General features: G+C 33.0%; 13 protein-coding genes and 1 non-coding gene across 26 annotated transcripts in view; 7 read left to right on the forward strand and 7 right to left on the reverse strand.

The window, feature by feature from the left end:
• Window positions 1–259: 259 nt before the first annotated feature.
• On the reverse strand, window positions 260–6,245 carry LOC130822749 (synaptotagmin-2-like). The gene is made up of 12 exons (XM_057687681.1): window positions 5,576–6,245; window positions 5,017–5,115; window positions 4,398–4,448; window positions 4,174–4,297; window positions 3,889–4,007; window positions 3,661–3,762; window positions 3,103–3,177; window positions 2,745–2,821; window positions 2,410–2,656; window positions 1,186–1,536; window positions 662–793; window positions 260–576 (listed from the first exon to the last, which is right to left on the reverse strand). Exons 1-12 carry the CDS (start codon window positions 5,684–5,686, stop codon window positions 448–450), a joined length of 1,617 nt encoding a protein of 538 aa, XP_057543664.1. The 5' UTR covers window positions 5,687–6,245; the 3' UTR covers window positions 260–447.
• Window positions 6,246–7,092: 847 nt separating this feature from the next.
• On the reverse strand, window positions 7,093–11,501 carry LOC130823789 (E3 ubiquitin-protein ligase At1g63170-like). Of its 2 annotated transcripts, none has more exons than XM_057688567.1 (5): window positions 11,296–11,501; window positions 9,577–10,365; window positions 8,879–9,004; window positions 8,502–8,793; window positions 7,093–7,781 (listed from the first exon to the last, which is right to left on the reverse strand). In XM_057688567.1, exons 2-5 carry the CDS (start codon window positions 10,209–10,211, stop codon window positions 7,539–7,541), a joined length of 1,296 nt encoding a protein of 431 aa, XP_057544550.1. In that variant the 5' UTR covers window positions 10,212–10,365; window positions 11,296–11,501; the 3' UTR covers window positions 7,093–7,538. The 2 variants fall into 2 exon arrangements, with proteins under 2 accessions (XP_057544550.1, XP_057544558.1); XM_057688575.1 differs by having other exon boundaries at window positions 11,275–11,501.
• Window positions 11,502–15,082: 3,581 nt separating this feature from the next.
• LOC130810589 (N-terminal acetyltransferase A complex auxiliary subunit NAA15) lies at window positions 15,083–35,486 on the reverse strand. Of its 3 annotated transcripts, none has more exons than XM_057676706.1 (26): window positions 35,258–35,486; window positions 34,147–34,225; window positions 32,505–32,587; window positions 32,260–32,409; window positions 31,994–32,109; window positions 28,893–28,998; window positions 25,184–25,255; window positions 24,974–25,089; window positions 24,759–24,891; window positions 24,406–24,483; window positions 24,272–24,325; window positions 23,710–23,780; window positions 21,969–22,023; window positions 21,784–21,879; window positions 21,372–21,500; window positions 21,157–21,239; window positions 20,842–21,072; window positions 19,217–19,349; window positions 18,134–18,241; window positions 17,920–18,051; window positions 17,671–17,727; window positions 17,430–17,527; window positions 17,285–17,343; window positions 17,088–17,199; window positions 16,867–16,967; window positions 15,086–16,168 (listed from the first exon to the last, which is right to left on the reverse strand). In XM_057676706.1, the coding sequence occupies exons 1-26, from the start codon at window positions 35,306–35,308 to the stop codon at window positions 15,981–15,983; spliced, it is 2,691 nt and encodes an 896-aa protein (XP_057532689.1). In that variant the 5' UTR covers window positions 35,309–35,486; the 3' UTR covers window positions 15,086–15,980. The 3 variants fall into 3 exon arrangements, with proteins under 3 accessions (XP_057532702.1, XP_057532689.1, XP_057532694.1); XM_057676711.1 differs by having other exon boundaries at window positions 15,089–16,168; window positions 17,097–17,199; XM_057676719.1 differs by lacking the exon at window positions 34,147–34,225 and having other exon boundaries at window positions 15,083–16,168; window positions 35,258–35,463.
• Window positions 35,487–38,420: 2,934 nt separating this feature from the next.
• LOC130822191 (glucosamine 6-phosphate N-acetyltransferase) lies at window positions 38,421–45,470 on the forward strand. 3 transcript variants are annotated; one of them, XM_057687643.1, is made up of 3 exons: window positions 38,421–38,776; window positions 43,668–43,785; window positions 44,843–45,470. In XM_057687643.1, exon 3 carries the CDS (start codon window positions 44,851–44,853, stop codon window positions 45,319–45,321), a length of 471 nt encoding a protein of 156 aa, XP_057543626.1. In that variant the 5' UTR covers window positions 38,421–38,776; window positions 43,668–43,785; window positions 44,843–44,850; the 3' UTR covers window positions 45,322–45,470. The 3 variants fall into 3 exon arrangements, with proteins under 3 accessions (XP_057543626.1, XP_057543625.1, XP_057543624.1); XM_057687642.1 differs by lacking the exon at window positions 43,668–43,785 and having other exon boundaries at window positions 44,805–45,470; XM_057687641.1 differs by lacking the exon at window positions 43,668–43,785 and having other exon boundaries at window positions 38,423–38,776.
• A 1,136-nt stretch (window positions 45,471–46,606) lies between these two features.
• Window positions 46,607–55,027, forward strand: LOC130815412 (uncharacterized). The gene is made up of 7 exons (XM_057681878.1): window positions 46,607–47,443; window positions 48,447–48,754; window positions 48,976–49,701; window positions 51,248–51,376; window positions 52,749–52,952; window positions 53,644–53,844; window positions 54,230–55,027. Exons 1-7 carry the CDS (start codon window positions 47,191–47,193, stop codon window positions 54,404–54,406), a joined length of 1,998 nt encoding a protein of 665 aa, XP_057537861.1. The 5' UTR covers window positions 46,607–47,190; the 3' UTR covers window positions 54,407–55,027.
• A 1,080-nt stretch (window positions 55,028–56,107) lies between these two features.
• Window positions 56,108–59,029, reverse strand: LOC130815422 (probable histone H2A variant 3). Its single transcript, XM_057681889.1, has 2 exons — window positions 58,726–59,029; window positions 56,108–56,671 (listed from the first exon to the last, which is right to left on the reverse strand). The coding sequence occupies exons 1-2, from the start codon at window positions 58,828–58,830 to the stop codon at window positions 56,375–56,377; spliced, it is 402 nt and encodes a 133-aa protein (XP_057537872.1). The 5' UTR covers window positions 58,831–59,029; the 3' UTR covers window positions 56,108–56,374.
• A 1,615-nt stretch (window positions 59,030–60,644) lies between these two features.
• LOC130823034 (probable histone H2A variant 3) lies at window positions 60,645–64,990 on the reverse strand. The gene is made up of 2 exons (XM_057687702.1): window positions 64,632–64,990; window positions 60,645–61,226 (listed from the first exon to the last, which is right to left on the reverse strand). The coding sequence occupies exons 1-2, from the start codon at window positions 64,734–64,736 to the stop codon at window positions 60,930–60,932; spliced, it is 402 nt and encodes a 133-aa protein (XP_057543685.1). The 5' UTR covers window positions 64,737–64,990; the 3' UTR covers window positions 60,645–60,929.
• A 4,804-nt stretch (window positions 64,991–69,794) lies between these two features.
• On the forward strand, window positions 69,795–69,878 carry TRNAL-CAA (transfer RNA leucine (anticodon CAA)). Its single transcript has one exon. It is a non-coding gene; the product is annotated as a tRNA-Leu (tRNA).
• A 2,801-nt stretch (window positions 69,879–72,679) lies between these two features.
• On the forward strand, window positions 72,680–84,779 carry LOC130821327 (phosphatidate cytidylyltransferase 1-like). 2 transcript variants are annotated; one of them, XM_057687034.1, is made up of 13 exons: window positions 72,680–72,905; window positions 73,850–73,984; window positions 74,070–74,323; window positions 74,426–74,577; window positions 76,738–76,879; window positions 79,940–80,096; window positions 80,639–80,686; window positions 80,775–80,861; window positions 82,430–82,558; window positions 82,645–82,701; window positions 83,968–84,051; window positions 84,137–84,247; window positions 84,420–84,779. In XM_057687034.1, the coding sequence occupies exons 2-12, from the start codon at window positions 73,916–73,918 to the stop codon at window positions 84,224–84,226; spliced, it is 1,269 nt and encodes a 422-aa protein (XP_057543017.1). In that variant the 5' UTR covers window positions 72,680–72,905; window positions 73,850–73,915; the 3' UTR covers window positions 84,227–84,247; window positions 84,420–84,779. The 2 variants fall into 2 exon arrangements, with proteins under 2 accessions (XP_057543017.1, XP_057543025.1); XM_057687042.1 differs by lacking the exon at window positions 72,680–72,905 and adding an exon at window positions 72,920–73,044.
• Window positions 84,780–102,127: 17,348 nt separating this feature from the next.
• Window positions 102,128–110,300, forward strand: LOC130823425 (boron transporter 4-like). Of its 5 annotated transcripts, XM_057688049.1 has the most exons (13): window positions 102,128–102,245; window positions 103,881–104,003; window positions 104,097–104,179; window positions 104,884–105,076; window positions 105,451–105,589; window positions 105,853–106,185; window positions 106,279–106,452; window positions 106,639–106,734; window positions 106,818–106,934; window positions 107,012–107,331; window positions 107,874–108,153; window positions 108,795–109,010; window positions 110,025–110,300. In XM_057688049.1, the coding sequence occupies exons 2-13, from the start codon at window positions 103,909–103,911 to the stop codon at window positions 110,073–110,075; spliced, it is 2,097 nt and encodes a 698-aa protein (XP_057544032.1). In that variant the 5' UTR covers window positions 102,128–102,245; window positions 103,881–103,908; the 3' UTR covers window positions 110,076–110,300. The 5 variants fall into 5 exon arrangements, with proteins under 5 accessions (XP_057544032.1, XP_057544036.1, XP_057544042.1 ...); XM_057688053.1 differs by lacking the exon at window positions 102,128–102,245 and having other exon boundaries at window positions 103,895–103,984; XM_057688059.1 differs by lacking the exon at window positions 102,128–102,245 and having other exon boundaries at window positions 103,895–103,984; window positions 104,884–104,952.
• Window positions 110,301–119,612: 9,312 nt separating this feature from the next.
• LOC130814201 (boron transporter 4-like) lies at window positions 119,613–126,019 on the forward strand. Of its 2 annotated transcripts, none has more exons than XM_057680277.1 (13): window positions 119,613–119,709; window positions 120,671–120,787; window positions 120,920–121,002; window positions 121,539–121,731; window positions 121,822–121,960; window positions 122,354–122,686; window positions 122,800–122,973; window positions 123,080–123,175; window positions 123,259–123,375; window positions 123,685–124,004; window positions 124,524–124,803; window positions 125,013–125,135; window positions 125,618–126,019. In XM_057680277.1, exons 2-13 carry the CDS (start codon window positions 120,693–120,695, stop codon window positions 125,648–125,650), a joined length of 1,986 nt encoding a protein of 661 aa, XP_057536260.1. In that variant the 5' UTR covers window positions 119,613–119,709; window positions 120,671–120,692; the 3' UTR covers window positions 125,651–126,019. The 2 variants fall into 2 exon arrangements, with proteins under 2 accessions (XP_057536260.1, XP_057536266.1); XM_057680283.1 differs by lacking the exon at window positions 119,613–119,709 and adding an exon at window positions 120,065–120,263.
• Window positions 126,020–130,551: 4,532 nt separating this feature from the next.
• LOC130814213 (coatomer subunit delta) lies at window positions 130,552–137,936 on the reverse strand. 2 transcript variants are annotated; one of them, XM_057680302.1, is made up of 12 exons: window positions 137,819–137,936; window positions 137,373–137,419; window positions 136,139–136,178; window positions 134,992–135,215; window positions 134,174–134,416; window positions 133,931–134,099; window positions 133,134–133,438; window positions 132,648–132,837; window positions 132,403–132,556; window positions 131,608–131,670; window positions 131,378–131,474; window positions 130,552–130,804 (listed from the first exon to the last, which is right to left on the reverse strand). In XM_057680302.1, exons 2-12 carry the CDS (start codon window positions 137,373–137,375, stop codon window positions 130,715–130,717), a joined length of 1,578 nt encoding a protein of 525 aa, XP_057536285.1. In that variant the 5' UTR covers window positions 137,376–137,419; window positions 137,819–137,936; the 3' UTR covers window positions 130,552–130,714. The 2 variants fall into 2 exon arrangements, with proteins under 2 accessions (XP_057536285.1, XP_057536278.1); XM_057680295.1 differs by having other exon boundaries at window positions 137,746–137,911.
• A 1,420-nt stretch (window positions 137,937–139,356) lies between these two features.
• LOC130818029 (uncharacterized) lies at window positions 139,357–140,481 on the forward strand. Its single transcript, XM_057684085.1, has 3 exons — window positions 139,357–139,448; window positions 139,545–139,688; window positions 139,941–140,481. Exons 1-3 carry the CDS (start codon window positions 139,357–139,359, stop codon window positions 140,467–140,469), a joined length of 765 nt encoding a protein of 254 aa, XP_057540068.1. The 3' UTR covers window positions 140,470–140,481.
• A 1,136-nt stretch (window positions 140,482–141,617) lies between these two features.
• LOC130820268 (cysteine proteinase inhibitor 6-like) overlaps window positions 141,618–142,745 on the reverse strand; it is a 1,288-nt gene continuing 160 nt past the window's right edge. The window contains exons 1-2 of the mRNA XM_057685585.1: window positions 142,541–142,745; window positions 141,618–141,977 (exon numbers count right to left, since the gene is read on the reverse strand). The exon at window positions 142,541–142,745 is cut by the window's right edge and continues 160 nt beyond it. Of these exons, the coding sequence (XP_057541568.1) occupies window positions 141,762–141,977; window positions 142,541–142,645 (321 nt within the window). The 5' untranslated portion in view covers window positions 142,646–142,745 and the 3' untranslated portion in view covers window positions 141,618–141,761. The remainder of the gene's footprint in view (window positions 141,978–142,540) is intronic.

Genomic DNA, 142,745 nt, shown 5'->3' on the forward strand with positions numbered 1-142,745 from the left:
ATTTGGACAAAACCCACCGGAATTCCAATTAAGGTGTTTAATTTAACAAAAAGTGTCTTAAAAGGTGTTTATTTGCAAAAAAAATTTTAAAAGGTGTTTCTTTACAAAAACCGGGTTTTAAAAGGTGTTTGTTTACAATTTTCCCTAAAAATTATGATCAGAGTCTAAAAAACATTAGATGACGGCTGACCATACTCCATACCCATACCTTTAAAAAGATATCAAAACCTCGACTCAGGAATGAAATATGACCACAAACTTGATAACTTCAATTCAACTCTCATGCATAATCACAATTTACAAGGAATGACAGAAAAACAATTCTCACAACTCACAAGCATAGAATTTTCTACGCTTTATTAATCAAAACAATGGAATGTTCACAAATTTACAAGGAAAAACATGTCTGCATTATCAGTCCCCATATCTATTGAAATCTCAAGAGTCCTATGATGTTCTCCACTGCAGTTCGATCTGAATGCGACCATTTTTCGAGTCAATGAGATTGTAATTTTGGTTTATTCTCTTATTATTGACAACATCCGCAAGATTTATATCAACATATCCTAGAGTTTCCTGTTACAAACATCAACATGAGATCAAAATTGCTGTCATTGGATGGTTTTTATCATTGAAGCAGAAAACTTTGCAATGGAGATACCTTCGGATGAATTAAACTTATTCTGGATGATGCACTAATCACTTCTACGTGTAGTCTATCGTTCGTTGGTGGTTCCTCCAACATATACTCAAACTCTTCGTCCCATCTGGGATCTCGGTTTTTCTTTATCATCTGGAAAAATGAGGCGGATAACTAATGTTAAACTCACAAGGGAAATCCGAAGGCAGCAATAAAATACTCAGTTCATGAAGTGGTTACTGAACAATTAGTTAATGTCAAGAGACCAGCTCAACCAAAAACTTCAGTCATGGCTCGCACAAGGACCTTTAGACTAAAGTGTGGAAGTAGCACAACTGCTCAGGCCCTTGGTAACTCATGATCTTTCCATCATATTGGCTTCTGATACAATATCGAAAAATCAACTCAACCAAAAGCTTAAGTTGATGGTTATAGCCTTTGAATATGTTAAACACTCTATCATGCCCCTCACATGAGGGCCCTTAGGCCTAAAAGTGTGGATGTAGCACAACTAAGCTTGTGCAGAGTTAATGGGCAAGCCGTACCTTAGTCTTTCTTTCTTCGCCTTTAAACAAGAGCCGAGCAAAAGGATTTGTGTGGTGCTTTCCTTCTAGACCTTGAGCTTCATGGACAATAATGACAAGTAAACCACCACTAGCAGGTGTTCCTTCAGGAGCCTTCTCAACCACTTGAGAATCTTCAGTATCTTTGGCCATCTCATCCCCCTTAAACGGTTTGTAAGTTAGTGCTAGAACAACCTGTCCTCGAGACTTTTCATTTCGAGCATCATCTGGATCCATACTTTTCAAGAGCTCCAAAGTGACGACTTTCATTTCATCTGGCGTAAGGTCTTTCAACGGAACAACATTAATGCCCATCTTTTCGTGTGTGCCAATCTTGTGATCACAGGGCAGGAAGAAATGAAAGATGGTTCAAAGCAACATTAGCATTCAGACATTTAGTGTGTTATCTAATTTAAAGTGATCATGCATGAAATCAACAATAAAGTAGAAAATTGTAAGATGGTCGACTCCCAAATAAGAACATATTCGTGCTACAACTTAAGATAGATCCATAATCGAGAATCGAGTCTTGCCTCAATTTGAGGGCAAGTACCACTTTTCAGGAAAGGTCCTGGATTCGATTCTAACCTAGACTCATTTCCTCAATCTACCCCGGTGTAACATAATTCACTAGCTAAATTTGCTTTTTCAATTCGTAATTCACTCAAATTTGCCCAAGAATAGCCTAGAACCGACTATAATTCGCTTTTTTCGATTCCCGATTCGCGACGAGATTAGTGAATCATGACACTGGTCTACCCTATAATAAAAAAAAAAGGATAGAATGCTAGATCCATAACCTTGTTAAATCTTAAAGAACAATTAACATGGGTAACCTTTTTTCCTATTTTCCATTATTAGGTTTGTAAATGTTGAGAAACAACTTTCCCAAGGATAAAAAGCAATATCCTTTCAAAAGAAAGGCACCTCAACTTCCAGCTTTTCACCATATTTTGTTCCATTAAATTTGCTATAATTGATTCTAAAAGCTCTCGCATAAAAAAGTTAATTCCTTTACTAACTTTCTCTGCTCACTTCCTTGCCTTTACCGTCTTCTATTATCTCTAACTTTTTCAAGCAAGGTACCAAACAATGGACAATTACACAATCTACATTTCTATTTTCCCTTAGAGACTCTTACATGAATTAGCTTTCTCTTAATATGTTATAAGTCAAGCCAAAAAACAACCAAATTAGTATACATACCTTTTCCCAGTCATAAACAAAGACCTCTAGAACTTGAGTCTCCGGATCTCTAACAGACATGGTGAATTCCTCATTCCACTCGGGATTCAAATTCTTGTACTTGACGGTAGTTTTCTTTGAGGGAAGTTTGTCCTCGGTAAGTTTCAACTTGACATATGGATCAGATCCTCCGAGAAGATCTTTCTTTTTTAGATTCGTTGCTTTCACAACCTTAACATGTAAAATTCCAATGGGTCTCTTCCTAGCTCTGCAAAGTCAGAGCAAACACATTTTATGAGAAATCAAAAGTTTATATTCGTGGTTAGAGAAATTTTTTGAGTCTCCCAAATACTTACTTCCCGGGATCCAAGATAGGTATCTCCAGGGCCTTAGGCCATAAGTACATGTTTGCTACCTGATCTTTTATTATTTCCTGCACGCAGTGCATACAGAACTGAGTTAAATAAATCTGGTACCGATAACATGAATTCGATTGCATAACTAAGGCATAAACATGATCATCAGAAGACGAAAAAGCGTTTCAAATAGCATAAAGTATTGCTTTAAAAAAGATTCTGTCAATAGAAATAATTTTACAAGATAGACAGGTCTAAAATAAGTTCAGTTTATTGCTCTATTTCAATAACAATAACAGAATAAAAAAGATAAAGGCAGGTTCTTAAAACAGAGAATGATGAATGATCAACAACAAACCTGAACAAATCTATAGAGGCCTGGAATTGCCATAGCATCTGCACCTAATAGTTTTAATCCAAAGTCGACGTGAGGCTGCAAGAACCCAAATTTTCACAAGTTATTGTAAGGCAACACTACTAAACCACCGTCAAAAACACAAACACATATTTAGACGAGTGTAAATTTCCAGCCCGTTTGGTTAATGTTACTGATTGGTGGTTATGAGAATGATTTGTAGTGTAAATTTTCATGATATGTATCATGTCACTGCCATGGTAATGGAAGTTTGATCATAAAAAGTTTTTTGTTCACAATTTTCCATTACCACCTAATACCACATGTTCAAATGGTAATGTATTGCACCATTGGAATGAATTTTGTGAAGAAATTAAGATTGTTGAAGGAGAATAAGCATGGCCATTGAATTTGTCAAGAGATATTCCTACAACCAATACCGATTACTAAACAGGCCGTTCAAGGTTTAGAGGTGTGGGACTTCCTTCTATAAAGTCTCCTTCCAAGACCTCTTCATAGTAAATACTATAAGTGAGGTTGAGGTAACTAGAAATAGCCTACCTTTTCCATTAGAGAAACATATATATTGGCAAAGCAAGGGAAAGCCGGCACCAGAGGCTTCAATGTAATGCGCGGGTGAGCGAACACTTGTAAATCGACCACCTAAAGCATATCGATTATGTAAAATTTTCTTATAGCATGAACTGCATAAAAAATGTATGCGTTGATCTATCGGCCTGCAGAACAGCAGAATCTTTTTTCGTGCTGTTTTTCTCAGTTTAACATTACCTGGACACTAGCTTTTAGTCCAAATGCTTTGACTGTAACATGGATGTTAGGGTTCCCTGCCCACTTCAATGCTGGTTCCATAATCAGCTCCTTCTCTTCAGTGACGTATACTTTCATTCCTAACACGATCCCAAGAAGTAGCGATTAATCTATTTCGTCATATTTCACTCTACACATTATACACACTCGTACTAGCAGCATCTTATAACTTGATTCGGAGTATAAAGTTCTCTATTCTACACCATGAACATGATCAAGCTAGCAAGAAAGGACAAGAAATCTAACCTTGAAAAGTAGGGGGCAGGGTGCCTAAGCTAAGTGTTTCGAATTCAACCGACTGAACTTTATACTTCGGGATTTGTTCAGCGATAATGGGCTTTGATATATCCCTTGCAGTCTTGCAAATCGCCTAGACAAATTGTCGTATCAGTGTGTCAATGCTTATATCATAAACTAACAAGTTAAAATTAAGGCTGGAAATAGTTACAAAATGTCCCAACAGAAGGTACCTTATCTAAGTAAGGCCACATATATTGTATGAACTTGTTAAGCCAATCAATCTTCATAGAAAAACAAATACAAATCAGCTTCAGTAATAAGCTCAAACTTTAGGTGCTAATCAGTAAAAAGATCTAAAACAATAGTGGCTCGTTTGGTTAGTGGTACTAAATGCTGGTAATGGGAATGATCATTAAAAGTTCCATGTCATTACCATGGTGAACTTTGATCACAAAAAATTTTTTTATTTACAAATTTCCATACCACCTAATATCATCTTTCCCAATGGTAATGCATTGGAATGAATTTAATGAAGAGATTGATATGATTGAAGTTGGACAAGCATGACCATCAAGGTAACCAAGAGATTTTTCAATCAAAATCACACTAGTTTTCATTTCCATTATCACCGTTTATTACCCCTACCAAACAAACCGTAAAACATCTTTCCCAATAATAATGCATTGGAATGAATTTAATGAAGAGATTGATATGATTGAAGTTGGACAAGCATGGTCATCAAGGTAACTAAGAGATTTTTCAATCAAAATCACACTAGTTTTCATTGCCATTATCACTGTTTATTACCACCTACCAAACGAACCGTAAAAGTAAGAAGCAAAGACATACACGATCAAAGTCCGGATTTTTCACCCAAAGGGGTATCTCAGGAAGAACCCTTAGTAAGGTCTTGTTGTCTAGCTCGACCAATGGACGAACTTCAGGATCCTAGCATTAAGATAATCCAAAACCAAATCAATATGGCACATACATATTTTATCTGCAACACAATTAACATTGCCAAATTCTTGATCCCAAAAGATGGAGGTCGGCTAAATGAAACAATAGATCAAAAATTTATCTGCAACAGTTTTACAAAATTTGCCACATTGCTTGGTTGCTTTTTCTTGCACAGATACTTCTGCAAGAGCAAGTAAGAACACCGCATAAAATGAAACTTAACCCTAACAATATAATTAAGAATAATTTGCGAATTACAGAATTAAAGTTTTGGCACTTTTACGAATTACCGTCTCAATTTTTATTTTTAGCGAAACACAACCACCAAAATATCAAAGTTTACGGGTTCAGGCCAAAACACATAAAGAGATATGAACATAATAAGAAAACATATACTTAAGCAATTCAAAAATGCAGAACATGAGAAAACTGAGATTCAAAACCAAACCTTAACATCAGTAGACTGAAAGAAGATGAAGAAGTAGAAGCCAATTACAACCCCAATACAAGATCCAAATCCAAACCCAAAAATACTCAGTATTGTGTTTAAAAATCCCATTCCCAATCTTCAGCCAAACACTCTACTACCCAGTAAAAAAACAGTCTTTCACTTTCTCCTAGAAAATTGACCAAATGAAACAAACCCACTAAGAGAAAAATGGAGAAATCACCATAAATCAAACCACCAACTAAAAAAGATACAAACTTTAAGCAAAACCCACTAAAAGAAACTCTTAGTTTCCATGATTTTTGAAAAAAGGTTGAAGGAAGAGTAATGGTTTTCAGCACACAGAGAAAAAGGGTACTTAGCAATTACTAAAAGGAGATATTATACCAGAAAAAGGCCCACTAAACAGTAATGATTTTACTATATCAGTATACCATTGAAGAGGGAATGTAAAAGGGAAGTCTAATGCATAAATGATAACGTTTTTTCCTGCAATAAATGTTGATGAAGCGTTTCAAAGACGGTTGGTGGGTTTGGATTAGCACAAGTTTGTGCAAAGATTGGTTGATTTAAGAAGAAAGAGGGTGTAGATTTTGATTTGTGGACCTGAATAATCTTGTTTACTACAGTTACAGTGTTCAAAGAATTAAAGAGGCGGGTTGTGCAAAACTTTTGTAATTGCCGACTTGCCGTTGGGATTTAGTACAACATACAAATGTATGAGCGGGCTGTCCCAAGTCTTAGGCTAGTCTACAAATTACAAATTATTTTTTCCGTTTTACTTAATTTGTAACATTTTGATTAGTTGGGTTGAAAATCCGTAAGGCCGTAATTTCTTATCCTATTGGCTTTTAATATTATGTTAAGAATATGTTATATACTCTAAACAATATTAAGTAAGGTCAATAGAAATGTCTCATTGTTAAACCATTTCATTTAAGAATTAGTGAATTGTCACATCAATTGTACGTTAATAGCGAGAATATTTATTGTGTCCTTGATAAAGTTGAAGCAAATGAAAGAGAGACAAATTGATGAAACGAAGGGGGAAAACCTTTTAGAAGTAAGAGATGTTAAAATCGTATTTAAATTGTCTAGTTTCTTTGTGCTCTATAATTTTCTCATTTATTTTTCTCATTCAACTTATAATTTGTTAGTCGAGATTCATTATATAGTCTTTTTTTTATTTTAAGTGAATATATTTTGTTTCAACTTTAAAAGCAATATATTGATTGTTTTTTATCATAAATTGTCTAGTTTCAAAGATAAATCTAACTCAAAATTCAAAATAAAACAACTCAATTTGTCTGACTGAATCAAATACAATTGAAATTCACCCGATCCAAAACCCACTTGACCAACCGTTTGACAAGTCTACATTAGACATGTTCTTTTGTAATGAAGAATAATGAATTGATGTGGAAGTTGTACGTATGATTTGTCCAATATCAATAAATTAAAGATGATGTACACTTTTGAAGTCATTGAAATCTTTCCTCACATTGTCATTTGGTATTGGTCTTTTAGATCGTATTTTTTCAATTATGTGCTAACATTGACGATAAATCCAACTCAATTTTAACAGAAGTTGGATTAGAGACTTTACATTGAAGATTCCACAAGAACAATTTTTTTTTCTTCCTAATCATATGCAAGAAATTTTTCCTTTCGATTTTCACTTTGACACTTGTTTGATTCATCAAACTAACATCAACATCACATAATACATATCATGATGATCAAACTTGTAAGTAGAATCTTCCACTACACAGCAGTAATCAGATAAGATGCATTGTTATTTGTTACAAACAACACCCAATGTCATTCAACATTTTTAGAACCAGTCTCTGAGTATGATCATTTGCATTTTTTACAAAAATGAAAACTGCTCCTACTTAATTTGCTAGCTGCCTAGCAGCAGCGGGTTGTAATTACAGCAAGCGGGGCAATCTAACACTCAGAATCATGAAACGCCGGTTGAAGTTAAACCGACATCACCTTCATCATTTGCATTTTGTTGGCTACTGTTGTTTCGATCGTTTGGCACAAGCTTACTTCTGTCCTCCCTAATCTCAAGCTTGCACAAAGGGCACGATGCATTGATCTTTAACCATTTGTCCACACACTCGGTGTGAAACAGATGGGAGCACGGCAATTCCCTTAACTCTTCATTGTCGGCATAGGCTGCCAAGCAAATACAACATAGCTGCACCGAGTTCCATCAACAAATAGGAAAGTAACAAATTAGACGAGTTGTGAGTTGTGACATATCAAACAAAAAGTAAGTTTTTTGACCGTGAAAAAGGGAAAACATGGTAGCACTTATTTAAATTTTTAATGTTGAGTATACAGGAAGAATGAACAATACATGGGTCAGCTGGGTAGAATTGCTATTCCGGTTCGAAATGGTGGAACCGTAGAAGTAGATTGGTCAAAATGTCAATCCGCTTGGTAGAACTTGCTATTTAAGTTCTAATTGGTAAAAGAACATTGGTCAAAATATCAATCTACTTCTACACGGAACTCAATTGTGAGTGAGTGATCTATTGGGGGTGTTTGGCAAACAACTGATAGCCAGTAGCTGCTAGCTGATTATGACGGCTGATTTGACTAGTTGACGGGTGATTTTGAACCAGCTTGTTCAAAAACAACTTATTCATAACAATAAGTTGTTTCAACCAGCTAATTTACCATACACTAACATTGGATGGTTTGACCACTCAACACTCTATTTGTATCAAAATAAACTAAAATTGCCTAATAAGCTATTTTGCCAAACACCACCATTGAAATAAGTGAAGAAAAACTTACCACATCTTTGATAGACAAGTCTTTTTTCCTAGTCATTTTTCAAATGTCCTTATCATAAAGCTTATAATAGGTAAGTACTCACAACTTTCATAGACAAGTCACACATGGAACTTACCGCATCTTCGTTGGATATGACACGCTCATCCTGAGTTCCATTGGACAAATAGCCAGCTTTATTAGCCTTCAAGCGCATCTGTTCACTGTCTATGCCATCATTTTTTCTCAACCTGAACTTGTAGGTCGGTAAAGCATCAATAGTTTCTGTACTAGCTCCTCTGGGTTTTGAAAGATCCTCTCGTATACCCATTACTGAGATAATACAAGGAAGACAGCAAAATATGGTTGCACATAATAGGAACGGAAGTGCATACCCGATGCAACTGAAAGTAAGGAAAACTATACATAACCTGCATACATCCCAAAGATCCGTTCAAATGACCTGTTTAGATATAGATATTATAAGAAAAATCGGTTAAGGTAACGTTAAAGTACCTATACAACTTTGGAGCCACGGAAGGAGAGGAATGTGCTCCAAAAATCCACACATTACCCACGACAAACCACACCGCAAAGAAGCAGTCTAACGCCATTTTGAAGTGCTCAACAATTCCATTAAGTCTGCGGATGCAATATCTCTTAGTAATGATGAAATAAACATATTTTGGGGTGTAAATGACATTAATAATATTAGCCCATTTGTGACGCTGAATATTCTATTTTAAATGAGGGGTGGTTGAGATTCGAACCCGTGACCTCTTGTCACGCTGGTTCTGATAACATGTCAAAAAACCAACTCAACCAAAAGCTTAAGCTGATGATTGATGCCCCAGGATATGTTATAAGCTCTAACAGTAAATAAGAACTAAAATGTCCGAATGGAAATGCATTTATCTGAAAGAGGAACTTCCGGTTGGAAGCATAGCATCTAAGACTCCAAGTATAAGCCTTTTAAAAAATTATAAAAAGTTCATCAAAATATGAAGTCATCATATTTAAGATGCCAAAATCTATAGATCATTCAAGCTTTTTGAGGTTTTCCATCTTATTTTCAGGTATCTAACAGAAACAATCTATATTATTCCCTCTAGAACATTTAAACGCAGTAAGAGTAAAATGAAAGTACTCCCAATCAAACACATTACAAATTAGCACATCAAACTGGCCATTAAGATGAAAGAACAATAGCTTACCGTACACTAATTCTTTGTCTTATTTGACTGTTCCTCGCAATTGTACGAGAATCACCATAGCTATCCATCTCTTCTTGCTCGAGAGATGAATTGGAGTTAGTAGCTCCAGCACTGACAGTCCCAGAGGAGCTCTGATGTGATTGAACTGAAATTCGCTCAGGACCACGGCTGCAATTTCGAAGACGCCAATAAAGAATCGGAAGCGTTGCAAGACAGCCACACGCATAACCCACAACCCAAGCAAATAATGGGGCTTCTGAACTCTTATATCTTGACAACGACAAAATAACTACAGAAGCAACAATTTGCGCAAGCGTGACAATCAGCTCAACTGAGATCCATAGACCAGAATTCAACGGGCTGGAATAACCATATGAATCACCTCTTCCCACGTACGAAACGTTTATTCTACCGGAAGACGATGATTGTGATGGGTTAATTCGAGGTACACTATTTGATGTTCTATCTACAGTATTATGAGGTTCTTCTTGATTAGGAAAATTTAATGGCGCATCATTAGAAACCGCAATGTCAATGACATGCTGATGACCTTCAAGATTATTGGAACGCTCCATAAGTAAAGGGAACTGATCACTCAATGCTTCACTATGTGATACCAGCAGGGGATATCCCATTAAAACCCGGAAACAAAACTGCGTTGAGGGAGCGTTGCATAGAGAGGTTAGTATAGTTATACTCGCTTTACGCCCTCCAACTACTCCAATACTCCAATTACGACTGCACGAGCCTTAAATTCTTATCAGTCACCACTCACTAGTAACCAAACACCTACAAATTAAGATAATTTAACTTCAATCCACTTTAGCAGCCAGAAAAGGCTACAATTGCAACATATACAGGTTTAGAATCATAATATTTTATCTAATATCAAATTCATAGCTAAATTTTTATAGTTTTAATGGTATTAAAAGAAGTAAATCTGAAAACAACCCAACTTTATAACTCACAGGTAGATGATAGTGACACAATGATTTCAACCAAATGTTCATATAATACAAGAATTCCCCCCCCTCCCCCCCCCCCCCAAAAAAAAAAAAAAGATACCCATTTTTGTTATTATACTCAAATTAGAAAATTTCCATCTTTTAACTATTTCTGAATTTCATATATTCTGTTTCACAGTTCAAACAGTGCTAAAGAAAAAGGTAAGCTCAACTACAATTTTAATCAAAGTTTTGGTTACAACAATAAAATTAATGCTCAAATAAAACTATAAAAGATACCCTATTTCTATATTCAGCTAATTAACCTAAATTATCAAACTTTTTAGCTTTTTCTGGAAAATATCAAAAATGAGAACTACAGATCCATCAATGGAGCACAACAGCAACTAAATCTCATTTCACAAACGAACATAAAGCCCAATTTAGAGAGTAGTATTATCAGACACAAAGACACAATTTTTCCGAAGAAACAGAAGAAAAACATCATGTAACAAAATCCCAAGTCATAAAAACTCAAGCTAAGAAAAACCCTTTAATGGAAGATTGCAAAATTCCAAGAAAATACTCCAAATTTGGTACTTTTAGCAGTAAAAAAACTAAGTAGAGATAAAAATACCTTACTGAAGAGACAAATAATGAATGAATTTTTAAGGAACAAGTGAGAGAAAAAGTAGAAAGTAAAAAAGTTTAGAAAAGAATGTCTAACAAAGAAGATAAATACCCAGAATCTTACTAGAAAAGAGTAAGAGTATACCAAATTGATTGAGAGAAGTTTCAGATTTCTGAGATGATACTCATTCTGGGTGTTGCAAAACTTGAATAAGCTTTAGCAGCTTTTGTTTAGTGTTGTTTTTGTTCACCTCCTGAATCCTGACTGATTACAGTATACAGATTGAAAAGGGGGCTGGAAAATTGAGTACAAGGTTGAAGGCAATGACAGTGATACTTTATCTACTAATTCTAGGGAATATAAGCAAGTAATTGGGGGTGTTAGAAATAAATACTAACAATTTTTACTCGCATTCTCCTTTATAGATATAAATTATAATTATTATTTCCTCTCTGAAACCCTCTTTATAGTTTTTATAGGCTGAATACACTGGGAACGATGATAATGAAAAATAAACCCAAAAAATTTATATTTATTCGAATTTATAATTATGTAAAAATCAATATATACACAAGATCTAATTTCTAACGACCGGAAACTATTAACTCAAAATAGACCTAATAATGCAAATGAACGTGTCTCAACTCACTAATACTTGTGTCCTAATTCCTAAAGCCTAGCCAAAATAGTTAAAATGGACTTAAATTAAAGAGTGAGTAATGAATAAATATACGGAAAGATTACTTAGAATAATCCAACTTATTTATGATTTTCTTATAAATTTCTTATTTATTGACTAATCATAAATAATTCTAACTTTGAGGGATATTTTTCTAGTGTAAACCCGCTAACTGGATAACTTGCTATAGCAAGTTTGATTTTTTAAAAAAAAGAAAAATTAAAATAAAATGTTGAAAAAAATGTTAGAAAAATGTCTAAAAAAATTTTATGCTTTTTTTTTATTATTCAGAATTTTTTATATAAATTTTTAAAATTTTTCTTTAATTTTAAATTAATTTTCAGTTTACTATTTTGGTAACTTACCTCTATAGAAGGTTATCGAGTTACCCAAATTTACTCTAAACAATTACCCCATAAAGTTGGGATTATTCGTAGTTAATCAATAGGTGAGAATATTATAAGAAAATCATGAAAATGTTTGATGTTCTAGGTAATTTTTTCTAAATAGTATTCCCTTCTATTATTTTATTTTGCCCCAATTCTTATTTCACTCTATTTATCAATTATTCTTTGTTGATATATTATTTTCATTCTATAGCCTAAAACATAATGTAAAATCAAATTTGATTTATCTTTGTTAGGTTGATGGGCGACTTAATTAGCTTCGGTGTCATTTGATATCTTTTTCTTGTGTTTTTTAAAAACAGAAAATAAACCAAAATTTATTTGGCGAAACAGTTTTCTAAAATATCTTTTGGCCAGTTTTGCAAATCACAATAGAAAAATTAAAACCACATTCTATGGATTTATAATTTTAGTTTTAAAAATTTGTTGGTTCAACATACTCATGGGTCTACTACCGAGTTGGATTTAACCTAAACTTAACCCTCTAATCTAAATTTTATATAAAAGTATTATTTTTTAAAACTCAATGAATTAGAGTCGAGGGCTCAGGGTCTGATCTGTCAAAGATAGTTACATTTAACTTTAATATTTGTTCTTGGTCCATAAAAAGTAATCAATAGTAGTCATTGTATCAAATCTTACTCTATTTTTAGACTCTATCCTTTCATGATTCAATCCTTTATCTCAAACGTAATTACCGATCTAACACAAATAATATGACTAATTTTCAATTGACTTGTACCTTGACTCAACCAATAAGAGTCTGCCTGAAAGATTGAAAAAAATAAGATAAATAAACAATTTAATTCCGAATATAAGATTCGGGAAAACTTATGTCCCAAAATAAGCTTCCGTACATCCAAGCCTAGCCTCGGGTAAGTCGCTGTTAGTAACAGCGAATGAGGAGAAAAAAAAAAAAATTAAAAGGCCCTAAGTCGCTGTTACTAACAGCGACTTATAAAAAAAAAAATAATTTTTTTTTTTTAAAAAAATTTTAATAGTACTGAACTTAAAGTAGCTGTATTTTTTTGTTTTTGGAGCAGCTTGTTTTTTAACTTTCAAACAATTATTTAATAGCAGATGAACTAACTATATAAACTTGTTATTGTTTGATTAATCTTCCGATGTGGGATTGTTTTCTGGAACACATCAAAATAAATGAAACCAAAAATTAGCTCACGAATAGAGCACCGATGTGGGACTAAGTTATTGAAGAGGAAGACATCCACCATTGAAGAAGACCACTATTTGTTCTCCATTGAAGAAGACATCTAGGTGAAGTGTAGTATGGTTTTATGTAAGTTACTGCTATGCCATTGATCAGACAAGACTATCAATGATGGCTGACACACTTCTTGCTCAGAACTCTAATTCCATGAGATTGATGCATGGTTTGAATGGAGGGATTTTTGCTTCAGAAAGTGGCTATCCTTCTGATCCTACCATTTTCTATGATAATGACCCCAATCTAGGTGAAGTGTACGCCTCCATGGAAAGTGCATCTATTGCAACCTATACTGGTAGGAATTAATCAGTGAAAGGGAGAGTAGATTAAGCGTGAGGGAGAACAAATAGTGGTCTTCTTCAATGGTGGATGTCTTTCTCTTCAATAACTTAGTCCCACATCGGTGCTCTATTCATGAGCTAATTTTTGGTTTCATTTATTTTGATGTGTTCCAGAAAACAATCCCACATCGGAAGATTAATCAAACAATAACAAGTTTATATAATTAGTTCATCTGTTATTAAATAATTGTTTGAAGGTTAAAAAACAAGCTGCTTCAAAAACAAAAAAATACAACTACTTCAAGTTTAGTACTATTAAAATTTTAAAAAAAATATATATATATTTTTTTTTATAAGTCGCTGTTAGTAACAGCGACTTAGGGCCTTTTAATTTTTTTTTTCTCCTCATTCGCTGTTACTAACAGCGACTTACCCGAGGCTAGGCTTGGATGTACGGAAACTTATTTTGGGACATAAGTTTTCCCGAATCTTATATTCGGAATTAAATTGTTTATTTATCTTATTTTTTTTAATCTTTCAGTCTGCCTCAACCTAAGTCCATCTGGAGTATGTACCTATGACCCATAAGTCAATGATGAATAACCCATTTTACATTTTTTAAGACCCATATTTGATCCTAATTTAAACATTTTGTTCTTATTTTTTATATGTAATGGGTTTGAATCAATGGTATTAGTCTAATAAAAATTAATTCAAAATGGGTCTAATCTTTTAAATAAATTGAAGCCACAGACTTGAGACTAAATTAGACTGCACTCTAAACTTTAACCAAATCCAAAATCAACTTTAACTAGATACTATATTACTTTAGTTTTAGACTCTAAAATTAAATAGTATTGTAAAAATGGTGTGTAAATTTTATTTAACCGCAAGCGTACGGTGTACGTGTAGATACGGGTCGAACACAAGAAAATTAGGATAAGAAACTTGCTAAACTCTACTGAAAATATTGCTTGAAGAGAAAAATGGTTGATTGATTTTTGTCTAACAAACTAAAAATGCAATATGAAATGGGTTTAAACTATATAATGAAGAGATCTAGGGTGTCGGGAATCCCCTAAATTCTTGTATGATCAAACTCTTGTTAGTGTCTATAAAATTTCGGATTATTTATGTGATTAAATATGATCTTGTTAATTTCAAACTCTCGCTCTGTTGATTAACTATTAGATTTAGACCCTATTAATTCGATTCTCACATGCTACCTTTATTGAATGAATTAATAAGAATTTAACTAAAATTTACCCTAAATACTAACGAATTACAAAGACAACTACTCTGTCAACTTAAAAAATTTAAGTGATGTTAATTAACATCATTAAATACGTATAGTCTCCGCCATTGCCTCTATAAGTATTGTAAAGTTGACTGAACACATAGGAAAAAAATTTTGTATAAATTTTCATAACATGCCATTGTTATCATTTCCAAATCCAAAACATGAATTTTACTAGTATTTCACAAACTTTTAATACCATTCCTTTAAATAGTAATAAATGAGATTGCCGCCCAACATGGTCATTTTTGAGCCAAATTGCCGACCAAACGGTCATTAACGCCTACCAGATATGAAACACCCCATTCTATCCAGATTGCACATTTTTAAGTGCTAGTGCCACAATAGGAGGAAGATAACGGGACGTACTATGCAGCAACATTGCAAAAATTTTATAGAAGGCACGTGAGAAGTTTCCCATGCTAAGCCAAGACATAAATTCTAGTTAAATTGTAGTATCGACCAAAATTTTGTCGCATGGAATGACGCTTTTACAAGACAATTTCGGAATATCAGAAAAGCAATACAACAATATTGAAGCGGACGAACAAGATGAACCCTATAATTCAAAAACTTTTAACCCTCCAGTGTTCTTTGGAAAGAAGAATCGAACTCCAAATGAAGAGTATCCAATCATCATGATACCCAAAGCAAGGATATCACTGAAAGCACATCTTCATAGAAAAATAATGAAAAAATCCTAATCATTACGGACCTAATTATACATATCTTCAAGGCACAGGATAGGTGCAGGAGAGCAAAACTTGCACAAAACGAACTCGGCCCTTCGAGGGATAACTTGAGATTATATCATCCAGATTTGTCTCAACTCCACCGTAACACGGCCCCTTTACCTCCGACTTCCAAACAAGTCATGCTTAAATAGGCATGTGTCTACTATACTGTAGATCTGTCTGCTGACCAGATGTTATCATGTGAGTTAAATCTTCAGGTCCTTGAATGTTTCCAATTTCCCATTTACTGAGCCAGTAATCTCTGGAGGATTTGTGGCTCCATTTTCAGAATTTTGACATGCGGAGTTCAGATACGCATTTGAGAGAACAGAGCTCTGACTTCCTTCAAAATATACAGAATGAGGAAAATATTCGGCGCATCGGGTCTTCCATCCTGCAAGATTCAGATCGCATGTTGTAGATGAAATAAAGCTAAATAAGGAAACAAAAATGACAAGAATTAAAATCAACTCTAACCCAACAGAACGTACACAAGTTCAATAATAAGGCAAGATGCAGAATGATGACTAAAAAAATGTTTTATCCACATTCAAGATATAAGTATTGCATAAAACACTGTAAAAGAACTACAAAATGTTGATACAGACATATGTGTGTGTCCGAAGCAACTAATATACAAAAATGAGAAGCAGGACTCAACTCTTTGAATTGTGAATGGCGCCCAGGTAATACTCGAGGCAACAAATTCGAGCTATGTTAATTTTTTAACAGACCAATTTTTGGCAGAGCCTTCCAAAGAGAATACTCGCACCAAGTCATCAAGGTTGGAACATATTAGGATTACAGTCCAGCTTAATTTAAAATTAATTGTAGCAACAGAGAAGTAAAACATCCTCTCCAATCAGATTTACCAAGCTTACAGTTAAGTTATGAGTTACCCTAGCCTATAAATTATTCATGAAGACTGCATCATGCTACCAACTATTAGAGAGGGGAATTTGTCAGTCAAACCAAATTAGCTAATGAACTTTTTACACTTACAACAAAACTAAGTTGGCTGCACTAAAAGAGTAGATATGAGGCACAATCTTCATAATAGGAAAACACACTAGAAAGGCTAGACAAACTTACTAGATGAAGCATCCTTATCTACTAAAATGCTTTCCAAGAGTTTGTGAACTGAAATACAGTCCTTCAGCTTCCACTGCCCAGCAGGTCCAGGAGCCCCATTGCTGTAGAAATAGTTTTATTTCAGAGAAAACATAAAAAGATCAATAAAATCGTAATAATTATAATCATAACATTCATGATAGCAAACATCGTTGAGACCATAATATAACAGAATATATTACATCAATAACCTGTTATTAGATGACTCTTCAATCAACTTAACAGCCTCAGACTTCTTATTTGGTTCCAAAAGATAAAGCATTTCTGCAACAGCCACTCTGTGCATCAAGGAATCTGCAGTAGTAAAAACAAAAACTTTCAACACATATTGACAACAGCATAAAGCAGATGAGACAAACTAAAAATTTGCAGAAAGTACCTTCATGTTTCTTCAGGAATGACATGTTTGTATCCATCAGAGATTTCTCATTCAATTGACTGTACAGAAAGGAATGAGATAATTTAAGAAAAAATTAGATTAATTTAAATACCTATGCATGACAGCATAGACATCCAAAAAAAACCTGATAGAAGGACGTTCTGCTTCTAAGACATTCCATACAAGCCGCTCAGCATCCGAGACAGGAGCAGGCATAGAGTTCACCTTGTTGAAAAATCGTATCTGTAATTAATAGAATAAGATTCAGCATTTACCTACTCCAATAAACCGAAGTACAAAGACACCAAATGGTGTAAAAGTTAAGGACCAGTCAAAGTATATAAGAATAACCCCAGAATTAACGCAAGCTTTAAAGAGAGCAATACCAAACAGCAATGTGAATCTGGGCTTTCAGCATCCAGCCTCAATAAATTCTTTACAGCCTTCAGGCAAAACAAATTCAATCAGAGAACAGAACATGTAATATTTAATCAAAATAACACCAGCCATTTGAGAGATTTATAAAATTAGAACGAAAAGCATTATAATGAATAATAGTACAACAAGGCCAATAAACATTGTCATATCAGAGGCTCAGAACTCTAAAGTCCATTAGGCAGAACCAGAGAAAGTACCTGAAACGCAAGTAACACCTTTTGCTTTCTCATATTTACTTCAAAAGAAAGTAAATGCGTTTCCAAGGAATCTGCTGAATTTTTCTGCAGAAGCTTCAAATACTTTGTAGCTTCCATCATTGGGTCCTCAACCTACAAGGATAACTCGGTTCCATGAAAATCTGTAGTTGCCTTAGAGAGCATACAACATAAATTTATTTTCAACAAAAAAAACCTGCAATAATTTAACTCCATGTGGATCAAGATCCACAGCTTTAACATTCTTTTTTCCAGATTTAGAGACATTGCTTGCTGTTGCTTCTTCATTCTTACTTTCCGCCTCCTGAAAGTTCGCGGGAGTTAGATAGGCAATCAAAGAAGTGGAAAGATCAAAACGGATTATTAACGCCAAGGTTGTTAGGCACGTGATTCTAACTTAAATCGGAAACAACTCTCAAAATTGGATCGTAGAATGATGTGCAAAAATAATATGTAATTGTTATGTACATTGTTTAGCCATTTTTATTGTAAAAGAACACTTAAATTTCATTTAATATTTTAAGAACTTCATCATTATTCAAAAAAAACACATAAATACTTATTTGTTGCCTTTATCTCTAATGTTTATGAATTGACAAACATAATAAGGTATACACTAATCATATAATCAATATTTTAATAAAACATAAACACCAAGTAGAAACAATAACGATGATCATCGGTAAATTAAACATCACCAAGCATTGTGATCAGGTTCATCAAAGCCATAATATATTGTAACGGTTTCAAAGTCCAAAAATGAAAGAACTGAATAACTGTCACAATAAATACTGCAAAAATTATCAATCATGAACACCAGTTCAATTATTGATAAGTTAATAACACCAAATGAAATCAAGTCTCATGTGATAATCTAGATAAAAAAAAACAGCTCTACGGTAGCAAAAAATTTCATTAGAAAGCTAAGAGTCCCAACTCCTACGTGTGCGTCACATTATGGTCAAGAGTCTCAATTGAATCATTAAAAAGCAAAAAAAAAAAATAGCAATTAGGGTTCAAGGATATAGTTGATTGGGTGAGCTAAGGCGCAACTTAGCATTTATGTGGAGTATTTTTAGAATCGTGTAGAATCGGTAGAAGCATACGATTCTAGTTGCGATTCAAAGATTCTATACGATTTCAACAATTCTACTTGTGATTCTAATTGATTCCGATTTTTGTAACGATTTAAATCGTTAGTGTGTATTCGAATCATAAAATCATACGATTCTACGATCTGAAGTGCGATTTTAACATTGATTAACTCTAAAAGACATACTTTCTTAGCTCTGGCTTCTGCCTTCCTCTGCTTTTGCCTCAATTTCTTTTTCTGAGAAGGAAGCAACTTTGACATCTCCTCATCTTCTTCAGTTGCTGACTTGGAAGGGGCATCAAACAGTTTAATATAACATCTGCAGCCAGAAACATAAAAGAAACACGGAGATTAAAAAACAAAGGAAAAAAACGCCTGGAAAAAACATAAACTTAAAAAATCTTCAACAGAAACTCCAAACAAGACATCTTAATTTTTCAATAACAAGATACAGAAACACAAGGGGAGGAATATTCATGGGAATCCCAAGTTTAATTGGAAAACAATAACGTCACTGAATAGTTAGACTATAACAATATTCCAAACCTTCAGCCCCACCAAACACATGACACAGCAAGAAAAGTTATTATGAATCTTCCTTTCAAAATAAAAATCCTGCTGGAACTAATAAGCCTACCACATAGACTAAGCTTAACCATCTCAACATAGCTCAGCAAAGATTTCCAAAGAAAATAATGTATCAAATTTACTTGGTTCAAAACATTTTCTAAACCAAAATACGAGCATATGTAACAAATAGTCTTGAGTAAATTTTTAAGCAACACATACATTCCAGTGCACATAGCCACATAGGTGTTGCCCCCCTCATTTTCACCCCACCCATGATCTCTCCAAGACTTCATAGCCTCTCTCAAAGAGCTGGTAAACTATCTTTAATGTTGTAGCCTTGTAGGATCAATCAAATAGGCAAACCACTTGATGTCTCCGCCGTCTGGGTTCATTTAGATAATGAAGATGTGATTCTAGGTTATGTTTCGGGAAGGATACAACGTAGTTCTATACGAATCTTACCGGGAAATATAGTTAAGATTGAAGTAAGCCGTGAGGTCATATAATTTATAGACTCCACAACAAAGATTCAAACGATTAAGTCGTTTTTTAACATTCTTTATTCATTTCTATAAAAATAGAATTCATGGTTCAAAATATCAAGAAACTTATTTTCTTCCAAAAAATAGATTTGTTAAATCTAAAGAATAAAACCACGAAAACCCTTCTGTAAGTTGTCACCTTTTCATTCATCTGCAGATATGGCATAATGTAACCTTATAAATAACCTTTCTCCTAACATGGTTTCTTCATTTCAAATATAACTTGACTCAAGTTTCATAGAACTTTTATAAAATTTTGTCCCACTAAAGCATTTGGCAAGCAATTAAGTTATCTTTCAGTGAAGGAGCACCTTTGTGCCCACCTTCACCTTCTGCCTCAAGTGACAGGTATGGAGACAAATCGCACCTCAGTAGGCCTCAATCTCTTCGAACATAAAGGTTCCCAAGACAAGATAAGCTAGGTCCCGATAAAAATCTTGTAGCTATTGCTCTATTTTAATTTAGTTATGACGGAAACTTGATATCAAATAATTTAGGCAGATAACAATTGCACAAAAGTAAAAATTTTTAGACTGACAGAAAGTAGAGGTTACTAAAAATTTAAGGTGACAGAAAGTGAAGAAAAGGAAGTCGATGTGAAGATTTAAACGTAGTAATAGCCATTTGAATGGTTGAAATACAAGACAGATCAAAGAAATTCACCATGACATCTACAAAAAAGTGGGAAGGGAGGATCACCTGATTGCCCCAGATGCAGCTTTGTGAAAATATGAGTGTGAATGTAAGCGGTCCTGAAACTTCAACATTTCCACGTATGTTCTCAAAGTCATTTTTCTAAAGCAATATGAATGGAAGTCAAATTGATCCTCAGTGATATCAGTATAATGCTTCTCCACGGCTAAGAACTTTTTTAGTGAACGTCCAAGATCCCCTTGTCTTAAGTAGCTCTCACCAGATGCAAGCTCATACCTAAATAACCACCAGAAGCACAATCAATAACATCCTTGCATTTAGCTTCCACTATAAATTACCAAAGGGTGACAAAAGACATACCACATGCACTGCATGTCATACAAATTATTGTGCTGATCACCATCTTTTGTGAACAAGACAGCCGTTTTTTCAGCTAGAGTGACCTGTAGAAACGCACATCAAGCGAAGACACAAAGAATGAAAGAAATGGACAGGAAAAATATGACACCTCAACATCCAAACAAGTTAATATTTCCAGGAAACCAGGGAAAAAAAGGAAGAAGCAAGCTACAAACCTGATCAGCTTGCAGCATACGCTTGACACATTCACTATTTATGTAGCGATCAGCAAGGTCCATGCATCGGGCTTCATCTGCCAAAGCAGCCGCAGCCTTTAAGTCACCGGCATGCTTCAAGATTCGGCTCTGAAATAACATATATATAAATTGGTGACAAAGCATTAGAGCACAAAGAGGTGGTCTCATGAATAATATACAACTATGCCAAAGCCTTAATCCCAATAGCTTGGGGTTCAAAAAGAAACAAACTCTAAAATATTTACATGGTAAAAATACGAGGCAGCATATTGTTGGGTTCCCAAAAAACGAGAAGTTGACTACTCAGTCTCCAGTAAGGATGTAATAGACTGAAGTACAACCTTTAACAACAAGCTCATAAAATTCGGCACTGTGTGAAGGAGACACAAACCTTAGCAGAGTACAGGTCAATTACTGTAGGAGTGTGATTTATAGCTTCATCAATTTTATCAAGCGCAATGCTGTATTGACTGCGTCGATCATAATGCTGCCAAAAAAATGGGTAAAAAAAATTCAGAAGCAAGCAAAATGGATCACTCTAGTAAATACAAAAAAATTATCATCTGAAAAGCAGACCTGTGCCACCAAAAACAATGTCCACAGATAAGTAGAAGGAGGTTCTTTTTCTGTTCTGTAAAAAGTGAATAAAGTACAAATGTTGAGCAGCCAATAAAAGCGGAAAATAATTGAAGGAAGAGAACAATTAAGTTCTTTTAAAACAAGTTGGGAAATCAATAATTGCTTCTTTACTGACGCAAATGATAACACGTGATTCTTTAACAAGTGTTGTGCGTAAACAATTACATGATACTATCTTTCTAAGAGTCAAAACATATGTATACAAAAAACTCTATTTTCCTCAAAAAAGCATTCTTTTCCTCAGTTTTGTTAGTTGTAAATTAGTATTAAATAGGTCAGATAATCTTTGTTCAGCCTTAGTTGTTTTGGTTCATGTACCTAACCCCATTTTGCTGGCAGGCTTTGACATTATTATCATTGTTGTTTCCCCAATTTTTATTTCAAGTAAACTGTACAGTGTACCGCATTCAAGATATTAATTAAAGCTGAAAAGTAATCATGCTTCTTTAACAACTTCGGAAACAACCCAATACAATATTGCTTTTTTATACCTCGAATGAACTTCCACAACACATACATTGTGTTGCTCATATTTTTTATTTTACCTAGTAGCCATGTCACATCCTCAACACTAGAAAAAAGGTATAGCCCGATGACTTCAACATGTAACTGTATGAGCTCAATTTACAAAGTACCCATGTCAAATCCTCAACGGCTCATATGACATGAGAAGGGGTAGAGAATACAAAAAAGACTAATTCAAAAGGCTTCCATTTAAAAAAGTATAGATTATTTTCGATTTTCGACCAAATGCACAACAGTTTATAATGGGGTTCAAAATGTATAATGTTTTATAAACAATTTTTGCCATTTAATCGACTGAAAGTCCTAAAACCGTTGGGGCTAGGACTCTGGGGTCCTCATAAGTCATAAACCATAAACACGGTTGGCATAAGTATATCTTGGTACACCCAAGCACATCATTCACTTCATCAATTGTAATTTGCCAAATAAAAATGCAACTTCCATTGAGTAGAATGGTCTAGGCATTTTCTAATTTTCAGATCCAATGGACCAAAATTAAAGACAATAGAAATTCAAAGAAGTTTTCTTGTTAGAGGATATGGACCTTTTCATGCAATGGGTCATGAGGGGAGGAAAAATTTTCAAATCCTAAAGGGATGTTGTTTGGTGCCAACATATCCATCAGTTACAGCTGGTGTGGCATAGCTATTCGCCTATTTTTCTCATGAATTTCCAATAGGAACTCTATAACAGGACTAAGAGAACTAAGCTTCAAGAAAGTTGATAGAGATAAATGTAAGATCAGACACATTTTAAACATTTTTCGCATTGATTTTAATTTATTTTTAAAGAAGGTCAACATAAGTGTGAGAATTAAATAAGACTAGTAGGAAAAAGAGAGAGAGGTGCCAGCAAACAGAATGCAACTGACAGTCTGACAGTGAGCTTCCACATATACTCCATGAGATACTGCCTAATAAGTAAACCCACAATAGAAGCACACGACGAAATCCCACAACAATAGAAGCAGACAACCAAAGTCCACAAATACATAATGAGCAAAAATAACACTAAGCAAAACTGGTAAGTGCAATGCATGATACATCAAAAACCATGGGTATGGCACACTAGTCACCACCCCAAGTAACCTTCCATTTTGAAAATTACACATGTGAGAACTATCTAATAATAAGATGAATGCAAGTGAGCATACCTCCCAGGATAACCTCCTGTTTTCCTAAGTGATTCTTCCAAATCCAATATCAACTTTTCAATAATGTCTGCCTGTTAAAGACGAGGAAAAACACGATAAGGACAGCAGCCAAACACACCCAGAGACCCTGCTCTTTTAATGGAAGAAAAAAGAGAACCTGGAAAAAACTAATTAATGGGGCAGAAGTGAAAAAACATCAACAATCAACAATGCCGAAGCATTAACCTCACAATACGGGGCCAGCTATAAATTACAACGATACCAAAGCCTTTATCCATCTTAACATACACATCTTAACTACCCCCACCTTCCTACAATGATCTCTCCAGAATGCCCAACATTGTGACCCACAGTAAAATACTCAATAGAATTTTTCTATTGTCAATCAATAGAATTTTCTATTGTCAATCAATAGAATTTTCTTTTTAACCTCAGTAAAATACTCAAGTTGCATAGTATTCTAGTGGCACATAAAGTACTATAAAACTAATAAAAAGATTAACAATGCAAGCCAAAAGTAGATTATTATTATTTCACTAGATTTACAAGTAAGCAAACTAACCTTTCCAGGTTGAGCATATAGTGGAGACAGATCTGAGAATAGAGAGGGAACTCCCTGTAAATACAAGATAGCAAGCACGGATTAATTTGACAAAAATAAAAACATAATAGATGTACTTATCAGTTTTTTTGTACCTTGGTTAACAAAGGTCGAATATAGTTGACAGCAGCTTCTTCAAATTTTTCCCCTTGTAGAAAATCAAGTGGAATTCGCTAGTAGATGGAAAAATAAAGCAGTCATAACAGGAAAAAGGAGGTTACAAAGACCTAAAACGAGATAAAATTAAATTGGGCAAAAGAAAGAAATAAAGTAAGATCAAGCTCAAGGAGGGAAAAAGGCCTAACAAATAGGGAGCCGTCGAATAAATCATTCCATTGAATGGGTCAACAAAAACTTTATGTAACTGAGGACCTTACTATTATAGGAATCTATAAATATATTGGGTCTTAAACATCTGGAGAAAAAATATTAATGATCATATACTAACCTTAGCAGCAGATGACCATTTATATTCTTGCTGTAATGATTGGTATAAGGTATTGAGTTGATCTATCTCATCAGAAGAATATTGCCCTTTCTCTGAATACAAACCAAGACATCTTTGCAAACCTTCATAGTATCTATTATTTAGAAAGCATAATAGATTAAACATAAGGTATAAACTATAATCATACTTCACCAGCAAGCAAGAGGTGTATGCACCTATAATTGTCGGGATTCATGGAAAGAAGCATTCTGTATAGTTTTGCACCTTCTTCTAGTCGATTAAGTTTCACAAATAGAGAAACCTCCAGCTCTTTATAAGCTAATTTATCGACCTATTTATTCAAACCAATAAAAACAAATCGAGATTGTTAAATACAAGAATAGAGACTATAATAGGTTGTCGGTCATAAAAGTTATCTATCTCACAATTTTGGCTTCCTTCCGCTGTAGTTCCTCGAGAGCCCTCTCCAGAGATCCACATTCTTCCAACAGAGATACCTAGAAATGAACACCGATTTGATCAATACCATGGCTTGACAAAGTCCAAAGAACCAAAAGACAGATACGAGAAGGGCGACCCTAAAAATATGCATAGGGCATATTCTGCGACCCAGTTAAAAGTACTCCCTCCGTTTCAATGTTTCATTTAATGTTCTCACAAGAAACATTCTATTTAAGGAGAGAGAAACTTTTACATGATTTTCGAATATCTACAAGTTTAAGTATATTCATGTGAGATTCATCTCAACGCATAGAATTTTATTATATACTATTTATAATTTTTTTATGAGATGCATTGTCAAATATTGAACCTCGTACACATGCCTTGAAAATTATGCAAAAAGCAAATGGGAACATCAAATAGGAATGGAGGGAGTAGCATTTAGAGGTTTGCAAAAGCCAAAACACTATTTAACAAAAACAAAACTCGATCTTTGGCAGGATTGGTGCAGGTAATTGCTTCCAAATTTAAGAACCAGTAGCATTTCAAAATACGTATTCAAGATAAAACTCACATAAAAGTTATTTCTATCGAACACTTTATACTTTACAAAGGTACTTGGACAGCTTAAAGGTAATAGCTACCCACACAAGTACTTAAAGACCTAGCCTTGTAGACTAGTCCTTTGGGTGAGTTCTTTTATTTGTTCAATAACGCACAAACCCACTTCTTCAACTAAACTCCAATAAGTCTCATTTAAAGCTTTATTTGCCAAGGGGCCCAAAAGAGCTACATTTAATGTCTGCCCAGTGTCACATGATTCGCGTTCGCTTTGGTTCGTAGTACATATTCGGGTTTGCGTTGTCATATTTGATGTTTGCTAGGTTGAGTTGTTGATTCATGTATGTAGTTTATTTGGTTCTCTAGATTTTGTTCTCCAGTAGTGGATGATTTTATATACCAAAAATAATTTTTTGATGGGAATAAAGACCCAAAATAAAAATTATTTATTGTATTTAAATGAGCACCTAAATTCATATAAATATGAACTATGATCTAAAAAATTGTTAAGTAAATGGCTACAAAGTGTTTAAGTCCCAAAACTCCAAGCCAATTTAAGTCTTAACTTTTAGTGGCTACTGCCTACCATAATAATTGAAAAAGTCTAAAAAGTGTTTCAACTCCCATGGCTGAAGGAGATAAGGCTTCTACAACTTATTACTACTCCGATTTTACTCCTAATAAGTTAGGAAAAAGAAAAAGTGAAATAGGACATAAGCCCTTCATCTTTATCACTACGCCACATTTCTTCTTTATTTCAACAAAATAGCTTTCATTGTCTTGGAGTAATGGAAGAGCTTCAATGCCATGCAGAGCTTCAAGGAAATCCCTCATGCTTTTAGATTGATGATTTATCTGATTCAAATCGTGAACGAACCCCAATTCCAACCGATCAAACACAATTGTGACTCTTGGGTGAAGAGGGTGAACCATGTGACACTAAATCTGCCCATTGACTGAGGTCTAGAATGACACTTTCTAAGATGGTCAACAAATTCATGACAATTTATTATGCACTAGTAAGAAAACTGATATGATGACATCAAACCTTGGTGGACCAATACTTACCTAGGAATTATGACAATGAAATTCAAAGCCAAAATTTTCTTTGTGATCCTAATACCGTTAAAATTAATATAAAAGCCACCGACCTTGACCACGTCTTTTAATTTTTTTAAAAAAAAATCAATTGAAATCAAGACCCAGCACATTATCATTATCCAACGCAAAGATTGCTTCAAACCCTATTACTCAAACAATATCTCCAACATCCCCATATAAATGGGCCACAAACTATAAGTCTCTGAAACCAATCCTCAAAGGATTCTGTCTCACGGAAAAGAGAAATTTCTCTACCAACAGCATCACCAATCACCATCTTGGAAAACCTCCTAATCATCACTTCCATTACACAAAAAGACTCCTCTTCTACCTATTAACAATAAAAGATCTTGCAAAAAATATTCCCTTGATAGGCACTTAAATTCCATATAGTAAATTGACTTTGGTTATCCCATAACACAAGTTATTTGAAGCTTTAAACTTGTATTAAGCTGCCAAACTTTTCTGAAAATTCATCTTAACCGTTGAAAAGAAATGATCATGTGCAACAAAGTCCTTATAAAGGATTCCTCTCTTTGCCTCACATCCATGTTGCAAAAACAAGGTTGCATTGTGTCTTATTGGTGAGTTACAACGGTATTCAAATCTACGGTGTCCTTTCAAAAAATTCCTCTCTTTGTCTCACATCCATAGTGAAAAAACAAGGTTGCATAGTGTTTTATTGGCCAGTTACAAAGATTTTCAAATCATTTGTACTAATAATAAAAGCTTAGTTAAGGTGTAAAAATAGCTCATTAAATCATAATAAACTATTATAAAATGGCTCGTTAAATCATTTGTATTTTGCATATATTTGAAGTTGCACATGATGTTACCAACCAAAGTTCTATCGAAAATATCTTTGTTAGCGTTATCAGTAATACGGGTAAGATTGTGTATATCTGACCTCCAAACCTCACCCAAGGTGGGAGCCACTTAATGGCATAATGGCATTGGGGTAATGAAATATTGTAAGGTGTAAAAAACTGTTTTTAGCCATACTAAGGGATATCACATAATCTCGGCTGAAATTTGACTATGTCTATTGTATCATCCCCTTTACCACATCACCATGACGTCATGACCATAACCGCAATCGTGACTGAATGTGCAATTTTTTACTATGCTCACATCCTTGAATCTCGTACCTTCAATTTCTCGTTAAAAAACTTGTACATCCTTATAATTCAAGAAAAAAAAACAATAAAGATAATAAGGAACTCAGAAAGATAAAAAAGTCCATTATTAGCAAACTATAATACTTGAACTCACAAAAAGGAGACGAACTTGGATACAACAAATTAATCACTAAAAAGGTGGTTTCTCTTAGTTTTTCTATCTTATGAAATGACCACAATGGAACACCAAGAAAAAAGACTGGCGTAAACATCAATAGGTCATACACCCTTATTCAAGAAACTGACATTCAATCTAAACTCTCCTCCACGAAAACATAAAGGGTGCATTGTAACTAAAAGATGTCATCAAGAAAAATGTACAAAAATGACATCATCATTTGACAGCTCCACTAAGGTTTTACCTACAAAACAATGCCAAGCTTACATCCCAACGATAAGCTACATGAAACAAAAAAAATTACATGGAAAATTGTGACCAACAAAAATTATATTTTATTTGGCATCATCCAATACCAATCTGAAACTAAATAATTAATTTTTCTGATCATCTTCATTTATTCTCCTCCTCCATTCATTTCCATTTATTGTCCTCCTACAAATCTCAAGTTCTTAGCCCCAAATGAATTTTAGAAAAAATACAAGGTGGCATGGATAACAAAAATGTTCAGATACTTTAATCAAAAAAGGACCATCCACATATTAGTATCCACCTATCCACCCACCACTTCAACCCCCGCCCCTCCCCAAAAAGAATTGAAGGTGCATCTTCAACTTTGAGAAGCCAAACATGTTTTTTTGCATGCACTAGTCAAGTTCCACAAAACCATTTATTCAAAGTAGCAAGAATTCTACTTTAGCACAAAACATATAGCAACAACAATATATAAAATACCTTGTACAGAAGCATTTCACTGTGTTCACATCGCTCGTTATCTGGTGGATAATCTTCCTCCAATGTTCCTTCATATGCCTCAAGAATTTCAACTCCTTTTGATGCACTAAAATAAAAGAAATGGAAGTATAAAATTTGAATAAATGCAAATACTAAAGTTTTCATACTTCCAATGAATCGAAAAGCATATAACATTCAAGACATATAAGAGAGTATAATACAATTAAATTTTAGATCTTGCAAATTGCAAATTCATTAAGCAGTCCGCTAAGATAGATGAGATATAAATTGCACAAACAATAATAATGTAATTTCTCAAATTCAAGAAACTTTCTTGCAAATTAGGAATAAAGTAAAATAAATAAATTAAAATTGATGATGTAGATATCTGACTTCCTTAACATATAAAAAGATATGTTCACAAAAAATGTGTAAATATCCTTCAGACCACAAAACCTTTTAAGTCATCATAATTTTTTTTCCTAATAAAAATTTTCATTAGAAATTTACAAGCCTCATCCATAAAGTAACAAATCTTTTTGAAATGTTTATATGTAATCAGATATAATACCTATTTGGTCAAAAGATGAAAACAAACTTAGAACATAGTAGCTTAAAGAATACATAGGTATAGACTATAGAAGTGCACAACAGCAGATTGCTGTTCCAATAACACATAAACATACAAGGAATACGAAAGGTGGAATGAATGAAGTAGGTGTAAGTTCAGTTTTTTGTTCAGTTTCAAGACAAACACAAATCAAACTAAATTTGATTTTCAGATTTCGTATCCTACTAAAGTTTTCTAAAACCTATTTTATTTTAACAAAATTAAAAGGCCAAACCCTGTAAAAATTCACTCTGAAAGCTAAATAAATTCAGCTGAAGTAAACGCTTTATTACTAATTGTGAGATCTAATCATACAATTTTATAGATTAGGAACAACATCAAACGCAAGTATTAATTTGATGGAAACTTGCAGCAATTCTCATTGAAATGTTGCCATAGAATTCTTGAAAGATTGGTCTTGCATGAAGAAGAAACCAAGCATGCCTCTCGGTCTTGCGTGAAGAATACAGCAGGTGAAGAATAAAAGAAAGAGAACATAGAAAAAAGTAGGCTTGCGTTTAAGCCCGCTTTCATATTTTGGGGTTTTGGGTTATTTAAAATGAACCCAAACCGAAAACCAAAATAAATTACACCCCTAAGATGAAGTGTCAAAAACCCTGAACCAGAAATCATCAAATCGACAATAGCAAACAGAAAAATCCCCTAATGTGGAGCCCACCAATCAAAAGTGATCCCAAGACCAAGCTCCCATGAAGTAAATTATACTCTCTCCGTTCCTTAAAGAAGTTGCCACAAAGAATATTGAGGGGGATTAAGAAAAACAGTATCTTTTAGATGGTGGATATAGTATTAATTGAATATTAAATTTGATGGAGGAAAAGTGGATACCGTAAACATTAAAAAAATTAAAAGAAAGTCAATGGAAAAAAAATGTGGACCACAACTATTAAAAAAATGTTTTTATTAAATTACTAGAAAAAATGTGGAGACCATAAGCAATATAAAATTGTTAAAAAGAAGTTAGTAAAAGATATATGCAGACCATAAACATTATTAGAATATTAAAATGAGGATGGAAAAGGTTAACTTTGTCTAAAATTTGTGATTTAAATAGAATTATTTTTAAGGTAATAACAAATGGAAAAAAATTCAAAGAACAGAGGGAATATGACAGAAATATAACCTAATATCCAAAAATCTTATATCTTATTAGTAATTTGTCCTTAATACAGACTCAGAGCGCAATCAGGGATCATATACACAGCTTCAGTTTATGTTTATGTCGTAAGCAGCTTCTAAACTTATCCGCCCAATTCTTGCAAAAGGATTTGCCAACAAATTTATCTTTTCAAACAATATGATAAACAGAAAAAAAAAAAAAAAAAAAAAAAAGTAAAAACGAGATTTGCTTCAGTTGAGCATAACACTCATTTACACAGTAAATCACGACTATATAGTATAAAGGGGCGGACTCAAAAACAACAATGCTACAAGACATTCAAAAGGTCTGTGTCTCCTTTCTTTCTAGATTAAAGAAAAGAAAACAATGGTATATATATGAGAGCCATCACGCAAGATTGCTAGAAAAGAAATCAGCAAACTATGCAAAGCTAATCCCAACTCATTCTTCTAGCATGACACAACCTTCCCCCGCAATAGGTGAGCAATGACAGACGCCGTGATTTAACACAATAGAGAACAAAATCAAACACAAAAGTTATGAAATTGAAAACTGAACCAGATGCTTTAAAAAAAATACCAAGCAAGATACACTTTTGATCCCGGAAATTAAGGCTTCCTATCTGATTATACAAATTATTCATGACTAAAGATAAGACAAATATAACATACTTATTCTATAGCTCCTGTACTGTGTCATTACGTAATTTGCACCGTGACAATGTGATGTGTCATTAACTCATTTGCACAAGTACAAATCAACTTCTTCCCTACAATTACCCAAAATCTGAAGCTTTATTAAGCCTAGTTTCCCAATCCTAGAGCCCAATATGGAAAAAGTAAAAACCCTTATAATTCAATTTATCTCGATCATAACATATAGGAGTATGAGAAATCTATGAGTAGATAAGACAATGCAAATGATACAAGGAAATAATTCTAGGTCTAGTCTACAAATTTTTACCAAATTACAACTCTCTTTAACATAGTGACTTAAAGCAAACTAAACATCAGCAAATATATACCAAAACTTTCACCAGATGCCACCCCAAAGATTTTCAAACAGCAGAGTACAGGTAAAACATGTTAAATTTAAAGCTATCAACAACACAATGACGAGAAAAATAAGAAAATACAACAATTTGAAATTTCTCTTCATAATCCCCTTAACTTGCAAAGAGAAAAGAACAGTAGCAACATTCTCTACGCGTAGATGTAGAAGAATGATATGGTTTGAAAAGTCACGTTGTCCCTCAATTACAATCAATATCATAACTAAACAATATGGCACAAGTAATTCACATATATTAACCTCAAGAAAAATTAACTTCAAAGGAGAAAGCATGTATACTTTGAATCTAGATGGTGTGCGACAGCAAAACCGATCCAATTCATGCGATGATTTGGCTTCAAGCTCAAAAGTCGTTGCCTTGTTTCCACAAAGCCTGTCAAGTCGCGCATTTGAGCCTGCAGGGTAAAAACAAGACATGGAATGACTTAATTTTCTGACTAGATGGGGGTAGGAAAAAATATATTACATTGCCAATGAAAAAGGCGAAGTTGCAATAATTTTAAAATCTGCATAAGAATCATGAGTCCAGAAAAATAGCAGATCACCTGCAAGAGAGATAGATCACGCAAGATTTCAATGTTGTCCGGATCAATCCTCAAGGCATTTCTGTAGCATTTAATAGCCTCCCTGTAGTCCCTGTCTGAGCGATATAGGAGACCATAAACATGCCAGCAAACATGACTTTTGAGATCATTCTGCACCATAAAAGCATTTAAAATATATACTACCATATCAAAAAAATGAACACAAAGCATGTCAATTACAAATAACCAAATGCACACATACAAACCTTTAATCCCAGCCTAACAAGGTCATATGCTTCTGCTTTACGGTCCATGCAATTCAGAGTCAACCCTTTCATTGACAGAGTCTCTGCAAACCATGAAGAGGAAGACAATAAGATAAATATTTCTTATTAGAAAGTCAAAAGCAGTACTAAATGCTTAATAGAAATTTCAAAACGGCCTCCATAAAATCCATAAGATTATAAATAAAGCATCGAACAGAACTATTAGACGGGATATCTCATCCTACACAAGACACAGGACTGAGCTTCAATTTCTTCACATTAGAAATTACAAATGTATGCAAAGCCACTAGGTGCACAAAGCTTAGTGTAAACCACAAATCATAGACCACACCATAACATGATGGTTTCCTCCTGGTGCCAGGATTTCAGTTTGTCTTTGCAAGTTGGCCTAGTGTACCAAATGATATTATTTAGAGGTTTGGTTGAGAAATGAAAAAATAACAATAAAAGTTAAAACCGTATTTTTTCAAATATTTATTGACTATAATTTATAATTAATATAAATAATTATACAAAAAAATTAAAAATTGAATCATTAATTTAACGTGATGGTTTTGTTGAATTAGGAATTAATTTTCAGTTCAAAGATAATTGTTTTGAAACCTAAAAATCGCAAACCAAAAAGACCAAATCGTTTAAAATGTTTAGGTTTGATCAGATTTGAGGGTAAAAAGGTTTTGGCCCCGCTTCTTTCCCATATCGTATTTACATATTGGCCTGGTTAGGATGTCAAGCCAAATAGTAAGCACCCTAATAGCCACATAGCCAATGCTTAGTAGAATAAAATTCTAGTTGGTGAGACGGCGGCAATTCCATAGCATTGTTAAAGCCTTGATGCAACATATAGGGCCGAATATATGGACCAAAACATACAACATGAGCGATTGTCGATTACAAAAATTATATATATTCCAATGACCATCCACATATATTCTACTATATCATCCAATCATACTCATTGTTATATACTTGTTCATGCCATTCATCATTCCTATTATCAGGGTCATCTTTGCATATATAAATTTCCCTTCTAAACTCCTCAAAATTTTAACATTTCGCTTTTCTAGCTTGTGCGCAATATCAAACCAACATAACGATTTTCTCTCAATCTAATTTCAATATATTCGACTCTAAGGCCTTTTCTTATATTTGCATTTAAATTTTATCCTTTGATTCTATCCTTTAGTATATGTCCACTTACCCATCTTTTACATAGACATCTAAGCTATTTCTATCAATGTACAATGATCTCTTCTAAAAGAACAACATTATGACCCATATAAAAACAGTGTTGATGTAACGGCAATGCGGTATATTATTTCCTTTTAACTTTAGTAGCACACCTCAATAGCATGACATTCGTATAAAAGTCAAAGTGAACTGAAAATAAATCCAAGCATATGTGAAGTTTTCTCAATTGTCTGAAAGAATGTAAATAACACTAAAATTTTAAAAGATCATTGATAGATTTAATTGACCTCTCATATTGTACAACAATGAATTCATTTCACAATAAAATCAAATAAGTGCGCACAGTAAGACGAGATAGCTAAATCCAAATATGATAAATGTGCAAGTAAAACCATATAACCACATTTAAGATGACACAACTAAGACATACCGCCATGTTCGGGAAACTTTTTCAGTATGGCATCTGCTGCCTTCAAACCCTTCTTGTATTGCTTAGTTTCGTATGATTTCTAAACATAAATAGGAAATAATATTAACATACAATTGCATGCAATCATAGCACAATGTTTAGCACATCCCAAATTTCCATCCAAAAAAGAAATTGAACTAAATCCCAATAATCATGACAAAATGATACTAAGGAAAGAAAATTTGTAAAGGAAGTGAGAAGGATCATTAACAAAAATTGTATCACAAGATAAGAAAGATAGGAACCAATAAAGATTAACCCAACAGAAAATTGCGGACATCATTAAGGAGGGGCTATATAAGGAATTTAAAAACTATCACTAAAATCGCACTGAAATTCTAATTTTGATAGTCAGAGGTAAAAGTTCATAAAAGTCAAGAATAAACTAGCAGCATAAGGATGGTTTCCAAGTGGTCATGCTGCTATTGCCAGAACCATCCCTCTTGTCCTCTTATCAGACATTGTGACAAAACAAGTAAACAACACTCAGAGAGGCCCTCTTTTTCCAATATTAAATACCAACAGCCAACAGTACCTATAGCATCAGAAACTCTAAGTTCAAAACAGTGATGAATAGTTTAGATTCTCTAAACCCCGGATAAACCCTGCATAGCCTTTTATGGTCCGAAAAGGGGCAAATACCTCACCAAATATATCATAATCTTCATCACTACAGAAAAACTCCAGAGTTTCATGAACTAATCGGGTTCTTGGGTAAAATTGTGAAAGAAAACCAGCATTTCCATTACTAACATTGACAAGTAGCGATAACAAGCTAAACGTAATGTCTTTTTAAAATGTCAAAATAAGATACTAAATCAACGGTCAGTATGGAACAAAATCAGACAACATCCAATAAATAATGTGAACAAAACAACTGAAAAATGGTATTAAATCGAGAAATAGATAATAAGTTCAAAACAAATAATTCTAAACAATTAAAGAAAATCAATCTAGGGTTCAGCGGGGGAACAAATTCAATAACGCAAAAACATCAACAATTAAAGAATTAAAAATCGATCAATGGCGAGTAAAATTGAATAAGTAAAAGAGAGGAGAGAGAGAGCCATACGACGATGAGCTTGAAGAGATTGGCTTCCTTGGGAGGAAGTGAGGCCCCCATTGTTATGCGGTGAGATTTTCGAAGAAGAGTTTGAAGAGTCTGCGAGAGAGGAGAGAGAGAGAGAGAGGTGGCGTTTATCTGCTGCAACCCTTTACCCTTTACCCTACTAAGGCTACAACTTACAAGAGGAGAAAGGGAGAGAACTAATGAGTTTATTATATCGGGTGTATCGGTTTATTTCGGTTAAAACCTACTCCTCTCCGTTCCCTTCCAAAATTTGTAATATAAATAGAGATTTTTTATGAGAATAATAAATGAAACATCTCAAAATGGTAAATGGAAATTTCTTTAAAGAATTGAGAAAATATTCAAATATATATAGAGAAATTGTCAAATATCAACAATAAATCATTATTTATTTAATCTGCTTAAAATAAATTTATTTATTATTTATTCAATCGGTCTCCTAAGCTCTCAGGCCCAGTTCATTAAAAGTTAGTGTTTACTTATAGTAGTCTTAATGTTTATTTTACATCATCTTCAATGCTTACTTTCATCATCATTTGATATTTATTTACCGTATACTTAATGCCTACTCTAGTAACCTTAAATGGCTACTTACATCATCCTTGATGCCTACCTACCGTATTCTTGATGCCTGCTTGAGATATCCTAATACCTCACCGAATAAGTATGCAGTACTTATTTTACATTTTTCTTTTAAGAGAATATATAATGGGCCGACCCAATTAACGATGGCCTCTTAAAGTGATCGTCTCTCACAAGAATTTGTGTTATTTATTTTTAAATAAACTAATCTATTAAGTATATATGCTAACATAAGCTCACTCGATTGTTTAGAGGATCAAAGTTTTTTTATAAATGAAGCAATTAGTAATAAAAAAATAGTTGAGTTTATTTGCAACAATTATATTGAATGAATGAGTTTATTTTAAGATAAATAATGGGAGTAGTTACGTTTGTTTTTAACGGATTGATCAAATGTTGATTTAAATTTTATAATTTTCGCTATAAATAGATATATTAATCAAAATATCATTTTAAGTATCATTTACACTATATTTTGATAGTAAATTAGGAAATAAAGAAATGAAAGAAAGGGAACATAAGGAAGGGGTATAGAGGAAAAGTTATCTTGGTTGTTCATAATGGAAAGGAAAAAAAGAAGGAAAACAAGAGTTTTTCCATCTAAAAAATTCCCCAGCAAGTCTTGTATGAGACTATTATTTCACCGTGAGACAGACCCATATAAGCAGTTTAAAGTTAAACTTACATAGTAGTTGCCTAAATCAAAACAGTTTTTTCATTAAATTTTAAGCAATTAAAAATCGGGCCAACTCATATTAAGCCGTCTCACGGTGAGACGGTCTTAATAAAGTAATTGTCAAAATTCCACCTTAGAAGATATTGTATTCTTAACAAAATTTGTCAATAATTTTCCTTAAAACCGCTCATCTCCAAATCTTTCATCTTTTATTTTGTTATCCAAATAAGGAATTTATAATCCCTTGAAATCTCTCTAATTCATTTCCCTCTATTTCTTTTAATCCAAACACGCTCTTAAGGTTTGGAAGCTAATTACCAAATATTGATAATTATAGGATTAAAAGTAGTGGAAAACAAAGTAGCCATGAGAAAATCAATATCCGAGTTAAAAAAACGCAAAATAACTCATAATTTTTTCAACAATTAACAAAATTGAATTTTTTAGTGAAAATCCTTCAGTTTGTGGGTACTTTTTATTTTGACTTGAATACATTACTTTGATTCTTAATTTAGAGGCTATCTTTTATTTCTTTTACTAGGTAGGTATGTTAAAAAAATTCCTCAACATGATACATTTACCCCTCATCATCATTGGTATTTTGCAAATAATTGTTGTTTTGATTTGAAATTTAATTATTGTGACTTCTATGTTATTTGTTTATGACTAATATTTTATTGCTTGCCATATTACCATTGAAATTTCATTAATACATTAGATCAAATAATTTTAAATTTAATAAATTAAAAAATTAAGTATTTAAAATGGTGTAAAATCAGTAAGACAAATTAAAAAAAAAATAATATAAAATAAGAGGCACAGAGGGAAAAAAAAAATTCTTTGTATTTAGAGTATCATGTAATCAAATAAGCTATTGAACCAATAAATAACTTACAGCAAACAATCAACAACTTATAGTAAACAATGAATTGCCAAACACTGTGTTACTTTTCTATTCCATTGATTTTACTATATTGCCATAAAAAAATAAACTTTATATTTCTATTGTAAGAGGATGGGATGTTTGGTGGATGAGTCTTTTGTCAGCTTTTGACTTGAAGTCAAAAAAATGTTTGAAAAATAATTGATTGAAATATTTATTTTCAAGTCAAAGTAAAAAACTTTGTTTTAGGTTTTTTCATTGATTTTTGAGTTGTTGACCCCTTTTTAATAAACAATTAATATATACATAATTTTTCCAAATAGCTACCTAAATAGTTGAATTATACAATTAATTTAAAAGGCAACAAAATCCAAGAAAAAAATTAACAGCCAACAATCAATGACAAATAATTTTTTGCCAAATGGCCGATATAGCATTTTTTTAAAATGAAGAATATACGTAGTTTTATGCAGAAAACTCGGTTGCCCTTGCATGAGACCTGTTGGTTGCAAGGTAGTTTTGAGGTGGTTATAGTGTGTGTAGTATATATAGTTAGTTGTGAGAAGTTGTCTAGCTTACTATCTAAAGTATTATTGTTAAACAAGATAGTTGTCATGATATAATTTGTTATGTTAATTAATTTTAAATACTTAATTTTTTAAATTATTAAATTTAAAATTATTTGATCTAATGTATTAATCAAATTTCAATGGTAATATGGAAAGCAATAAAATATTTATAACACTTTAAGATTTTCTGACGTCATTAATTAAAATTTGAATAACTTTTGGGGATTTTATAATTATATTGAATTAATTTAAAAGTAGTTTTAATAAATTCCTTTCATATACGATCTTAAATATTAACATATATCTATATTAAAAATACAATTACGATCACTAAAATAAAAGGTTCAAATCAAAATTATTATTTTATTTAAATATGTGAGCACGTGAGTTTCTTAGTTAGGCCTCTCAAGAAAACACAGGTAAATAAGTAAATAAACAAAATAAAAAGGATGGGCTAGGGTAACCCTTCCCTCACCTCGCAAAACCCGGCTGCCATCCCTTTCTTCCTCACGTTCCCTCACCCTCACAAACAGCCGGCAGCACACAAGCCCAGCTGCGGTCCTCCTCCGGCAGCAACAGGCTGCAGTGCTCCTCCCCACAACCAGCAGCAGCAGGCTGCACTTCCTCCTCCACGAGCAGCAGCAACCAGCTGCGTTTCCTGCCCAACAACCAGCAGCAGCGGCTGCCACGTGCCGCCTACACCGTGTACTCGGTCATACCCATCACCGTGTGTCACCACCATCCCAAAAATCACTTGTCTCTTCACCCCTTTTTCTGTGGTTTCATCCATTGTAAGCTATCCCTCATTTTCCTAATTGATTAATTTGTTGTTTCTAATTAGAATCTACCATAGTACCATGTTTATGAGTTTTGTTTGATTGTGTATTAGTTTCATTGAATTTGAGTATGAGAAATAGTTAAAGGTATTATCTTTGAATATGGAATAATTAGGGTTTGATTTAGAGTTGAAATTAGTAATAGTGTGGGCTTTTATGTACATCATAGTGGTGAATTAGTTTATTGATTCTTGCTATGGATAATGGTTAAAAGTATTATCTTTGAACATGAAATGATTGGGGTTTGGATTTAGAAAGGAAATTACTAATGATGTGTGTTTTATGCTATATTTTGGTGATAATTGATTAAATAACCTTAAAAGTTATTTTAAGACTTAGTCGATTTGTTATTGTTGTGATAATTATTAATGATGATGATTTTAGTTGACTATGGAAGTGATTGTTGGTTGTTAAATTGGGAATAGTAGTTACTAATTGTTGAGGATTGATCCGGACAACATTGAAATCCCGACAAGTCTTCAACCAAGACCCATCACATACTCGTTTCTAAGTATAACCACTCATAATGCTCAACTAGCATTACAAGTCACTCATAATGCTTCACCTGCATCACGAGTCCACGAGGTAAGCTCCACCTTGAGGTTGTGCACACTTCCACCTTGAGGTTGTGCACACCTCCACCTGTGAGCTCCCTCACACCGCCCCTAAGGGTTTATGCTAATGAATCCAACATAGTAAAGAATTTACCTTTACCTCTGTCTTCATGTACGTGCGTTCCGAATGAAATCTAACCATACTGTGCTTCTCCCGAACATCAAGTACTTGATCGCTAAGCAAACAATCATAGTACACAAAAGCTAACCAAGGTTGATCACAAAGAATCACCACCGAGATCATAACACAATCGAACTCAACGAACACAACCCGAGCTTCAACCGTGTAACAAAGCACCTAACATCATTCCTGTACATAAGAAACACAATAGCTGATCCAAGCAAACCATAGAGAGAACCAATCTCTACCTGCCAGTACCCCCACTCAGGTTGAGTCACAAACCTGCAAATGACACTTCTAGCTTGCGCAAAACAAGTATACATCACAGTATACTTCAAACACCAAACCGTAACTCTAGACATGTAGACCGACTTAGCCTCAAAATGAGGTGATATAAATGAGCTAAGTAACACTACCAGTCTGTACAATAGTTCCCATACTCTGTTCATACATAAAGTCATAGCAAGCCACTGCACCTGCTCACTGTATTCTACAACGTGCTCATAAGTTGGAGGTTCAAGTGACTCAACAAAAGCGGCTACCAACTTTGCCAATCCCACAAGGTTCAATGCATAACCTATCACACTTATAGCAACCAAAACAACACTCCCTACAACCAACCTATCAGACTTGTCGATAACACATATAGGCTTTTCTTGAAACCCTTTATATAAGCGGAATTTTCCTTGTACTGGCTCCTTTAAACTATCCACAGAGATAAAGATAGCATCAGAAATACAGTCAGAGAGAAACCTGGGGCAGCGTCAACACCATCAATCTGGGGTCGAACAGAAATGGATGAGGGGTTAACCTCATACTCCACCTCAAACTCGGTACCACTATCACCATAACCAACAGCTGCAAAATACAGCACAGTACACGAAAGCCCTAACAAGACTCCAAACATGAGATAGCATGAAACCCTACTGAGCCAAACTACACACATACTGGTCACCTCTAATCCCGTGTGTAAACCCCGATCGAACAAACTAATCCAGTATCTACTCAATAACCAAGTACTAGAGAGTATGCATATGACTCCCCCTAACAAGGTTCGATTCGTTAGTCTTGTAACACTGCTCTGCAATGGTGTTATCCCATAGGTATGATGCCACAATATACCTAAAACACAAAACTTAACAAATCCACAAAATGAACTATCCAAAAGTAGCCAATTAACCATTTTACCATACAAGTGATCATGAGCTTCAATGCTAAGCTCACACCCGTGTTTAAACCCAAACACCCAATGCTTGTCATCCTCAATGTAAGCATCCTTGACATATGTAAGACGATTCCTAATGGACAATTCCAGCCCTCTACTCTCACCCATATGACAATGCCTATCCCAAACCGTCATCTCCTGGTGACAAGTAGAAGCCCTAATAACAAAACTAAGCAGCGTAACACCCTGAAGGACATATAGGGATTTCACCTTGATACCCCTAAGTATCAAATCTGAACCCTTAAAGACACTCATTTCCCCATTGCTAAACTCACCCTTAAACCCAAAATTATCTAAGGTCCCAAGCGATATCAAGTTCTTCTCCAATGCAGGAACATGTCTCACCTAAGTCAAAGTAACCCTTCTCCTATCACTAGTCCGAAGTCTCATGGAACCAATATCTACTATTTCACATGGAATACCGTTAGCAACCGTAACTGAAGCCCCAAAACAAGACTCATAAGTATCAAATCAATCCCGACGAGGACTTATATGGAACGAACTACCAGAATCAAGAATCCAGCTATCAACCAAATCACTAGACTCAACACAACTAATCAATGCTAAATATTTTTCCGAATCATAGCTCTTGTTCTGTTTATTTTCGACTACTGTGGCCTGAGATTTATTCTTTATTTCTGGACATTTAGACCTAAAATGTCCTGGTTCCCTACAGTGATAACAAATTATGTTCCTAGTGACCCATTTGTACTAGCACCGTTACTATTGTTAGATCCATTTTTCTTTCTAGAATTTTTACTCGACCTAACAACTAACCCACTGCCATAATCACCATTATCACCCGTCGCCTTTTGACGCAACTCCCTAGTATAAAGTGCTACCTTCACTTCGTCTAGGGTCAACGAGTCTTTGCCAACCACAAAAGACTCCACAAAGTTCTCATAACTATTCGGTAGAGAAACAAGAAATATTAACGCTGCATCCTCATCATCTATCTTAACTTCTAAAATTACGCAAATCTAGTAAAATAGAATTAAGATTTTCTAGATGATCCCTTAATGGCGTACCTGATTGCATCTTAAGGCTAAACAACCGCAGTATCAGTATCAATTTGTTGGTTAAAGATTTTGTCATGTACAATGACTTCAATTTTAACCATAAATCTGCGGTGTTCTCCTGATAAGCAACCTTCGTGATGATATGATCATCAAGACTTAGTAAGATGGTAGAATAAGCCTTCTCTTCTCATCAGTCCATCCGTCTCCAGATCTCGACGTAGACGCCGCACTCTTTGGGATCAACGGACGCCAAATCTGCATCTGCTTTAATAACGCCTTCATCTTAATCGGCCATAGCCCAAAGCTATTCTTCCCATTAAATTTCTCAATCCTTATTGTAGAATCTTCTACCATTGTTTCCCTAAAAAAACTCTTCCTAGGATTAAACCTGAGCTTTTGATGCCAATTCTTGTGCGACAACGGAAGCAAAGATCGAAAACAATAGTGGAAAGCAATAAAGATTCAAACAAACAATAAAAAAATCACACCGAGAAATTAACATGGTTCACTATCAATGTCATAGCTACATCCACCTGCACTGAGAATAAACTTTTCACTTTAAACCGGGAAATTACAAGATGAACGAGAAGCCACAACAATGGTTCTCCAAGCTTTTTCTCTCTTAGTTTTCCTCACTTTGTTTCATGCATCCTCTCCTAATTCTAATTACAAGAGGGGTTTATATAGTATGCTACTTGATAAAAAGAAATTAGGTTAACAATTATAAAGAAACCGGCCCAAAAAACTAAGTAACCGTCAAAACCCACTAGCAAATAAGACGAAACGCATAATCGTCAAAAGCGACGAGTCGTCTTCAGTGAGCAACGACTCGCTGCAAAAAGCGACGAGTCGTCCCCAAAAATCCATAACTCGTGACAAAGATCTGACCCAAAAATGCGACTTCAAAGAGGAAGCCATGACTCGTCGCTTAGCTTCTGACCTCCATCTTCACACGTTCGACTTCAATTCATCTACAACCACGATCAAGACTCGATTCGAGTCACCAATCATCAACAACATTGATTTTGAAGATGTAATATTGAGTTGGATTGTAAAAGTTTGACAAGTTGATTGTGAATCGGAGATATGAAAATAGATGGAATGTGAAATCGTATTTGATATGTTGATTATGAATTAGGGTAATGAAGAGGATTGGAATATAGATTAGTATCTGATGAATTGATTATTAATTAGGATTATCATTGAGTTGGAATGTGAATTGGTTTATGACGAGTTATCGAATAGAGTTATGAAGATGAATTGATGTGTTTGTAATATGAACTAGCTAAATACAAGCCTAAATTTAGAATACTGTGACCAAAACTTTAGAGAAGTATAGGAGGGGCTATGTTTTTTTGCACGGCCATCGCTAATGCTTACATTTGGTTGCACATACCTGGACATGCACTCCTTAGTATTTTTTACTGTAGTTAATTGTTCTATCAATTTCAATGGCCGAAGAAATCTTTCGAATTTTTCTGTGCTCTTTGCTTCCCAACTCCTTATTATTAAGCTCTTGCTTTTGCTAATACCATAGTTCATCAGAAAATAAAAAAGTTGCAGTTAAAATCTTTCTTATTATTCAAGCATTATTTCTATATTAGTTGTTGCATGACATCAACTTACCAAAAAGTTATTTGTTGCTGTAAACCTAGCGTCTTCAAGTTATTTTTTCAAATAGTTCATTTCTTTGATTCATTCCCAAACACTGCAATGACGGCATATTTTGAATGCCTGCTTTTAGCTGTATGGCATTGCCACGTGACACCTTGAAGGAAAAAAGTTCGAAATTGGTATTTGGTGGTTTAGCCCTTTAGACACGTGGAGAGGTTTCACCCTGATAGTTGTAAGGGTGTCATGTTTTCAGGTTGATTCAACAACAAAAGCTGATGAATCAGGGACCATGGCTATTTGAGGAAAATACTTGTATTGATGATCAAAAGATTGTTGTAATAATACAACTAGGCAATAGTCACTTTCACGAGGTGACTTATCTCTCTTGGAACTAATAGCTATGAAATAAAATTAACAAAAGAACAAATACTCTTTCTATGTTCCCCTCCCTATTTTCGTCTACTTAACAACAATGCCAGAGCCTTATTTCTTTCGCCTGCTTGTTACCAATATACTTGATTACTTTTCTTATCTTCCCTCTAACTAGTTGACTGCCTTCTTTTACAACCTTCTCTTAAGTCAATTGACCAGTGCTTTATTTCCAATAACTGATTGTTGCTACTTTATTCCTACAAGCTACTGCTAACCAATTGTTTATGTAGCTTCCATTGTGCCCCGCTTCTAACCAGTTGGCCATTCATGCTCAAAAGTTGTCTCTTAGTAGGATTTTACACCATACGATTGGTTTAAAGGAATCCAGATGCTGAGTTCCTGACTTTCTGTCTTTTATTTTCGTTCTTTGACTCCTTGATTCTATCTGTTATTTCCTTTCTAATTATATTTTTTCTCTCTTATCTAATCACTCAGATATTTTCTTGTTTTTCTTTCCCATTGACATTGCACCATGGTTTTTAGATTATTTAGCTACAGCAGATGAGAAGATCAACAACTGAAGTGCCAGTGGTAACGTAGGTGTATATGTTTCATGGTTTTATTCCGGCTTATGCGTCTAGAAACTAGAAGCTTAGTTTCAGAGTACTTAGACAGGGTATCTTATTCGATGAAAAGTGAAGATAGAACTGATGGCTGGAGTTTCAATATAGACGTTTATTTTGTATACTAGTTTACTATACCTTTTTATTGGTCATACAGAATTTTGTATGTTTAATTAATTCGTCTTAAAATGGACAGGTTGTTTTTACAATTATGGTTGTTAATGTCAATTGCATGCTCGTATGAGACACTTTTTTCGGTTACTCATGTTAGGTGAAGTTTCTATTGTACTGGTTCCATCATGTTCTCTTATGACACAGCATCCACTTAAATATGTCCGTAGTTTTCTTATAGACCTCATTGTTTTAGCTCTCAATTTTTTTTAAATAACATGCAGCTGATAATATCATTCCATTTCCTTGATACACTTTCCAGACAAGGATATGCTAGCCGACAATTTTAACAATGACGAGAAATACATACTTAGAAGGCTCGAGATCACCGACAAAAAGAAGGGTTTCATAGAGCTGTTACAACAACTGACAGTTTGTGACTCAGTCTCAGACAAGGATTTTGAGGACAGATTTGAAGAGCTTGTATCGGAGGGAGATAATCATGTTATATGTGTAATAGAAGATGGTAACACAGGAAAGATCGTAGCTACGGGAAGTGTATTTATCGAGAAGAAATTTATCAGAAATTGTGGCAAGGTTGGCCACATCGAAGATGTAGTCGTGGATGCTAGCACACGTGGGATGAACTTTGGCAAGAAAGTTGTTGAGTTCCTTACTCAACATGCAAACTCAATGGGATGCTACAAGGTTATTCTTGATTGTTCTGCTGAGAACAGAGTGTTCTATGAGAAATGTGGATACAAGCAAAATCAAATTCAAATGGTCAAGTATTTCTCTTAGTTTAAAGTTTTTTTTCGTTTTAATTCTGGCTTAAAAGTCCTATGGTTTTGTTTAATGTATAAGTACTACGTATGTTAACTAAGATTAGAGTCTGTTTGACAAAGGATTATTTGCTGTCACCTCTCAAGAAATCGACATTTCTTCTGTTCTTTGATTTTACTATTTATGGTTTATATTGTCCCAACAAATACATATTAATATATACATTTTCATTATTATAGAAAAATAATGAGAATGCATATGAGATGAAAAGAGTGCAAAAGAAAAGCTATCATCTTTTAAGAAGACTTAATGTTTGTGGTTGAGAGGAGAAGAGAGAAAGTAACGAAGTAAATACTAAAACAATAACCAAATCTCAAAAACTATTAATTTTCTTTGTGATTGAAAGTAAACCATCTTGTAGGTGATTTAAATGTCTTGCAGCCTTCACGAAAATGAGTGGAAAGCTACAAGTATTTTTTAGACTATCTAGTTATTTTTTTAATTTACTGAGAATTTTTTTTTTAGTTGAACTCAAGAATTTTATTTAGTTTTGAATAAGAGGTTGAGGTTGTTTTACCTCTATTAGTAATTTAACTATTTAAGTTTTTCTTTGGTATTACTATGTTTTTATGTTTTTTATTTTCATAGTCATGTAATACATGTCTTATATGAATATAAATTGGTTAAATTTATATAATGATTTTTAAAACTGATAATTAAAAAGTGAAAACTGATAATTAAAATTGATAACTAAAAACTAAAAACAAAAAGCGGTAACATATAGATCCTAAGAACATTTTTGGTAGGAGGGATTAAATGATGGAAATGAAATTAAAAATCCTCAATTTTGGATATGCTTGGTTCATGAGACTGAGATCAAAATTAAGTATGATAATAAGATAGAATATTAATCTATTTCCATTTAACTATTATTAAAGGGCTGATAATAGAGATAAAGATGTCAACGGGCTTTAGACCTAGCCCAGATCCTAGACCTGACCCGAATCCGTGGACCGAGTTGGTTTTGACGGATGTAAGCCCTATTTTTTGACCCATCGGAATCTAAATAATAATTAAAAGATTCGGATACGAGTCTAAAAAATAGCCGAATCTGATTATGTAGATTAAGAATTCTGTTTGACCTCAAAATCACATGACAATACTACTATTTGCATTTCATTGGGTATTATGTAGTGCTAATTTGCAAAGATTAATAACCACAAAATTGAAACGCAGATCTCAATGCAATCCTACCAAAATCTTTTAAAACTCTCACAAAGAATAATAGTGTAAACACCAAATTGGTTAGCCTAGCAGACATGCTCTAATAAAGCGGATACAAACACAATAACCAATGCTGTTAATGTGGGGCCCACACCGGTTGAAGAATGAAGACAGACAATAAACTTTATTTTTTAAATTTTGAATAAATCAAATTTTAAAAACCATCGCCGAAAATCCTCTCACTTTCATCGCCGTATATTTACCCTATCACCGGTTTCTCTCCCTTTCCACTTTCTCCTTCCTTCATTGTTCTTCCAAAGAGAGAGAAACCAAACCTTCGAAACCCTAGCTATGGTGGAGCTTTAATCTTCTCATATTCATTTCGCAATTTTCATTCATCAATCTACATTTTGATTACGACCGTCAATGGGAAATTCCACGTCTTATTTTTCAATTTCGATTTTGACGGTTTTCTTCACTGCTAGGGTTTCGATTACTTCACGATCGCAGATCGCTCGCGATCCTCCATAATAAACCAGGCGGTCGTTTAATTCTTTCGTTAATTAATTAATTGATTAATCCAGTCTTTATTGTTGATTAATATTGTTTTTTGGTAGTTTAAGTAATTATTGTTGTTGCTGTGGAGAAGATATTATAAATTTTATGGCGGGGATGGAGAGTTTGCGGAGGTGTTTGAAAACGGTGTTTTTCATGTTAGCAATGGTGGCGTCATTATTGGTACAGTGCTTGCCGTTGTTGGTAGCCGTTGGAGATGTGTTGGTACCTTGTATTTTGGTTTCCAGCTTCACCTGTTTTAGATGCTATGGTTTTAAACAACATCTTCATCGATACGCTTTCAAAAGCTCGCTTATTGATATCCCTCTCGTTTCTGTACTCAGATCTCTCCTGATTACTTGTATGTCTAATGTCATTATTTTCTCTCTAATTTATTGCTACTTAGATTTAATGTTTCCCGTATGGTTGTGTGTATCCCACTCTCTTTATCCTGCCTAGGCGAGAGCCAGCTATTGGCATTGGGGCTTGGGGGTAATGTAATATCGTTGTAAGAGTATGTTTTTAGTCGGTTGCTTAGAATTTAATACTTTTTTCCAATTATTGACTTGGTTTACAGCATTTAATTGCTGGGATAAAGGTGAAATGGAGAATAGCTGCCCTGTGAAATTTATTGTGCATTTTGGTGTTTGAAACTTTGAATGCATGTTACCTGTGTAGTCTAGTCGCCTTTTTCCTGGGCTTTTTTTTAATAAGAAAAAGAAATAAGAAAGACCAGAGGGATGAGAAATAAAATAGTTTTTTGAGGATTAGGTTGGATATAGCATGATTGCAATTCTTTTTTAAACATATATTCAATGTTCTCTAATTGTATTTTTAGTTGCCATATTTTTTTTTTCATGTACTTTAAATGTGAACTTTTTCCCTGTTATTACTAACCTAATATTCTTGTTTCTTTTGTTTTGTTGGTTAGTTGCCTTTAATGGGGTATGGTGGGGATTGTTTTGGCTCTTTGTTGTGTTAGAAGAGTTGAATTCTGCTATTTGTCCATATTCTGTATGTGTTCATTGGCTAATTTGGATAATGCAGCATTCATGTTTTGATTGAAAGGTTCCATTTCGACATTTAGATTTGGACTGGATCTATGGTTAAATATGTGTAGTGGTGACTGTGGCATTCCTAGCCTATTTCTGTCTTTGTTCATCTCTTATTCAAAACCACATATGGTATATTGGCTTTTTACTAAATCACGGGAGAGGAAAATTGACAATTTCATGTATTAGCACAAGTATTTTCTCCGGTGATGGAAAAACAAATATTTGGAAGATGGGTGGAACTATATGCAATATACATATATGTGAACAAACTCATTTTCTATCAATAAGAGACTTAATTCATCATGGCAGGTGTATATTCTCTCTCTGATGCTCCTGCTCTTTCTCATGGACCATATCTTGGAATAGTGACACTATGCTCCCTTTCTTCTGTTCTCCTCCTATCAGTGAAGGCCTGTGTTTTTTCTGCAAATTTCTCAATGGAAGGTGAAGCTTCACATTCTATATCAAGGCATATACTCCATTTAAAAAAGTCTTGGGGAATGCCTGTTATGTTTTTGTCATCTGTAGTTCTTGCTCTTGGCCATATGGTGATTGCCTACCGTATTTGCTGCAAGGCAAGGAGGAAGCTTCTATTTCATCGTGTTGACCCGGAGATGGTAGGTCTTACAGTAGTTTCATCCTTCTGCTGTTTATTTTTGACCATCTTGGACTTTGTTTATTGAGTCTGATATTGTTGTTCCCGACCACAATAACAGCTTATTGGGTCATTTTCTTCCTGTAGTAGCTGTTATCAAAGCATTATTCTGGTGCAGTACTGACACGTTTGAAAATTTGATAGTTTCCGCTGTATACTGAAGTGTGATAATCTTGCTGGCAGGTTCTGTCCTGCAAAAGTTTGCTTTCTTCCTATCAGAAGCTTCCACGGTCTCCTGTCCCGTCCACAGCAAAGACTCTCTCTAAAAGTGACAATGAGACGAGGAGGAAACTTTATGGTCTTGCTCGTTATGAAGGTGTCTTGCCGGTCAGATTACTTGCTGAGATTGACAGTCTATTCACAACTTGTGGAGGGTTTACACTGCATTATAAGATTAGTATGCCTTGCTCTCCTCCTCGCTCCTTATCATCCACAACCTTCGTCGAACCCAGTAGAAGCTGCAGTCCCGAGCTGTGCGTTGATTGGGTGAAAGTAGATCGGCCTATGAGTGCTCTAACAAAACCCCAACATAACCTGTCAAGAAGCTACAGTAATCAATTCTATTCATCTTCTTTATTTGACCCATTGCTAGAAAATTTGGGATGTTCTTCTGTTTCGTCGGATGGAATTCCTCTATTCAGCCTTGATGCTCTGGATGACAAGGATGATGTATGTGATTTGAGCCCTTTAAAACTGGATATAGAGGCTAATGGTGAGTGTGGTATCGTCCTGGTGCATGGATTTGGTGGTGGAGTTTTCTCATGGAGGCATGTGATGAGTACACTGGCAAGCCAAGTAGGTTGCCCTGTAGCAGCATTTGATCGTCCTGGGTGGGGTTTGACTCCCAGGATAGAAAGGAAGCATTGGGAAAATAAACAATTGCCGAATCCCTACAGGCTTGATACTCAGGTACAAGTTTTACTGAGGCTGTCTTCTTGTTCTAACTTCTATTAACTGATACAGATTTCTGTAAATGAATGACTTGCAAATAGAGTATTGAATGTGTTATCCCAGCCTTTTGTCTTTCCTATCTCATGCTAATTTTCATGGTGATTTTTTTTTTTGTCTTAAACTTGCTAATATATCTGTGATGGCTTGATATGGATGTTCACATGGAAATGAGAGCCGTCTTTTGCATCTTTAGTACCCAGTCTTATACTCTGTTATGTGGTTATTTTTGTCACTTGCCGCAACATTTCTATTTTAATTTTCTGTATTTGTCATTTGCTATTCTTTTTTTAAGAAATAATTTTACAAAACCTGGTTGTTAAATGTACAACCTTTCTAGCTTTTTTCAAAAGCATGCCAACATATTTTTTATAGCACATTTTGTTTACCTGTTTATATCCAGCCATGGTTCTTTCCATATCTGATTTTATAGGTACAGAGTTTGCTTTGCTAGTTTTGTAGTGTGACTCTCAATTTATGATTTTTGAGCACTTCATATATCTGCTTGGTTGGTGGCATATCATTGTGATAGGAAGTTCTCAAATTATGAACACTAGATAGTCCTTCCGTCCCTATGAGAATGCACCCAACTTATATTAGGTGAAATTTAGTGGAAAGTAAAATTTGGTTGAAGGATAAGACGAAAAAACAAGTGGATGATAGAAATGAGTGGTTAAGGTGGAGAGAGAAAATAAGTTTGTGGATAAGATTTAAAGAAAAAAAGTGGGGTGATTGCCAAAAAAAGAAAAGGTGCAAAATGAGTGGGACAAACAAAAATGAAAAGAGGTGCAAATTAAAAGGGACAGAGGAGTATGTATTAATGGAATTCATCTATCTGCAAGAGCATGGTATTATCAAGTCTTTCTCAACAATGGCAAAGCCTTAATCCTAAAGCCCTTTTATTTTATCATGTAAAAAGTATTGGATCTTTTTTTTTTTTTTCTAATTTAATCCTCATTCCTCCTTTATCTGAACTAGAAAATTTTTCATACAGCATATGTACCACTTGTACAATGATGACATGGTACATCCTTCCAATTAAAACATGACAATTCAGAAAACCGAAAAGTTAGTAGGGATGGGAGAGAAAGTGAAAGAGAAGAGTCTTAAAATGGGTTCTTCATCTTCTTTCAATTGAAGAAGGGAAAAGTAATGCTGAATATGATGTGACTGTTTTGATGTGGCAATTTGACTTGTTTATTAAGTGGTTGACTCCTTGTACCAACTGTCAAATATGACGTGGCACAATTGTTGCATAGTAAATTTTGTGTATCTGAACCAGGATGTCTGGATGCCATCTCTTCTGTAATAGGTTCACCCTTGCAAATTTAACTTTTTCTTCCTGATATATTGCTTGCTGAAATAAAATTTTCTTTCTATGTTTTTTTGTATCATGTAAAGTCACCTGTCTCTTTTTTGATGTTATCTCAACTTTTTTAATCCGCAGCATCTTTCAGCTTGAAAAATATAATGTCTTTTGTTGACACTATGTTCGTTTCTATTTCAGGTGGACCTACTTATTTCATTTTGTTCTGAAATGGGGTTTTCTTCGGTGATACTTGTTGGGCATGATGATGGTGGCTTGCTTGCATTAAGGGCAGCAGAAAGAGTAAACATATCTGGGAGTTCTGCAAATGTATGTAATACTTGCTAGTTCTTTGGATAGTTTGAGTTGATTCTTATCTGACGCTTAGTTCTATGTTCTTTAATGTTTTTGTCCCATAGTTACTTCTAATTTTGACCTTTTATTCAAAAAAGTTTTCTAGAGTTAGCTGTTGTCATCGTTCATAGCATATTATACCTTTCTTGTCACACAGTTGAACAAAAACCAAAATTGTAGTTGTTTTTTAACTGCTGCCTGTGTTCTATATTAAAATGATATTTAAATGTTAGTTGTATTCTGGATCTGCTGTGAGCAACAGCAATATCAGCCACTTGTGTAATTGGGTTCTCCAGAACAAGTACAATTATGTCAGGAGTGACAAAGTCCCAATTTCCTGGTGCAATAGGTAAAAATTAAGATCACAGAAAGAAGGAATTGCGCATAATTGAAGGTTTTTTTAATCCATGACGGATCGAATTAGAATCTATAAAGGCTTCTGTTTAGCCAAATATCATTTGTTGCTGTTCTTCTGAAATAAATGTTGGATGATTCTTAAAATGTACTAATTGCAAAATTGGAAGGTTGGAAAATTTGGAAGTGGCATACAATAGCTTGAAAAATTGAATTGGCAGAGTAGAAGGTTTTAAGCCAGTAAGAGGAGTATAGTGATTATAATCTGACCAAGTTGTGTTTGAACTTTATTTTGACTTCACGGTGCTCAGTAAAGCTGTTTGTTTTATAGTTATTGAATAGTTATGTATGAATCTAGACTCCTATAATATTATTAGATATGATTGGTGAATTTCAAATGCTTTGGTCCACTTAATCTAAGAACATGTGAAATGTTCTTTTGGGGGTAAAGGAATACCAAGTGCAAACATTTTTTTGTGTTCATTTTTAGCATGGCTTGTTGGAAGATTCTTGCAAAATTGGAAGGTTGAAAAATTTGGAAGTGGTATACAATACCAAGTGGATTTGTTAAACTCAATTTTCAAACTGAAGTTATGAGTTCCATTTCGCTGGGTTTTAGAACTTCTACAAAATGGCAGTATTTCTCACTCCTAAAAGCTCGGGTTTAGGAAAATGCACTTTAGCTGCTGTTATAGGACTGTCATCATTTCATCCATTTTTCTTATGGGGGAAGTGTTGGGGGAGCTTGATATTTATTTTGTTTGATTTTATAGGAGTAATTAAAAATACTGCCTATATATTGAATCTTCTATCATTTCTGAAGGAGCCCTTTCTTTGTGCCACACTAGAATGATGCTTAATAAGTTCAATTGCTATGTTAAGATTGTAGCAATTACATTTAGATCAAATAGCGTTTTTAACTCTGCTTTATGCTGTGCTTTCCGGTAAGAGCTTTTTTAGAATGCTCCTAAACAGAAATTGTCTGATCCGTCAGGTTGCTGTCAATGCTGTGGTTTTGCTGAATGCAGAGTTCTCCAGAGATGTAGTTCCTTCCTTTGCAAGAATACTTTTGCGTACTTCATTGGGGAAGAAACAGTTAGTTCAGCCACTACTCAGAACAGAAATTACACAAGTGGTTAATCGGCGTGCATGGTATGATGCTACCAAGCTGACAACAGAAGTCTTGAACCTGTACAAGGTATGATTTAGCTTGTATAGTTCTACTAAATAGTAACCTTTATATGTATGTTTTAATTGAAAGAAATCAAGAAGTTTTTATAAATGATAAAAAAATTATTAGAAAGATATTTATAGTTTATTTTCTAATGTATTAAATGTTATATTTGAGAAGTTAAAATAATAATCATTATAGATAATAATAATAATAATAGTGTAGTTATGGATGATAGTAAAGTCAAAATTAGTAAATATGATAATAATGACGACCATCATTAGATTTTGGAGGGAAATTTTTTCATTAGAATATGACAAATATGCACTTTTGGGTGAATTTTTTTTGTTTTAGAATAGTTAAGTTATATTGATAGACAAATGTCAGGCCCATAATTCCATAATGCCATGTATGGTAACAATAATTTCATTTGGAAATTTAGAATTGGCTCAAATTTATTGTTTGGCAAATCAAAAATTCTCAAATTTGGATTTGGATCAAATTCCACCATTGTTTTTAAAGTAATTAAAGTTGAGAATTTGAGAATGACTACCCAAACCTTGTCATTCTCAAATTCTTCATTTATGATTTCATAATTGATATTCATAATTTGAAATGAAATACTCGTAACCAAACACTACATAAAAGAGTTGCATTTTGTGAAAAATCTAACATTTTCACATGAAATTAATTATTAACGTGTGATGTCTTCTATCAGGCACCTCTGTGTGTGGAAGGTTGGGATGAGGCACTACATGAAATTGGTAAGCTTTCTGGTGAAACAGTTCTACCATCGGAAAGAGCATCATCACTGGTGAAAGCAGTCCAAGATTTGCCCATATTGGTTGTCACTGGAGCTGAAGATGCACTTGTGCCTTTAAGATCTGCTCAAACTATGGCTTCTAAATTTGTAGATTCTGTAAGTATTTTGTTTGCCTTGCTGTTTAGAAAGCTATGTAGATACTTTTATTTGTTCCGTGTTCTTAACTGCTTCGACATTCCCTGTCCAAAGTGGTGGGGTTGTAACTTGGGAGTTGGTAGTCTATAGATTGAGCACTCCCCCCCCCCCCCCCCCCCCTCCCCCCCTCCCCCCTTTAGGTGATTTGTGAAGGCTTTTAGTCAAAATTTGTGAGAATAAGCCGAACAAGTGCTTGAAAATTCGACAAAACAGCTGGAAGATTTCGTTTAATTGATACTTTAAGTAGTTCTAAGTCTCCTTTTAGAAACTTTAGCTTTTGTTTCAATTACAAAATGTGTTAAGGACATGCTTGAATAGATGCTTAATTTGCCTTTTACTTCTACAGAGATTAGTTGCGATATCAGGATGTGGCCATCTCCCACACGAGGAATGCCCCAAGGCTTTGCTTGCAGCTGTGTCTCCTTTCATTTGCCAAGTTCTATGTGGGACTCAAAGGGTAGGTCCATGGGCAAATTTTTCACTTGCTAGTAGCAATTGCGAAGAAGGAACTTTGAGAAGTTGAGGTGAGGAAAAAGTGATCTTATGTTTTCACTCCTATTTTTTCCAAATTCAGAAGAACTTGGTGTATCCTAAAGGAAAAGAAATTGGATTATCTGGTTTTCCTCCTCCATTTCGCACATCCATAATCTCATGAAGGAAAATGGAAGAACATTCACTGTCCTACAATCCTTTTCTAAAAATCCTTGTATCCAAACACAGTGTCAGCATTGATTTGGAGGATAATCCTCTTCCTTTGGGCAGCCTGCCTTCAGCATTGACAGTGAAGTACTGAAGTGTGTTCCTCTTTCCTCGATTGTAGTATAACAAGGTTTGAACTTCACTTTAAACTCGAAGGAGTCGTAGTTATTGGTGGAGCTCTATGTAAATTCTTGATGTTTTTTTGAAATATTTTTAATTAGAAGGTTGTTAAGGTGTAAGATTGTTGTTGGTTGTTGGTTGTTAGTTGTTGGCTACCAAAGGGTTAGACAATGACGGAAGTTGTACACATCATTTTACAGTCCTAGAGTTTAAAGAAAATTTTGTTCATCTTTTCCTGAATTTATTGCAGTGTATTGTTCTTTGACGTTCAGTTTGTAATTATTGACCTTTTTGTTGAATTTTTTTGTTTTTACGTCCTAAAGTTGAGATGTGCTTCCCAGTTCCTACTTTGAGGTGTTAAGAAAAGGCTCAAACTAATGATCTTTTAGTCAGTTGTTAATGGAGATATTAATTAAAGTTTGTTGAATTTATAGTTGTACAAATGATGGTCTAATTTTCTAAATCGTAATCTAACTAAAATCTAGGTTGTGTTATTCTACGTAACCTGAATTCTAATTCCATATCATACAGACCAGTTTTTTTGTGATTGATACACGAAGCTGATCAGAAAAACTAGTTTTGTATGATGTCGAATTGTTAATGTAATATCACTTTATTTAGTTTTGTATTAGCTTTTAATACTAAGATATTGTATCGAACTAGACCAAATTATTTCAATACAATTTCATTTGGTTCTCGTGGAAGGCTATTATTTCTATCGAACTAAACCACATGACGTATTAATTCCCCCCCGAAAGCATCTTTATGGACCATGGAACCCTTCCATTTGATTGACCTCAACTCTAGAGTTTAGCCTTATACTTTCTTCATTCCGAAATACTTGCACCCAATTAACATATTGTATAAAAAATGTCATTATCAATGATAAATATAATGGAACAAAAATAGTATTATTTAAAATCAGAAAAATTGATTACAATTGTTGAAGACTTAAACTATATAAGAATGACGTGAAACATAACAATTCAACAAAAAAACAGTCATGTTTAAACCATTTTCCGGCCGTCTTTTTCGTCAAGCTATTTTCAATTTGCCAAAATTTTAAGAAATAACTTTTTGATCAATTTTGAATTTTGATTTCAATTAAAAAATTGAGAAGTATAGTGAAACTTAATGCAACAATCTCTTCAAACGTGCTTCGGCTCTTCAACATGAAGAAGCTCCATCTACTTCTTGACTCGGACAACACACTAGTCAATGCAAGATTGTTTAAGAAACCCACTCACTTGATTGATATCGAACCTAAATACCTAATCAAATCCCGCCTGCAGCGAGCCAGTGACTGATAGTATGATACTGTACTACTGAGAACCAAATAGGGCATTAAGTCGCTGTTGTCATGTAAAACTGCAGTAACCAGCACACAAAATGACGGGGAAACTGATACATGGCAACGACAACTCAACCGACCATATTCTCAACATTATACTTCATAACAGTATACTGAACCAACCGAATGACAATATGATATCTGAGACTAAATAGATAGAGAAATATGACATCTTAAACTAAAGTCTAAAAATACTATTAAACACATACAAAAGGGCATCTACTCACAAACGGGTTTCTGTCAGCATCAAGTTTTTTTCTCTGCAACACGTTTTTTCTGGAGGGTTATGCATGAAAATGCAGAAATCGAACACCAGAAGATCTAATCTTTGGAGGACTTGTTGATAAGAGATTTGTGAATGTGAGGAATAACTCCACCACCAGCAATGGTTCCTTTGATCAGTGTATCGAGTTCCTCGTCACCACGGATAGCCAGCTGCAGATGCCTAGGAGTGATACGCTTCACCTTCAGATCCTTACTAGCGTTTCCTGCAAGCTCCAATACTTCTGCCGTCAGGTACTCGAGTATCGCTGCAGTATAGACAGCAGCTGTTGCACCAACCCTTCCATTTGCAGTAACCCTAGTCTTGAGCAGACGGTGAACACGACCCACAGGAAACTACATATAAACCAATAAGAACATATAACCTAAGTCTTTTTCATCAAAAATTTGATTATATTATGGAAAAAGTAGCAAATTTAAATGAAAAGTAGAATTAAATGGGTAGAACTGCGAGGAGGGGATTTTACAACAAAATTAACTGATCTTTACCTACTAATTCAGCTCAAATACGACAACAAATCTTATAAATGAAACACATTAACATCTTAAAATCTGATCTTATAACCACCATTCTCTTGACTTCAAGATAGTTATTTTGACAATGTTCCCGACAGCTCCACTAAACAAAGGCGTGATTTTGATAACAAAAAGGAAACACGCCAGTAGAAAATTAAGACAGGAATGTCTACTCTACAAAGAGAAAACCAACCATTAAACAGACCTAGAGTTGCAAAATACTTTCAGACTTGGCTTCTATTTAGGGCCGCTTATCATTTTCATCATCAATTATTAAGGATCTACAAGCAGGGTGATTTTATGCATCTGATTTGATGATAGAGTTGTCAAAATGCAAATTTCAAGATTGGAGCTGATACTGAACCACATCAGTGTATGGTTAAGCAGCAGGAGGCAAGGATTGAAAAAATTATGATATCCAGTTTCAACTATGGCTTGAAAAAACCTGCACATATTTTCCCTTTTGCTTTCTTTTATCTAGAGGTTTGCTATCCGTGTTCATCTCCCTCCTATCCCCTCCCCATACTTACTAATTTGGTAGCAAAACCTGTAAAACTATAATTTATACACCTTTTTCATTTACGGAGAGACTAACATCCACTGATAGCACCACCTAAATCATGAAAGATGTTCTAAACACTATGCTGAAAATTGTAGCTCACACGATTGGTGCTGACAAGTCAGCAGCATGACAGCATCAACATAAATGCTAAAAACTGAAAATGACAGCATCAAAGTAAAGGGATTATGTGAGTGATCAAGATTTTCACCAACTTCCTAAATTACTAAACCCAAATCCAGAAAATCAACACACAATTTACCTTTTTCTTTTTTTTTTTTTTTTTCCTGTTTCTACTTGTAGTTTTGGCAATGAATCAATTTAAAAGAACGGTCCCATATCTTTGTCTTTGGGAAAAAATGTTACAGCCCAACTTATTTTCTATCTCGTCATCCTCACTTGATTGTAAAACTAAGTTTATAGAGATCAAATTCCACAAAGGCATGAAAAAAATAGTCACTGCAAGAAGTTCAAGCACACTTTCATCTCTACTCCCTTTGTTCCACTCGAATTGCAACATTTCCTTAATCCATTTGTCCAATGTGTTTGCTACATATCTATTTTGGGAAATGATCACGCACTACCCCACTAGTTATCATCCACATATTTCATCCTTTTTCATTTTTTGTCAAATTATCCTCAAAACCAAACCAAATATCAATAGAGTAAAAAAGTAAGTTAAGAAATATCAGAGCAACAGAATAGTATGTAGAAAGAAAAGACTTTTTCAGACCTAAACCACTTTATTAACCTTTTATCATCTCACAAAGGAGAATTCATAAGTGCTATGTCTAAGCTCAAGCGGAAACTAGCAAGATCAATGACTAATGCTCAATTGCCCCCCCAATATAATTTCAAATACAAACTAACCCCGTCATATAATCTTGATTTCCCTAAGAGCCTTGTCATATAGAATTCTAATCCTAGCTTCCAACGGATTCATTCCTTGATTTTCCATTGTACATTTGATGTTTCCCTACTGGGCTATTCACTTAATACTATGCCCCATACCCACTTCACTCAACAGTGAACAACACAGACTACCCATATAACAAGTAAACAAATGACAGTATATACATCTACAAGTATAACACACAATGCTGACACTTCTCGATCAAATAAACAAAACCCAAGAGATTTTTAATGAAAAAACAAAAACCCAAGCGAGTTTCAAGGATAAAACAAAAACCAACAAGATTAAATCAATGTAACACAACTAAACAAACGTAGATCTACAAATGGACTTCAAAAAACGTATCAAAAAGAATAACAAAAGAAGAAGAAACCCCATAAAATTTACAAGAAAGAAAAAGACCTGAAGACCAGCACGAGAAGAACGGGAAGTCGGAGCTTTCTTGTCTTTGTCCTTGTTTGCCGACGATTTTCCGGTGATCAAACCCTTTGCACCTTTGCCTGACATTTTCCCCTTCTTTTTCTTTGTTTTTCTGATTATAAAATTTGGAAAATTTTAGTTTTCCCTCCTTAAAAATAAAATCCTGCCTTTGAATTTGAGTTCGGAATGCGAGAAGTATTATTAATGACGAGAGGGTACTGGGAAGTGGGAAGGGAGTTGAGATAAAGAGATTTATGATATTGCCTACTTATTTGGGGCATTTTCAGATGTCATTAGAATGACAAAACTACCCTTTGTGTTTGAGACATTAAACTTTGCAAAATTTGAGAGCCCAATTTTACATGCACAATTTGTAGCGAAATACGTTGTGTTTGAGAGACCATCTCTAATTGAATCGGCTTATTATATATTTTTTAAAATATTATAAGTAGGCTTTAAGAATGATGTAAGTAGACATTTAAAATATTAAAAGTAGATATTAAGGATACGGTAAGTAAGCAGCAAGGATAATGTAAGTAGGCATTAAGAATATGGTAAGTAAGTATCAATTTTTAATGGGCTGGGCTTGAGATGCGTCTCTCAAAGAGACGGTCTCTCAAGAGACTAATTGCGGTAAGTATCATATTCTTCATACCAAATTTAGGTTTTCTGATCGACTTTTTCTTAGCCTATTCTATAAAAAAAATGGTGGTTTTAAAGATGAATGTAATTATTTAACGACAAATTCTTCATTAAGATCATCTCACCGTAAGACGACTTAATATGGACTGACCTAATATTTTATTTAAAAAAATTATAAGAAATAGCTATAAAGTATGTCATGTTCAGCTACATTTCAATTTACTAAATTTTTTTAAAAAAATCTTTAAAGAGGTTATTTGTATAGACTCATCTCATGATGAGACGGTCTTATACAAGACTTGATGTTTAAGTTGATTGAAAATTCAAATAACCATCATGAACAAAATTCGATTCGTATTGAATGAATCGTACCTTTTGAAGTACAGCTCCTAATACTAGTTTTTGTTCAATTGAAATTGTTTTTGTCTAACTTAGAAATATTTATGATCACAATTTTTTATGAGATGGTCTAATCATAAAACGCGTTTTATATATGGGTAAGTCATCTAATAAATAGTAATACAAATTATTAGAATATATAAACTTCTTATTGAGATGATCTCTCACCCTCGCTCATTTATAATACATATCAAAGTTGAAGATTTTTTCCTTTTCGTTGCAAAAACTGCTTTTTTCAGAGATTTTTGTAAGGATCTTTTTCAAGCTGAGAGATTCTTTAGCCGCATCCTCTTTTAAAGTATAACCTATAAGTTGCCGCCTCTCTTCCCTCCCTAGACACTAATCATAGTTACTTTTAAGCGAAATACACAGGTATTGATCATTATTGGCTAAAGTTGAAATTTTGTTCATCAATCATTATTGGCATTGATCATTAACCATTATATCATTGTGCCTCACATCCTCTCTTCAAGCATTTTGTTTGTCCATGCCCCACTTTTATCCTTCTTGCCCTTTACTACCTATCGTTTGATTCACTACTTCTACACACATTTGAGACGAGTCAATTATTTATTTTTGGGAAAGGGAAGAAAAATAGCACAAAACAAAACAGGAGCTTTTGCTATCGTGATCTGGTCGTGGAAACAGACCAAAGCTCAGGCTAATAAGGTCGTCGTAAGTCGTAACTTCGCCTTCTTATCATGTTTCTGATGGATCTCAAGCAACCATCGTTGCTGCTGGCACTGCCCCAGATATGGCGTCAGCCAATGAACCAGTACCCGATACTCCTGCTGCTATTCATAGGTCACTAAAACTTCTGCAAATAACCCATCCCCTTCAAGGAGACAAACACAAATACGACAGGGAAACTGATTCATGGCAAACATAACTCAACCAACCATACGAACATAGTCTCAATATCATAATTTCATAAAAGTAAACTGAACTAAGCGAATAATGCACAATATGTAATCACCGACTACGAGGCACATTAGTAACATAATGACTAAATCAAACAAAGGGGCATCTACACGATATTGTTTTCTGTCAGCATTTAGTTATTTCTCTGCAACACGTTTTTTTCTTGAGAGTTCTACACGAAAATGCAAAAATCTAACACCAGATCGATGATCACAATAGAAGCTCTATTCCTTGGAGGACTTGTTGATAAGAGATTTGTGAATGTGAGGAATAACTCCACCACCAGCAATGGTTCCTTTGATCAGTGTATCGAGTTCCTCGTCTCCACGGATGGCCAGCTGCAGATGCCTAGGAGTGATACGCTTCACCTTCAGATCCTTACTAGCATTTCCTGCAAGCTCCAATACTTCTGCGGTCAGGTACTCGAGTATGGCTGCAGTATAGACAGCAGCTGTTGCACCAACTCTCCCATTGGCGGTAACCCTAGTCTTGAGCAGACGGTGAACACGACCCACAGGAAACTGCACATGTATCAGTAAGATGCTAAGTTCTTATCTCAGCAAACAGATTTCTATTAGCTCACTGAAGCTGTAACATCAGAAATTTGATCATCTTATGCAATATTTATTAAGTTTAAAATAAACAGGAATTCAGTTGTTAGTGTCCGGAATATCAGTCTAAGCAAATACCTCTAAAAAGTTAATGGTATGAACTGAGGCAGGGGATTCCACAACAAACTGATCTTTATCAATTATTTCAGCTCAAAATGCAATAACAAATCTCATCAATGAAAGACATAAACAACATCTGATCTCACGAACACCCACCCCCATGACTTAATATTTTGACAATTTTTTTCTGCTTCACCAGAAAAAGGGCATGATTTAGTACCAACAACTGACCAATAAGAAAATTAAGGCGGGACGTCAAGAACATCTACTCTACAAAGAGAGCAACCGACCATAGAACAAAACCAGAATTGTAAATCCACTCAAACTTGGCTCCTTCTATTCAGAATATCTATCATGTTTAACAGCTATAATAACGCTCCACAAGATAGGTGAACTAGCCAAATGGCAAAGAGGAGCATAAGGGTACAATGTACATTAATTTAGATAATAAAATAGAGGTCACGAAAATGAGGGAAATTGTTTTGAGTTTTGAAAAATAAAACCCTCAAGATATAGGAAAAAGTTAAAAGGAAACTGAAATCAAAGAAGATTATGTGTGTTTATTTTGATAGTGTGGTTGTCAAAATGCAACTTTCAAGTTCCAGTTCCAACTATGGCTTGAAAAAAAAACTGCACATATCCTCCCTTTCCTTTTAATCGACAAGAGGTTTGCCATTCACCTCCCTCCCTACCCTTCTTAATGTGGTGTCCAAACCTGTAAAACCATAATTATACATCATTTTGATTTATAAAATGATCAACATCGGCAGATAACCCCACCTAAATTACAAAAACCCTTCTTCAGTGATCAACATCGGCAGATAACCCCCACCTAAATTACAAAAACCCTTCTTCGGTGCTTCAATCACTAGACTGAAAAAGTAGCTCATGTACTTGCGGCAGAATGCTGATTGCTGAATAGTAACTAGCATGACAGCATCATTGTTAAGGCTAAAAACTGCCATATGACTACTGGATAGTAAATCCTATCTAAATTTGTATGTAAATAACCAAAAATGTAGCCAAGTTATTAAATTACTAACTCAAATCCAGAATAATGCACCCACCTTATTTCTTGTTTCTACTTGTATTGTATCCAACCTATCTTCTATCTCATCACCCTCACTTGAAAGGAAACTAACTTTATAAAAACAAATTTTCCCAAAGGGTATGAAAAACATAGCGAGTGCAAGAGGTTCAAGCACATACTTTTTCAAATTTACATCCTTTGTTCCGCTAAAATTGTTACATTTTCTAATTGTGTCCCTCCAACTGAGTATGCTACATTTCCATTTTCGAAAATTATCCGACAAGGTCACTAGTTCTCATCCACACATTTCACTTCGTATCATCCCCAAACTTTTTGTCTAATTATTCTCAAAACCAAACTAAAATTTAACAGAGTAAAAAAAATGGATATGGCATGTCCCAAGCTCAAGATGAACTAGCTCGACCAATAATATAGCTCAATTGCCCTCCCAAGATAATTGCAATACAAATTGATCCCATCATATTTTGGTTTTAAAAAGGGTGTGTCTTATAAGCATGGAAGAAGTTACAAGGTGAACGTAAACTACATTAAGAATGTAAGGAAGTTTTTCTACCCAAATAATTAAAGAATCAAGGAAGTTACAAAAGATACACAATAAAAAAAAAAAGTTAAGGAAACCAAAAGAGGTATTAGAGTGTGTTTTAGACATGTAACTCATTCAAAGAAAAAATAATTAATTCCCACCTAAGTAATATGAAAACGCCACGGGAAGTTTCCCTCCAAAAGATTCAAATTCAAGATTGCTTCATGAATGGCGTGCAAACTTCAAGAATTCAAATTTGTTTTTTTCCCTCCTAACATTTGAAATTAGAGGAAGTAGCATAGCATCTTTAAGAGAAGTTACACTCAATGAGAGAACCTCCAAGATGTATGTGCACAGGAATAGTTCATCGTTGATGTTTTCATTTTCTTCTAAGTTCCTTTTATAAATATGCAATGTGTGAATGAATGCGAAATAAGTTGAAAATTTATGAAAATCATGCTTTGCTTATATACTTGTATTTATCGTTGGTTCTTGGATTAAAATTGACGTTAGGATAGTTCTTTTGCTCATTCATAGTGGTGTATGAATTCTGATCTTCAGAGCCTTTGATTTTTGATGTGATGTGTCTTTGTCACTATGGATTAAAGGTTGCCAAATTATCTTTCTTTCACTATCATTCCACGCGTATATTTGCATTAGTTGTGGACTTGTGTTTTTATCAACTAATTCATCTACATCCCTAAAAGATTCCAACAATAGCGCAAAAATGTGATAACGATCGCGGTTGACGTAGCAGACACAGTGATGCGTCAACAAACGTAATGCGATAACGGCCTAATATCGGCCTAAACCATAAAATATCACTTGAAACGGTCTAAAATACGATTTTTTACATCCTTTACACTATGCGAGTTATACTTGTAAATGTTTAATAAAGACTTGGTCCATAAAATTTTATTGTGCACCCTTCCTTAATCTTCCATTCACAAGTTCATATTCCCTATTCTCTACTTCACTTAATCACATTCCGTTACTCAGAATCCTTATATTATAAATCATGTACATTGTTTTTATGTGGATATGAGATCTACTCGTATAGGAATATTGGTTCGGTAAATTTGGAAACCTTTGATACAATACACTGCTGCCTTATTTTTGCACTATGTTTCCAACCCTTATTCCACTTGATTTCTCACAACACTCCCCTCTTGCTCCTTTATCCTCACTTTGAAATCTCATCACTAACCACAAATCATTCCTAAACCGTAGCCTAAACAAAGCCCATATTTCCCAATTATTGAACTTGTATGCTCCAATTATTCCACCTCAGTATACATCATATAATATCCAGATTTGCCAAAAACCAGTAAAACAGTAAACAAAAGAACCTATCCGTATAGCAAGTAAACAAACGAAAGTCAACATATATCTAAAAAGAGGGAAATCAACAAACAATTCAAATATAACACAAATTCTGACACTTTTCAATCAACCAACAAAAACCCAAGCGAATTCAAACAAGAAAACAAAAACCCAAGTGAGGTTCAATGAGAAAACAAGAACCCAAGTGAATTTTAATGGGAAAACAAAACCCAGCATGATTATATCATATTAACACATCTAAAAAAATGTAGATCTACCAATTTGATTTCAAAAACAACAAAGCAAACAGAATAAAAGAGTGAACAAAAAACCCATCAAAATTAACAAGGAAAATAACCTGAAGACCAGCACGAGAAGAGCGGGAAGTAGGAGCTTTCTTATCTTTGTCCTTATTTGCCGACGATTTTCCGGTAATCAAACCCTTTGCACCTTTGCCTGACATTTTCCCCTTCTTTTCTTTGTTTTTCTGATTATAAAATTTGGAAATTTTTAGTTTTCCCTCCTTGAAACGAAATTCCCCTTCTTTGAATTCGAGTTCGGACTGCGAAATATACTACGATTACGAGAACTAGTTGGGGAGAAATGGGCAGATGGAGTGATTTATGAGTCTTTTTAAGGGGCTGGGCTGATTGAGGAAAAACCAAAAACTTGGAGTATTTTCGGATATGACAAAACTACCCTCTTCTTTGTTTAGCGCCGTATGGATACAAAAAGTCTTCCTATAAAACCCGCTATGACTTATTTGTGTTAAAGTAATTATTTTAAGATTTGATAACTATAATGGGCATTTGGTATGGGAATATAAAATATAATACAATTTTTTGTGAGAAACGATATCTTTAAAAAGTTATTTTTAATTGGGCCGGCTCATTATATATTTTTTAAAATATTGTAACTAGGCATTTAAAATGATGTAAGTAGACATTTAAGATATTGATAGTAGGCATTAAGGATACGACAAGTAAGCATTAAGGATAATGCAAGTAGGCATTAAGAATACGGTAAGTAGACATTAATTTTGTAATGGGTTAGGCTTGAGATATGTTTCTCAAATAGACAGCCTCTCAAGAGACTAATTGAAAACGTAATGAAAAGGAAAATGATAAAGAGGAGTAAGGGTAAAGGTATGGGTTGTAGTTATATGTTGTTTGATATATAAATATAAGGAAAATACTTACTTGATATTATAGAAAAAGAATTTGTTACTAGACATAAATGGGTGGTAACAAAATAAGGATATCTATTACCTTTGAGAAAAGCTTTGGGTTAACCTAATATTATACCAAACAAAAAATATGGAGTAATAATAATTGAATCCCTTACTTGATATTAAAAAGTTTATACCAAACACCCCTTAAGATTATAAGTGTCACTTTAAAATTATAAGTGATTAGTTTAAGACTATATGTGTATATTAGGTTAATTTAATAAAAATGGTCTCACCGTAAGACTGTCCATTTGAAAATTTGTGATATGAAAATGGGTAGCGGACTTTTTTTAGATAGGTTAGACAATCCCTACGAGTAATAACGGTTCATTTGATTATTGATGCTAACTGGTGATAATAAAATGATTTGTAGTGCAAATTTCCACGATACATACATGTCATTCCCATGATAATGAAACCTTGATCATTAAAAGTTTTTTTTTTGCTAACAATTTTTCATTAATACCATATTTTAAAATGGTAATGCATTGAAATGAAGTCTGTGAGATTGTTGAAGGAGAATAAGCATGACCATTAAGTTAGTTAAGAGATATTCCACTAAAATTACATTAGCTTTCCAAAACAATTAATACCATCAAATTTGTGAAGAAAATAAGATAATTCTACATGGTAAAAATTAAATTCTTATCAGCTATTCCAATAGTGAAAGTAAAACTCTTACTCGCTAGTCTAGCCCATAATCCACATTAATGAGATTAAACTATAGCTTTGCAAAATTTAGCTTCAATATATGTACTATCATATATGATTTACTTAAAAAGATCCTGTTGATCTATAATTTAATCGAGTTTAAAAGCAAATTTTGATTAAAAAAAATTAAAGTAATTTTAATGAGAAATACAAGTCGTTTGAATTAATGCGAAATCAAATTGAATAGGTCGTTCAAATATGATCTAAACTATTATAGATTATGATCAACCATTTTTAAAGTATATTATTAATTATTTTATCACTCCTTTTTATGTATTGCTATAAGTTTTTATTTTATTATTTAAGTTGTTTTAAGATTGAAACATTTTAGTATGAAACATAGAAGTAACAAATTTATTTGTTGCAACGATTCAATATTCATTGATGGCATGAGGTGAATTTTTGTCCAACTTTGTTAATTGTTTTCCTCTCTTGACTCTTCCCTTTTCTCATTAATCAACACTATCATTGCACCTAATTGTGTCCTTTCTCTTAAACCCTATATTATGCCAAACCTTTTGCCTTTCCAACCCCATTTGTATCCTTCTTACCCTTTGTTAAATCCATCGAATTACAATGAATTGATCTTTATAAATTTAAAAAAAAAAAAAATCAATTTTTATCAAAAATTAATAAATTAGTAAAATAATATTAATATAAACTTAAACATAATATCAGAATTCAACAATATACTTACATGATAATAGGTCGCATCCCTCCCTCATTTATAATCATATTTATTCTACTATAATTATTTTTTCTTTCATTGTATCTATTACAACTTAAAATACTATTAGACATTAATGAAGTATTGTAAAGAAGAAGTTATATAGTGTTGAAATATAGTGACTCGAACAAGTATCATATGGGACGAAGAAGACCTCTGCGAGTCGCGTAGAACTCCGCGGGGCGCAGAGCTGTCTCTGCTTCATGTCCGCGGGGCGCGTAAAACTCACTAATGGGGAAGTGAGTGTCTTTAAGGGTTCGGATTTGATACTTACGGGTATCAAGGTGAAATCCCTGTATGTCTTTCAGGGTGTTACGCTGCCTAGTTCTGCAGTTAGTGCTTCTACTTGTCACCAAGAGATGACAATTTATGATAGTCATGGTCATATGGGTGAAAGTAGAGGGCTGGAATTGTCCATTGAGAATTGTCTTACAAGTGTCAAGGACGCCTACCTTAGGAAGACAAGCATTGTGTGTTTGGGTTTAAACACGGGTGTGAGCTTAGCATTGAAGCTCATGATCACTTGTATGGTAAGATGGTTAGTTGGCTACATTTGGATAGTTCATTTTGTGGATTTGTTATGTTCTGTGTTTTAGGTATTTTGTGGCATCATACCTATAGGATAACACCATTGCAGGACGGTGTTACAGGAATAGCAAATTGGACCTTGTTAGGGAGAGTCTTATGCATGCTCTCTGGTACTTGGTTGTTGAATAGATACTGGATTAGTTTGTTCGATTGAGGTTTACACATGGGATTAGAGGTGCCCAGTATGTGTGTGGTGTGGCTCAGAAGGGTACCGTGCTATCTCATATTTGGAGTCTTGTTAGGGCTTTGGTGTGTTGTTGTGTATTTTGCAGCAGCTGGTTATGGTGATAGTGGTACCAAGTTTGAGGTGGAGTATGAGATTAACTCCTCATCCATTTCTGTTCGACTCCAGATTGATGATGTTGATGCTACCCCAGGTATCTCTCTGACTGTGATTTCTGGTGTTATCTTTATCTTTGTGGATAGTTTAAAGGAGTCAGTACAGGGAACATTCCGCCGATCTAAAGGGTTTCAAGAAAAGCCTATATGTGTTCTCGAGAAGTCTAATAGGTTGGCTGTAGGGAGTGTTTGTTTGGTTGCTATAAGTGTGGAAGGTTATGCATTGAACCTTGTGGGATTGGCAAGGTTGGTAGCCAATTTTGTGGAGTCACTTGGAGCACCAACTTATGAGCACGTAGTAAAGTATAGTGAGCGGGCGCAGTGGCTTGCTATGACTTTACGTATGAGCAGAGTGTGGGAACTGTTGTATGGACTGATAGTGTTACTTAGCTTAATTACATCACCTCATTTTGAGACTAAGTCGGTCTACATGTCTAGAGTAATGGTTCGGTGTTTGAAGTATGCTGTGATGTGTACTTGTTTTGCGCATGCTAGAAGTGTCATTTGTAGGTTTGTGACTCAACCTGGGTGGGGGCATTGGCAGGTAGAGATTTGTTCTCTCTACGTTTTTCTTGGATCAGCTGTTGTGTTTCTTATGTATGGGAATGATACTAATTGCTTTGTTACATCGGTTGAAGCTTGGGTTGTGTTCGCTAAGTTTGATTATGTCTTGATATCGGTGATGGTTCTTTGTGATCAACCTTGGTTGGCTTTTGTGTACTACGATTGTGTGTTTAGTGATCAGGTACTTGATGTTCAGGAGTAGCACAGTGTGGTCAGATTTAATTTGGAATGCACGTACATGAAGATAGAGGTAAAGAAGGTAGGATGGTCTGACAGTCCTAGTAAATTCTTTACTATGCTGGATTCATTAGCATAGGCCCCTAGGGGCGGTGTGAGGGAGCTCACAGGTGGAGGTGTGCACAACCTCAAGGTGGAGCTAGCCTCGTGTACTCGTGATGCAGATGGAGCATTATGAGTGAACTTGTGATGCTAGTTGAGCGCTATGAGTTGTTATACTTGGAAACGAGTATGTGATGGGTCTTAGTTGAAGACTTATCGGGATGGGTCTTGGTTGGAGACTTGTCGGGATGTATGGCTTATGCTTGAGCTTTGCATCGGGTTTGGCTTGAGAATGGTTTTGCTTCACTATGGTTTGATGAGGTAGTGGTTGATTACGTGTTCTCGTTAAGGTGGAGATTGTTGAAATATAGTGACTTGAACAAGTCATCATATGGGACGAAGAAGACCTCCGCGGGGCGCGGAGCTGCTTCTGTTTCCACTTCGTGGCTCGCGTAGTTTTACACGACTCGTGTAATGGCGGTTTCTTGGCACATTTTTTGCCCGGTTACTCTTAGTATTTAACGGTTTTTGTATTTTCTTAACCCTAATTTCTTTTTATCATGAGGTATACTATATAAAGGCCCCATGTAATTAGAATTAGAAGAAGATGCAATGCAAAACACAAAGTGAGGAAAAGCTTGGAAAGCCATTGTTGTGGTTTCTCGTGTTCATCTTGTAATCTCCTGGTTTATAGTGAAAAGTTTATTCTCGGTGCCGGTGGATGTGGCTATCACGTTGATAGTGAACCACGTTAATTTTTCGGTGTGATTTTCTTTATTGTTTGTTTGAATCTTTATTGTTTTCGATCTTTGCTTCCGCTGTCGCACAACATATAGAGCATGTTCAATTTAATGGTACGCTTTTGATAAATATTAACAATAAAATTTATTTTTGTATATTAATTCATAGCGGTGAGAGAATTACTATACTAAAAATCTAAAATTAATACTCTCAATTTTGAGTTCTAAATTAAAACAAATAAATTGCAACTACATATTGTAACAAATAATCAGTATTCGTACAAGCATTTGATATCTCACTTATGTTTTAGAAATAAAAACTTGTTGGATTTAATCAGCAAGTTCGTCAGGATGGCCGAGTGGTCTAAGGCGCCAGACTCAAGTTCTGGTCTTCGAGAGAGGGCGTGGGTTCAAATCCCACTTCTGACATTTTTTTGAAATTATTTTTGTAATTTTTTGCAAAACTTGTCTAAAATCACCACTTATGACAATAACTTTGCTGTTAAACTCTTATTGCAACTTTTATATGCTGGACATACAAGGTAAGACTCATTTTTTTTCCCTGTGAAATTGGTTACATTTTCTCATCCCAACAACTACAAAACTATAGCTTCTTCATCAATATAAAGGTGTAACTAGTAGTTGCAACCTTATAGAGGTGTTTAGACTACTTCAATACATAATTATCAGAATCCTGATTCTAATATACGATTCTACGATCTTACAATCCAAAAAATAAGCAATCGGTGGTAAAATCGTGCAATTCTATTTAGCTCAAGAATTTAGGTGGTAGAATCATAACACGGTTCTTAGGGGTGAAAGGTTGGTTTTTGGTTTGAATTCAATACAAATCCAAATCAAACCGAATAAAATTCAATTTTGATATTTTCAGTCCAAATCCAAATCAAAATTATAATATTTATAATCCAAATTGAACCGAACCGAATTTTAAAATACCACTCCAAATTCAACCGAATAGACCAAATTGTATATTTTGCACCGAAAATCAAATTTGCATGTATTGTTTCAAAATTATTCTTTCTAAAGCTCCTAAATAGATATTAATAATTTTAGGATTCTTAATTTGAACAAGTAAAAAACTTTTAACAAAAACCTAAAATTAAGGGAAAAAATTCAAACAAATCAAATGGAAGATTTAACATGCCTTTAACATTTCGGTTTTTTCAGTTTTTCGGTTTTGTTGGACCCCAGACCGAGTCCAAATCGAACACCGAATTATAATAAAAATTCAATCCAAACCAAACCAATTTAAAATATAGTCAAATCAAATTACTTATTCGAATTGGTTTGGTTCGGTGTTCATTTTTCACTAAATTACTTACACCCCTCAAGATTCTACTTCCTACGATCCAAAGATTCGATCTTATATGGGTAGTTTCAATAGTAAAATATTCATATAATACATATTTCACTTAGGTATAAATATTAAATATATATTTAAAATAATTATATCAATACCTTAATAAAATTCAAGTTTTTTTTGATTTGATGTTTAAAAATGATTATTAAAGATATATTTTTTAAAAAACATAATATATAAAGTCAAATTAATTTCTACTTACACCTTAAAACTTAAAAAAAAACAAATATAATTGATGATCAATAATACAAAGCAAATTAATGCATATTTATAGAATCCTACGATCTAATTCTATTAATTTTAATTCTACCCCTTAACGATCCTAGGTAAAATCCCAAACCTAATAACATTGCCCATGACCATTCCCCAACATGAAGTATCCCTTCACCAAGTTCCCCATTCTATGTCCCATGCCTTCTTGCGGAACACCCCCCTAAGAGACACAAAATAAGGAAATTGAACCACATTTTTTTTTCAAGAAAACCTAAAACTTATAATATATTCTTCTATTAAATTAAACTCCTACATTCTTAATAAAGTAAAAATTACACACTATTTATTATTCCATATGAAAAGATGCTAATTGTACTACCCTTATTTAAACTAATTAATACTTTGCACCCTCTATCTTATTTAATAAATAAAAATTCATCCTCCTTAGCCTATAACTTAAAAAAGAGTATCTTACAAAAGTGCAAAAGAGAGTGATAAAGTAAATGATTTTTCTTTTAAAGAGAGAAAAGCATCCATAAACCACAAGAAAAATGCTCTAATAGAAAAAAAAAAAAAAAAAAAAAAACTTACTTTCAATTTGAAAAACAAGTAACAATTCACAGCATTCTTGAAGTTAATTTTAAAGTGTAACTTCCTACTCGGCTCATAAAGAGACCCAAATTAACTTATATCCTCATAATTAAAAATTAGTATTTGCATAAGTAACTTATAGTATGGATCGAACTTACAACATTAAATTTCTTAATAAGCGCATGACGACTACTGAACAACATAATTAGAGAAAAAATAACCAAACCTTTAATTATATAAGGGCTCTTTTTATTTTTTGTTTAGAGCCCAAAAATTATCAAGAATGATACTGAGTATATTCAATTTACAATAGAGTTGGTCTATATTTTTCAAAGTCCAATTATTTCTTGAATTAAGGGGTTAAAATTTTTAAAGCATAATTTACTAGACTTATATTTTCATCTTTGTCATAGATATTGACTACAAAAAGTATTAATTTTCTTACCTTTTAAATTTTTCTAACCTATTCTTAAATAAAAAATCATTGAATTTTTAGTATAACATTTAGACCGATCAAAATACGGGTATATCCACATCTAGGATTGGATTCGTATTCGGATGATATTTAAGTGGGTCAGAAACCCCTTAATCTGAACCTAATCTGTTTAGTTAATTGAGATGAAAATCACACCTAACTTGATGTGTAACAAATTGAGTTAATCTGGTTTCGACCGGCTTAATCCGTTTAGAATATTTTTATTTTCATCCTATAATTTTAATGTTGATTATATCTTATTCTTTAAGCCTAAATTTCAAACTCATAATTTATGAATTATTTATTTCGTATTTGTTATTAAAAAGTGGATAATATTATATAAAAGTAATTATTGTACTAATTATACTAATTGACACTTGAAAATAACGCAAATAATTAAATAAATTATACAAATTTTTGTTAAATTTAAAATTTTAATCTTAATTATACTCATTTAATTAACAAAATTACTTCAATCGGCCCATTTAATTAATTAAATTAAAAATTTCAATTAAAAACATTTATTTTAAATTAACAGATCAGATCATATTTTACTAGGCCTACCGCATCACAACACAAGACGACACCAGAGAGCCCCCCCCACATTCCTTCAAAATTCCAAAGTGTTAACACAACTCACAAACTCTCAACCTATTATTTGTCACTCGAATTTCAATTTCGCTTTCAAAAATATTTCCTATACACAACAAACTTTCGATTGATTTTTCTGGTTGTTTTTCTTTCTGGAAAATCTCTCAAATCTTTACATTGATATATATATATATATATATATCTGGTAAGTTATTATATACCCACTTATTTTCAAATCAAAAATTTTGAAATTTTCTATTCTACATAGCTTAGTTTACTCACTTTTTCAATTTTGTGGTTTGATATTATTATTGTACGCAATAACAGAGAAAACCCATTCCAAAGTTCGTTTTCTTTGCTACTTTTATATGGGTTTTTATTAAATCTGAAATTTTTGAGTTTTAATTAATGCTGTCGGTTAATTAGTTGTGTAATTTGAATAAATGATTGTATTTGTTTGCAAATTTGGTAATATGATGTTTTGTAGAAGTTGTTGGTTTATCTCTTTGATTATTCGATTATTCTAGTTTTTGAGTAATGAAAAGGATGTTTAGCATGACAGTTGTCAATATGATTGAAACATTTTTGAGATTTCAATGTCAACCATACTTGACTTATTTGGGTTTATGGGAATATTTAATGACACCCTGGGCTTGAAGCTTGGAAATTCTATGTTTGGGAGCATATTTTAATTTTTGTGCTGATGGGATTTGAATGTTCTAGGTATATTTTGGTGGATAATGCATTTATGAACACCTGGTTATATGCAAGCTTTTAATGGTGGATAAGCCTGCACTTTCTTTAAAGAGTTTGAATGAAATTGTGCCCATGTTTATCACTAGCTTAAGAATCTACATATGTGTCTTATTTCTTCATTTGGGATGGATGTATGAATAAACCATATTTTTGTCTGCTTACATGATTTGTCAACATTTTACCCCCTTAGAGACCAAATTTATGGGTAATCTGGTTAAGTTTATGCCAACACAACATTAGTTTGTTTTCTTCCATACTTTTATGTCTTTGTATTGTTCTCTTTATCTTGTCATATTTAGTTATCTTAAATGAATTCTATAATTTCTGGCTTGTCTTTTAAAAACTGTCTAGCCTTGCATCGGACATGAACTGTCTACCTGATTTCTGTTTCAGGTAGCTATCCGGATTCCTTTGCTTGTGTTTACGTAGTGTTGGTAAGAAGAGTCTAAACTTGGTGCCATGACTAAGGATGTTGGCGGTGGTGGTTCAGGAACTCCTAAGCTCAGACGGCGAAAACACTCCAATGAGGTATATGGGGGTTGTCTATTGTTTGGGCATTTAGATGACAATTCAATTAATATAAAAATTAAACTGATGAAATATATGTTATTAGATACCTGCTGAAGTTACTAAACCAAATGGGGGCGCTTTACTTGTGAATGATCGTAACAAGTACAAATCGATGTGGATCCGCACATATTCTACCTTGTGGATGATTGGGGGCTTTGCCTTTATTATCTATATGGGGCATCTTTATATATGTGCTATGGTGGTTGTGCTCCAAATCCTGATGGCGAAAGAGCTGTTTAATCTATTAAGGAAGGTGCGAGAGGATCGAGATCTTCCGGGTTTTCGGCTATTGAATTGGTGAGAGATATAAATTCAGAAACATTTTAAATAAACTGCTTTCAGCAGCATTACTAGCCATTGTAAGCGTAGTATACTGAGCGTAGTGTTGCTTTTCTTCAGGCACTTTTTCTTCACTGCTATGCTGTTTGTCTATGGTCGATTTCTTAGTCAGCGGCTTGTCAATACTGTCACTTTAGACAAAGTATGGTACAAGTTTGTTGGCATTCTTATCAAGTACCATATGGTTATTTGTTACTTCTTGTACATTGCAGGTTAGTTATTTTCTCCTGTTATCTCTCTTGCAAATGGAAATAGAGTTTATTTTTATTCGCACTATAATTATACCAGCATTCAACAAATGTAAAAGGAATTTTTGGCCCCACGTTTGCTGGTATCTTTGAATGCTCTAATAATTTCTAAGCGTATGTCCCCCAAAAGTGGAGCATTCTTGCTTAATATGACGATTTTGTAAGAGGCATCATATTCCCTTAGTGTAGATATTCTAATTAAACAAGTTTTGTTCTCTCATCTTACTTTCCACTATTCTTCTTGCTATATTTTCTTGTTGAAGTTGATTTCTTAGGCATACCGCGTACTTATATTCATGCTTCATTTCACTATTCTGTATTTAAATACCAGGCAAATTTAGAATTGAGCGGTTCCGGGCTCAGAATTGAGCAAAAACAGGAATGTGAGTAACTAACCTGTAATTGGCAGTAACTCGCTATTTAAATAATAATTCTATTATATATACCCTCTTGTCTTTGCCATAAACTTTGAGTGAAGGATTAAGAAAACCTGCATTTTCTTGTTTTTTTGGTTTTTTGTAAGTTCCGCTTTTGTCATTGTTTTTGGAGTGGGAGTTAGGAAGGTGGGGCTGATTGGGAGAAAGTTGGGTTGTTATACACTTTCAGTCAGTATGAAACTAGGAAAGAAAACTTCAGGGTCCTGTTTTGTTTATGTTAAGAGACTTCCTTTGCTGATGACACACTTGAAAACTTTTATTTATTCACAAAGATTTCTAACATGGATTCATATTTTTCTTTCGTGCGTGGCTATGTCATGAAAACTTTGCGTGTTTCTGGTTGAAAATAAGGTTTCAACTTTCCCTAGCCATGTTAGAGTGTTTGGTATGGTACTTGAGATGAAATGAAGAGTCGAAGCAATATAGTGTTGGACTTGGTCTTGACCTTCTCAAGATTGATCTCTATAAGTTTCACTTTTAATTTATTCTCATTTGTTCCCTTATTAAAGTTAAAGTTAAACCCTTGTGAGATTTATTTAAATTAATAATACAATTCTCTCACTCTCTTTGCCTTCCTTGTTTTTTATCGCCTACCAACTTTTCCTCACCTTTTTTCTCGATTTTCCCTTTGCGTTTGAGCTTGCCACAAAGCCCTTTGCTTGTTATAAAGCACTTTACAATCAATGCCTTTTCTGTTGCACTTTGAGGGCTTCTTGTTTTTTTTTTTTTTTTTTTTTTTTTTTTTTTTTTTTTGAGTTTGGCAAGTTTGAAGGTGCGAAGGTTTTAGGAAATGTGTAATATTTTTGTTCATTGGGTTACTTGATTTGGAATTGTTGAGGTCTGATACTACTGAATCAACATAAATATCGGATGGTTTCATTGAAGTCAAGATTTTGACTTTTTTGATTATGCTAAAAAAAGGTGTCGTTTTTTAGGCAAACTATTGAATTAGTCACTGGTGATACCTCACTTTTGTTTCGGTTGTTGTCTAATCCACCATCATCTATCTAATACATAATAATGTCAAATACAACAATATATAGAACCTGTAAATATTCTTCAAAGAAGACATTTTTGAAAAAAATAATGATAGGATATTGAAAATATAGCTCACCTGTGCATGCGTGGAGTTTTATGTTTTTAGGCCTTAACCATGCTTTCATAGGCCTTTCCTTGATGCCTTGGCTTGACCCCTTTTTCACCCTCAATGTTTTTCTTTGCTCTTCTCCTCACTCGTGTAGCTAGATGTAGCTTTTCGATTTTGAAAAATTAAGGTGACATGCAATATTACTCTCCCTTTATTTTGCGTGTTGAAGTGAAATGGTGCAATAGAAACTAGAAAGAGAATGGAGGAATTATATTTTTTGGGTTCAAAAGGAACACATTAAGAAATTCTTGTGTTTATTCATCAATCTTAAATGTTTCCCGATAAAGGATGCCATGATCTTTTTCTAGTTGCGATGATGATTGATGAATGTAAATCTGGTATCAGATTATTTTGCCACAGCTAGCAAAATTTTGGTCAATTCATGAATGTTTTGGGCACTGAAATAAATAAATTTAATATAATATCATGTGATGTCGTGTGAAAACTTCGATTAGTTATCTACTATTTTGCCTCTGTATTTTTTATGCATTATTGTCCATGGTAACATGGCTGCTGAAGTTATGATGCAACTGACTTCAGGTTTTGTGTGGTTTATCCTCACTCTAAAGAAGAAAATGTACAAGTATCAGTTTGGCCAGTATGCATGGACGCACATGATCCTTATAGTTGTGTTCACACAGTCATCATTCACTGTGGCCAACATCTTCGAAGGAATGTTTTGGTAAGGAGACTTAAAATATACTGCTATCTTTACAAGTTATTTTTTTTTCTCCTTGTTGGGATTTAAGTTGTGCTTGTCTTTGGGGTAAATATTTTTGGAGTAAATATTTTTGGGGAAACAAAAGTCAAATTAAGAAAACAAGATCGTTGAAGTCGAAAATTAAGAGAATATTGTTGTTTTCAAAGGTAAAAAATAGTTGTAAAGTAATGAAGAAGAAGAAATAGAAGAATTTACTGATGCAAAATCAGTTAGGGTTGAGGCTTCAGTTTTGGTTTTTCAGCTTTTGGTTTCTGGTAAATAATAAAATTTTTTATTTGCCATAAAAAAGAAATAGAAGAATTAGCGATTCATTTTTGGGTAAATATTTACCCTACTGGTTTGGAGGGCAAATATTTCCCTTTTCCTCTAAAATAAGGCCGATGTCCTTCATCTTCTTTGTACCATTATATTCTTTATCCTTCCTCTCTCCTTTTTTAAATTGACCTCTATCTACCTATGCTTGTATAGCTTGAATTTTACTCTCTCTTAAATATTTATCTCAAAATACAAGCATGCCCTTAGTATGCCTATAGCTGGGACTTGTGAGGCCTTGCTAAAAACATCATAGCAACTTCTGCATCATTTTTCTGCAGAAAAGAAGCATAATGATGTAATGGTTTCGTCCATCAGTGTTATATGTGAATATACCTCCTCAAGTATTTTCTATTTTTTTACATGTCTGTCCTTTGTTTTCTTAATCAATCTGTTGCCACTGGTTCTTTTGTATATTTTTTCCCGTTATCATGATAATTTGTCGGAGGGGGGGGGGGGGGAATGAGTATGAAACCGAACAATTTCTTGACCAGTATTTTCAGCTTAAAACATAAGAAATTATTGACTTGCCTTTCCGCTCCCTATTAACATGTGTTCCTGTCTGTCTTTGTGATGTGTGATACAAGTGTTATCCTCTTCCAAGTTCTTACCAAGGACAAAATACTTTTACCTTTTGTATCAATCATAAAATCCTGAATCGGAGTTCGAGGAAGACAGAAAATCTAGTCATCCTGAAAGGCAAGTCTGTTATTTGAAAGGTTGAGTTATGAGTTTATGATCTTTCAAGAATTTGCCTTTTATTGTTTCTGCCAGCCGACACATGTACTATCATTGTTTTACTTCATATCTTATCTGCCCTTACAGTTCTGCTCCATTATATTTTGTAGCTGCGTATCTTTCGACCTGGGTCCTAACTCATGAATTCTGATGCTATATCCTTATAGTCTAGCCTTCTGAGATACAAGTTCTTCAGGGCATAAATCCAATGTAAAAACCAAGCTTTAGCCAACCTCTCAGAGCTTATTTTGATTTTAACAAAACAGCTGAATGGTTTTTTGCATGTAATTTGGTGATTGATTTATTAGAGGTTAGACATGAGAGATACGACGCAACCCTTGGCAAAGCTAGTTTTCTTAAATCAAAGCTTAGTCTTTTAGGATGACAATTTATCTCAATAAGTTATCAAGTGACCGAAGTTGTCATTAGCTGGATATAATCATATGCTATTAGAATTTATCGAAGGTCCAAGGTTCATGATTTATATTCGTGTAACACTTAAAAGGATGTACTTCATGTAGGCTTCTAGAGGGGGTCCTATATGCTGGAGCTCCTCTTTTTCCCTGAGGCTATCTTGAGTTAGAATGGTTCTCCACTTGAACATACCTACACTTTTCTTTTTTTTTTGTATGGTTTTGACTTTTTTATTTTTTATTTTTTTTATTATAGGTTAGAGAAGTTTTTTTTTACATGTTACTTACTTGATTCCGTCTTGGTTGATGTGTGTGTAACTGTGTATTGAAAATATCTTTGTCCTCCAGCACTATCTTTACATCTTTACAGAAACCCAGTTTCTTTTATTTCTTACTGTTTAATTCCACCTCCTCCAAGGTGGCTGGCCCTCTTTTTTAATGTTTAGATGGACATTGAAGCTGTAGACAGTTTAAGAAATTACACTATGTAACAAATTATACATATAGTAAACATGCAGCATTGATATGAAATCTTCTCATTTTTCGTCGGTATGGTTTTCAAGCTGTCAAGAAAAAATGCATATTTGTTATTTGATACATTTTCTGCGGAGGTGGTTGGTATATGTAATGTTCTTGATCATCTTTGATGTACAAAATACAAACCCTCACCTTGCAAGATCATCTTTGATCATATATTGATGATGAGGTGCTACATTCCAATGAATTTTTGATGTCATTGGAAATGTACAGAATTGGTGATTAATCTCAGTCTTCAGAGCTTTGTTTGTGAAAGATGCTTGAACAAAAAATTTCTAATGAACTCATTAGATTTGTGTACTTTATATTTATTTGTGATTTCAATATTGTCAATTCTGTTTGGTGATTAATCTCAGTCTTCAGAGCTTTACTTCAATAAACTGCTTGTTATTGTACATCATGAAGGTTCTTGGGGCAAAAAGCAGTATTTACCGATGTAGTTTTTTTTTTTATCATTACTAACGTTGGAGTTCTTTTTGCTTCACCTTGAATTGGAGAATTCAATTTTCAAAGTAATAAAACTTTCTCATTCGAAACAATCAATGTTGTTGGGATTGTAACCGTGTGGTTTGTTTTGTTTTTTTCGTTATTCGATGTTGTCAGATTTTCTAGACACAACAATCATGGTATCACTCTGAGTATGTTTTTCACCTTCTATGTTAGGATTTTGTTGTATTGGTTGTTGGGATTGTAACCGTGTGGTTTGTTTTGTTTTACGTTTTATAATCTTTGCATATTTTTCGAAAATTATTTTAGTGAGATATGCTGTGATATTCTATGATAACGTTAAAAGTTTTGTATTTTTTTATTCTTCTTATGACCTAGATGTGAATGTAAGATGCTCTGTACCTTTTGTAAATACTGCTAACTCTGGAGTTTTTTTTGGTTATAGCCTTGTTTTTCCCCCATTAACTTATGTATACATGATGGAATTGTTTCCTTATGCTCGTATTTGCTGCAACCTAATTTTCTTTTCCTTTTATATTTTTGAGGAAGATGACTTAGTCTGATCTGATTGCAGGTTTCTTCTTCCTGCATCACTTATTGTCATAAATGATATTGCGGCTTATTTATTTGGCTTTTTCTTTGGGAAAACACCTTTGATCAAGCTTTCTCCGAAGAAAACTTGGGAAGGCTTTATTGGGGCTTCCATTGCAACCATCATTTCAGCGTTTCTGGTGCGTACTGTTATTTTTTAATCTTCCACAAACATTTCAACTTTTTGACCCTTTGGGATGAGTCAAAGTTCTAAACACTTTAACTTAAAACACTTGAAACTTTCTATAAGGTGCTTTTCTTCGAGTGACACAATGGTCTTCTCCCTTTATGTACATCCTTAGTTCCTCTACTTTTTTAACTTGCAACATTTCATCACCATTGCTATCTTATGCACCATTTTTATCAGTAGTATCTTTACTTAGGCATAAGTAAAAATTATAAAAAGTTGATATCATCAAAGTACGCATGAAGTTGAATTAAATAAGATGTCACTTGACTATTTTTTCTAATAATTTGGGAGAGTGAATAGGAGCTGCAATGAAATGTTGCAAGTAAAAGAATTGGTAAAAATATTTTTAAGTTGCGCTATATGGCACATTTTTAAAGCATGTGTCAAGTCTATTAATCCCGGCATTAAGGCGAATCTTTCTCGAAAAGTGACAACTGTAATTTTTACTTTTGGCTTATTTTATCTTTTGTTAACATTTTCATGCTGTTGCAGCTTGCAAATTTCATGGGTCAGTTTGAGTGGCTAACCTGTCCAAGAACGGTATTTCTTGCTCCTTTTCAAATCCAAAGACTTTCTTCAAGAATATAAATTTTAATCCTGACTCCTATTTTCTGTGGTATTCTATCAGGACTTAACCACTGGATGGCTCCAATGTGATCCTGGATGGCTTTATAAGCCGGAGTATTATCAGCTTCCAGGATGGATTTCTAATTTGGTGAGATATGTATTCTATTTTCCTGTGTTAAGCAGCAATATTTCATGTATTTTTATATATCTGTGTTCTCTTTTGTTCCTCTTTACCAATTTGAATTTTCAATAGCCGTAATCTTATATTCCTAGTTACTAAAGATGTTCAGTTCCCAGCTTTCCGTTCATGCTGAACAGATTCATTAGTGAAAAAAAGTTTTGGGATGTTTCTCGTATGGTTCAATCCATTTCTATGCATTATATGATGCATGACCAGTAGTATACTAATCTAATCTCGAGTCACATGTCTCATCAATAATTAGATTGTGTTATCCAGACACATTTTTGCTAGCGTGTCAGTGTGCGGTAGGTGGCGGGTATGACATGAATGTTGTTTCAGGACACGTGTCCAATATGGTGGATTCAAATTGATATTTGATTAGAAAGAAAGATAAACCATCAGCACTTCTCATCTGATTGTATTTACGACTTTACGCTTCATCTACCAGACTTTGGTGTAGTGGTTAGTATGCAAAGGTAGCTAGGTTGTTGTCGGGACGCTACATCTTCCGTTGTGGTGTGGCGTCAAATGAGCAAAACTTGATAGGCTTTATGGATAAGAGACCAAAGAAATAATTGGATCAACTCAGATTGACATCTTGACTTCTTAAAACTCTTTCAAGATAAGTACTTAGAGTTGGTATGTTATGGAAACTCATAATGACATAATATTGCATTCTTTATATGCAAGAGACAAAAGTGGGTTAATGAAACAAAAGAGAAGAAAATATGCAAATTATGGTACTTAAAATAAGTTATGACTGAGTTGCGTATGATGGATAAGTGGTTAGCCAATGATATGGTAGAAGCATGTAGAATTAATTACAAAATTATGGGTGAAACTTGTGCATGGAAGATATTGAATGTTATCAGTGTATATGCGCCTCAAGTGGACGCAAAGGAAGCCCTTAATAAAAATTAAGAATTAGATGGTGTGATGTAAAATACCTAGAGTCTAGACATTAGAATTGCTATATTGTTGGTATGCTGAATGGTCATGTTGGACAAACACAAAATGACTTTGATAGTGTCTATTGGAGGTTTTGGATATGTAACGAGAATGAGAAGGGAACATATTTTGGATTTTTCTAAGCATATGATTTGTTAGTGTTAGTACTTCATACATGGTATATAAAGCATGAAAACGTGTTTAGTGACTTATGAAAGTGGAATGAATGTTGATCAAATCAATGATTTATTTAGTAGGAAAAATAATAGGAGAAGCTCTAAGATCATACTATGTGAATGTGCAGTAGTCACCCAACACAAACTTCTAGTTCTTGATATTCGTATGCCATCAACCCCTTTCAAGAATAAAATTCAAGTACAAGGAATAATTAAATGGTGGAACTTGTAAAAAGAAAATTCTAAAATTGTTGAATATGATTGGACAAGCAAGGAGGATGCAAATTTTACTTTGACAGAGATGAAAAATTCTATCATTTTTTGGTTATTTTGATTAAACATTTCAATGTTGCAGGATTTTTTTTATGCTTGTGTTATTTCGAATATTTATTTTCGTTGTATCTTTAACAGTTGCCTTGGAAGACGATTCCCATTATGCCAGTTCAATGGCATGCTTTATGTTTCGGCCTATTTGCTTCAATTATAGCACCTTTTGGAGGATTTTTCGCTAGCGGCTTTAAAAGAGCTTTCAAGATCAAGGTCACTAACAATTCTTCGACCCTGTGCACGCAAAATAAAGATTTTACGGTATTTCTAACGTGCTTTAACCTCTCCGCTTATTACAGGACTTCGGTGATAGTATCCCTGGACATGGCGGAATTACCGACAGAATGGATTGTCAGGTATGCTACAAAACATATTAGTAGTGTTTGAATGTGTTTAAACTTATATCTTAACATTGAATATGCATGATTGCGTAATGTGATTGAGAGATAAGATCCTTGTGGTTTCCCCCAGCTTTTGAACGACTTCATACCTAATTTCAATGTCGGGTACTTGTCGTTGTTGTATAAGAAATGCATCTAATTCAGTTATTGGTTTTATTTCCGACTTCTGTCACGTCTTCTCTCCAAAATTAATATTTATGTCATACTTGGTATTTACTGTACCCTCCCTCTATCCAGGAAACTATCAACATTTTTCTCTTTCATCCTCTTTGATTAATTGTGGTACTTCTACTTTTGGCATGGTTGTACCAATTGTCTGATATTCATTGCTTCTCTCTCTATAGACTTAACTAACAATGCCCATCTTTCTCTCTCTCTCACACAGCCTTTCCTCCACATCTTTTTTTCCCAAAAAAAAAAAAAAGATTAACATACCAATTGGTAAACGCCATAGTGCAAAACTGTGGTAACGGGATTGAAGCGGTTATCGTAACGCCTAATATCGGCGGAAAGCATGAGATATTCCTTTTAATGACCAAAAACATCTTTTTATTCGTACATTTACAAAGCGAGACATTTCGGTTTGGTTTTTTTTGGAAAACCTTTACAACGTGAGCGATGCGCGATTTTGTCTTGTTTATACACTATGGTAACCACTTTACATACAGAACTCATGAGAAACATTGGACTTATTCTTGGACAGAGTGAGTATAAAAGTTTTCCATGTCTTACGTTGTGGCTAGTTTCATGGTTGGTGTCTTTAAGCTAAAATTTAATGATGTATTTTTAAAAATATCTTTAACTGCGAGAAAGATAATCGAGGACTCAATAAAATAGATTTAAAACAAATACACGGAAATTACTCACTTGGAATCTGCACCCCATGTAAACGTGTGACGGTGCAAGTATAGGATGCTAGTAAGAGCAACCACATGTAAACGGGTTACATGTAGAGGTTCAAACCAAATCCGATGACCCGATATTTACCCGATCTTATAATCGAACCCGACTTGACCCGGCTTCAAAATGAACTTAAAATAATGTAAAAATTAATGCCCCGATTTTGAACCGATCCGAAACACTTGCCCCGAAATCGACCCAATGACCCGAATGAACACCTCTAGTTGCATGTGGGAGTATATGTTGTCAAGTGTTGCATCCGTTTTGTTTAGTTTTGTGTTCACTTTGAAATTTCTCGACACTTTCTACTGAAAATTTCAGATGGTGATGGCTGTCTTTGCCTATATTTATCATCAGTCTTTTGTCAAGCCACAAAGCTTATCTGTTGATACTATCTTAGACCAGGTATATTTAAACTTTCCTCCGTCTGTCAAAACCGAACAAATGAAGCTATATAAAGACTAACATCGTTAATTCATTATATTGATAGATATTGGTAAACCTTACATTCGAAGAGCAACTAGATCTTTACCGTAAGCTCGGGGAAATCTTGCATCAGAAAACATTCGGACTTCTTTAAATCTATGGGCGTGCTTTTCAGGTATAAACGCTTTCAGTTTCCTAAAATAACCAGCGTAACTTTTCGGTGAAATTTACCGCTCAAGAGAGCATTACATGATCATTTTCATAAGAACTTTTAATGTTTAAACTTCATTCGAAGAATAGCCGTAGAAGCTCTTGGTGATGAGTGAAACTGCTATATCTGTCTGCAGATAATGGCTAACTTAAGCTTGGTTTGCTTTGTTTCTGGAAAACTAAACCGTGACAATGTCGACAATTTGTCTTGTACATGTGGGATGGACATAGGAGCTTGGAGGTCTTTTATCTTTGTATTTTTTCTAGTTGCCAGTTGGGTGTATAATCTTTAATTTAAATTCTTGTTTCTGGTATTTATTTAGTTCAGTGATTTTAGGATAGTTTGGAAATTTATTTTATTTTGCTAAGAAAAATAAATCTCTTAAACCTTGTATATCAGGGATGAACGTAACAAAAGTGTGGATTCGAGCACTTATATTCATGCAGGGATTTTTTGTAGTGTTCTTTTAGTGCGTTGTTTAAGAGAAGAATTCATATAGACGGACGACTATTGGGACTGATTTATTGATTTATAGTTAACCAAATCGTTTAGGATTAAGACTATGAATATCATTGTTTACTCTAGATTTCTTTAACTGGGTTGTGATTTCATTGGGTTTGCATTTACCTAAAAGGTTTCTCTTTTCAAAATCATATAAATAAAATAATTTGAAAAATTTGTAGATTTAATTTCATGGAACTTTCCATATTTAAGAAATTTGGTTATGGGTGTATTTGGCATAGGAGTTTGAATTGCTTTTGACACTAATTAAAACAAATATATTTGGTTAAAAAAGTAGTTTAAGTAGCGTTTAGTAGTGCGTGTAAATGTTTACACATTAATACTTTACACAGTTAATTAGACAGTTTAATATTTAACAAATTACATTTTGAAAAGTACAATAATAATTAATTGTACCAGACATTAATAATTCACTCATTTAATTAGACAGCGTGATTATCTAACAACTATAATTGTGCAATTAAAGATGTTGAACATATGCAAAGTAACCTAGGGCTAGGGGTGTTCAAAAGCGAATATCAGATCGATTTGGATGTTGAAAACTTAGATATTTGAATCATCATTTTGTTTCAATTCGAAAAAACTAGATATATGGTTAAATTTGGATTGAATATTAGATATTTAATTTATATTATTTTATTTGCTTTTTGTATAAAGTTTATACTTTTGTACACATAAATAATAAAGTTTATTTCTCTCTCTTTCTTTAATCTTAAATCAATTTTCAAAGTTTGAAAAAAAATATCATTTTTTTCGAAAATCGAATGTAATTAATAATTGAGTAGTTATGCAACGTTATTGTAGTTGAATATATATATATATATATATATATATATATATATATATATATATATATATATATATATATATATATATATGAGAAAAATTGGATATTTGATTTTGCAATTATTTCGATCTGAATTTAGAATCCAATTTAAAAATTAAATATCTGATTTAAATTATTTGATTTTCAAAAATCAAAAAAAATTATCTAATTGTTAAAATTGAATATTCTAGATCGAATAATTTAAATCGAATATTTTTTGATAAACCTATCTAGGGTAATAGAGATGGGTAATTATGGATGGTTAGATGTTCACTATCGGACATCCTTAGTTATTATAGCTGGGTTGGAAAGTGAAAGTTATTCTACAAGTTGACATTCCAGATCTTGATCAATCCTGCAGCACAAAATGTCCAACGGAGGGGAGAATACTCCCAAATAAAAGGGGAACAATTTGTTTAATAAAATACTTTATAAATTATGAAACATAGGCTACGACAAAGTGATAAAATGTGACCCTCATGGTTTAAACTACTATTCAAATATCAATTTTTAATTTAAGGTTTTAATTAGATGAAAGTGAAACAAAGCTAAAATATAAGAATTTACTTCATAACATAGGCGGCCCGTGTACCAAATAAATTTCAAACTGACCTGAAATCCATTTCGAACCCGAGCAAAAATTAGTAAGTCATAAATAAAATTTTCAACGTGTGATCCGAATATGACTACTCTAAAATAGCTAAAAAAAACAAGGTCGAATTTGACCGAAAAATGAACCACTTTTAAACAGTTTTTAGTTCCAAATCAACATTTTCAAAAGGAGTCCACTATATTCTTTTTTTACAGTTCTTAATTATACAAAAAAAAGATGTTAAATACTTTTTTGGAATAAAAAATATTTTTTTAAAGCCGCGTGACCCGTTGGGTGGACCTAAACTCGAACCAAACCCAACCCGTTGGGGTGAAAATGATTACACCTGAAATCCGATATCTTCTATATCACGAGGAAGAAAGCATAAATATAACATATTTTTCTTCGTATTAATGATATTGTCATATTTTTATTGAAAAGCTTATATAAAATAAAATAATATGACAAATTTATAGAAAATATTAAAATACGCATTTTTTGTGTTACATAATTCCAAAATAAAATAAAACATGTCAACGTATTTAAAATAGATTCGACGATTTGATCTTTATCCGAATCCTGTAATTTAAACTTCACTTTAAAATGAATTTAAAATTACGTTAAAACGAATATGGATACAAAACTCACATTTAAATTGACCCGAAACACTGAACCTAAAATTAACCGATGAGTCGAATGAATGCTTCAATTTGGTTTAACCGTTTGAGGCAATTCCCAATTGATTCAGCCTCAAAGATTTTATTTTGGATTCTTCACAAGGAAAGACCCGAAGAGACATTTTGTACCAAGTGTACATGGGTGGCTGAAATTTTCACATTTATACATACGTGTTAATTTTTCTTAAAAAAAAAAACATACGTGTTAATTTCAAGTATCACATAATAGGAAAACTATTTGTAACAAAATAGAAATATTATGTCTAAATCTAGTAGAAAGTGACTAATAATCACAAGAAAGTGAGAAAAACCTTTTTAATAAATCTGTGCAATTGAGAAAAAACAAACCACACAAAACAAACTTATATTTTTTATTTAATTAATTTGAAAAAAAATGCAATCTTTCTACTTGACTACGTTACATTTAATTGTGATAAATTGACACTTTTTTTACTAATTAATTGATAAAAGTCATACGACATCTATATCATAATTAACTACATTAAAATACATAAAATTAAAGATAATAACAATCTAAATCGATGAAACCACAAGTACACGACTCTTGTACATAATATCTAACACTTTTGCTTATTCACTTTCACATTGTTGTTTGATACCACTTTCAACGATGGAGTCATACGATGTGATGCAGTTTTCATATAGAATTGATATAGAATTGAGTATAATATAATTTTTAATAGATGCAAGATTGATATCACTTTTAAGTTAATTTATAAATTTTATTTTTTACGGTCTCCATTCTTTTTTGTGTTATGTACAGTTTTTAAAGTAAATTTTGAGCTTTAATATCTCTAAATACGTATAATAAAAAAATTATAAAAATACATAATAAAAAAGTATACATTAAGGCGAATCTAACAAGATCTCACATGGATATATTATATCTTCAAGATATGTCTCAAAAACATTAGTTAAATTTCTTTCTCCTTAACGTAGAATATACTAAATGGAAAAAACATTAAACAACGATGAAAGTATTATTAATATTTTAATAATAAAGCTAAATAGTTTAGCTGATAAGCTAGTCTTACTTCAATGCACGTGAATAATAATTGCAATGCAAGCTAATATTTCCAAATAAAAAATTTCTAATCATTGACTTGTAAATCACCACAAAATAACAAAAAAAATAATAATAAAATAAAAAAAGATAAATTAAAATAAAACTCTCATCCTATTAAATTTTATCACATAAAAGTGATTTGTTAACCTCACAAATAACCGTTATTTACTCATACCTCCTCTTTGAAAATAGAGTAACAAATTTGTTAACCCCTATTCTACGTCTGTGACGAACATGGATATGTTGACTTTATTTATTTCTTACATGAGATTTCTCTATTTTTTCTTCAATACCTTAACCAAAGCAAGAAATTAATACAACAACAAAAACAATTAATACCAGAGTTTTAATTCCATAAGATTGAGATTGACTACAGAAACAAATAACATTTCTAGACGTCTTCCACATAGATTCTTCTTGTTTAATCATTTTGATTTTCTACCATTTCAATTTGTTAGTCTAAGTCCTTCATTTTTTTTTTCACTCCTATCCTTCAAGTCATCTTCTATCTTCTGCACCCTCTTTTTGAGTCTCTCGAGCGCCAACTCTCTATCTTCTTTACTAGTTAGCTAATACCCCGTCTTTTCACATGCCCAAACCATCTTTAGCGAATCTCTTTCAACTTTTCCTCAATATTTACAATCCTAAACACTTTCTTATAGCTTTGTTTTGAATTCTATCCCCTCAAGATATGCCCCTTATCCATCAAAGCATTGCATTTTTGCTGCTCCTATATTTCTATTATGATCATTCTAAAAGTCCAACATTCTGATCCATATAGTAGCGCTAGTCTAATGGTGGTTTGATAGAACTTGCCCTTCAAGCTTAAAGGCACACTTGGATCACATAATATTCTAGTAGTCTCTTTCTATTTTTTCACCCATGTTTAATTAATTCTATAAGTTACATCTTGTTGGATGTCCATGCTACTTTAAAATATGGAACCAAGATATTTAAAGTATCTATTCATTATCTCGTTTGTACTTAAGTTATACATCATATATTCTATCTTGCTCTGACTTAATTTGAATCCTCGTGACTTCAACTTTTTTCTCAATCGTTCTAACTTAGCATTTACCCCTCCCTTATCTCATCTACCAAAACAATGTCAATCATCAAATAACATGCATCAAGACACGTATCCTAGTATTGATTGAATTATCTCAACTTGAAACACTGCAAAAAAGGGGGCTTAGGGTTGAGCCTTGATGAAGATTGATCCTCGGTTGCCTCTCCACATGTCCTAACATTCGTCTTTACTTCTCGTTACATATGTAGGACTATATTAATATATGTCTTAAGCATACACTTCTTTGTTACTGCTGTCTACCAAAATATTTCTCTTAGTACCTTGTCGTATGCTATTTCCAAGCCAACAAAAACTATGGGACAAATCTCTTTTTCTATCCCTACTGTACTAGTCAATTAATTAATAAAAAAGAATTAATACATTGGGTATTAATTTTCAATTATTAAATTGAGTAGTTTTTAATAATTCTAGAGGAGGATTATGAGTTTATCTTATTAGTTGAAAGAGTTTTTTCATTCTTATTATAGATAATCAATTTATCACCTATAAAAAAGATTAATTTTTCTTTCTCCTCTCACATATTGTAAATTTTCCAACCTTATCCTATATCAAAGAAATAAATTAATAATTAATTAATAAATAAATAAATTCTCTTAGCATTGATAGGCGTTGAGCAAAGCCAGTAGAAGTAGGTGGATTAAGTTTTTGTATTAAATATGTTTGCGAGTACTTGTTCGGCTTCCCTATCGTAAGTGTTGATCTCAGCAAATATGGCAAAACATGTATGATCTACCAGTCACATATTTCAACATATTCTTTCATTATCTAATACATTCAAATCCTTTTTGAGATTTTGATGTACTAAAGACAAATTAACCTCATCATCTACTTATTATAACTCGCTCATAGGATCTATAATCGGAGTCTGAAGAGAGATGAAAGACGATAATACATATCCGTATAAGAAGACACGACCAAAGAGTCTTCCCGACTCGAAAAAAACGTACCTCCAGATAGAGAAGTTTTTACAAGAGAAAGACTAGGTGATTTTGAATTTGCAAGCCTCCATCTCACAACATAAGATGAACCTAATTATTAGACTCCCACCAACAAATAAAGAAAATAAAAAGGAAAATTTATCTAAAATAATTCAACTTTTTATTGATTTTCCTATAATAATCCCAACTTTTGATTAATTATGAATAATTAGAAGTTTAGGTCACTTACCCAAGAACATTGTTACCCAAATGGTGACCTATATTTGCAGGTTAATTGCTACAAAAAAATAAATAAATAAATAAAAAATCAAAAATATTAAAAATTAAATGTTAAAATCAAAAAATAAACTTTGTTAATTTTTTAAAATTTTTGGATTTTTTTATAATTTAATTTTGTATTTTCTTTTTTTATTTTTTTATACAAAATAACTTGTTGTACAGGTAAGAGGTTACTGTGGCCCATTCTTAACAAGCACGCCTTATAGTTGAGATTATTTATGGTTAATCAAAAATTGGAATTATTATAGGGAAATCAGTAAAAAAAATTGGATTATTTTAGGTAATTTTTTCAATAAAAAAATATTTAAGTTAATTTAAGACAAAAGGTAACATGTTTTGAACAGTGGAAAAACTTACATAAAAAATAAGGAAATTTAGAATATAAATTTAAAATAAATATTAGTGGGAGATGTATGAATCTATGATTTGTTCCTTGTAATACCCTTATTATTATTATTATTATTATTATTATTATTATTATTATTATTATTATTATTATTATTATTATTATTATTCGTCTTCTACTTAAAATCATCGTCAAAAGAAATTGGTCATCGGTGAGAAACAAAATTGGGAGCCAAACAAATTGCAAAAACATTAATTTATAATCCCTTAAAGTAATTAATATTATGCTAGATTTGTCGTAGACTCTCAAAAGACTACTGGCCACCCGTTGTCTCATTTTAATAGTCCTTTTTAAATACAAGCAAGACTATTTTAAAATTGTAATTTTAGACGTGTGTAAGGTATCTTGATCATATATTTACAAATTGCAATATGATATTAGTTTAGATGACTAGACCTCACAAATAAATATAAGTCTTTTCTCCGTATTTTTATGTTCACTCATTCACACTTCGTAAATTTCCCAAAACGCTAATCATCTAGCTAATACTACACTAGTACACCAGGGCCTAAGTACACCTTATAACAAAATGAGTTATTCTTGTGAGAGATCATCTTTTGGTGTAACGACATCAAAACAACGAGCTCATATGCTAATAATTATATTAGTTAGGCTATTCAACCCATATATGAGGAATGTCTCACGGAAAAACCGTCAAACACAAGTGAACAAAATAAATGTACTTAGGGAAAAATACTTTTCTAATTTAAGATTTGCCATTTATTAAACAATAACTTACAACCCTTTAAAAACATAAAAATGTATGTACAATAACTTACAACCCTTTAAAAACATAAAAATGTATGTGAGCGGCAGAAAAAATTAAAGATAGCAAGAAACGGATTATGTTTATTACATTTTTGTTATGAAATGTATTAGAAAATGACATATGGTTAATGTTTTAAAAATAATGGGGGATTGTTTTATAATTAATTTGGTTTCTTAATATAATATCACATGTCACATGACGGAACTATCATTGGTTCAAATTCCTTATTATTTCAAGTGAAATGTGTAGCAGCATATACATATATTTAAGGCGTAAAAAAATATAAAATATATAATAGGATTTCAATTATATATAAGTTCATTTGAAAATTTAAATTGAGTTATTTCCTATATAATACATATAGGCATTAGGCTATATAATGATAGAGAGAATGATAGTTTATAGATAGAGACGTTATATCAATTAGCCGTAAATAATTAAATATTTACTTTTTAAATTGTGTAGACAATAATGAATTGAATGTTCTAGAAATTAGGAAACATTTCTAATACGTCTCCTTCGATTAATAATAATAATCCTAAAAAATTATGTTGCACAATTCATGTGAATCAAGTCCATTGATGAATGATGATGCGTTAGTACTCTACACTCTACATACTCCTACATATTTTCTTGTAAAACTCTATCCTAGCGCCGTTCAATCCATATATAATAACATATCAGGAGATCCATATATATATATATAGATTAAATAAGAAAGATTTTTATTTAATTTTGTTTTGTTACTATATATAAAAAAGGATACTATGTTATAAAGTAAAAATATTCTAAAAATTTATGTCATATTTATTTTTCTGTGTAATATAGTTACTTTTACAATTATATATTTTTGGCCCAATCGAGACCATAAATTTTTTTATTTTAGTGAAATCAAGGGTGTAGAGTCCTTTACTCCTTCTTACCTTTCTCATTTTCAACGCCCTTTTCATTGGATCCCTCATATATATATATATATATATATATATATATATATATATATATATATATATATATATATATATATATATATATATATATATATATAAGTTAAATACCCAATATATAATATTTTCACATCTTTTAAAAATGGCAATTTAATTCCTTTAAGTTCCATTTAACTTGGAGCATATAATTAAATGTGATGGGTCTACATATAAACTTGACAACTTGTACTCTTAGATTGCTAGCACTTTTTTGTTTGCATTCTCATAGTCATGCTAAACTCCTGCCACCAATTGCGTGTAATCTTTAAAGTTGGCATAGTATGGATTGTGGACTATGGAATTATTCGTATTTTGTATTGTTGTACTTCATTTCAATTATTTTAAGTTGCCAATTCTTCTTGACGGTGGAGCATTTTTAACAATAATTTTTTAATATATGCAACTATATTAATTACAAAATATAATTTCACCTATTTGGAAAAAAAAAAAACTATTTTTTCTTGATAATTTTAGTGGTTATAGTATCGACTAGTCTTAGTTTATAAGTTGTGGTCTTTTTTTTTCCAACCAATCTTGAAATTTATTAAAAATTACAACATTATTTGTTTATTTTAGCAAAATAGCGATGAGACGAGAGGAATATAAAAATAATTCTTTAATATCAATATAGAAATAATTCGCAAATTCTAAATGATAACTTTTAGTTGATCATTGAAAATAGAAATAGTAGCAAATTCGTATTTAAGATAAAACCTTACCGATGATAATTATTGAAAGAAAAAACAATTAAATCATAGATTTTACTAGGACTTTGTTAATTAGTTATTACTGAATGTTAGATTTTTTTGATAAATTTCAAAATGTATTAAACTTTATATATTGAAAATTTTAATTTACACAATATTAATTTTAAAGTTAATTATAACTTTAATTTTTTTAACCCCACTTAATTAAATCTTAAATCCACCATTGCTTTTATCGTAGAGTACTCGACAATTAGACTATCCAGAATGAAGGACAAACTGAGGTTATACTTCCTTCGTTTCAATTTACTTGCAACATTTGCATTTTCATACAGTTTAATGCACTAATTCAATTTTTAATATCTCTAATTATGAATAATAAAAAATTATAAAAAATTGTTATTAATAATCTTTGCAATGAGAAGAATTAAACAAGATTTCACTTGACTATATTTTAACCTATAGTTTAAAAACTAATTACAAATTAAGAGTGATGAATAAATAGTATCATTTTTGCCAATATTGCAACTAACTTGGAACAGAAAAAGTAGTACAGAGGAATAATTTTATTATGATATCTTACCAAATCCTTTTTCTAAACAAAAAAATCCGAATGACTGAATCTAGCATATGAAAACTCACCCAAGTTTGACCAAATTGTAAAAAATAATTGAAACTATTATAATTTATATATAATTATATTACTTCTATAAAATTTTGATTTGTGAGCAAAAAATGGCTTGAGCAAGACAAATAGAAGAAGCGAGTCACTCAATTAAGATCAACTCGACTATTTTACTAATTTTTTGAAATTTATTTATATATTTTTTTATTGTTACGTCATCATTTTAATTGATATTCACTACATTTTCAATTATTTATTTTTTATATTTTGGTTCATTTATTATATTATTATTTAAATTATTAACTTGTTGGATTGACCTGAATCTAGTCAACCAGAAAATGGCCTTTTTCTTATACTAACCTAAACATATGCGATAGGACTTAAAAACTTAAGTGATTAACATATGTCTACTTAAAAAGTATGCCTTCTCTATATGCATCATGTTACATTTATTTTTATTTATAAAAAAGAGTTAATACTCAAAATTAATTTTTTAATCTTTGAAATGTATTATCAAACATATATTTGATAAATGTGTTTTTTGTTTGAATGTTAAGTTTGTTTTTGATTTTGACTCTTTAGCTGGTTAAACAATTAAAAAGTGATTGATAAATAATTTTAAGCACGCTGAAAGTGACTATATATAAAACTAGAACCCCAAAACTACTACTTGTTTCACATTGTTTGTTACGCTGGAAAAAAAAAACTCTTATTGTTTTGATCAAAGTGTAACAAACAATATAGAACAGAGGAAGTATGATTAATTATTCATTTGTTTTTCCCTTTTTGACCCATAATCAATCAATAGGCAACATGTAATTTTAAAAACATTTTTATAATACTCAAGTTAAACAACTAGCCTAAATAATTGAATTTTCGATCAATACTTCTAGCTGGTGAAACCAATCAACATTATTCGCCAAACAACCTTAAGAGGGTGTTTGGCAAAAAAATCTAATAGCAAGTAACTGATAATTGATTGAAGTGACTGATTTTATCAGTTAGTTTGACCATTTGATTTTAAACCTAATACTATAAGCAAGTTGTTCAAAAACAACTTATTCTGCTATTCATAATAATAAATTATGTTAACCAGCTAATTTACGAAATATAAACATTAAGTAATTTAATCACCTAACTCTTTATTTATGTCATAATACGATACAATAACAGAATAACCATTTTACCAAACCCCCAAATTTAACAAAAAAAAATCCCGATTCTTATTTGTCGCCACCCTTTTCATTTTATCGCCACCCCTCCTCGAATGAAATTACGAATTTGCCCATAGATTTTAAAAAATTACGAAAATGCCACTAAGCTTAAAAACCTCTATAAAACACTTCAAAATCACTCAATAACACTCTCATATCTTCCATAAACTCAAATTCTTCACATAAAAGTAATCGGAGTTAAAGCTTTGGAATCGAAATCGTCCACAAAAAGTCGAGGTAAATATTTTTTTTTTGATTTTTTTTAAAAAAAAAAAAATTAAACAAAGTCGCACAACCAAATCGCACAAAAAAGTGCGACTGTGAATCGCACGCGACTGGGAATTTTTTTTTTTTTTTTTTAAATTTTCGAATAATAATGTAATTTTTTAATTTATGTTGTTAGTTAATGTTATTTAGTAAATGTTATAATAGATTTTATTATGAATTTGTTGTGTTTAATTTAGATTAAAAAAAAAAGGAAAAAAAAAATTTAAAGAAAGTCGCACAACCAAATCGCACAAAAAAGTGCGACTGTGAATCGCACGCGACTGGGTCTTTAATTTTATTTTTTTTTTTAAAAAAATTTTCGAATAATAATGTAATTTTTTAATTTATGTTGTTAGTTAATGTTATTTAGTAAATGTTATAATAGATTTTATTATGAATTTGTTGTGTTTAATTTAGATTAAAAAAAAAAGGAAAAAAAAAAATTAAAGAAAGTCGCACAACCAAATCGCACAAAAAAGTGCGACTGTCAATCGCACGCGACTGGGATTTAAATTTTTTTTTTTTTTTAAATTTCGAATTATAATGAAATTTGTATTTTTAATAATTTTTTTATTGTTTTTTTTTAAAATTTCGAATTATAATGAAAATTTTTTTTGGTAATTATATTTTTTTAATTTTTTTTTTAAAATTTCGAATTATAATGAAATAATTTATTTTTTAAAATAATTTTTTTTTTGAATGAATTAATTTTGTGTAATTAATTTATTAAATTTTAGTTGTTTAAATATTTATGAATATAATAATTGTGAATTATTTTTGTTGTTATTTGTTTGTAATTTATATGATTGTAAGTGTTTATTAAATAAATTTGGAATGTCGTCTTAATTTAATTTTTTATGCTTTTGAATATTTATTAATAATTATTAAAATATGAAAATTGTAGTAAATGGCTGGAAATCACGGTAAAGGAAAAGGGTTTTTTAGAGGGTTATTGAGCGGCAATAGACCAAGGCCAACTTTACTGAGAGGGGATCCCCATGAGAGGGGGGTTACGGGATCGGCAAGGCGAGCAAGGCAAGAACAGGCGGCCTTACATAGTCAGGCCCAACCTTCAAGTGCCCTACATCAAGTGCGTAGTGGCTATGAGCGCGAGAGTAGGCTACATAGTGATACGGTCGGCTCAGATGACGATGATACTGAGTACGACGAGTCTCTTAGTCTGGAAGAGTCTCTCGGTCAGGATGAGCCTGCATGTCATCCTGTTGATTGGACGACCGTAAGAGGGAGTGCTGGTCAGTTCAGGAGTAGAGGGCGTGGCTCGGCTGGCACTTCTAATCAAGCAGGAGTAAGCCAGGTTGAGGATGCGGCTCCACAGGCGAGGAGGCACTCGCAGTACGCGGACACGGACTGGTTGATCACTTCACCCCAGCCCGGGGGCCCTGTTGATACGACTTTAATACCCAACTACGGTGGGCACGTAGCAAAGGTTATATTTGAGGGATTGGAGCGCACCCCTCCGATTTCGGAATGTCGTCCTCGGAAGAAGACGTTGGATTCCATCATCAGACTCCAGGACATGTCTGATGAATTGTACAGGGTGTTACCCGGCAGTCCCCTTGGTCGTCTGCCGTATATAATGCACAAGCACATCGACAGTGCTCTCATTTCGGCATTTGTGGAAAGGTGGCAGCCTGACACCAACACCTTCCACATGCCGTGGGGGGAGATGACTATAATGTTGCACGACGTGCAACGCATCTTAGGGATTGGCATTGAAGGTTCACTTCCCACTGAACCGTCTGATCATGACTGGCAGCTAGGCATGGCTGGCCTTTTTGGGGAGCCATTGTCGGAGCTGCGTGCGAAGGGGTACTTCACCAGCGGTAGCATTAACGTTGGTTCACTGTTGCAGCTATGCCACCGCTCTCAGTCTAGAGATACTCAAGCTACTGCCTACTTCATGGCTATAGTGGGTTCTACGCTGCTCGTGGATAAGACTAGAGTCGGGATGCGTCCTCACCCTGTTCTTGCTGTCGCCGCTGATCAGGCTGACATTGCTTGGGGTGCATTGACGCTTGCACACTTGTATCGCCAACTGGGTTTGGCGTCAAGGATTGGGTGCAAGACTATTTCTGGTTGTCTGACCCTGTTGCAGACCTGGATTTACGAGTACTTCCCAGCCTTCCGCCCCCATCCGCGTCCAGCTGACATGGCCAAAAAGACTAGGGCAGAGATATGGTCCCCGAAGAAGCCAATCCGTGAGCTTAGCAGATTGAGAGACTGTAGGAGCAAATTGGACGCCATGACAGAGAGACAGGTTTTGTACATGACCTCAAACATCATTATGCTTATTATTTTAATTTTATCTTATGTTGATTACGTGCCGTACTTCTTTGTGAACAGGTGGAGTGGAATCCGTACATGACTTCTGGTAGCGCTTTATTGAACGAGCACCCACGCACCAGCCATATTGGTGGTATCACCTGTTTCGGTATCGTGGAGGTCTATTTACCTGAGAGGACAGTGAGGCAGCTCGGTTTTGCTCAGGACATTCCCCCAGCTCCGCTGAGACCTACCCAAGCTGTGCGACCGGCACAGGGCTCCTACTCAGTGACATTCGCTTCGTCTCAAATGTTTGCGGAGATGTGGAGTAGGTTCCCCCACTGTTCCCGCTTATTTGAGCAGGCACTGCGTCGGGCATCGGTTCCATCAGAAGCTGGCCCTGATTACGTTGACTGGTTTAGAGTGTGTTCCCACTGTTTTGTCATCCCAGGTGAAGGACCTGCTGTAGCGGATAACAGAGTCGAATACGTTAGTGTTTCTAATTATCTATTTCATTTTTATGTTTCTTAACCCGAATTTACTTTTTCACTTGTTTTGACTATGCAATTGTCTGGTTTTACAGTTTGCTACTGAATATAGTGCTCAACTTGCGCCATTGATGAGGATGCCACCTATTGGCCAAATGACGCCTCTGGAAAGAGATGCTGCTGATATGTATTTAAATGATGTCAGAGAGTTGTTTGCCGAATGGCAACTGTGTAGAGGGGGCAGCCCTTAATAGACATTTGCAGATTTTGTAATGAATGAACGTTTTTTTTTTTAATGTTTATAGATGAACAACTTTTTATGTTACACATTTGCATTTGAATCACTTACACATTTATTGAATAAATTAATCATAGAATGAATACTATAAATATAATTATTATAATGAATAGAATTATTAAAATGAAAACAACATTTATAAACAGTTCATACTAACACTATGGAGTATCTAAATTGACCGCGTCTTCAGCGGTGTTATTATGCTGTTGTCGTTGTACCCCGCACATTCTATTCCAAAGTGATATCCTGTTACGATACTGTCTTTGTAAATCTGCACATGAATTGTCTGCTGCTGCTCTCCAATTTTGTTGGACTGGCGGCAGTGGAGATGAATCATCGTTCATTAATAGCTGAACAAAATGATTCCCGTTCACCCAAAGAATATGTATAAGTTTATTTACGCTATGCGTTCCCTCTGTTCTCCTTAAAGGAAGCACTAAACAATTGTACATTGGATGACCATCCGGAGAGCCATAATACGCAATTGCTATGTTTAGGAACGTTGCTGCAGAATATAGTGTTAACACTTCCAACCAGTGAGCGAACGGAGCAGGTCCTCTATTCCACGCACCAACTCTGAATATAGCGTCCTCCACCGCATCTGCTGATAGATATATGCGTGCATATTGTTGTCTATGCGTTTCCATTTCCAAACTCATTGCACGTCGTAACAGGGTACCATCTAAGTTGAAACTGAAGTTAATTCCAACTGAAGATTCATGCGTCCGGCTGCTAGATCTACCACTGGATCTCCCGCGTGATGAAGATCTGGATCCGCGACCCCTTGAGGACGATCTGCTATACTCAAACGCACTTTTGTTTCTCCTCAGGGTTCTGCTTGTCATTGGTCTTCCCTTCCTCGGTGGACTTGCTTGTGGCTCAGGTATATCTGCTCCATCAGGATGTAGTTCATGTTCAAATACCTGAGTTACGCGTCGCACAACTGAGGGGTCGGATTTGAAAACTTCATCCACCAACGATTGTAAGTACTCTTTATCATCGGCATTTGCGTGCCGTACTTCTTTGTTGGCGTCATCTTCTGCATCTAAGTACTTTAACGTTTTCCAAAATGGATGTATATCGTCCAAGTACAAAGCACCATTAGACCTGATAGACAAGTAACAGTAACACGCGCATGGTAATCCGTGGGTTTTCTGAATGACACAACCGCATTGATGTAAAATAGAACTGCCCAGGTTACACATCCTTCTGTGCTCCAACATCAATTGTTCCAAGGCAAATATAGAAACATGACGATACAACGGTCTAAGAAAATTAAGTCGCGACGTCCGTGAAATGGAATTCTTAGATTCCTCAAGAGCTTGTCTTATACTTGATTGTTGATTTGTTACTTGTGCGTGTGCCCTTTTAAAGAGCGTATCGAATGAGCTGTTACCGCTACCCAAGTAGTACTTGAAGGAAGAGTGTTGGCTTTCAACTCTACTGGTAGTCTGGTTACCTAAATGGAAACAATCATTCGTCCACGCACGCACAAATTTCTCTTTGTGAGGAATCCATGTTCCAGCCAAATATCGCACGACGCTCCGGTTCCTAGTCGACCACAAGGACACAATTCCTTCCCATTTGTTTTCGAATTCGGCGATGGTCAGACTGTTAACCAAGGGGTTCCATTTTGATTGCCTGAATATCTGCCCCTGTTAATTTTTCTTACCGCCACACAATTTATCAACAATGTTCTCCATGTCATTGCCAATATGCCATATGCATAATAGATGTCGCACATCTGCATTAAACATAAATTTAAAATTAATTGAGATATATATATAGATCGACGATAATTAATAATTAAAACCTGTTTACCTGGAAAGACAGCATGAATAGCTGCAGACAAACCCTCATCCCAATCCGTTACGATTACATCGGGCTTCTGGACTCTGCCGTAAATATCCCTCAACCTCTCTAACACCCAAGAATAAGACACCGCCGCCTCATCTCGCATCAAACAGAAAGCAGCCAAGAAATTATGATTCGTCGGCGTCATTCCAATGATTTCGCAGAGGGGCCACTTTTGCTTATTCGTTTTGTACGTTGTGTCTATCAAGACAACATGAGGCCAGAACGTAGCATTTGGATAGATGTTGGATTCGCAATCAATAATCTAGTCAACTGACCCTCACTATCCAAGTCCGTCCAAACTACATAATTATGCTCCGTGGCCATATACAAACAGTGTTGAAGAGGAGTCCTACCATCCATCTCTTCTTTCCTGATTGACTGTCTCACATTGTAAATTTGATTCATACTAGCATAATACTGAGGATAATTTCTTCTAATTGAAGACATTATAAACGCTGGTTGCATGCCAGTTGCACTTAGATCTCGTATGTGCTGCTTGATATCGACAGGCATCTTATTTACTCTTATTTGACCATCTCTGTACATGAAAAACGAGTGGTTGTGTCTTCCTTTTTCACCAGGAAACACTCTAACCGTCCAAGGTTTTTTTTCCTTTGGGTTACGACTAGTTCCTATAATCATAAATTTACACCCACAACTTCTACTTTTGGAACCAGGTCGAGCAGCATTGTCTAAGTTATGCAAATCACCCGTTCTATTATCGTAGCGGTGACATCTTAAGTACAGACTCACTCTAGAACGTCCTTCTTTTTTTTTTATATGAAGCACGTGTAAATTGAAAACCAATTGTTACTGCTATCTCATTAGCCCAAGCATGTAAATCATCTACAGAATCAAATTCTCTATCGGTAACAAATCTATCAGAATAATCTACATTATCCCCTAAATTTTCAAAGTCCTGCAAATAATAATTATAATAACATTACATTAATATAATAAATTAAATTACATTGATTATAACTTTTAATTTAAATTTGAGAAAAAAAAAAAAAAATTAAAATCCCAGTCGCACAAACCAGTCGCACAAAAAAGTGCGACTGACAGTCGCACTTTTTTGTGCGACTGGTTTGTGCGACTGCTCTTTTAAAAATTTTTTTTTTTTTAAATTTTCGAATTCTTAAAATTCAATACTACTACACTAATTATTATAATAAAATATATTAATTAACAACAACTTTAACAATAAATTAATTACATGCAACATATTTTAAATTTCGAAATTCAAAAAAAACAAAAAAAAAAATAAAAATTTAAAGCAGTCGCACAAACCAGTCGCACTTTTTTGTGCGACTGGTTTGTGCGACTGGGATAATTTTTTTTTTTTTCAACTAATAAATCGAACCGTTTTAATTACTTACCGAATCGTTACCACTCTCGTCTTGGTACGCCATTGATGTTCGATGTAGAGTACTACCTTGTTTAAGTTAACGTAGTGTTTTTAATGAGTTTTTAGAGAGAAAGTACCGTGTTTGAACTCGAATATACTACAATAACCCATCTGAAATTTCTATATATATGAAGTTCCGATAATGATATTATTAAGCGATAATAGTGTAATTAATCGATAATAATAGTGTTGGTTTAGTTAAGTGGCATTTTTGTAATTTTTAAATGAGCAGGGGTAATATTGTAATTTCATTATAAAGGGGGGTGACGAAAAAATAAAAAGGGTGGCGACAAATAATAATAACCAAAAAAAATAGTTAAAAAATGGTTTGGTGACAACTGACAGCTAATGCTTCAGAAATCAGGGTTCAGGAGCAGAGAATGAGTAGTCCACGCATAAACAATACCGAAACGTTTTTGTAGTGTAGTCAGAGAAATGAAACACAGACACTCCTCCAAGTCCCAAGTCATGAGATGTAGGCCCCACTTACAGGTCAACAAATATTCGGGTCACCTGCCCACTGCCCAACGCGCGGCCCTTTTAAACAACCTTCCTACGCTGTGCTTCTCTTCTCTCTACTTCAACTCCCACTGTGCATTTTTTAGAGAGAGAAACTTCCCACTTCGCCAACATTTTCCGACGAACCGATGTATGTTATTCTCACTCTATATTTTTATTTGCTTCATATAATTTATTTTTTTTTGGAGTATCAATTTCTTGTCATTAGTCATAGCTACCATAACTATTTCCATGCATATTCATATATTGTTCATCTTTCATAAAATTATTATTATTTTTTTTTTTTACTTTCAATTATGTTATTAATATTTTTAAAATCTAGTGTAAAGATAATCACTAACGAAAATTTCACATCACTAAAATAGCAAAAAATATAACTTATTAAGTATATATGTAAATCAACGTTTATTAGAGTTTATGAGCCCAAATTCATAATACCCTGTAAATGTGTGACAGGTGTCCACACGAATGAATTTATAGGATAATAATGTCACAAATCGTCATGGACTAATATAAGAGGCGAGGGAAATTAATCTTCTTAATGGAGGGTTAGAGAGGAGCCTTGTTTTTAATAGTTACTTATTCTTTAGTTTTATTCATTTAGTTTTATTATTCTATTTAATATAAATAAATAAAGTATTAATTATCACATACGCTATGTCATTTCTTCTGCAAGCTAATAATTTTTCTTTTGGATTTTTGCATCTTAATAATGAATACTCTTATGTTCCAGTTTCACTATTTCATGATCAGGGCCGGCTATTTGGTGGAGCTCCATGAGCTCCTGCTCAGAGCTCCGATTTATAAGGGATCTTATACTTTTGCTATATCGTATATGGTCAAATTTAAAATGAGGTTTTTTTGCATTGTGTAGTAAAATTAAATAAATGGGAAAATATTAAAATTTAATTTGAACTCAAATTCAATCTATATTTTAAAAGATAATTAGATAAATTGGTTAACAAATTTGTATTATCAGCTTGTATTGAATAATTAGGATATACTTGTATAAATTATTTTAGGTTAGCAATATATTAGTATTATTATTTTATGCTAATTGTATAATCTCTCTTTGACAAGTTTTCATTTACTACTTTTATTATTAGTTTAATTAAGAGAGTGATGATAGTGGTTTAAATTTTGAACTTAAAAAGAAATGGTTATTTGAGATTTATGATTAATAGTTGTTAGTTTCATGTAATTATAAAATTTTGCAATATTTTAATATTAATAAAAAATAATCGTACTAATTAGAGTATTAATAACCAAATTTACAAATACCAAAATGTATTAGAACGTAATTTTAGATTTTAGGAGCCCATAATTTATATTTTAGTCAGGGCCCTTAAAATGTCGAAGACGAATCTGTTCATGATATTCTTATTTGAATTGATGCAAAATAATTGTGATATAAGAGTAAACACGTAAGGGATTAAGAAAGGTGGATAAGCCATTTTTAAAATTATAAGGGGTGTTAGGCAAAATATTGGGCAATCGTAATTTATTTTGATATAAATATAGGGTTGGAGTTAAACCAGTCAATGTTAATATTTGGTAAATTAGATGGTTGGAATCATTTATTGTTTTGAATAAGCTAATTTTAAAATAAACTACTCATAGCAGAAGGTTCAAAATCAACTAGTCAAATCAGTTAATAAAATCAGATAAAAAATCAATCACTGTAATAAGCTTTGAGCCGTTTATCAAACTCCTCCTTAATCTTTATTAAGTACTAGTACTAAATTATTTATCATCAATAAAATAGGGAAAATTAAAATCTGAGAGTTGGGAAAATGAGGCCCCCATTACAAGGGATTGCAAATGATGTACATGGAAGATTAGTATTTTACAAGCAAGATTGGATTGGAGGTATTAAATCTGGAATTGGGTAACTTTTTCTTTTTTCAACTTTAAATTCAACTTCAATATTTTGAAATAAAATTGAAAATTATTTACTTAATTATCTTATTTTGGAAAATAGGATATTAGCTCCAACAACCTTCATTTTCTTTGCTTCTGCACTTCCTGTCATAGCTTTTGGAGAACAACTCAGCAGAGACACAGGTATAAATTCCTACTCAGTTACTACAAATTTATACTTGTTGGAAAAATTATTTTTTTGGGTCTAAGACGAAAATAAAAACGCAAATACTCTAATAAGTCATTTTACTATAGGAAAATACCCTTTAAAGTTGTGATTATTCATAGTTTTTTCCTTTACTATTTTCTCTAGTTGAAATAAGTTGCTACATATTGTTTTTACGCTATTTAATGCATTATTTTGACTTTTAATTTTTTTACATAATTAAAAATTTTAAAAATTAATATTATGAATATATATAGTGGACATAAATCAAATATAATCCCCACTTAACTATATTTTTTGTTGGCATAAAAAATATAGAGTAAAACTATATCAATTAATGAATTTTTGTTACTATTTAACCGTAGCACCTATAATAATTATTAGTATATAGTATAATTCAAAACAAAAGAACGAATGAAGTATATAATCTCTTGGGATGATTTATTCCATATCGAAGAATTAAAGATGCTGTGTATACTTTATAAGTAATTTTTCCTCCATTATATATGATTTTGGGATGATATCTCTATGGATAATGGAGTGTGTGCACCTCATATTTTCCCGATAGTATATTGATATTCATAATAAGTCCAACCTAATTTAATGATTCTATTGAAAATGGACATATTTATGAAAAACCCACATTTAAAATTTTTGAGATGCTGTTTTTGATTTCATGTAGATGGAAGCTTGAGCACAGTTGAGACTTTAGCTTCAACAGCAATATGTGGAATCATACAATCATTAATTGGTGGGCAACCTCTCTTAATAGTAGGAGTTGCTGAACCTACTGTGATTATGTACTCTTATCTTTACAAATTTGCCCAAGGAAGGCCTGATTTGGGAAAACAACTTTACTTAGCTTGGACCGGATGGTACATTCTTTATTTCGTAAACATAATCCTTAACACAAATTCTTAAATTAGACAGTCTAATGGTGAAACTATCTTTATTCAACTAGCCCATGTATATTTAGTCTATTAGAGAAATTGACTAAAGGACAGTCCCAGTATCCCGCACAAGGCAGGATTCGGGTGGGAGATTTTCTTTTTCCTGAAAGAGGTGGACAAACCATACCCAGTACCCTCAAGGAGAGAGTAAAGAGGGATGCGCGCAGTCAAGAAACCCCCAGCTGATACCTGCGCCTAGTTGTGAGATCGTCTCATACAAGACAAGTTGATCTTAATAATATGATAATCTTGATATATGGTTGCTTAAGTTTGTATCTTTTGTAATGGCAATTGTTCAGGGTTTGTGTGTGGACCTCCCTCATGTTAATTCTGCTTTCGGTATTCAATGCTGCAACGATCATTAATCGCTTCACTAGGTTTGCCGGAGAGCTCTTTGGCATGTTGATCACTGTTCTTTTCATCCAAGAGACTATCAAGGTACCAATCTTGTTTAATTTCACTTATTTGGGAAACAATAAGTACTCCTTTTGACCCATCGGAATCTAAGCCTGGGCCTGCCTACACCATGGCCTCAGTCATTTGACTAGAAATCTATTAACACTGAATTGTATAACATGTAACATAAAGAAGTGAAGCCAAGTTGCTTCCATATACATGCAAATGTGAATTTTCGGCATTTTAGATTCGCCCCTTCTCCGTCCGTTTGTTCTTATGAATTTGCTACACATGTGTTTGTGCAGGGAGCTGTGAGTGAATTTGGAATTCCTAAGGGCGAGAATCCTAGCGAAATGAAATTCCAGTTCCAATGGCGTTATGTAAATGGGCTTCTCGGTATCATATTTACCTTTGGTCTTCTCTCAACGGCCTTAAAAAGTCGTAGGGCAAGAGCATGGCGCTATAGTACAAGTCGTGTTAGAAGCTTCATTGCCGATTATGGGGTTCCTTTAATGGTTGTGGTCTGGACCGCTGTATCATTTAGTGTTCCTAATGGCGTTCCTGAGGGAGTACCTAGACGACTTTACAGCCCTCTGCCTTGGCAATCTGAATCTTTGTATCATTGGACTGTTGTCAAGGTAATTTTTCATTGTGCCAAAAGAAGTGAATTTAGTTATGCTATTACAAGGTTTAGTAGCTAAAAAAATGTGAATTTCGTGTCGAAAATGTAGGATATGGCTAAGGTACCGGTAGTATACATCTTTGCTGCGATAATCCCTGCTGTGATGGTGGCCGGACTCTACTTCTTTGATCATAGTGTTGCTTCTCAACTCGCGCAGCAAAAGGAGTTCAATTTACGAAAGCCTTCCACTTACCACTATGATATCTTAGTTCTTGGACTTATGGTATGTTGAACTCAATTATAAACCTTCTTTTTGCACCTTAAATCGCGTAACTGCTAGCACTGAGAAATAACAGACGAGTTAGTTTAATACACATGCAGAAAGGAATGTGTGCCCACTTTATATTAGTATCTTGTATTCGCTCCTGAATCTGATGGACTTATATGTAATTTGGTTGTACAATTGTAGACTTTGCTTTGTGGACTAATTGGACTTCCTCCATCAAATGGTGTCCTTCCGCAATCACCAATGCATACTAAGAGCCTCGCTACCCTTAAACGTCAGGTAGGTGAACAAACATTCAGCAAAGTCGTTTTTGTTATTTTGAGTCCGTTGTGCATCTTCTTATATTACGTATCGAATAACAGCTAATGGGGAAGAAGATGGCGAAGTGTGCGAAACAAAACATAAAGAACAATGCAAGTAGCACCGAAATCTATGATAAGATCGAAGATATATTTATCGAAATGGATCAAAGCTCGGATGTAAGCTCTTAATTCACATTAAGCTTCATTTTTAGTTGACCTATATGTGAACTTATTACACCTTAAACTTATTTCAGCCCTTTGAAGTTGCCAAGGAGCTTAAAGAACTAAAACAGGCAGTGATGAAGAAAGACGGAAAGGAAGGAAAAGAAAACAATGGTTTTACGCTTGATCATATCAATCCTTTTTTGCCCGTTAGAGTGAACGAGCAAAGAGTGAGCAACCTCTTACAATCGGTTTTAGTATTAATGGCTATGTTTGCTATGCCCGTGATCAAGTTGATACCCACCTCCGTTCTTTGGGGATACTTTGCATATATGGCTATTGATAGTCTCCCGGGAAGCCAATTTTGGGAAAGGATCCTCCTCCTTTTCATCACTCCATCAAGAAGATACAAGTAAGCTTTAGTCATCTGAATTCCAAATTTCAAGTATAGGGTCAAGCAACTAACTCAACCAAAAAGCTTACACATTGTTGAGGCCCAAAATATGTTATATACTCTAACACGCTTTTCACACGAGAGCTCTTTGGGCTAGAAGTGTGGAAGTAGCACAGTCCCTTCTCATACCTAGCGCTTAATATTCCACTTTGAATGATGGGTGGTTGAGATTCAAACCAGTGGCCTCTTGTGACGCTGGTTTCCGATATCATGTCAAGGAAACAACTCAACTAAAAGCTTAAACTGATTGTTGAGGCCTCAGGTTATATTATATACTCTAACATATATTCAACTTTAAACGATTTAATAAACTTGTCAAGAAAGCAACATAACCAAAAGCTTAAGCTCATAGTTGTAAGATGTTATATACTCTATCACGCCCTTGATACAAGTGCCCTTTGGGCTAGAATTTAGTGTGAATGCAGCTACTTAAGGATAAATTTTCCATTTTCTAATCGCTTATAAATGCAAATTTTGATGTTATTTGTCTTCTGATGCAGAGTATTGGAAGGTCTTCATGCATCATACATAGAATCAGTACCCTTTAAGTGCATTGCAGCATTCACAATATTCCAGTTTGTGTACTTACTGATCTGTTTCGGGATCACTTGGATTCCGATTGCTGGAATACTTTTCCCCTTACCATTCTTCCTTCTGATAAGCATAAGACAACATATTCTCCCAAAGTTTTTTGAACAGATTTATCTACAAGAACTGGATGCTGCTGAGTATGAGGAGATTATCGGTGCACCCAGACGCGCTGTTAGTCTATCTTTCAAGGTATTATATGAAGCTCTAAACCACCATTTCTTGCATTACTAATTGTTAAGAGTATATATCCTGGGGCCTGCCTTAACCATTAGCTTATCAAGGAATCAATTCAACCAAAAGTTTAAATATATGGTTGAGATCTAGAATATGTTATATACTCTAACACGCCCCCTCACACGAGAGCCCATTGGGCTAGAAGTGTAGATGCAGCACAGGCGCTCCTCATACCTGGTGCTAAATATTCCACTTGAATGAGGAGTAGTTGAGATTCGACCCCGTGACCTCTTGTCACGTACTCACGTTGGCTTCTGATACCATGTTAAGGAATCAACTCAACCAAGAGCTTAAGCTGATGGTTGAGGCCCCAGGATATGTTATATACTCTAACACGCCACCTCACATGAGAGTCCTTTGGACTACAAGTATGGATGCAGCACAGACTCTCTTCATACCTGGTGCTAAATACTCCATTTAAATGAGGGGTGGTTGAGATTCGAAACCGTGACCTCTTGTTATGTTGGCTTTTGATACCATGTCAAGGAACCAACTCAACCAAAGGAGGTCATTGAAATCCTACGATATGTAATATACTCTAACACTAATCATTACATAAAAAGAGGTATAATGTGATGCGTACATATGTTTGACAGAGTGAAAATCATGAAGATGAACCAATGGGAGATCGCGGTGAGAAACTAGATGAACTTACAACCAGCAGAGGGGAGTTCAGGATCAGAACTTTGAGCTTTAGTAACATACAAAGGGAAACTTCTAAAGATGAACCTATGGGAAATGAGATATTAGATGAACTCACTACTAGTAGAGGAGAGTTCAGGATCAGAACCTTTAGCTTTAATAATCCACAGGTCTGAACTTTCTCTGCTTCTTTTTATTGATTTCATTATTGGGTTAAAAATCTGGTTCAGACCTAGCCCTTAGGATATGTATACTCTGTCACGTCATTTCCCTCCTTATATCTAGTGATACTTATTCCACTTAGAATGAGGGATAAATAAAACAAAATTCGTAAACTTTTTATGACTTTGGCATACATCGAATAATTATATAAAAGAACCTATTAGGCCGTGATAATTCGTCACATAATCTCACCGTGGCCCACTCGTGTGGACACGAGACACCTAAGGGCTCGGGTCCATGAACCCACGGGTCACAAGCTTTGACTTGCACATACACTTGGTGAGGTTCATTGTTTCCTAAAACTATATGGTAGTAGGAGGATTAGCTCACCCAATATATATGCAAGTTAACAACACACTATTTTATCGATGCGGGATCTTATCTAACATGTGAAGTATTTCTAAAAGAATCAACAAAACATGACAAAAATAAGGTCGCATCGCATTCCATCGGTCGTGTTGTAAAGGTTTTCAAAATAAACAAACAGATTTTTCCCGCATTGTAAAGGTGTAAAAAAACCACATTTCAGGCCGCATCAAGAGATATCTTATGGTTTCAACCGATATTTAGGCAAATATGATAACCGCATCACTCTCGTTACCGCATTAGTGTTCCGTTACCACGATCACGACTGTTTTACACTATGTTAAACATCATGAAAACTTAGTCATAACTAAATTCTAAAGAATCATGTGTTGACACAGTGGCAGGCTGAAAGTTTTAATTTTCACCCTTGTGACAAGAGTTCGATTCTCACTACTTTCCATTTGCCTATAGGAGATTTTCGGGTCTTGGCTCAATAAAAAAGTATTGCAATATAATGTTATTTTCAGGCCTATTTTAAGAAATTTTTTAGTAAAAAAGCAAAGGTACAAGTAATAAAGAATTGTCAAATAAGGAAAATAGGCCTAAAAAAAGAACAATTGTAATTCTCATAAATTACGTTGATTTTTTTCTTTCAGATTCAACGTCAAGATATTGTTCATCCAGCACGGAGTAATAGTTTTGAATGATCAAGCAGAGAAGTTTGACATTAATGAAGATGAGACATTACTACAAAACTAAACAACAATGGTTGGTCATAGCCCATGACATCTTAGCCAAGTAGTTAAGATTGAGGTCATTATTATCTTAGGTACTTTATTACAATTTAAGTCTGTTACATTTTTTATTATTATATGTCATGTTTAATATGTAATATTTTCTTTTTGAAAATGATTCATACTTTTTTTATTTCATTGATTTTGTTTCATTTTTTATTCGTCTATTTCACTCACTTTATCCCATTTTTATATTTGTTGGTTTTTTTCTTTTATAATATTACCCTTACCTATCCTTATTTCATAGTAGTCTCCTTCACTTTTTTGTCCTCTAATAAAAATTTAGCAAAATACTTATCAATTTATAATGGTCTCTTCAACTTTTTTAAACTTTGTGCCCAAGTAAAATGAAACAAAGTCATTGAAATGGAAGGATTACTATTTTCTTTAATTTTCATACGGTTTATGTAAATTGTTTTTTTTAATACTCTCTCTTATTCATCTTAAGTGTCTCAATTCCTTATTTAATCAAGTCACCCTAAATATCTCATTTTTATTTTAAGTATATTAACTTTACCAATTTATCCTTACTAAACTTAACTTTTTTACACTTTTATAACTATTAACCCTACTTTACCCCTATTAAAATTTAAAAATACTTTATTTTTTTCTTTTAAATGTAGTCTCTTTTTACCACCTAAAAAATGATAAAAAGTTAAATGAAACACATTAGGTGAATAAGAGTGAGTATGTCATATTGTGAGTGCCTTCCAAGTTAGCGCTGTAAAGATTCTTTGAATATATTGTGAAGAGGAAGAATTTCTGTAGCTGCATGTACGACTTATGAGGAAATGGATGTGACTAATTTACCATTCTAGTCCACCTCTATTATCAGGCTTTAGTAAGCTTAGTAATTGACAGCAAGGTTTCATGTATGCCTAAGAAAACCATCCAAATAAGAATAATTTCCTTTCTTTGTTACGATCAGATTGCTACAAATGTCGTTTAAGAAAATATAAGATAAAAAATAAAAAATGAGTGATTGAAAATAAAATGCAGATAAAAAAATAAAGCTAATCAAATAAACAAATAAAAATTTAAAAGTTTATATTTAGAAGAATAAAAAAAAAATCGATTAGTATACAAGTACTGTTTCAAACGAATAAATTCTAGGCTTTGTTTATAAAGTATGCTGGCACGATTACGAAGATAGGGGTAGAGGGAGGCGGTGACAAGGGTATGCCATGCCCTCTCATCTAAAATATACTCTTTCAATTTCAGTAACTTTCTTTTATTTGGTGTTGTACACTATTTACAATTCACTTTTAATTTGTATTTTATTCTTAATGTACAAGTTTAAACATAATTAAATGAGATCTTATTTAATTCATCTTAATACAAGGATTATCAATATCAACTTTAATATAATTTTTACTTATGCGCCATTAGAAATATTAAGACTTTAATATATGCCTTGTCATACGTACCCAAATAAAATGGGACAATATCATTAAATGCAATATAATATGACTTTTGGGCTCCTCTTCAATATTGAGATCGTGTTAGAAAAATTTTGGACGCCTTACATAATAACAACTTATAGGAGATATACTTACGAATTGTGGGCATCCCTTGTTGCAAAGCAATGCTCATGTTGGCTAACAGAACTAAAAATAGTGCATCTTTTGCTTCACTTTACTTGTGCACTTGAACATATTTCCCAAAAAATTCTTCCATCTCCTAATTATTTGGTTTGAGAATAGTTAAACAAATTCAATCTTTATCTCTTTATACAAGTATTACTAGTTTTGTATACTCTTACTAATTCAGCAAATTGATATTAAATAAAAATAAAAATACACCCCCTATTCTAATCAAGTGTTTCTTTTGAGTCTGCACCCTTTTCAATGCTCTATTTTATTTCCTAATATATCTAATTATACATAATTAAAAATTATTAAAAGATGATTTTAATGAAATTTACATTGGCACGAATTAAACAAGATTATAGTTGATTTTCATTTGATTAGAACAAGAGGAGTAATATAAAGCATACAAGCTCGGCCCATACCAGGAGCACCATGAGCAATGGCTCAGTGCCCGATTTTTTTAGACCTAATTTATAAAAAATTATATTAAAAAAATTAATATCATTTTTGTCTGAGGCTGCACATGAGTCCATGACATTAAATTTTTTTTCCTACTGTTGAAATGAATTTCTGAACTATTCACCTTCTCACCTTTTTTAAAATTCAATTTCCTCCAAAATTAATAGCCATTAAATAATTAGTAAAGGTACTTTTATCTTGTTTGTAATTTTCTAAATTTCTAGATGTGAAATTGATGGAGATTGGGCTTTTAATTGTTTGTTTTTGCTTATCAATACACTATGCGTATTAGTAGAATCTCTTAACTTTTTTTTTTTTTTTATTGGATTGTTTCTTAGTTAATTTGTGATCCATAATTAGATGGAAAACTGACTTATAGTCAATTGAGAGGGGTAAATGTGATACTGGTGTTTACCGTATATATTCGATCCTTTTTTTTTTATCTCGTTTAATTTTTGTATAGTTATCAAAGTAAATTTTAAACTTCAATATCTCTAAATACACATAATGAAAAATTATAAAAAAATATACATTAAAACGATTAGACAAATTTAATGAGGTCTCTCATAAATATATTTTATATTCTAAATATGAGTCAAAAATATTAATTAAATTTCTCTCTTCTTAAAATAGAATATTTTAAGTAAAAAGAACATTAGAAAACGAAAAAAGTATTATTTATTACCTAGAATGATGTAAAAAAATATACGTATTAAATGTCCTTCCCAACTTCACAAATCACTAACGCCATTAAAAATTACCGTAAAAATGAGTGCATTGATACTTTTTTCTTTTAGCTAATTTCGTTAAATATGTGTTATTTTGAGAGGCACAACAAATTCTATTTCATGAAGAATATGGTCATCTTTGACGTCAAAAAACAAAATTAAAACCTAAAAGCTAGCTTTTGTGAGACTGTTTTATCGTCAGAGGAGTTTATAGAAGCAGCTCAAAGTTAAACTTATATAGAAGTTAACTAGATAAAAATAGTTTTTTTTATTAAATTTTAAGAAATTTAAATTTTGACCAGTTCATATTAAGTTGTTACGGTGAGACGGTCTTAATAAAGAATTTGTTTTAACTAGTTTTTGAAGTCTAGTAATGAATTAAAAAAACACAAATTCTTGTATAAGATAAGTCTTACACTTAGGTTAAATAATCTAATAATTAAAATTTTTAACTTATAGGCTTCTTGTTTTGAGGTCATAGATCACTTTGATATGTAGTACATTTTGCAAGTTATACCAAACCAAAGATAACTGAATATGCATAAAGGATGATTCAATTTGACATTATTAAAAAGATGAACCAATATTGAAAAAGTATATATGAAAATCAAAAGAAAAAGTGTTTCCTAAAAGCAAGGCAAGAACTTAAAAATAAAAGTTTGATAGGTAGAGAAATGAAAATGGTTATTGCATAATATAATGGTGTAAAGAAAGATAGACTAGACATTCCCTTATTTTGAAGCTTTGCTTGAATGAAAAAGTAGGGTATGATTTGAGATATTTCAAAAAGATGTTGAGAGATTCTTGATTCTTTCTTATTCATAAAGGTTCAAAATGAGCTGATTGGAAGACTTTTTTGTTACCCAAAGACAAAAAAATTAACATTTATGATTTGTTTAGCCGTAGACTCATATATGTGAAACTAATGCAATTTTGGTCAGAAATTTTGTTAATAAATTTAATGATCATGTTTATTTTATTTTAATTGTTTTATTCTTTTCACAAAATTTATTATTTCAATGCATTACTATATTGGATAGGTGTATTAGGTAGTAAAAAAATTTAAAAAAAAAAAAATTATTTTCAAAATTTCATTATCATTGGAATGACATGATAACTTTCAAAAAATTTTACTTGATAATTTTTGTATTACCATCATATAATACCAACATTCAAACAAATCGTTACTATCTTATTTTAAAGAAATATAGAGAAATCAAGAAAAAATCCTAAATTAAGATGTGTTGAGAAAACTAATTAGTGGAGAAGAAACAAATACTTTCACCCTTCTCTAATATTTTTCCCCCCTTTTTTTATGTTTTAACAAGTGAGAAATTCAATATTATTTATCTAAATTTAATTCCTTAATTAGTAATTCTCCTTACCAATAGCATGTTTTATTGGGAGGGGATAGGCACCAAATAATATCTCACTAATGACATTGATTTTATGACTTTGTCAATTGATGACTATCTCTAACTATAGAAATGCTATATATTCATAATTACGTTAAATAATACAATTTCAATAAAACACATGGAATATATCTTATGCTCCTTCCAGCACTTAGTCTCCCATCATAGTAAATTATTATTTCAACTCTTTAAAAATCTTATTAATTGTTAATCAAGTTTTTAAAAAGTATTACGTTGTGATTAAAAATACTTATTATTAGTATTCTACTACTTAAGGATTTTAATGTCCTATTTTCCTTTTTTTCCATAATATTTTTTATTTTGACATTTTAAATGATTTTGTGCATTTTTTAAAATCCTAATCACTTCTATAATACACTTGCAAAAAAACAAAAAAAAGAAATAATTAGCAATAATTTCTTTTACTTGTAATAATATCAAGCATCCTCTATTGAAAACAAAAAAAAAGAAGCAATATTTGAAAAAACATACTCCTCTTTATTTTCATTTGTTCTTTCCATTTACTTTTTCACGTATTTTAATGCAAACTTAAAGTTAAACAATTTTAATCATGAATTTTTGAAAATTTATAAAAGTTGATATTTAGAATATATATATTAAGACGAATCTATTAAGATCTCACATGAATATGTTTTTCCATATTGATCGATGAGAAATTATAGTCAAAGTTTGACAGTGAAATTCGTAATAGATCTCTTATTAGAAAAATAACTAGACCGTCCCGTTTTGTATGATACGTCTCACATCGAGATGACCTTAAAAAAAGTAGCTCATAAACTTAAAATTTCTATTATTAAGCTATTTAATCTAAGTATTAAATATGTTTCACGATCACACCGTTTCATAAAAAATATGTGAAAAACAAAATAAAAATTACAACGAATTCTTGGTGGGCCGTGGATTATGCATGCATTTAGTTTTGGTTCTTCAACTACTTTCAATTCCAAATCCTTTCCACCGAATACATGAATTTAGAAATTACCATTCAGGAATTATCGTCGTGAACTTGAAAATGACAATTACATTTTTGTTTAGATTTATGTGGGATTGAATGTTTGCTAATGTACTAAGTCGCATTCTAATATTTCTAAACGTTAAAGTATATAACATATTTTGGGGCTTCAACCATCAGCTTAATCTTTGCTTAAGCTTATAGTTGAAGCCCCAAGATATGTTATATACTCTAACACTAAATGTATATAATTTATAATTATCAAAAGCAATTTTTTAACAAAATTATATTGAGACAAATGAACGAGATATTACTTTATTATGTTTTAAGTTTTAATTTATAAACTAAGGATAAAATACAAAAATGAATAATATTAATTTTTTAATGGGACAATTAGTAAGGATAAGAGAGGATGATATTTCACATCTTCTTTTCCTAACATTGATTATAACGAAAAATCAAAAATGTATGGCGTAGCGTTTTGTTTGTAAATTTAGGAGATATTTACTCTATTAAAAATATATATTTTAATTATTAACATATAATTAAAATATTATTAACATATAATTAAAATATTTCACCTTTAAGTTTGCATTATATTTATAAAACAAGTGAGTGAAAGACGGAGAGAATATTAAACCATAGAACTAGTATAAAATTATATTATCCCATATTTACTTAAAAAAAATTAATAGACTACTTATATCAACAAGGTACATTTTCTTTTTATGGAAGCTCATTTGCTAAGAATTTCATAATTCAGCGTGTTTGGTGGGGAGCAAACTTAAGATGTGTGACCTCCTGGGAAGTTTTCCTAGGTGCGCACGAGTAAGATCAAAATGCACTGGAAAGACTTGTGTTGGTTTGTGAAAACAATCTACGATTTCCATAAGTAGTCACCGTCATCCGAGGGGCCAGAGTGTCACAAAAATATTCCAATCGATCTAAGGTCAAACTTGCAACGCTATAAACAGAAAATTCCAATTTCCAAATGAGAAAAAAACTAATGTGGATGTAAGATTAGTCATATTAGGAGTATATAATATATATTCGTAGTATTGTATGTTATGAATAAAAAGATAAATTATACTAATAGAAGTAACTCACGTATGCTCTATTTAGTGAATTTTCTATTTTCTATATTTAATTTTTGTTAATATATAAATGTTGTAAAAAGTAAATATAAGAAAAAACAAATAAAATTATTACCTAAAATAATATTTTAGTTAATACTTATGGATATGAAAAAAAACAAATAAAAATAAAAATAATAATGATGAGAGATAGTGTGTGGGTGGGATGAAGAGAGAAAATACGATAAAGAGTTAGTAAGATGAATCAGTCGGAACTAAGTAGTTTCTATATGTTATTCCACCATTTCATGATTTCAGGGAGCTTAATGCATTATTTTGATTAACATATTTTGAGTTATGAATACTTGAATTATAAATAGTAAAAAAATATGAAAAATTTGATTTTAAAGGTACGAACTTTAGTTCTTTTGCTTTTAAAGGTTTGAACTTTCGTTTATTTTTTAAAGGCTCGAACTTTGAGGTGCCTCCGCTTTTAAAGGTTTGATTTACCTTTTACCGATTAAAATGTATTTTTCATCCTTTTTTCCCTTCTTTCTTCTTCCATCTTGTACTGGTGATCCCCTCCTTCTTTCTTCACCATTTTTCAATCCCTAAACTTGTAACACTCCGGCCCCTCGGACCGCTGGTGACTACTCATAGAGATTGTAGACTGGCCCCACAAACTAACACAAGTCTTTCCAGCGCACTTTGGCCTCACTCGTGCGCACCCGGGAACACTTTCCAGGAGGTCACCAATCCTAAGATTGCCCCACACTAAGCACGCTTAACTGTGGAGTTCTTAGTAAATGAGCTTCCTAGAAAAGAAGATGCACCTTGTTGATATGAATAGTCTATCAATCCTTTTTCAAGCTAAATCTGGGGTATTACACTCACCCCCACTATCAGCCACGCTAGGTGCACTGAACACTATCAGCCACTTTGATATGAATACAACGTCCTCGTTGGATTGTAGCTTCATGATCTTTTCCCCCGCTAGGTGCGCTGAATACTATCAGCCACGGTCGCAGGGTTGCACTGAACACTATCAGCCACGGTCGCAGGGTTGTAACACCCCGGCCCCTTGGACCGCTGGTGACTACTCATGGAGACTGTAGACTAGCCCCACAAACCAACACAAGTCTTTCCAGCGCTCTTTGGTCTCATTCGTGCGCACCCGGGAACACTTCCCAGGAGGTCACCCATCCTAAGATTGCTCCACACTAAGCACGCTTAACTATGGAGTTCCTAGCAAATGAGCTTCCTAGAATAGAAAATGCACCTTGTTTATATGAGTAGTCTATCAATCTTTTTTCAAGCTAAATCTGGGGTATTACAAAACTCTCTATTTCTTCACCATTTTTAATTTCTGAAATATTAATAGTTTGCCATCTTTCTTCAATTGGATATTTTTTTGTCATCTTTCTACTATTGGGTATTAGTTAATTTTAAATATTTTGAAGATTGCTCTTTTATGGAGCTTTTTTTTACCTTTTTCAGTTCATCATCTTTCTTTCCTTTCCTTTTCTCTCTTTTATAACTTCAATTGGGTATTTGTTTGTCATCTTTTTTTCCTTTCTATTCCTCTCTTTTATAACTTCAAGATTTTGAAGATTGCTGTTTTAGAATTGGGTTTTCACTGATTTTATTGTCCATTTAAGGTTCTTTACTTTCTGGGTTATTCTTAAGTTCTTCCATTTTTTTCCCCAGGTTTGCTCAATTTCCGTTCCTATTCTATGATTTTGAATAATCTTGAGCTTCAAAAGGTCTATTTCTCATAATTGTTGTTGCTTGCTACTGTTATTGATTGTTTATTCATCCTGTTTTGTGGGTGTTGTTGCAATTTCATATTTTTGAAGATTTCGTTTTAAAAATTTATAATTTGTTATTTATTGGGTTTTTTTAAGATCATCAAACAAGAAAATATCATCCTTATGGTGAAGATGCCATTGTTAAGGGATGAAGAAGACTTGGATGAGTAGAAAAATCAGATGAAGAAAACAAAGGGAAGAAGAAGGTAACATGAAAGTTACCAAAACTGGAGGCACCCCAAAGTTCGAGCCTTTAAAAAATAAACGAAAGTTCAAACTATTAAAAGCAACTGAGCTAAAGTTCATACCTTTAAATCAAATTTTCCAAAAAATATATAAAAAACATACTCCATGTATTGTATGATTTGATGATAAATTTTAAAATTCATAGCTATGTTATATAGTATAAATAATGTTTACATGATTCAAAATTCAAAATATTTTCTGAATTTTATTTTAAATTATTTAATTTGAGTCTTTATATCTAAATATGTTTTATAAAATAATAAAAAATCTATATTAGATTTTTATACCTTGAGATGAATCTGACAATAATCCACATGAGCATACTTTAGCGCATATATATATATATATATATATATATATATATATATAAAAGTGGGAATATTTATACTTTTACTTTTTTTGTTCTCATAACTTTTGCTATAAGTATAATTTATGAGCAATATATATTTAATAGAAACATGAGAAAAACATATGAACAAAATAAAAAATAAACTAAATATGTAATCAAAAGTTAAAAAAAATGTAGATCATGACTAAAAATATAACAAAGGTATTGGAATGGACTCACAAGTAGATTGCAGCAAAAGCTAGACATAGCCAATGTAAAAACACTAATTTTTAAATGAGACTATCTTATTTTGAGCTAAAATAATCATTTATAATTTTAAAGTTGTCAATTAAAAAAAAATAACGAATTATTTAAACACAAATTCTTATGAGAGACGTATTTTTTGAGAGACTATCTCTAATTAGGCTAACCCATTATATATTTTTAAAAATATTATAAGTAGTCATTAAGAATGATGTAAGTAGACATTTAAGATATTGAAAGTAGATATTAAGAATACACTAAGTAACCATTAAGGATAATGTAAGTAAACATTAAAAATACGATAAATAGACATTAATATTTAATAAGCAGGACTTATGATACGTCTTTAAAAAAAATAATCTTTTAAGAGACTAACTATTATTTAAAACCGTCCTACACTCCTACTATATAAACGAGAGAGTCTTATAGTGAGACGGACTCATCCCCTAAAACAATAGAAAGTAGAAGAGTCCCATAAACTAGGATTTTGGAAATATGGGCCCACATTAATGCAAAAGTAAGTCTTCACTCCTCCATTACCAGCGCGGGTCTTTTTAAACCCTCGTATTCTCGCACTATTCTTTCTCTCTGCACCATTTTTTTTCTACACCATTTTTTCCATGTTCAATTTCTCCGGCGATTTTTTCTTCTGACGATTTTTACGGTGATTTGTTGATATTGTCAAATTTTCTTATTTTCATTATTTGTAATTTGTAATTTACCCTGTTTTATTCATTTATTTTTTTCGTCAGTTTTTATTTGTAGAAGTAAATATTTACAGCTAGCATGAAGCGAAAAGATTCACGAATTTAATGTGATTTTATTTGTTTTTTATACTTTCATTTCAATATTATTGTGGGTTTATGTATATATAATTTTTATTTTTCAAGCCAAAAATACATGCTTTTCCTTCGGAGAACTAATGGGTATCCTGTTTTTTCTTTGTTTCTGTTTTTATGTATTTTTACTTTTTATTTTTATCTTACTTTTCATAATTACTGATCAGAAGTATAGGAATATGGTTTTTATGTACTAGTGTATATTGGGTTAAAAAAAATACTAGTTTTTGAATTTGGTCGTTTATTGAAAATTTTTTTATATTAGTTTTTGATCATTTATTGACATTTTTTCTTGGAAAAGCTCTGTTTGGGAATGCAAAGTTTACCCATTTTGGGTTCAATTGTTCAACCCTTGATTTCAATATCTCAATGTTCATAGGTTAGAGTTTTATTTCTGGGGTTTTTCACTGTATTATTATTATTATTATTATTATTATTATTATTATTATTATTATTATTATTATTATTATTATTATTATTATTATTATTATCATTATTATTATTATTATTATTATTATTATTATTATTATTATTATTATTATTATAGTTTTTCACTGTATTATCAGTAGTTTACTTAATTAGAATACGTTAATTAGTATTTAGATCTTTAAATGATCAATATTCATACTGGAATTATTATTTTCAAGAAGTCTTAGTCACATTGCTTGATTTCTGGGTTTTTTTGTCACTTGATTCGATTGGGTTTAGCCGACCCGAATCTTCTGGGATTAAGGCTCTGGAAATTTGATTGTTTTCAATAAAATAAATTCTTTGTCTATATGTTAGGATTGATCCTTGAACTGAGAAAATGAAGAAACTTTTTAATGGGATTTTGTGTGATCTCAAAGGAAGATTGACATGTTACAAGCAAGACTGGTATAATGGTTTCAAATCTGGAATTGGGTAATTTTTCTGGTCTTTTTTGTATTATAATTCACTATATATTCATGAAATAGCTCTTTATTTAAGTAATTCTTTTTGTTCATTTTCCAAATTTAAGTATTATATGAATTTTTTAATTGCTTTGGAGTATAGGATACTAGCTCCAACTACCTACATCTTCTTTGCTTCTGCACTTCCTGTCATAGCTTTTGGTGCACAACTATATAGAGATACAGGTGAGTTTTTCCTTAGTTATCATAAACAACTTTTTTTATTACCAACAGGGTTAATCAATTAAAAACTTAAGTTTATGGCTTAGACCCAATATACTTCATCACGCCCTCTCATATAAGAGCTTTTTGCGGTAGACAAATTCTTTTGTGAGTCTTTTGCACTTGAAATATGTTATATACTCTATAACAGAGGAGTATTTGAGGGTATGCGAGGTGATCGACAGCATAAGCCTCCTCTTTTTCTTGTATACAAAAAAGTTAATAAAAAAATATGTTATGTTTATTAAAAACAAATATATTTACTATAAATAAGACGCAAAATAAAATTTTTGCATAAGCCTTTTGCGCTAGAAATATGTTATATACTCTATCACGCCCTTTGATATAAGAGTCTTTTGCGCTAGAAATATGGATGTAACACAAATTCTCTTATGACGTTAAATATTCTACTTGAAGAGGGGTGCTGGATGAAATTTTATATGGTATATGAGATTTTTTTCTGTTTTCACTCAAGGTTTTAAGGTTTGGAAATTATGTAGATGGAAGCTTGAGTACAGTTGAAACATTAGCTTCAACAGCAATATGTGGGATCATTCACTCAATACTTGGTGGACAACCTCTATTGATAGTCGGAGTTGCAGAACCAACTGTGATTATGTACTCTTATCTTTATAACTTTGCTATTTCTCAGCCTAGTTTGGGAAAGGAACTTTACTTGGCTTGGGCTGGATGGTATATTTGTCAAAATACTCCTCAATTTTTATAGGAAAAGTGATGAAAATTAGATATAATTTTGCTTGACTTTAATTTTTTCATTTACAGGGTTTGTGTGTGGACAGCCCTTATGTTAATATTTCTTTCTACAATCAATGCTTCTACAATCATTAAAAGGTTTACAAGAGTTGCAGATGAACTCTTTGGCATGTTGATTACTGTTCTTTTTATACAACAAGCTATCAAGGTACTTCTTTCAACAATTTTACTAATCTTAGTAGGAATTTTACTTACCCACTGACCACTGTTACATGATTCACTAATCTGCTTGCAAATCACGAATCAGTGTAAGCGAATTATAATCAGTTTTAGTCTATTTTAGAGTCATTTTGAGCGAATCAGGTAAAAGGGAAAATGAAAATTCAGAAAGCAAATTAATTGATGAATTATGTTACACTGTACTTACCTATACTTGTACCATTTGAATTTTTGCATTTTCCAACGCTTAACTTTGATCATAAATATCTTCATTCATCTAAGAGTAAAACCTAAAGATATGGTATAAAATGTCAAAATGGTTCATGCTTTAACATGGGTATTTTTTGTTCACAAGAGTCTTTGTGTACTTATTTCAATGTAGGGAGTTGTAAGTGAATTCCAAATTCCCAAAGCAGAAGATCAACACGAGGAGAAGTTTCATTTTCAGTGGAGATATGTGAATGGAATACTTGGGATTGTATTTACTTTTGGGGTTTTCTTAACGGCCTTAAAGAGCCGTAGGGCAAGGTCATGGACTTATGGTACAGGTCGTATGAGGGGCCTCATTGCCGATTATGGGGTTCCTTTGATGGTTGTGATTTGGACTGCCATATCCTTCAGTGTGCCTTCTGGAGTACCAAAGGGCGTGCCTCGAAGGCTCTATAGTCCTCTGGCTTGGCAATCTGCTTCAGTGTACCATTGGACTGTTGTTAAGGTAATTATGCTTCATGCTATCATTTTGCCCCTTTTCAGATAGGCTATATATAAGTTTCTCTTGGATTCGATTTCGTTCTTATGTATGATGTTAATCTATGTCGAAAAACGCAGGACATGTTTAGGGTACCAGTTGGGTACATCTTTGCTGCCATCCTTCCAGCTCTAATGGTCACAGGACTGTATTTTTTCGACCACAGTGTGGCTTCACAACTAGCACAGCAAAAGGAGTTCAATCTTAAAACTCCTTCGGCTTACCATTATGACATTTTGGTGCTCGGATTTATGGTACGTTAATCAAGTTAAACTCTATAACCTTTTCTTTTTACTGAAATCAACTGAAATGATCAATATCATTGATTCATGGTCTACCTTTTTTCCGATGTAATGATAGACTTTACTCTGTGGACTGATCGGACTCCCTCCATCAAATGGCGTTCTTCCACAATCTCCGATGCATACAAAGAGCCTTGCCGTTCTCAAGAGGCAGGTGGGTGGGTGGAATTTCAAATTAAGCAACTAATTCTATTACATAATCTCAATTACTTATACATTATGATCTAATTTTGACAGTTAATGGGTAAAAAAATGGTGCAATCTGCCAAGGAGAGCATCAGGAGAAATGTTAGCAGCACAGAACTTTATGGTCAGATGCAAGATGTCTTCATTCAAATGGATCAGTGTCCTAATGTAAGCTCTCAACTATAGTGTCGTTTCTGATAATTAATGGGCCCTAGGCAAACTAAAGGGTTGATTTTGAATTTTAACGGGTGTTGGAAAAATAATAGAGACGGACCCTATATATTATAATTATCATTATAAATGTGGACGTGTCATAAACTTCTTAATTGATAATTTTTAAGTGTTCCCTTTCTAGCTCGGGGCCCAGGCAAATGCCTACTTTGCCTATGGTCAGGAATAGCCCTGCAGTCTCAAGATGATTACTTGTTATGAATGTTGATGTTATGATGTATGATCAACAATTTCTTGATTTTCCAGCCTCAGGAAGTTGCAAAGGAGTTGGAAGATCTGAAAGAGGCAGTGATTAGTGGGGAGAAAAAAGAAGGAAAAGATAAATACGCTTTCAAACTCGAAAACATTAACAATTATCTGCCTGTTAGAGTGAACGAGCAAAGAGTGAGCAATCTTTTACAGTCGATCCTTGTCGTAGGCGCTATGTTTGCTATGCCAGTGATTAAGCTGATACCCACTTCAGTTCTTTGGGGATACTTTGCATATATGGCCATTGATAGTCTCCCTGGAAGCCAGTTCTGGGAGAGAATTCTTCTCCTTTTCGTTACACCAGCAAGACGATACAAGTAATGCTCAACTTTACTATATGGGTTCTTTCGTACTACTTTGATCTTCCCCTTAAGTATATGCTAATGACATTTGTGTTGGCTTTTGGCTGTTGGTTGGTTAAATCGGCAAAAAGTATTTGGTAATTATTTTTTTTAATTACCAACAACCAACAATTTCTGTAACTAGTAAGTTTTTCATCAATAGTTGACCAACAACCAACAACCAACAACCAATAACCAACAACCAACAACCTAATTTTTACCTAATTTTCTGTAATAGTCGGCCAACAACCAATAAGCAACAACTAATTTTTAATAACATCTTCATAACAGGTGACTTAAACAATTGGTTTAATAGCTAGCGAATTAGCCAATACTTTGTGCTCATCAAACCAACCAACAAATTTAGCCAACGACCATTTGCCAAATGGACCCTTTGTTTGAGTTTTTGACACTTGAAAAGCTGAACATCTGAAGTTATGCTATGCTAAAAGGGTTTTGATCACACTTTTATTATGATGATATGATTGGGTGCAGGGTTTTAGAAAAAGATCATGCATCATTTGTAGAAATAGTGCCCTTCAAATGCATTGCTTCGTTCACTCTATTCCAAATAGTGTACTTATTGATCTGTTTCGGAGTTACTTGGATACCGATTGCTGGGATTCTCTTCCCTTTACCATTCTTCTTTCTGTTAACCATCCGACAACATCTTCTACCGAAGTACTTTCATCCGTTTCATCTGCAAGAATTGGATGCAGCCGAGTATGAAGAGATTGCTGGTGCACCTAGACGTTCTCTTAGCATGTCTTACAGGGTATGTGTATGTGAATGCTCATTTTTTTTTATCAAACGTTGTTATAGATATCGAAACTAGAATATGAGCTTTAAAAATGTTGCAAAAAAATAAATGAGACGAAGTTTCTGAAATGGAAGAAGTATATATATACTTTCCAGTTGTTCAAGGGGAAAAGAAGACTAAAATAGGACATGATTTTGATTTTGTACATTATTCTGTTTGAACAGGATAAAGAATCTATACCCGATGATGATGATAATGAAGACGATGATGATTTTGAGATACTCGATGAAATGACAACAAACAGAGGGGAGTTCAAGATCAGAACCATGAGCTTTGATAATCCTCAGGCAATAATCTTAGCACTAAACTTTGCTTATTTGTGTACATTTGTTCAGTTGATTTTCAATTAGGAATATGATATGTTGTTTGATGTTCTGGCTATTGTTTGGTGCTTGAGGCATAACTTTTGCTGCCTATGCTGTTTATGGGGTGGATTTAGCATTAAGAATGGTAAGGTTAGGTACATCAAATATACCAATTTCCGTCTAGGTGGGATCCACTTAGTGAAATAGGACAATTGAGTGTTATTATTGGTCGAACTTACAGTTAGAAGTGTTCAAAACAGACTCGACGACTTGATATTTACCAATTTTGTAACCGAACCCGATTTAACCCAACTTTAAAATGAATGTAAAAATATATAAAATCCAATGTGAACACAAAATCGAATTTTAAATCGACCCAAAACACATAACTCGAAATCTACTCAATAACTTTATGCCCAAATGGAGAAGTGTATATGATATCCTTTATTTCATGACTTTTTCAGATTCACCCGCAAGATTTAGTTCATCCAGAATGAAAGAACAAGAGTAGTATGAGGCAATTGGAAATTTTATCGACGATGTTGAACTCGAAAATGGCTTCATTACAAAGAAATGGAGTTTAATTTTCCATAACAAAGCTTATACCTTCCAAAGGAAGATCAAAGAAATATGTGATATGTTAATTATGACATTAAAGACAAGAGAAGGGAGGTATTTTGTCATGATCAAGTAAGGACAGGAATGCAAGTATATACACAAAATTAAACCAACTTTACATTAAACTGAGAAAATTGGGTGTATAATTTTGTGAACTTTTCTGCTGCAGAATACAACTAAGAAGTTTGAAGACTATGTTTTGCTACCAATTATATCTTAGTTTGTAATTAATTGAGATTACTAATATATGAATCCTTTTTTCATCTTATGTGATTTCGATTACGAGCAGTATCGCAAAGGGAAATTTAGGTCTAGATTTATCTATAACTCGAGTCATCTGATTAAAACCTGCTTTCACTTTACCAGTATCTTTAGTATATTACATAAGAGTAGCATCATTTATACAACAAAATTATGTTTTCTAACCCAATCATAAGATAGTTTGCACTAGGGGTATGCAATGGGCTGGATAAGGTTGGATCGGGCTCAAATAGAGACGGAATGGGGCGGGCCATGCCTTACAAAATAAGAAATGGGCTTTAAACGGGTTGGGCACATCAAGCCCGATCCGACTCAGCCCTTTTATCTTATTTCTTCAAAATTTTAAATGGGTTGTGCGCAGTCATGTTATTATCAGTATTTAACTGTATTTGGCATCATTTGATTTGCTATTCGGGTTTTGTAGAATTTATGGGCTAGTTTGATAGAATAAATTTCTACTGTCTGAATAGCAATGGGAGCAAACTAAGCAATTTATTTTCTTCTCAGATACTTTCTGAACATTATATTACTCCATACAAACTAGAAAGACAGTCTTGATACAAATATACGAAAGTTTTGTGGAATTTATAAGAACAATTGAATTCAAAGGCTTTTCTTCTCAGATACTTTATGTTTAGCCTATAACACAAAGCTCCCCTACAAATACATTTGATTCAGTTTCATGGCTGCAAAATGAATTATGCACAGTAGTATCATATTAATAAAAAATAGGAAGGTCCGTTTAGGGTCCGTCAAAAGCCCGTTTTTAACCCGCTCTGTGTATAGTAAAAGTTGACCCTTCAAAAATCCAGCCCATATAAGACCAAACCCGTTAAAAGCCCGTCTGATAAAAGCTTGGATTCGCAGGCCCAATGGATCCCCCGGCCCATTGCACACCCCTAGTTGGCACCATTGATAATAGTATAGTATCTTTAGTAAATAACAAACCCATGACAAAGATATTACTGCCATAGTCAATTTTTGTCGTATAACAAAAGGTTTAAAAATAATTAGCTGAAAGTTCGAAGAATTTTTTTGTCATATATATATATATATATATATATATATATATATATATATATATATATATACTTTTATATTTTCTCTGTTTCACTGTATTTGCTGTATTTGGCTTTTTATATTATTCAATGTGTTAGTTTGATCATTTATATGTTAAACTATGTATATATAAAAATTATAAAAAATTAATATTTAAAAGTATGTAATTAGACGATTCAAACAAGATTCCATTTGTCTATATTTTTTTTGCACATTAACCACAATATATAAAATAAGCTTAAATAATAAATAATATAAATAATCGTAAGTAGTAAGTATTCCAGAACAGAAGAAGGGAGCTACAAGCTAATAAAATGTTCTACCCGATTCCCGCCTGCCATTTTTAGTTTATTCAATTATTCCCCTGATTTAGACATAATAATGACTTGAGATTACTACCAAGTACCAAATTATTAGGTGAAATATACCTGTCTACTCGTCTATTATTTCCTCTGTTTCAAATTAGTTATAATATTGATAAAAATAACACTATTTATTCATCACTTTTAATTTGTGATTAGTTTTTAATACATAGGTTAAAATATAGTTAAGTGAGATCTTATTTGATTTGTCTCATTGCAAAGACTATTAATATTTAATTATTTCATAATTTTTTATTATACATAATAATTAAAGATATTAAGGATTGAATTAGTGTATTGGACTGCGTGAAAAAGTAAATATTACAAGTAAATTGGAACGGAAAAAGTATGTCTTTACTCATAAATGTGATGAATTTGTGAGGTCTGTTCCCCTCAATTAACACCACTTTTATTTTAATTTATTTTATTAATTTTGTATTTTTTTTATAATAGTTTTACACTCCTTAAATTCTATTCATAGAATTATATTTTCATTTTTAACCATTTATTTTTATCATTTACTTATTTTTTTTAATTTTATTTTTCAATTCAATATCTCTTTTTTCCATCCAAAAAATAGATAATGTTAATTAAGAAGAACAGATGAGGAGTTGTAAGTTGTAACTTTTTAGGTTATTTGTCATTTTTATGTGGTCATTATCTGATATCAACTACAAGTCATATTTGCATGTTAGTGATACGTGGTGATTTTGATAAGCTACTACTTACTAGTTAGTAGTTACTAGTACTAGTTTTTTTCCATCTCAAAATGAGTACCGAAAAAGCAAGTGTATAGGTATTTTATTTCAATTGCCCTATTTTGGTTGTCTATTTTACTAAAAATACCATGTTGAATTAATTTATTTTTATTTATTATTTGAGAATACTCTTAATTATGGTTTAAATGTTGAAGTTGGCTATTATGGAGAGTTAAAACAAGCCAATATCATCTCCATTGTCCAAAAAAAATAGAGTTCATTACTTAATCTAATGATTGAAACTGCTTAATAAAGAAAAATAACAGATCAATAAGTTAATGAGTATATATATACTCCCTCCATTCTTTAGAGTTTGCTTCATTTAACCAAAAAAATTCTAACATTAAGTGGTCGAACGGACCAATTCAAAGAAAGTAGCTTAGCTACAACAACACATTGGATAGTTTACACGCATAAAATGACAATTGATGATTATTTAGTAAATATGGTTTTGATAAGTAATTGTGAATAATAAATACATAGTATGATTTTTATTTTTTCAATTGTAATTAGTAATGAATAGAGTTTTGCATTGCCCAAAAGAATCGAGTAATACTCATTTTCGAGACATGCACTCTTTAAAGCGATTTTTAGAATTTGTGAATTTTATAATGTTGATTGCGCTTGCCACATACCTACTAAATTAACGTATATTAAGAAGTTTATTAGAATTAGTATCAACACGTTCACTTAATTCTATATATTCAATATTTTTCAAGAAAATAGATCATGCCAAGGTACCTTTAATATAATCCTAAGAAATGTTATACGTTCTCAAGCTCTTAATCTCTTATGCTCAGGTCTTTTGTGTTAAAAAGTAAAAACAACACATACATTCTTCAAATACTCTTTACTCCTATTGTTATTATCAATAAAATATATTTATGAAGAAACGACTTGAGTTATGTGTTATATTGACATTATAAATTTTTCCATTGTTTTTAGAAAATTTTTGATATTTGATGTGATATTTAAGGAAACAATTAACGCATTAAAACATGTAATATTTGTCGATTGACTATAATAATATGTAATGATCAATTGAAATACTATATTTCCTATATAAATCAAAATAAAATATACATATAAATCTTTATTTGAACTTAGACAAATTATCATCACATAATGATTAAGCTAACTAATTTGGCTATTTTTTCAACTAAATCCTCCCTCATATCTATCATAGTTGAAGATTTTTAAATTTTATGTCTCAATTATCAATAATTACTATGAGTTTATGTGTTCATGTTGTTGTATAATAAATTATTTATTCACTTTGATAATGATAATATCATAACAAATACAAAGATTTAATAATTAAGTTTATGTTGTAAATGAATTAATTTTATAAAATAATACTCTATCATTATTATTTATAGTATCCATGTTGCATCTAGTTGCATAATAATTATCTTAACAAAGATGCAGTATCTAACCAAATAAAGTAAGGTATAAACTAGAGGGAAGTACCGCCAAATTTACATTGTAAATTTTTAATCAATAGGGCAGAATTAGACTTTTAAATGCCTATTTCATTGAAGAGCTGTTAATGGGCTGGTTTAGATGGGTAGCGAATCGGATAATATCTTAAAAATTTATCCACAGGCTCAAACATTTAAAAGCCCCCGCATTTGTGGGTATATTTTTTTGTCGCTACCCGCCTATTTTTAAAGCGAGCGGAACCCGCTCATAGGCAGGTATTTATTATATAACAATTTAAAATGTAATACAAATTATAAAGTTAAGCTTTAAAAACAATTAAAATACAATTCATTATCCAAAATACTCCAATTACATAAAAAGTCTTAAAATACTCAAATTACATGATTAAAAAATAAGTTGGATGATCCAACAAAAGCATTGCATCATCAATTTATCTTACTACAGAGTACGAGTTCAGACATATACCTCCTCCAATCATAATAAGTTTAAAAAAATTATTAAAATGGGTATGGATACTAATTACTAAAGTTGGATATGTAGTAGTTCTAAACAGTAAACTAGTGACTACTAGTTTCATAATCAATAAAATTAATTATTTAATAATTAATATATTAAACTAAGCGGGCGGGCAAGTATACCCGCGGGTATTTTTTTAATGTCTACCCACCCATTTATTTAGGTGGGCGGGTATTATCCGTCCAAATTTAAATGTTTTTTTGAAAAATGTTGTCTAAACTCGCCCGTTTTTCGAGCCTGACGGATAGCCCACCCATGGACAACTATATGACATTCATTCACATTTATTTTAAAAAAAGTTTATAAATGTAGAAAACTTGATTCACATCTATAAATGACGCTAGTATTTCAACCAGAAATAATTTGTTTATCCCAGAGAAGTATAGACGAATCCTCAACAAGTGTTGACTAAAACAATCAAACTGATTTTTAACAATATACTACACATGCCAAAAACGAATGTCATAAGAAGCAAAAATCCGTCAAGATACTAAAAAAGTGCGAGTACAAACGTTGGATAAAGGATGCCAATGTAGGGATTTCATCAGACCACTTGGTAGTTTTCTGTGTAGAGCTGGACTTTCTGAGTAAATTTGGGAGGAGGTCCACCTTTTAATGGCAAGATGTTGGTAACCTGCATAGATCACAAGAAAAAGAACGCTACCATGAGTAATCTAAGAGAAAAAGGTAAACCGGATAATAATTTAGTAAATCTATGATTATTAAGGCTGAGCAAAACTATATAATGATCCAAATATCCGATTTGAAAATCCGGATATTGGATACAGATTCAGATATCAAAATGTTGGAATTCGGATTTCAGATATCTGACTTTTGAAATAGTCGAAAATTGGATATCTGTCATTGTTTCGGATATACACATATTTTACGTTGTTCGGATATCCGATAATCATAAGAATAAAATTATATTTTTCTAAAGAAATCAATTTGACTAATTTCAGATATCCAATTGGAATTTTTCAATCAATCCTAATTGACATTGGATATCGGATATTGATCACCTAATGATTATAGTTATATCACAATCTCTCATATTGATTTGTTTGGTTCATGTCGCCAATTACATGGGTTGGACATAAGCTTTTGGCCTTATTGTATTATATAATACATGTAATAAGACAACTACAACAATGCTAAAGCCTTAATACGAGGTCATCTATATAAATCGGGTCCAGTATTTGTTTACCTTTAATTCACCAAATGTATTTGTAGCAGTGAACCTCACAGAAATGGGGAAGAAGGAAGATGGGTCAGCAGCAGGTACAACAAACTCCAAAGCCCCACTGCAACATCAAGAAAAAACAATTACCAATCATGAATCCCACCTCATGATCTTTTCACAACAAAATTCTTATTTAACGACTATCTTGTCATTGGGATAGAAAAGACAACTATAGAAGCTAGTAAGATGTTCACCTGCGATTACTGTCATCGATCAGAACAATGGACCATTCGAAAACAGAATTTCTAGCATCATATCTGCGAAACAAATTATACACGAGCGTAAGATTTTCCAGCTCAGCAGACATAAACTTTACCCTAACAATATGAAAGCAGAACATTACTTTTATCATGCAAACAAAGTCAAAATGTACATCTAAGTAGTTCAGAATCTTCAGCAAATTGTGTTTCAAAATTAAATTAGTATATCTAGGGACTGTCAGAGGTCCATGAACTTATTGGACCCGCCTCAGAGCTGATCCTAGTTTTAGGATTTTTGGTTCAGTTTTTTGAGACCCAATAGGCTGGATCCAAAAGAAGTAAATGGGTCTTGGTTTGCTTCCAATAATTTAGACCCATATCCAACCACAACATGCTCTAAATTCATCCTATGATCAATTAAACACCTATTTTAGACCTCTGATCAATTTTAGACCTATACAATAACCCATTATGATCCAAGTTAGTCCTGAAAAATGAGAAAATGATGATATAAGAACAATTCCAGGAAGACCAATTTAAGACCCATTTAACCTAGACCCATTAAAACCAGCGTGTCTGAGTCCAAAACATTTTGATATTTATGAGTCAAGGTTTCATCAAGGTCCGCACAAAAAAAATGAGTGGGTCTTAATTATAACAAACCTTAACTATTTTTTGCAATAAGAACTTATCTATCGTACACAATAACATAACCGATTCAACCAACCTGAGCCCGCTTTTTTTTACTGTTGTGCAAAAAACTATAAAAACAAATGTCGAGTCATTTACCTCCAGTCCCCCTCAATTTGTGTTACATTTGGTGCATCTCTAAGAGCAGGGAGAGGCACCGAAATAACAACATTTTGTAGATCAAACCTTGATGAAGCTTCATACTCGATGTTGACATATGTTTCACTTCCAGAAACAGAAGGCCAACAATTTACTGTGAAATAACAGAAAAGATAATATGTGAAAAGAAACAAAAAGACCCAATAGTCGCAAGGAACACAGATAAAGTATACGCAAAAACTCACTTGTCAATGGAACAATTGATTCATCTGTACTCTGCATTCTCCATCTTACAAGCGCAACACCATCACCTTGGCCACTGGGAAAAGGCCTATTAGGATCTTTTAGACCCAAAATACCTTCATTTGAATATAGCTCTTTGTTGATATTGGGGTGCGTTTTGAACATGACATTAGGATTTCCACCGGATTCAACCTATACATTAAAAAGTTGACAACATTTATGGACAAAAAGCAGGGGCCAAGAATACAAAATGTACAAATAACAAACAGGCCCTTGCATATATCACATATTCCTGATAATTAAATCAGAAGAATTATTGTGGTTATATTTAACAGTTTAGTGAGCTTAAAAAAGGTCAAGTTTCATCACAATGAAGCTTTTTTTTGACATTTGACGACATAAAAATATCAAGTTGGTGAGAAAGCATTACATAAAGAGGCAGTTCAGGACGCCAGAAGGTAGCAAACTAGGGCAGCAACTAGAAGTACCTGAACTTGGATGTACGCATCTTTCTCCTCCAAAATCTGAAGTGATAAATTCCCTTGAACATCAAAGCTACTGAGCCCTCCGTCTCGTTTGAGTGCCACGTTGAGTTTCTCCTCCACAGTCAATGTTAGGGGATCAGTAAGTGGGGGAGCAGCAGCCTTAGTCTTGCTTGCAATTGGTGGCACATCCTCAACAATCATTTCACCTTCTGCTTTCAAAGACTCCAAGAATTTGTTTGTACCTTGCGATTTACCAAGCTTCATGCCAAAGCCCTTAGCCGGGGCACTAACAGGTGCAGGTGCACGAGCTGATCCAGGCACACATAGAATCAGAAACGAACAACCACACACTATTTTGATAAGAATAATACAACTGAAAGTACAGCTAGTACTCTCGTATTTTTAAAATTTTATAACTTTAGAATAGCAGAAGCTGTGAATTTAAGGCAGGATCAATATTATAAATCTGTATCGAATTAGATCCGCCATTTGATTTGATTTGATTCGGTACACTGAGAACTCTGGAAAAAAATACAAAATGGAAAGCCAAACTTCTTTTGATGTGTATCAGTAACCAAATGCCTACAATTACGAAGTTAACTACAACAATATGGGAGTTGGAGAGTTATGCTTGCTTCCATCCACATAATATTGATGAACATAGTATTTAAGACCTAACACTTATCCTGGTTACCCAAAAGCTTCTGAAGAAGCTCTCAACCTCATAAGATACTCCTTGCCATTACCAAGAAAAGATAGATTATGTAGACTATTAAGTATCACAATTGGAAAGAAGATACCTTTTGACTTTGCAGGGAATGAATCCATGTCCGTTGGCATTCCAAACCCAGCATTACTGCTAAAACCACTGTTACTGCTAGATATGCTCATGTCATTGAAGCTACTTTCAAGTCTTCCAGAACCCATGGATGACATATATCCTCCTTTATCACCCCTGTTCTTTTCAGCCTGTCAAATTTATAAAGAAAATTAACAAAGAAAGACATATAGTGGCATGAAAAGCAGAAAAACAAAATGAATACCTTTGTTTTCTCAATTTCCAAGGCTTTACGCTTCATTATATCCTTGGTTTCATTGATCTTGCTTGCCTGCACCAGCTTGTACAACTTCTCTTCATGACTTTCCATCTCACAGTACTGCTTCACCTGTGCAACAGTGACACTTTCCTTGTGCCCGAGAGAAATGACTTCATCAAAGGAAAAAAAGAGCTCGAATGCTGCTTTACATACTCCCTCTTCATCCAAAGAATAAGCATACTCAGGTAACTTTGTATGCTTAAGGAATACCAAAAATGGAGCAATAAATTCTACTCAAACTGCATTCAGCAACATGAAAGACAATACACTTCCCTAATGTCATTCAATGACTTCCACCTAGGCAGGATTTAGGAGTTGGATGTACACAACCTTACTCTTGTTAGTGATAACAAAGATGTTGTTTCTTATTGATCTATCACAGAAATCACCTTCAACTTCACATAAATAAGTGCGCATGATTTAGTGATTCATTTTTATAAAGTCCATTATAATCTGAAGAACAAATAATCTAAATATTTTCGCATGCAAGCAACTAATAAGGCATATTTCTAATCCCTCAAAATACCATTTATTTAGATAATGGATAACTGAAAAAGGAACTTAAAACTCCATAATGTATGCAACTAGGAAGGCATTAAAGAACAATGCATAAAACACATGAAGGAGCACGAGAATATCAATTGGTCGACTTTAATTTTCTCATTTAACAAACTTGATATAGTAAACAAACATTTAACCAACAGTGTCAACCAAAAGACATCAAGATTCTCCTGTAACCATGAACTAAAACAAATAAAGGATACTAGCTTAGAAAGCATCCTCAGAGTCTCCAAGTCTTCCAAAATATTACTCTGCTTGTTTGTAACAACAAGCAAATAGAGAGCTTCTATCGGCTGGTAGACATATCGGACATTCTCAGTCTCAACATATGTATGTTGCTTTCCTGTTCCAACCAACTTGGGGAAGGCAGCAAGAAGGCCTTCAATTCGTATGCGGGACATGTCCACAAATTGCCTCGAGACAAGAGCTGTCAAAAATTAACATCAGAGTGCCAGATATAACTCAATCGTAAACACAAAAACAAGTGTTCATCCAATCCTTAAAAATCTCACTGCAACTAATCGTGGAAGAAACATCTCATCACTAATAATCTAAATACCGATACCATTAATGACCAAAAGGCAGACACCAAAGAACCTCAAGTATAACTTTACCATAAGCAAACATAAACTTAATTCTTGAAAAAGTATCACAACAATGCCATACCCTTAATCTCAACAATATGGGGGATAGTCAATTGTAATTTAACTAGAATGCCATGCATGAAAAGTAATGTAACACCTACTGTAAATAATTAAAAATTAATGGGACTGTCATGCATCAGAAGTAAAGATATTTCCTACTTTAGATATTTATAATTTCACTAGGCTGTCATGCACTAGACAAAAGCCAACTAAATTCAACATACCAGAGTCGCAAAAGGACCAAATGAAAGTAGCACATAATTATGCTTTCGATGACATCGGCCAGGGTGGAGCGGGTCTCAGAGCAACAACAGTAATATAGATATAATAAATTTTTTAAAAGAGATGCATGTTTTTGGTGTAATTTCGATTTAATGCATATTCTTGAAATTCTGCAGCTGTGAGCAATAATTGCACAGCAATCCATCTGATTTCTACCTTATTTTTTCTTTTTCCTTCTTTGTTCTTAATATTTTTTAGACAAGTTGACACAATATAATAAGATCTCAGTTCATTTAAGATACGGCATGAAATATGGTGGTGATGTATATAAACCAGCAGATAGTGAAGATCATAGGATGCAATGAAACTTCAAAAGAAAAATATCTGAAATCGGTGTAGAATATAACAAACATTCAAACTAACAATGGCACATAAAATTCAACAATCACATCCAAGATAACTAAAAAGAGAAAAATCATCTAACCTTTTCCAGACTTACTGATGATAGAAGCTGCAAGAACAACCTATATCATCAATATCCAAGCAATTAGAATCATAGCATATTGGAAAGTGTTAATAAAAATAAGAATTCAAAAATACAAGAAAAAGTTCCTTAAATGAATATATCATTGTCAATTAAATAGCTAGCATAATCCTATTTGTTGGCATCATACCAATACGCAGCCTGCCACTCTAAAGTTCAATAAGGTGTAATATTGATTGTATACTTGAAAGAATGCATCAACATCAATTAAATAGCTAGCTTAAACTCATTTGTAGGGATCATACCAATACCCTGTTTATAGGGACCGGATCATACCAATTTATGTTGATTGTTCGGCAACTAAAATCCATTTCATTTACTCCCTCCAAAAACCAAATGATCAATGTTATAAAAGGTTCAATCACGATTAAGTTGACAATTAGTTCAGCAAATTAAAAAGATCGAGCAAGAAATAATGAAATCAGCATGAAAAAAGTTTACTTTTATTGTCAATTTATTCCAACCTTAATGCAAAAGTGATTTATCAGCGGCAAAGGTAAACGGTATAGTTAACGCCAAGAGCTAGGACAACCACACAATATTACAATTGTTCAATTGTACAAATCACCATCCTTAGAAATATTTGTCAAGAGTACTACAAAAGATGTGCCACTCAAACACTCATACTCACTCCATTAGGATACTATAAAATAGTCGAACACATACAATCTTGAGTTGCATAGCTATAAAGGGACGGTATTATCAAAAATAGATGAAACTTCATTAAAGTGGGGCGGGCTGATTTTTTATCCCTAATTTATATTAGGTAGTTGATTGTAATATTAACATAGCAAAAAAGTCTTGTGAAATAAAAGATAGATTAAGCATTTAGTTGATGACAAACCCGTCCCCTTGAAAAAATTGGTCAAGTTTCCCCACTCTTACCAACATAGACATAATGAAAAATACAGATGCTCAATTCAGTCAAATCACGTCTTAAGGCGATTAATCAGATGATCCAAATTTAATTTAGCATCCATAAAGACATCACATAACTACCATTGAACCCCCAATCGACCACAGCGCACCAAAACAGTTGCAATCAGACACCAAACGAAAAACAAGTTGTTCGATTGCATCGTAGCAAATCCTCCACAAAAGTTCAAGTTCAAACATGAATGTAAGACAACATTGACAATAAAACGTAAATAAACCGATAACAAATGTGACATACCATTTTCACAACCTTGAAAAACCTTACTGCGGGAAATCAATTCGAATCTGGAGAAACAACAATGTCATAGCATTTAATCAGTGCAACTAAAATCACAACCGAAAAACAAAAATTAAAATGAAGAGGATCCATGTCTGCAGATCACGAAAAGAATTGCTTAAATAAGGCATAATTAACAACTGCAGAGTAAATTAACTAACTTTATAAACAATTGAATCTGAGTTAACCTAATAACATGGATTGATCGAATAAACAAAGTATTGAATCAAACATTTTAGATCCGATGCAAGAATGATGAAATTAATCCAGAAAACAATGGCAGATCTGAAAACGATATTGATAATACAATTAATCGAGGAAAATTAGTGAGAACCTTGCTGTGGATCTAATTACTTGGAAAATGTAATTGGATTGAATGCGAAAAATGGGGGCACGAAAGGCGCTACCTTCAAATTTCTCTCTCCTGTCTTTCCGAGAACCTTGCTTCACCTTGATGTATTATACCGGAAGTAATTCACTGCAAGTACCGGTAGGGAAAAATATCATTGTTAAAAACAATTAATAAAATTTAGATAATTTATACTCCATTATTAGTGCCATTTATTTTTTTTACTATAATTTATTTTAAATTTATAAGTTAAATTATAATTATGTGTAATTTTGTTTGATTCATCTCAATATAAGGATTATTAAAATGAAAAATTACCTAGAATAATCCAACCTTTTATGATTTTTCTATAATAATTCCACTTAATGAATAATCCTAACTTTAAGAGGTATTTACCTAGAGTAAAGTTGGGTAACCCGATGACCTGCTATAATAGCTAATTCAGCAAAAAAAAATAAATTGAAAAATAATTTAAAATTAGAGAAAAATTTTGAATACTTACTTAAAAAATTCTACATAATAAAAAAATCATAAATATTTTTGAATAATTTTTTAATATTTTTCTCAACATTTTATTTTAATTTATCTTTTTATAAAAAAAAATAAAACATGCTATAGCAAGTCATCCAGTCACCGGGTTTACTCTAGGAAAATACCTCTTAAAGTTGGGATTATTCATGGTTAATCAATAGGTGGCATTATTGTAGGAAAATCATGAATAGGTTGGATTATTCTAGATAATTTTTCCTTATTAATATCAATTTTTTATAATTTTTAACTAAAAACAATTTGACATATTGAAGGCTAAAATATTGATTTGATAAATGTGAAAAATTAAATGAAACTAATAGGTTGAATAGGTGGTAGTATATTATAAGAGTAGTAGTAAAGCTTAATAGATGTATTTAACAGTTATAAGTTTGAAATTGTTTTACTGAGATAGACTTGATTATTTTTAAATTATAAATAAATTACCTTCAAATTATAAAAAATATCACTTATTGTAAATAAACATATAAAGATTATAATAGTATATTGGGTCAACCACACAACCTAAGATTATAATGAATCGTATAAAGACTATAAGTCTGTGAATGGGAGATGGGGTATCCGGTTGCGGCCTGTGGGTTTTGGGGGAATTTCAATATTTCTTATTTTTTTTATTTTTTACTTTGGAAAAAGTACCTTAAATTATCTAATTTTTTTATTGGTTTTTCTATAGTAATTTAAACTTTTGATTAATCATGTATAATTCTAATTTTAAGATCTGATTTTCACAGGTTAATTACTTGAAAAATCCAAAATATTAAAAATTAAAAGTTAAAATCTAATAATAAACTTAATTAATTTTTCTATTATATCTTTTTTAATTTTCAATTTTTTTATAAGTTAATTTTGTATTACTTTTTATTTGTTTTATGCAAAATGACTTGTTGGATAGGTAAGAGGTTAAATTGGTACATTTTCAGCAAATACCCCTTATAATTGGGATTATCCATGTTTATCAAAATTTGAGAAAGAGTGATAGAGAGGAGACTTAGACATGAAACGGTAATTAGGGAGAACCAATTCGGTTTTATGCCAGGAAGGTCAACAATGGAGACAATTCATGTTTTAAGGAGACTGATGGAGAAGTATAGGGAGCGAAAGAAGGATTTACATATGATGTTCATTGACTTGGAGAAATCGTATGACAGCATACCACGAGGCGTCATCTGGGATAGCCTCAAGGCTAGAGGTATTTCTTCAGTGTACATTGAGGCAATATGGAATATGTATGACAGAGTGTCGTCCAACATCCAAATACCGGTGGGGATAACAGAGCCTTTTCCGGTTAAAGTTGGGCTACATCAGGAATCAACTCTAAACTCGTTCATTTTTACTATCATTATGGAAGAGATTTCACAATCTAATTGGGAGATGGTACCGTGGTGCATGCTTTTCGCAGACGACATAGTGCTGGTAGCAGAAACTAGTGAGGAGGTTAGTAATAAATTAGATGAGTGGAGGGAAGCTTTAGAAAGTAAAGGATTGCGCATTAGTCGTACGAAGACTGAGTATTTGCGATGTGACTTTAGTAGGACAACACCGGTTGGGGAACCAGAGGTCTCCATTGGAGAGGCAGTTGTTAAATGTACGACGAAGTACAAGTATTTGGGATTGATCATTCAAAGGGATAGAGAGATTGACGGAGATGTAAACCATTGCATACAGGCGAGTTGGATCAAGTGGCGTGCAGCCACCGCGGTACTATGTGAAAGGAAATTTCCAAGCAGGTTAAAAGGAAAATTCTACTGGGCGGCTATCAGACCTGCTCTGCTATATGGGAACGAATGCTGGCCTGTTAAGAAGTCTTTTGAATATAAGATGGAAGTTAAAGAAATGCGTATGCTGAGGTGGATGTGTGGGCACATATTGATGGATAGAATTAGAAACCAAGAGTTTAGAGACAAACTAGGAGTAGCCCCTATTTCAGGAAAAATGCGCGAAAATAGATTGAGATGGTTTGGACATGTGCAGAGAAAGACTCTCGCCGCCCCTGTGAGGAGAGTAGAAAGTATTATAGTAGAGGGTAAGAGGAGTCGAGGACGACCCAAGAGAACTTGGGACGAATGGATAAAAATCGACTTGCGGGAGCTAAACCTCTCCAAGGGCCTGACTAGGGATAGAGGTAGTTGGAGGCGTCATATCCATGTTTTAGATTACTGATGTCCTCGTATGTTCCTGTCATCCCGCTCCTCCCGTTTCTTTATGAGTTTTCTTGTCCCCTTTTATTCTGTAGGTGGGTCTACTTATTTTCTTTTATAGGTCTTTTCTCTCATGTAGCTATGTTTTCGTATCTTTCTCGAGTCGGGGGACTCCTTTGGCCGCACTCTCCTTCAAGGGTATGAGTTGTCGCCGTCCTTCCCTCCCAAGACCCTGTCCATAGTTTTCTATTAGCGGGATATACTGGGTTGGATGATGATGATCAAAATTTGAGATTATTATAAGACAATCATTAAAAATTGAATTATTTTGGATAATTTTTTATTTTTTTTTACCCTAACGTTATTCTAACAATAAAAGTTTGATAGTATCATGGTCGAAGAAGATCAAATAACACAAGGTACCCTTGATAACCTAAAAAACTTAGGGTTAACATTTATAAAGTGATAAAACACAGAGGGTACCATTGATAATTATATATATTGAACACATTATTCTTAAAATAGTAACCTGAAATTTTTCAAACGTTGATTATCAATTGAAAACATCTTCTTGTCAATTTTATCATTAACCCCACCTTAAGTGAAAGTTACTTAATAAAGTTGGAGTAATGAAATATAGTTGTGTTGTATTATCAGTATATTACTAGTGTGAAAACTCGTGCAATGCACGGTTTTTTTAGCATCCGCATATATAAATACATATATATGATATTAAAAAAATTAAGCCAAAGATATTATACAGTAAAAACACGCAATTTCAACAGTAATATATGTGTAAATTAACTCTGTGATTAACGTTAACAATATACTATGCAATATATTATATCCTCTAATTTACTCAATCTAACTATAAATAAATGTTAGTCAAAGATATTGGTCAAGATAAAATAACATGTAATTTTTCTTTAACTAATAAATGAGTCGTTCCATTTAGCAAACTTTCTTTAGTTATGACACTTGAAAATTTTCAAGATTTTTTAAGTATATGTACTACTTCATTATTTATTATGCCATAATATGTATATTTTAATCAATTTGAAAGAATTAAAGTGGTAAGAAATTCAGAGATGTTATAGTATGATACTATAATATATGAGATGATACGATGAGAATTTCATATAGGAAAGGAAGGAGTAACGGCTAAATATATATAACAAAAAAGAAAGCATCATGATTCATTCATAATAGGATCATAATACATGTTGCATGTAATATGCATAATGCATTACATCCCTTTATTTATACTTCAAGTACATAGTAGAACCACATATATAAAATCCTTAGAAGAAAGGATTAGTTGGGAACTGCAATACAAGCATTGTTTTGCTCAAGGAATTCGAATTCAACCAATTTGATGCTTTTGATCCATGCTTGTTCAACAACTTTAGCTTTAACCTTGTGAAGCAATGCATCACCAACAGCTACCTCCATTTCAATATGGTACATGAGTCCACTAACCATTTGTTCTGCTGCTTTTAATGCCTTTTCAAATCTCACACATTGTCCTGGCTGCAAACACACACCAATTACAAAGATTACTGCTCATTAAATCATGTGCACATCTTATTCATGTAAAGTTACACATGTCATTTTCTACAAAGGGTCAGTTGGAAATAATATTTTTGTTAGTTTAATCATTAACAAGGATATATAAGATTGCGTACATTCGTGATCCAACCCTCTCAAATGAGAGTCACTTAATGACATTAAGTAAGAAGAGGGAGAGAGAATTAATTGAATTGATCTCTAGTTGGTGAAAATCAGACCCCAGTCGATCACAATGCAAGGCATATATCTTCTACCATTAGGCTATAATATATTTTGGAAATACAACAATTAGCTAGCATTATTTCTGCCGTTGAAACATTGAAATTCTTTCTAAATTAAAGGGTAAAAAAAAAGTTCAAAATCATGATCAATTGTTTATCATTAAATTTTGATGCTTAGCATAATGGTGGAAGAATGTCTGTTTATAATTAAGATCCTGAGTTTGATTCTCATTTAGTTTTCTTCTTTTTCTAGCCTAATTTCTAAGCCAGAAATGAATAAATAAATAAATAAATAATGCTTACATGCTGATTGTTGTACTCATTGACAGCCCATGCACAAACCTCTTGAATCTTTGGACTTTTTACGTCCACAGGCTTTAGACCTCCAACAATACAATCAGAACTCATTTTTGAATGAGAATAAATGTAAATAAGTGTGTGGATGTATGTAGTGTTTATCTAATTTGTGTTGGGTTACTCAATTTATATTATGGAAATTGGAATCTAA

Source organism: Amaranthus tricolor, chromosome 1 (genome assembly GCF_026212465.1).
Source record: "Amaranthus tricolor cultivar Red isolate AtriRed21 chromosome 1, ASM2621246v1, whole genome shotgun sequence".
Taxonomy (NCBI): Eukaryota; Viridiplantae; Streptophyta; class Magnoliopsida; order Caryophyllales; family Amaranthaceae; genus Amaranthus; species Amaranthus tricolor.

What these genes read in the sequence shown, in the direction of transcription:
- LOC130822749 (XM_057687681.1), bottom strand. Translation starts at nt 5,686, where the DNA reads ATGGGATTTTTAAACACAATACTGAGTATTTTTGGGTTTGGATTTGGA. An exon ending in TGTGGCCTTACTTAGATAAG is followed by an intron (nt 4,298 to 4,397) that starts GTACCTTCTGTT and finishes CAATTTGTCTAG; the next exon opens with GCGATTTGCAAGACTGCAAG. An exon ending in TAAGTTTAATTCATCCGAAG is followed by an intron (nt 577 to 661) that starts GTATCTCCATTG and finishes TGTTTGTAACAG; the next exon opens with GAAACTCTAGGATATGTTGA.
- LOC130823789 (XM_057688567.1), bottom strand. Translation starts at nt 10,211, where the DNA reads ATGGGATATCCCCTGCTGGTATCACATAGTGAAGCATTGAGTGATCAG. An exon ending in AGACAAAGAATTAGTGTACG is followed by an intron (nt 9,005 to 9,576) that starts GTAAGCTATTGT and finishes TTGCATCCGCAG; the next exon opens with ACTTAATGGAATTGTTGAGC. An exon ending in GTGGCTCCAAAGTTGTATAG is followed by an intron (nt 8,794 to 8,878) that starts GTACTTTAACGT and finishes GGATGTATGCAG; the next exon opens with GTTATGTATAGTTTTCCTTA.
- LOC130810589 (XM_057676706.1), bottom strand. Translation starts at nt 35,308, where the DNA reads ATGGGGGCCTCACTTCCTCCCAAGGAAGCCAATCTCTTCAAGCTCATC. An exon ending in GCAGAACGTCCTTCTATCAG is followed by an intron (nt 17,344 to 17,429) that starts GTTTTTTTTGGA and finishes CTTTCTGTACAG; the next exon opens with TCAATTGAATGAGAAATCTC. An exon ending in TCTAATAACAGGTTATTGAT is followed by an intron (nt 16,968 to 17,087) that starts GTAATATATTCT and finishes CTATTTCTACAG; the next exon opens with CAATGGGGCTCCTGGACCTG.
- LOC130822191 (XM_057687643.1), top strand. Translation starts at nt 44,851, where the DNA reads ATGCTAGCCGACAATTTTAACAATGACGAGAAATACATACTTAGAAGG.
- LOC130815412 (XM_057681878.1), top strand. Translation starts at nt 47,191, where the DNA reads ATGGCGGGGATGGAGAGTTTGCGGAGGTGTTTGAAAACGGTGTTTTTC. An exon ending in ATCGTGTTGACCCGGAGATG is followed by an intron (nt 48,755 to 48,975) that starts GTAGGTCTTACA and finishes TCTTGCTGGCAG; the next exon opens with GTTCTGTCCTGCAAAAGTTT. An exon ending in CCTACAGGCTTGATACTCAG is followed by an intron (nt 49,702 to 51,247) that starts GTACAAGTTTTA and finishes TTTCTATTTCAG; the next exon opens with GTGGACCTACTTATTTCATT.
- LOC130815422 (XM_057681889.1), bottom strand. Translation starts at nt 58,830, where the DNA reads ATGTCAGGCAAAGGTGCAAAGGGTTTGATCACCGGAAAATCGTCGGCA. An exon ending in CTTCTCGTGCTGGTCTTCAG is followed by an intron (nt 56,672 to 58,725) that starts GTCTTTTTCTTT and finishes GTTTATATGTAG; the next exon opens with TTTCCTGTGGGTCGTGTTCA.
- LOC130823034 (XM_057687702.1), bottom strand. Translation starts at nt 64,736, where the DNA reads ATGTCAGGCAAAGGTGCAAAGGGTTTGATTACCGGAAAATCGTCGGCA. An exon ending in CTTCTCGTGCTGGTCTTCAG is followed by an intron (nt 61,227 to 64,631) that starts GTTATTTTCCTT and finishes ATACATGTGCAG; the next exon opens with TTTCCTGTGGGTCGTGTTCA.
- LOC130821327 (XM_057687034.1), top strand. Translation starts at nt 73,916, where the DNA reads ATGACTAAGGATGTTGGCGGTGGTGGTTCAGGAACTCCTAAGCTCAGA. An exon ending in CCGACAGAATGGATTGTCAG is followed by an intron (nt 82,702 to 83,967) that starts GTATGCTACAAA and finishes TGAAAATTTCAG; the next exon opens with ATGGTGATGGCTGTCTTTGC. An exon ending in TTGATACTATCTTAGACCAG is followed by an intron (nt 84,052 to 84,136) that starts GTATATTTAAAC and finishes TTATATTGATAG; the next exon opens with ATATTGGTAAACCTTACATT.
- LOC130823425 (XM_057688049.1), top strand. Translation starts at nt 103,909, where the DNA reads ATGAGGCCCCCATTACAAGGGATTGCAAATGATGTACATGGAAGATTA. An exon ending in ACAACTCAGCAGAGACACAG is followed by an intron (nt 104,180 to 104,883) that starts GTATAAATTCCT and finishes GATTTCATGTAG; the next exon opens with ATGGAAGCTTGAGCACAGTT. An exon ending in ACTCCATCAAGAAGATACAA is followed by an intron (nt 107,332 to 107,873) that starts GTAAGCTTTAGT and finishes CTTCTGATGCAG; the next exon opens with AGTATTGGAAGGTCTTCATG.
- LOC130814201 (XM_057680277.1), top strand. Translation starts at nt 120,693, where the DNA reads ATGAAGAAACTTTTTAATGGGATTTTGTGTGATCTCAAAGGAAGATTG. An exon ending in TTATACAACAAGCTATCAAG is followed by an intron (nt 121,961 to 122,353) that starts GTACTTCTTTCA and finishes ATTTCAATGTAG; the next exon opens with GGAGTTGTAAGTGAATTCCA. An exon ending in TTGCCGTTCTCAAGAGGCAG is followed by an intron (nt 123,176 to 123,258) that starts GTGGGTGGGTGG and finishes TAATTTTGACAG; the next exon opens with TTAATGGGTAAAAAAATGGT.
- LOC130814213 (XM_057680302.1), bottom strand. An exon ending in TGGAAATTGAGAAAACAAAG is followed by an intron (nt 134,100 to 134,173) that starts GTATTCATTTTG and finishes TAAATTTGACAG; the next exon opens with GCTGAAAAGAACAGGGGTGA. An exon ending in ATACATTTGGTGAATTAAAG is followed by an intron (nt 130,805 to 131,377) that starts GTAAACAAATAC and finishes TGATCTATGCAG; the next exon opens with GTTACCAACATCTTGCCATT.
- LOC130818029 (XM_057684085.1), top strand. Translation starts at nt 139,357, where the DNA reads ATGGAGACAATTCATGTTTTAAGGAGACTGATGGAGAAGTATAGGGAG. An exon ending in TTCATTGACTTGGAGAAATC is followed by an intron (nt 139,449 to 139,544) that starts GTATGACAGCAT and finishes TATGTATGACAG; the next exon opens with AGTGTCGTCCAACATCCAAA. An exon ending in TCTAATTGGGAGATGGTACC is followed by an intron (nt 139,689 to 139,940) that starts GTGGTGCATGCT and finishes TCAAAGGGATAG; the next exon opens with AGAGATTGACGGAGATGTAA.